Below are 144,179 nucleotides of genomic sequence, written 5' to 3'. Positions count from 1 at the left end.
TTAATGTAACAATATTATTACATTTATTTCATTTTATTGTGCAGGTGGAGAAAAGCTGCAAGGCCTCGATGAAGGAAAATCACTTCACGGTCATCTGTACAACCACACCAGACGGGGTGAGTGTGTCCCAATGGAGCAGTTCCACCGGGATGAAGACACTGGGAGAATTAGTTAGGGTTAGTGGTAGAGAGATAGGGCTTAGTTAAGGTTAAGGTTAGAGTTAGGGTTTTAGAGTTAAGGTTAGAGCTAGAGTTTAGATTAAAGTTATGGTTGGAGGGTTAAGGTTAGAGGGTTAGGGTTAGAGTTAAGGCTAAAAGGTTAGAGTTTGAGTGACGGTAAGAGTTAGGGTTGAAGGGTTAAGGTTAGAGTTAAGGTTAGAGGGTTTGGATTAGAGTTAGGCTTGCAAAGTTAAGGTTAGAGTTGGGGTTAGGTTATTAGAGGGTTAAGGTTAGTTAGGGTTGGAGGGTTAAGGTTAGAGTTAAGGTTAGAGGGTTTGGATTAGAGTTAGGCTTGCAAAGTTAAGGTTAGAGTTGGGGTTAGGTTATTAGAGGGTTAAGGTTAGTTAGGCTTGGAGGGTTAAGGTTAGAGCTAGAGTTTAGATAATAAGTTATGGTTGGAGGGTTAAGGTTAGAGGGTTAGGTTTAGAGTTAGGGCTAGAAGGTTAAAGTTTGAGTGAGGGTAAGAGTTAGGGTTGAAGGGTTAAGGTTAGAGTTAAGGTTAGAGGGTTTGGATTAGAGTTAGTTTTGCAAAGTTAAGGTTGGAGTTGGGGTTAGGTTATTAGAGGGTTAACGTTAGTTAGGGTTGGAGGGTTAAGGTTAGCATCAGGGTTAGAGTTAGGGTTGGAGGGTTATGGCTACAGTTAGGGTTGGAGGATTAAGGTTAGAGCTAGAGTTAAGATTAAAGTTATGGTTGGAGGGTTAGAGTTTGAGTGAGGGTAAGAGTTAGGGTTGAAGGGTTAAGGTTAGAGTTAAGGTTAGAGGGTTTGGATTAGAGTTAGGCTTGCAAAGTTAAGGTTGGAGTTGGGGTTAGGTTATTAGAGGGTTAACGTTAGTTAGGGTTGGAGGGTTAAGGTTAGCATTAGGGTTAGAGTTAGGGTTGGAGGGTTATGGCTACAGTTAGGGTTGGAGGGTAAAGGTTAGAGCTAGAGTTAAGATTAAAGTTATGGTTGGAGGGTTAAGGTTACAGGGTTAGGGTTAGAGTTAGGGCTAAAATGTTATAGTTTGAGTGAAGGTAAGAGTTAGGGTTGAAGGGTTAAGGTTAGAGGGTTTGGATTAGAGTTAGGCTTGCAAAGCTAAGGTTAGAGTTGGGGTTAGGTTATTAGAGGGTTAAGGTTAGTAAGGGTTGGAAGGTTAAGGTTAGCGTCAGGCTTAGAGTTACGGTTGGAGGGTTATGGCTACAGTTAGGGTTGGAGGGTTAAGGTTAGAGTAAGGGTTGGAGGGTTAAGGTTATAGCTAGAGTTTAGATTACATTTATGGTTGGAGGGTTAAGGTTAGAGGGTTAGAGTTTGAGTGAGGGTAAGAGTTTGGGTTGAAGGGTTAAGGTTAGAGTTAAGGTTAGAGGGTTTGGATTAGAGTTAGGCTTGCAAAGTTAAGGTTAGAGTTGGGGTTAGGTTATTTGTGGGTTAAGGTTAGTTAGGGTTGGAGGGTTAAGGTTAGCGTCAGGGTTAGAGTTAGGGTTGGAGGGTTATGGCTACCGTTAGGGTTGGAGGGTAAAGGTTAGAGCTAGAGTGAAGATTAAAGTTATGGTTGGAGGGTTAAGGTTACAGGGTTAGGGTTAGAGTTAGGGCCAAAAAGAATAGAGTTTGAGTATAGGGTTTGGATTAGAGTTAGGCTTGCAAAGTTAAGGTTAGAGTTGGGGGTTAGGTTATTAGAGGGTTAAGGTTAGCGTTAGGGATAATAGAGTAAGGGTTGGAGGGTTATGGCTACAGTTAGGGTTGTAGGGTTAAGGTTAGAGTTAGAGTTAAGGTTGGAGGGTTATGGTTAGGGTTAGAGTAAAGGTTAGGAAAAGAGTTAGGGTTTAAGGGTTAGAGTTAGAGTTAGGGTTGGGGGTTAAGGTTAGAGTTTTGGTCGGAGGATTAGGGATAAAGAGTTAGGGTTAGAGTTAAGGTTAGAGGGTTAGGGATAGAGTTAGGGTGAAGGGTTAGAGCTAAGGTTAGACGGTTAGGGTTAGGGGTTACGGTTAAAGTTAGGGTTAGAGGGTTAAGGCTAGAGTTAACCACTTTAGCCCCGGAAGGATTTGCCCCCTTTCTGACCAGGCCCTATTTTGCGATTCGGCACTGCGTTCCTTTAGCGGACAATTGCGCGGCCATGCGACGCTGTACCAAAACAAATTTACATCCTTATTTTCCCACAAATAGAGCTTTCTTTTGGAGGTATTTGATCCCCTGTGAGATTTTTATTTTTTGTGTTTTAAACAAAAAAAGAGCGACAATTTTGGAAAAAAAAAACAATATTTTTCACATTCTGCTATATGACATTGTCAAAAAAAAAAAAAAGTTAAAATCTAAATTTTTACCATTTTAGGCCAATTTGTTTTCTGCTACATATTTTTGGTAAGAAAAATCGCAATAAGCGTATTTTGATTGGTTTGCGCAAAAGTTATTGAGTTTACTAAATACGGGAAAGATTTCTGTCATTTTTATTGTTTTTTTTTTTAACTAGTAATGGCGGTGATCTGCGATTTTTAGCAGGACTGCGACATTGTGGCGGACAGATCGGACCCCCTAGCTGACATTTTTAACACTTTTTGGGGGGTCCAGTGACATTACTACAGTAATCAGTGCTATACATATGCATTGTTACTGTAAAAATGACACTGGCAAGGTCTGTAACTCTAAATTGGTACCTATAAAAAAACATTTTTTGAAATGTCGCCTATGGAGATTTTTAGGTAATGTAGTTTGTCACCATTCCATGAGCGTGCGCAATTTTAAAGCATGACATGTTTTTACTCGGCATAACATCATCTTTCACATGACACAAAAAATGGGTTAACTTTACTGTTTTTTTAATTAATGAAAGTGTATTTTTTCCATTTTTTCCCCCATTTTTTTTCCGGTCTTTTAAATTTAAAAAATAAATAGCGTGACATAAAATATTGCAACGATCGCTGTGCAAATACCACATGACTTAAAATATTACAACAATCGCTGCGCAAATACTATGTAACATAAAATATTGCAACGATTGCTGTGCAAATACTATGTAACAGAAAATATTGCACCGACCTCTGCGCAAATACCGCATGACTTAAAATATTGCAACGATCGCTGCACAAATACTATGTAACATAAAATATTGCAACGAACGCTGCACAAATTCCACGTGACATAAAATATTACGACGATTGCTGCACAAATACCGCATGACATAAAATATTGCAACGATCGCTGCGCAAATACTATGTAACATAAAATATTGCAACGATCGCTGCGCAAATACTATGTAACATAAAATATTGCAACGATTGCTGTGCAAATACTATGTAACATAAAATATTGCAACGATCGCTGCGCAAATACCGCATGACTTAAAATATTGCAAAGATCGCTGCACAAATACTATGTAACATAAAATATTGCAACGATTGCTGTGCAAATACTATGTAACATAAAATATTGCAACGATCACTGCGCAAATACAATGTAACATAAAATATTGCAACGATCGCCTCGCAAATACCATGTGACATAAATTATTGCAACAATCGCTGTGCAAATACCGCGTGACGTAAAATATTGCAACGATCACTGCGCAAATACCGCGTGACATAAAATATTGCAACGATCGCTGTGCAAATACCGTGTGACATAAGATATTGCAACGATCGCTGTGCAAATACCGTGTGACATAAAATATTGCAATGATCGCTGCGCAAATACCGCGTTACATAAAATATTGCAACGATCACTGCGCAAATACCGCATGACTTAAAATATTACAACAATCGCTGCGCAAATACTATGTAACATAAAATATTGCAACGATTGCTGTGCAAATACTATGTAACAGAAAATATTGCACCGACCTCTGCGCAAATACCGCATGACTTAAAATATTGCAACGATCGCTGCGCAAATACTAGGTAACATAAAATATTGCACCGACCTCTGCGCAAATACCGCATGACTTAAAATATTGCAACGATCGCTGCACAAATACTATGTAACATAAAATATTGCAACGATCGCTGCGCAAATACTATGTAACATAAAATATTGCAACGATTGCTGTGCAAATACTATGTAACATAAAATATTGCAACGATCGCTGCGCAAATGCCATGTAACATTAAATATTGCACCGACCTCTGCGCAAATACCGCATGACTTAAAATATTGCAACGATCGCTGCACAAATACTATGTAACATAAAATATTGCAACGATCGCTGCGCAAATACTATCTAACATAAAATATTGCAACGATCGCTGCGCAAATACAATGTAACATAAAATATTGCAACGATCGCCTCGCAAATACCATGTGACATAAAATATTGCAACAATCGCTGTGCAAATACCGCGTGACGTAAAATATTGCAACGATCACTGCGCAAATACCGTGTGACATAAAATATTGCAACGATCGCTGCGCGAATACCGCGTGACATAAAATATTGCAACGATCGCTGCGCGAATACCGCGTGACATAAAATATTGCAACGATCGCTGTGCAAATACTGTGTGACATAAAATATTGCAACAATCGCTGTGCAAATACCGCGTGACGTAAAATATTGCAACGATCACTGCGCAAATACCGCGTGACATAAGATATTGCAACGATTGTTGTGCAAATACCGTGTGACATAAAATATTGCAATGATCGCTGCGCAAATACCGCGTGACATAAAATATTGCAACAATCACTGCGCAAATACCGCGTGACATAAAATATTGCAACAACCACCATTTTATTCTCTAGGGTCTCTGCTACAAAAAAAAAAATCTAGATAATTTGTGGGGGCTCTAAGTAATTTTCTAGCAAAACAAATACTAATTTTAACTTGTAAGCAACAAATGTCAGAAAAAGGTTTAGGCATGAAGGGGTTAATTGGTATCAGCATCTTGCAGTCTACTGTATAGTCTCTACAGCCAAGCTCAGAGAAGAGGAGGGAGAAACAGCACCAGGAGCAGGGCCGGACTGGACATAAAATTCAGCCCTGGAAAAAATGTCATACCAGCCCCATAGCATTATTATACCGGCCCAACACCATAACGCCATTATTTTCTTGTTCATAAAAGGGAAAACCATGCATTTTAAAGCAAATTTGAAGAGTGTACTACCATAGATAAGATAGATATAAAAGCAGGGCTTTATATATAAAAGAGCAAATTATAGTTAAAAGTGGTAAAAGTGCGAACATGATACAGGAGATGTCAGGGGCTGTGCGGACATGGTACAGGAGATGTCAGGGGCTGTGCGGACATAGTACAGGAGATGTCAGAGGATGTGAGGACATGGTACAGGAGATGTCAGGGGCTGTGTGGACATGGTACAGGACATGTCAGGGGCTGTTTGGACATGGTACAGGAGATGTCAGAGGCTGTGCGGACATGATACAGGAGATGTCAGGGGCTGTGCGGACATGGTACAGGAGATGTCAGGGGCTGTGCGGACATGATACAGGAGATGTCAAGGGCTGTGCGGACATGATACAGGAGATGTCAGGGGCTGTGCGGACATGGTACAGGAGATGTCAGGGGCTGTGCGGACATGGTACAGGAGATGTCAGGGGCTGTGTGGACATGGTACAGGAGATGTCAGGGGCTGTGCGGACATGATACAGGAGATGTCAGGGGCTGTGCGGACATGGTACAGGAGATGTCAGGGGCTGTGCGGACATGATACAGGAGATGTCAGAGGCTGTGTGGACATGATACAGGAGATGTCAGGGGCTGTGCGGACATGATACAGGAGATGTCAGGGGCTGTGCGGACATGGTACAGGAGATGTCAGGGGCTGTGCGGACATGGTACAGGAGATGTCAGGGGCTGTGTGGACATGATACAGGAGATGTCACGGGCTGTGCGGACATAGTACAGGAGAGGTCAGGGGCTGTGTGGACATGGAACAGGAGATGTCAGAGGTTGTAGACATGATGAGGGGGTGGGATGAGTGGCAGCAGGGGTGGTGGTGAGGGGGGTGGAATCAGTGGAAGCAGTGGTGATGGTGAAGGGGGTGGGATAAGTGGCAGCAGGGGTGGTGGTGAGGGGGTGGCAGCGGTGGTGGTGATGAGGGGGGTGGGATTGGTGGCAGCGGGGGTGGTGGTGAGGGGGTGACAGCGGTGGTGGTGATGAGGGGGGTGGGGTCGGTGGCAGCGGTGGTGGTGGTGAGGGGGGTGGGATAGGTGGCAGCGGTGGTGGTGAGGGGGGTGGGATCGGTGGCAGCAGGGGTGGTGGTGAGGGGGTGGCAACAGGGGTGGTGGTGAGGGGGTGGCAGCGGCGGTGGTGATGAGGGGGGTGGCAGCGGTGGCGGTGATGAGGGGGGTGGGATCGGTGGCAGCGGTGGTGGTGATGAGGGGGGTGGGGTCGGGGGCAGCGGTGGTGGTGAGGGGGGTGGGATCGGTGGTGGTGGTGAGGTTGATGGGATTGCTGGCAGTGGTGGTGGTGAGATCAGTGGCAGGGGTGGTGGGGGGATGGGATCGGTGGCAGTGGTGGTGGTGAGGGGGATGGGATCAGTGGCAGGGGTGGTGGTGGGATCAGTGGCAGGGGTGGTGGGGGGGATCAGTGGCAGGGCTGGTGGGGGGGATCAGTGGCAGGGCTGGTGGGGGGGATCAGTGGCAGGGGTGGTGGCATCAGTGGCAGGGGTGGTGGCATCAGTGGCAGGGGTGGTGGGGGGATCACTGACAGGGGTGGTGGCATCAGTGGCAGGGGTGGTGGGGGGGATCAGTGACAGGGGTGGTGGCATCAGTGGCAGGGGTGGTGGGGGGATCAGTGACAGGGGTGGTGGCATCAGTGGCAGGGGTGGTGGGGGGGATCAGTGACAGGGGTGGTGGCATCAGTGGCAGGGGTGGTGGCATCAGTGGCAGGGGTGGTGGGGGGATCAGTGACAGGGGTGGTGGCATCAGTGGCAGGGGTGGTGGGGGGGGATCAGTGGCAGGGGTGGTGGGGGGGAATCAGTGGGGGTGGTGAGATCAGCAGGGGGCAGCAGGGGCCAGGGGGCAGTGGTGGTCTGGTGGAGGTCGGAGGATGGGACCAATAATTGCACTGCTGCTGATTTTTATTACTGACTTGGTCCGTCGATCATGCTGCTGGTGTCTGTGTGTGTACTGACAGACACATTACTGGATGTGGTGTGGGACTCTCGGCGCTGTGACGGTCCGTCTTGCTGCTGAGCCTGAGTCACATGATCCACCGCCGGCGCCGCGCAGCCGCTCCCGCTAGATGTGATGTCCTGCCGCTCATAGCGGCTGACGTCACGTTGGAAAGACTTCGGGGCTGCAGCGGCCATCACAGCGCGGCCGCGGCGCGGTCCCAATAGCGGCCGCGTCTTAAAGCGGCCCCATGAATCTTAAAGCGGGCGGCCCCAATCTCAAAGCGGCCCCAGGGCCGGCGGCCCACCGGGAATCTTCCCGGTATCCCGGTCGGCCAGTCCGGCCCTGACCAGGAGCCCATCAGGTTTCTGCAGGGAAAAGAGCATGCTGATGAGAGGAGAGAGCAGAGTGACAGAGAGAAGAGCGCATCAGTCTGCTGCTTCTCTATTCACTGTCCAGTGTCCACTCACTGGCTGGGGGAGGGACAGGACCGGTTGGGGGATAATGAAACTGCGGCAAAGAAAAAGAGCTGTGTAAATCTCAGGAGTGGATGGGCAGAGATAGACAATACTATCTGATTGTATAATCTTATTATGGTTCTCCAACAACTCTCCAGAAACACTGAAAAATCAGTTTTGGGCGGAGTGACCCTTTTCACGGGCGTCCGCAAGGGAGGGCAAGGGAGGGCAAGGGAGGGCAAGGGCCCCCCCTGGAGATTTCCTGGCCTGCTCTGGGAGGGGAATCTATGGGGACCCTGCTCTAAAGGGGATCTATGGGGACACTGCTCTAAAGGGGATCTATGAGGGCTCCTGGCCTGCTCTAAAGGGGATCTATGGGGACCCTGGCCTGCTATAAAGGGGATCTATGGGGATCCTGGCTTGCTCTAAAAGGGATCTATGGGCACCCTGGCCTGCTCTAAAGGGGATCTATGGGGATCCTGGCCTGCTCTAAAGGGGGTCATATTGGCTAAATATATATATATATATATATATATATATATATATTCTTTGCAGGGAGAGTCTGGAGTACCTGGTGGTGCAGGAAAACCTGGTAGCACGGGGAATATAGGTAAAAAGATAAGACTAAAAAGGGATCTATGGGGACCCTGGCCTGCTCAAAAGGAGGATCTATGGGGACCCTGCTCTAAAGGGAATCTATAGGGGACCCTGGCCTGGGCTGCTTTAAAGGAGGATCTATGGGGACCCTGCTCTAAAGGGAATCTATAGGGGACCCTGGCCTGGGCTGCTCTAAAGGAGGATCTATGGGGACCCTGCTCTAAAGGGAATCTATAGGGGACCCTGGCCTGGGCTGCTCTAAAGGGGGATCTATGGGGACCCTGCTCTAAAGGGAATCTATTGGGGACCCTGGCCTGGACTGCTCTAAAGGAGGATATATGTGGGCGAAAAGGGTGGAGCATGGGTGACTTAAAATGATGCCCCCCCCCTAAAAAATGTTCTGCGAATGCCCATGACCCTTTTACTAATATATTGACAAATATTCTCTTGTGTTCCCTTGTGACTAGACCAACAAAGATGGAGGACTTGCTGCAAAGTCTTCAGAAGGAGAGCGCAGCAACCAGAAAGGACTTTCCCGTGAGCGCACCGTCATCATTGAAGAAAAGCGGGTGATTACGGAGGAGGAGCCGGAGGAGCCAGAAGAAGAGGAGGATGAAATGACCCGGGAGGATGAGGATGATGATTATGACCTGCCAGACACAGTGATAGAATTCCACGATGACCATCGGGATGACGAGGCTGAGCGACGATCAGAGAGTCGGGGACGGGGGGTGTTCCCTGGGGACATCCTGGGAAGGCTTCTCTGCCTGAAGTGTATCATTGACATTTTCCCCAGAAAGTAAACGGGGGGGGGGGGAGAGGGGGAGAAGCTGAAGAGCACCGGCCTACCCAAATTGTGCATTTCAGTTATTGCTGGAGTCTGGTAGGTGGGGTCACCTGTTGGCTTCTTCCATCTTCTGGCCAATATGGACTGTTGTTCCCACCCATTGGAGGAAAGATCAATCGTCCATACACAAATCTGCCAAAATCTGAAAATTAATTTCAGTAGACTGTAGCTGTAATTTCTTCCTTCGCTTCCACAGAGGGCTGTTCAATGATTTACTCATCTGAGCTCATTAATTACTATAGATGGGGGGGGGGGGGGGGCTCTATAAACTCAGCTCATTAACTACTATAGAAGGTAGGCTGTATGACTTCAGTTCATTAATTGCCCAAAACAGAATTCATCCTGATGCTTTTGTCAGCAGTCACATCATCAATAAATACAAGAGAACCAGTTCCATTGGCAGCCATACATGCCCACGCCATGACACTACCACCACCATGCTTCACTGATGAGGTGGTATGCTTTGGATCATGAGCAGTTCCTTTCCTTCTCCATACTCTTCTCTTCCCATCACTCTGGTACAAGTAGATCTTGGTCTCTTCTGTCCATAGGGTGTTGTTCCAGAACTGTGAAGGCTTTTTTAGATGTTGTTTGGCAAACTCTAATCTGGCCTTCCTGTTTTTGAGGCTCACCAATGGTTTACATCTTGTGGTGAACCCTCTGTATTCACTCTGGTGAAGTCTTCTCTTGATTGTTGACTTTGACACACATACACCTACCTCCTGGAGAGTGATCTTGATCTGGCCAACTGTTGTGAAGGGTGTTTTCTTCACCAGGGAAAGAATTCTTCGGTCATCCACCACAGTTGTTTTCCGTGGTCTTCCGGGTCTTTTGGTGTTGCTGAGCTCACCGGTGCGTTCTTTCTTTTTAAGGATGTTCCAAACAGTTGATTTGGCCACACCTAAGGTTTTTGCTATCTCTCTGGGGTTTGTTTTGTTTTTTTCAGCCTAATGATGGCTTTCTTCACTGATAGTAAAAGATCTTTGGATCTCATATTGAGAGTTGACAGCAACAGACTCCAAATGCAAATAGCACACTTGAAATGAACTCTGGACCTTTTATCTGCTCCTTGTAAATGGGATAATGAGGGGATAACACACACCTGGTCATGGAACAGCTGAGCAGCCAATTGTCCCATTACTTTTGGTCCCTTAAAAAGTGGGAGGCACATATACAAAATGTTATAATTCCTACACCGTTCACCTGATTTGGATGTAAATACCCTCAAATTAAAGCTGAAAGTCTGCAGTTAAAGCACATCTTGTTTGTTTCATTTCAAATCCATTGTGGTGGTGTATAGAGCCAAAAATATTAGAATTGTGTCAATGTCCTAATATTTACGGACCTGACTGTATACTGTGGCAGGCTGGCTTGGCTGCACGAACCACCATATCTGTACGGCGGTTCGCAGTACTGCTCCTGGGGGCACGCACACGCCGCCGGAGGCACGTGCCCATTCCCATTAGAAAGCGGGGAAGCCGATCCACGGGACTGGCGGCAGCGATTGCCACCGGGCACCCACGAGAGAGAACAGCGGTCTGCTGTTGTAAACAAAGCAGACCGTTGTTCTCTCTGGAATGAACACAAAGCCCCTGTGATCCTATTTAGGATCAGAGGTCTCTGAGTTGATTCCAGAAGTCTCTCCCCCACACAGTTAGAAAACACCCCCTAGGCTCACACTTAACTCTTTGATTGCCCCTGGGTTAACCCCTTCCCTGCCAGTGTCATTAGTACCGTGACAGTGCATATTTTTAGCACTGATTACTGTAGTAATGTCACTGGTCCCCCCAAAAGTGTCAAAAATGTCAGTTAGGGGTCCGATCTGTCCGCCGCAATGTCGCAGCCCTGCTAAAATTCGCAGATCACCGCCATTACTAGCAAAAAAAAAAATAAAAAATATGTAAACAAATTGGCATAAAATGATGAAAAAATTTTATTTAATTTTTTTTTTATTGGGAATGTTATATAGCAGAAAGTGAAAAATATTGTTTTTTTTTTCTTGTTTGTTTTTTTTTTCAGAATTGTCGCACTTTTTTTGTTTATTGCACAAAAAATAAAAATCGTACAGGTGATCAAATACCAACAAAAGAAAACTCTATTTGTGGGCAAAAAAAGGACATCAATTAAATTTGGGTACATCATCGCACGATCGCGCAATTGTCAGTTAAAGTGACGCAGTGCCGAATCACAAAATATGGCCTGGTCATTAAGGGGGCAAACCCAGAAGTGGTTCAATTTGTAAATAAGTAATTTTTCTCCTTCAGGCTCGGTTCACATATATGCGATGCGGGAAGGCTGCGAATTCGCAGCCTTTTCCCGCATAGCACACGCACCCCCGGCAGTTCACACTGCCATATGCGATACGCTGGGGGTGTCAATGTAATCTTAACGACACCCCCAGTTTGATCTCATATCGCAGTGCGATCGTGCAGTTCGCACAGGATGGGATCGCACAAGTGTGAACCGCTGTGCGATCCGATCCTGATGCGGCTGCAAAAATGCCTCCTGTGCGTGTTTGCACCGGGTGCGATGCGAATTTAGCCATACAAACTGTATGGCTAAACTCGCACCGCACAGCTGATCGCATGTAATGTCGGAGCAGTGCGCTCCGACATTACATGCGAACCCGGCACTCGCAGAAGTGTGAACCGGGTCTCACTGATGTGTGCTGATGAGGTTGCACTGAGGGGCACTAATAGGCGGCACTGATAGACATTATTGATAGGTGGCACTGAAAGGCACTGACAGGCAGCATTGATGGGCTCTGATAGGCAGCACTTATGGGCACTGATAGGCAGCACTGATGGATGGCACTGATCGACATCATTGATAGGTGGCACTGATAGGCACTGACAGGCAGCATTGATGGGCTCTGATAGGCGGCACTTATGGGCACTGATAGGCGGCACTGATTATCTGGACAGTGATGATCAGTGCTCTGAATATCAGTGTAGATGTCCCCTGTGTGAATTTATGCTTACCAGCTCTCCTCTCCTCTGCCCTGCCATCTTGAGGAGAAGAATGCCAATAACTGGCAAATCCTTTTTACACTGTGATTGGACACAGCTGCTCACATGGTAAAGAGCCGTTGTGATTGGCTCTTTACCCTGATCTGTGATCAGCTGTGTCCCAAGGACACAGCGATCTCAGATCCCTGCTGATGTGTGTGTGGCCGGGGGCACGCTGGAAGCGTGATCACGGAAGGACATTAATAAACGCCCTCCCAGAAATGTTCGACCATGCTGTAGCCATCATTTGGAGAACTCTAGAATCATAGTTGGAGGAAGAACTGAGCATGCAACCTGAATATTTATTGAACTCCAGCCAATCCCTGGGGAGGTCTGCTCAGAATATTCTGAGAAAGCTAATAAATAGTCTGAGGTCTAGGTCCAGTCATGCTGGGGGAGACCCCTGTGCCACTGGAACAGATTTCTAGAAGAATCCATTTGGAAGACAAGGAGGTCCCAGCTAGTCTTAGCTGGGAGGGCCTATTCACAAGTTTGAGTCCAGGGATCAAGTTGAGTCTGGAGAAGCTCACTGGAAAAAGCCAGGAGGAAGTCGGTGGGAAAGAGTCTTGCTGTCCTATGGTTGTGTGAGTCTACATCTCCCTCACTAGGAAGAGCCCCTTGTATATTGGCAGGAGGCCACCGATGATCTTGTGGCTACGTTTGTAAGCAGCCCCATTACCGAGGAGTTAGTGGCTGCATGGAGCTTTTAGACTCTGAAAGGAGTACCGGTCATCATCAGCATAGAGATCCTGTGAGACTTTCATTTTTTGTACTGTGCAGCCAGAAAGTCAATAAGTCCTCAGGTTATTCAGTTCTACAGTTTTTTGGGGTATCCCATGCTCCCTCTCCAGTGCTGTATCTTGGCCTAGGCCGACAAGGCCCAGTGGTGTATTTAGGTTTTGTGCTGCCCTAGGCCTGACTAAGTTTGTGCACCCCCTAAGTTTAATTTAAATATGACCCACCCCTTCCTATAAAGGCCACAGCCCTTCCTATTTATGATCCGCCCTGTCATCTGTACACCACAGACCACAACCACAGTCTATCTGTGCCCATCAGCATAGCCTTATTAGTTCCCATAAGTTCAGCCTCATCAGTGCCGCCTCATTACTGCCCATCATTTCAGCCTCATCAGTGCCGCCTCATTACTGCCCATCATTTCAGCCTCATCAGTGCAGCATATCAGTGTGGCCTCATCAGTGGCCATCAGTACAGCCATTAGTGGCCGCCAGCCTACCAATGCCCATTAGTGCAGCCTATCACACCGGCAGGTAGCAGTGTGACTGCTTTATGGGGGTGCCAGACTGATTTGCCTCCTGGTCCCTGCCCTTTGGCCCAATTCGCCCCATAAGACAGGCACTAAACTAAAATTGTAGTGCAAGTCGGCGGGGACCCTTTTTGTGCAGGAAGTCAGGAGTAGGCTGTTTTTTTTTCATGCGGTATGCAGCTTTTTTGCTGCCCCACTGCAAAGTGCTGCCCTAGGCAGTGCAGTATTTTGAATCAAGAGTGGAAAAGAATCCGCGCTTAGGATAATATCGAAGGGAGGGGGTAGAAAAAAGCGATTGGCTGCAGCCCACTTCAGAATATAATCTACTAGAGATTATATTAGATATGTAGAGGAAAAAAGAAGAAGTGCTTGGCGCTGCCAATATATGCGTTAGAAGTGTGGAAGGTAGAAACTAGTATAAACAGTACAGATATCACAAATATTGCAAATATTATGCACGATTGAAAAAAGTGATGGATGTTAGATAAATAAGTGAGGTATTAAATGAGGTAAAAACAGGAATAAAGTGTAAAAGCATAAAACCTAAAAACCAATATTTAAATGTATGCAGAAATATAAATAGGTATGCAAAAAATGAATAAATAGAAAATGACGTATAAATCCACAATATAATCCAGTAAAAAATATATATAGTGCCCTTCAAGTGAGGGTGAAGTGGTGATGTTAAAACAATAAATAAATATATGAATTCAGAAATGGTATTATAGTACAGTGAATATTTGGTGATATGTAACACAGGTGTATAAGTGATAATAAAAAAGAAGAAATTAGTAAATATAAATTAATTTACAGTGACTTGGGTGACCAGAAAGTGGCGTGTGCAAAAAAAGGAAAGAAACCTCAGTCCCAAACCTGGGAAGAGAGAGTGCCCAATATGATTCCCCAAAATGACAATGGGGTGGGCCACAGATGAAAGAAAATAAATCCAAAAAAATTATTAATAAATAATGCTGAAAAAATTATAAAATGGTGACTAGGTGATTGTTACGCAAAATATCTCAAGATCAATAGTGTGCTAGTGAAAAAATGCGCAAAGAATGTGGTCAAAAATGCATAAGAAAAAACATCCACTGAGTCCTTAAAAAGCGCATAGAGGTATAACAGTCCAAAATGGTGATGAGGTGCCAAAATCACAGGTGCGACCGGTTGGATGGTTCTAGAGTGAAGACTATGGTGCTCCCCTATTCAATGGGTCCGGTGCTCCCCTTTCTAGTAAATACCGAGCTTACCAGAAAGTACTACCCCTACAGGGGTAGAGCGCAGATCGATATTTGTAGGGATCGCTCCCAAAGCAGAGGGGTCCGGTCACCTGGTCCACTTCTAATATTCCAATTGCCCGAGTCACAACTGCTTGGCGTGTTAGTAGGGGTGTTCCAACATTAATGCTCCAGAAAAGCCATTCCAGGACATGTGTATAAATAAAGAAAGATGCGTCCAAATGGTGAAATACCGCTAGAGTTTTATTAAAACATCCAAGATAAAAGCAGTCCATTTGGTCCATTAACCAACTTCCCATGTTTCCAGATGTCACTCTCCATCGACACAGTTCAACAACACATACAATATTTTGATCCACCTTATTTTATAGACTAATATTTATTTATAGACATGTACATTTTTATTCACTTAAGATATGTATCTTTGATTTCACTTTCATTTGACTTCTCACCATGTATATTTATTGAACACCAATTTTCTTTGTATGTTCATGGGTATATCCCTTTTACCCAGTAATATAATAATTTTTTATAATTTCATATATTTTTTAAGAATTCACTTTTGAGACTGTACTTATTAGTATTATTATCCTTTTAATTCATTATATACCACCTATTTGAGACTTAATGAATCCTATATATGCCCCCCTAAGACTATGTATGGGAATCGGCTGCTTTGTGAAATTATTGTTTATAGACATATATGATTAGAGCTTCTCCCTGTTTGTTTCATATGTACTGGATAGATTTGATATACTTATACAGACATGGAATGATTGCCAGGCTACCAGACTTCTCATTATGATTATCTGATTTATTCGGAGTTATAATGAGGGCATTTTTCTAATACTAGATTTCTTGTTCCACAGTTTTTTGTTTCTTGTTTCCTTTTTTTGTTTCCTTTTTTGTGTCCCTTTTTCCGGACTAATTTAGAACTGTTTACCATCATTTATCGCTGAGTATACATCGTCCTTTAGGAATAAATACCATCACCTAGTCTGCTGACAGTTCCGGGGCTGGCTTAACCAACCGGAAATCCCCTGTGTAGTGAATATCCTCACCACCTATTGAAGGAGCTAATCAGCATCAGTTTTTTCCCAGCAACTGATGACAAAGTACAAACGTTTTTTCTGATTGGCCCTCGGATTAATGTGCATTGCATTAGGAGGTTTTTCCTAGTAACAGATGATCATACTCTCAGCTTTTTTCTGATTGGTCCGTTGACCAATAGGCGTTTTTAGTTGAATCGGGTTGCCTGGCAACCACTCTACACTTAAGGAAGCGGAATGGATGCGGCCAGCGCTACTCCTGATGACGTCATACGACGAAACATGTAGAGTGCGCACCGCATCACTTCCGCTTGCATTGTATTGATCGGCTTGGGACACAGCTCCGGTCGGGAGAACGCTTATCGTTCATCACCCCACCGCCAGAGAGGACCTTGCGGCTCCTAAGTCCTGAGGGATCGTTAGCATTGTTTTTATGTGAGTACCTGCTTTTATCTTGGATGTTTTAATAAAAGTCTAGCGGTATTTCACCATTTGGAGGCATCTTTCTTTATTTATACACATGTCCTGGAATGGCTTTTCTGGAGCATTAATGTTGGAACACCCCTACTAACACGCCAAGCAGTTGTGACTCGGGCAATTGGAATATTAGAAGTGGACCAGGTGACCGGACCCCTCTGCTTTGGGAGCGATCCCTACAAATATCGATCTGCGCTCTACCCCTGTAGGGGTAGTACTTTCTGGTAAGCTCGGTATTTACTAGAAAGGGGAGCACCGGACCCATTGAATAGGGGAGCACCATAGTCTTCACTCTAGAACCATCCAACCGGTCGCACCTGTGATTTTGGCACCTCATCACCATTTTGGACTGTTATACCTCTATGCGCTTTTTAAGGACTCAGTGGATGTTTTTTCTTATGCATTTTTGACCACATTCTTTGCGCATTTTTTCACTAGCACACTATTGATCTTGAGATATTTTGCGTAACAATCACCTAGTCACCATTTTATAATTTTTTCAGCATTATTTATTAATAATTTTTTTGGATTTATTTTCTTTCATCTGTGGCCCACCCCATTGTCATTTTGGGGAATCATATTGGGCACTCTCTCTTCCCAGGTTTGGGACTGAGGTTTCTTTCCTTTTTTTGCACACGCCACTTTCTGGTCACCCAAGTCACTGTAAATTAATTTATATTTACTAATTTCTTCTTTTTTATTATCACTTATACACCTGTGTTAAATATCACCAAATATTCACTGTACTATAATACCATTTCTGAATTCATATATTTATTTATTGTTTTAACATCACCACTTCACCCTCACTTGAAGGGCACTATATATATTTTTTACTGGAGTATATTGTGGATTTATACGTCATTTTCTATTTATTCATTTTTTGCATACCTATTTATATTTCTGCATACATTTAAATATTGGTTTTTAGGATTTATGCTTTTACACTTTATTCCTGTTTTTACCTCATTTAATACCTCACTTATTTATCTAACATCCATCACTCTTTTCAATCGTGCATAATATTTGCAATATTTGTGATATCTGTACTGTTTATACTAGTTTCTACCTTCCACACTTCTAGTGCAGTATTTTGGCCTAGGCCAACAAGGCCCAGGCCTAGGGTGGCACTTTTCAGGGGGGCAGCAAAAAAGCCACCCCCCCCTCCACCTGAGACTCTATGGGCAACTGGTTGCTAGAACCGCCTCTCTCACCCCCTCTCTCTCTCTCTCTCTTTCTCTCTCTCTCTCTCACTCACCCCCTTCTCTCTCTCTCTCTCTCTCTCTCTCACTCACCCCTCTTCTCTCTCATATCCCTCACTCTCTTTCACCCCCTCTCTCTTTCTCTATCACCCCCCCTCTCTCTCTCACCCCCTCTCTCTCTCTCTCTCTCTCTCTCTCTCGCGCTCTCTCTCTAATCCCCACTCTCTCATCCCCCCTCTCTCACCCCCCTCTCTCTCATCCCTCCCTCTCTCTCATCCCCACCTCTCTCTCCCCCCTCTCTCTCTCATATCCCTCTCTCTCTCATCTCCCCTCTCTCGCTTTGATTCCCCCCTCTCTCTCTCTCATCCCCCTCTCTATCTCCCTCACCCGCCCTCTCTCTCTCTATCTCTCATCCCCCCTCTCTCTTTCCCTCCCTCCCTCACCCACCCCCCTCTCTCTCCCTCACCCACCCCCTCTCACTCTCCCACCCCTCTCACCCCCCTCTCGTGAGATCTCAGGGGTTCATGCTGGGACTTGTAGTCCTTCAATTTTGCAGGGAGTCACATCTGTTAAAAAAGGAGTGGGGCAAATTTACATAAGGTGGGGGGGCGCCCAATTTTAGTCTTGCCTAGGGCAACACTAAACCAAAATACACCAATGGTCACAGGTAGAGTGAATACAGTGAGGGGGGAAAAGTATTCGATCCCCTGCAGATTTTGTAAGTTTGCCCACTTACAAAGAAATGGCGGGTGTATAATTTTTATCATAGGTGTATTTTATATGATAGAAACAGAATATCAACCAAAATTCAGAAAAAAACACATAAAACAAATGCTATAAATTAAGTTGCAGTTCAGTGAGTGAAATAAGTATTTGATCCCCAAGCAAAACACAACTTAGTAGTTGGTGGGGAAACCCTTGTTGGAAAGCACAGAGGTCAGACGTTTCTTGTAGTTGGTGACCAGGTTTGCACACATCTCAGGAGGGATTTTGGTCCACTCTTCTTTACAGATCTTCTCTAAGCCCATAAGGTTTCTTGGCTGTCGCTTGGCAACCCGAAGCTTCGGCTCCCTCCATACATTTTCTATAGGATTAAGGTCTTGACACTGGCTAGGCCACTTCATGACCTTAATGTGCTTCTTCTTAAGCCAATCTTTTGTTGCCTTGGCGGTATGTTTTGGGTCATTGTCATGCTGGAAGACCCATCCATGACCCATCTTCAGTGTTCTGGCTGAGGGAAGAAGGTTCTCATCCAAGATTTTACAATACATGGCCCTGTCCATTGGCTGCTCAATGTGGCAGAGTTGGCCCTGTACCTTTAGCAGAGAAACAGTCTCAAAGCATCATGTTTCCCCCTCCGGGCTTGACTGTAGGGATGGTGATTGTAGGGATGGTGTTCTTAGAGTCATAGTCAGCATTTTTCTTCCTCCAAACATGGTGAGTCCCCCTCCTCAAGAAGGCACATATGCAGTCATGCCAATGAACATCTAAATGATTCAGAGAAGGATTGGGAGAAAGTGCTGTGGTCAGACGAGACCAAAACTGACCTCTTTGGCATTAACTCGACTCGCTGTGTTTGGAGGAAGAAAAGTGCTGACTATGACCCTAAGAACATCATCCCTACAGTCAAGTACAGAGGGGGAATCATGAGGCTTTGGGGCTGTTTCTCTGCTAAAAGTACACAGGGCAGCCATTGGAAATGTTGGGGCCCCTTACACAGGTTTAGGTCTGGGCCCCCCCTGGACCTGACCATCAACATTTCCCAGGGCCCTCCACTGTTTTCCCACCAAGTTCCATCCCATGTCCTCTTCCATCCCATGCCCTCCTCCTTGTCCATCCCATCTCCCCAATCCCATGTCCTCCCCCTGCAGTCTCATCTTCCCAATCCCCTGTCCTCCTCCTCCAGTCCTATCTCCTCCATCCCTTGCCCTCTTCCATCCCACACCCTCCTACTTCTCCATCCCATCTCCCCAATCCCATGTCCTCCTCCAGCAGTCTCATCTTCCTAATCCCCTGTCCTCCTCCTCCAGTCCTATCTCCTCCATCCCATCTCCTCTTCCATCCCATGCCCTCCTCCTTCTCCATCCCATCTCCCCAATCCCATGTCCTCCCCCTGCAGTCTCATCTTCCCAATCCCCTGTCCTCCTCCTCCAGTCCTATCTCCTCCATCCCTTGCCCTCTTCCATCCCATGCCCTCCTACTTCTCCATCCCATCTCCCCAATCCCATGTCCTCCTCCAGCAGTCTCATCTTCCTAATCCCCTGTCCTCCTCCTCCAGTCCTATCTCCTCCATCCCATCTCCTCTTCCATCCCATGCCCTCCTCCTTCTCCATCCCATCTCCCCAATCCCATGTCCTCCCCCTGCAGTCTCATCTTCCTAATCCCCTGTCCTCCTCCTCCAGTCCCATCTCCTCCATCCCTTGCCCTCTTCCATCCCATGCCCTCCTAATTCTCTATCCCATCTCCCCAATCCCATGTCCTCCTCCAGCAGTCTCATCTCCTCCATCCCATGTCCTCCTCCAATCCTAACTCCTCCATCCCATCTCCTCTTCCATCCCATGCCCTCCTCCTTCTCCATCCCATCTCCCCAATCCCATGTCCTCCTCCTGCAGTCTCATCTCCTCCACCCCATGTTGTCATCCTCCTCCAATCCTATCTCCTCCATGCACTGTGCACACTTCCTGGTTGCCAAGGCCCAGGCCCCTGCTGATACTCAGGCCCCATACAGGTGTATACCTCCCTGATGGCGGCCTTGAAGGTACAGGCCAACTCTTCCACATTGGATGGGGCCATGTATTGTAAAATCTTGGATGAAAACCTCCTTTCCCTCAGCCACAACACTGAAGTTGGGTCATGGATGAGTTTTCCAGCATGACAATGACCCAAAACATACCGCCAAGGCAACAGGGAGTGGCTGAAGAAGAAACACATTAAGGTCATGGAGTGGCCTAGCCAGTCTCCAGACATTAATCCTATAAAGAATTTATGGAGGGAGCTGAAACTTCGAGTTGGCAAGGGACAGCCAAGAAACCTTAAGGATTTAGAGACTTTAGTCATGTTTTGCTTGGGGTTCAAAATCAAATACTTATTTCACTCACCGAACTGCAACTTAATTTATAACATTTGTATCATGTGTTTTTTTCTGGATTTTTGGTTGATATTATGTCTCTATCATATAAAATACACATATGATAAAAATGATACACCCGCCATTTCTATGTAAGTGGGCAAATTTACACAATCTGCAGGGGATCAAATACTTATTTCCCCCACTGTAGGTACAGTAGCCATTCTTATAATGAAAAAGATGACTTACCAAAGACCCCAGCTCCTGACCCCTTCACCAAGGTGCTGATGATGTCACCAAGGCGCTGATGATGTCACCACAGGCTCCTGGGAAACCTGAGGATCCCAAACCTTGGGGAAAGCGATTAGGTTTCCTAGGGAGCGGCGGGAACCGAAGCGTAACTACAGGGGTTGCAGGGGTTGCAACTGAAACCAGGCCCCATGCTCCTGGATAGGAGGAGGGGAGGGGCAGCATGTAGAGAAATCACTCTCCTCCTTTTTCCTCCTGTAGCTGCAGGAAGAAAATAGAGGAGATTGGTTCCTCTGTATGCCAGGATCAGTGGGAAGAGCCCCAGGCTTGAAGGGAAGGGCCCCAGCCAGGGGTTTAGGGGGGCCCTTTAGGGTTTCTTGCACCGGGGCACTGAAGGTTCTAGTTAAGCCTCTGGGGGGGGAAGGATGAGTGACATCACTCAGTAGATGAACAAGCCATATGTTGGGGGTCTCTGGTAAGTTATCTTTTCATTTTAGAGTTGTTTTGTTGTTGTTTACAACAATTATTCATGGTAAGGGTTGTGTGGGGGGAGGGGCTAAAAAATTACATTAATTTTAATGTAAGTCCCCATCAAGCAGCCCTCCATCTATTTTATAGGTAAAGAGCTGAGGGATGTGAATGACTGAACCACCCCATCTGGGAGTAACCCCTTTTTATGTTACAGGGTCAGTAATCCATTAGCTCTCGTTCACATTGGAGGTGGGTTTGAAATTGTAAAATGTTAAACCCGCATTTTATTGCGGGACCAGGGGCAATATGAAAAACATCTGAGTGGGTTTATGCACAGATGTCTATTTAAATTGCCCCGAACTCGCCAAAAGTAGTACAGGATCTACTTTTGGAAATCGGTGCAGCGCCGCAGAGTCGGCGTCGCACTGATTCGGACAGTGCCGTTGCCGGCAGTAGGCTGCGATTTAGCATGTGATTCAACATGTCAAATCGCATATCAAATCAACCCGATGTGAACGGGGGTTCAATAAGAGTTTGCATAAATAATTTCCATGTACTAATCCTAACTAAACCTGTATGCCCACTCCTGGTATTCCCTATCCCAGTGCTCCAATTATCAGGTGATCCTTCTCCCGGCATCTCCCATTCCTTTCTATAACTTTCATTCACCTGCATGGTGGTGGGACTGCCTGACAACCACAGCATGCTGTATAATGAAGCAAAGCATTGTGGCCACGCCAGTAAGTCCCGCCCCCCCCTCTGACCGCCATTGCACAGTTTAGGTGGGTGGTTGGGGAGGCTGCGGTAAAAATGCAGATCAACCGCCTGTTTTTTACTGCATTTGTTTCCAGGGTAATTTATTGTGATATTGATAATAATAATAATACCAATAGTAACAATAAAAATAGTACTGATAATAATATTAACATTAACAATATTATTAGTAATATTAATAATATTAATAATAATAATAAAATAATACAAATAATAATAATAATACAGATCAATCACCTGTTTTTTTTTTTTTTACTGCATGTCTATGTGAACGAAGGCACACTATTTTTCCCCAGAATAATGTTTAATAATAATTATTATTAGCAGAACAATAATAATAATATTAGTAACAATAATAATACTTATAATAATAATAATAATAATAATAATACTGCAGATCAACCGCCTGTTTTTTTACTGCATATCCGTGTGAACGAAGCCTAAAAGAGCTTTGCTTGCTGCTATTTTCCCAGAATAATGTATTCTGATATTGATGATAATAATAAAAACAATAGTATTAACAATAATAGCAATAATAATATTAGTAACAATAATGATAAAAAATAGCATTAACAATAATAATAATATTAGTAATAATAATAATATTAATAAAAATAACAATAGTAACAATAATAATAAAAATAATAACAGAAATAATAGTACTGATAACAATATTAACATTAACAATATTATTAATAATATTTATAATAATAATAAAAAAATAATAATAATAATAGAGATCAATCGCCCGTTTTTTTTACTGCATGTCTGTGTAAACGAAGGCACACTATTTTTTCCCAGAATAATGTTTAATAATAGTTATTATTAGCATAACAATAATAACTATAATATTAGTAACAATAATAATACTTATGATAATAATAATACTGCAGATCAACCACCTGTTTTTTACTGTATATCTGGGTGAACGAAGCCTAACAGAGCTTTGCTTGCCAGAATAATGTATTCTAATATTGATAATAATAATAAAAACAATAGTATTAACAATAACACCAATAATAAAATTAGTAACAATAATTATAAAAAAAAAGCATAAACAATACTATTAGTAATAATAATAAAAATAACAATAGTAACAATAATAATAAAAATAATAACAATAATAATAGTACTGATAATAATATTAACATTTACAATATTATTAATAATATTAATAATAATAAAAATAATAATAATAATAATAATAATAATAATAATAATACAGATCAATCGCCTGTTTATTTACTGCAATTTTTTTATCGCATGTGTGTGTGATAAAAACAATAGTATTAACAATAACAGCAATAATAATATTAGTAACAATAATGATAAAAATAGCATTATCAATAATAATATTAGTAATAATAATAATAATATTAATAATAATAATAATAATAATAATAATAATATTAATATTAATAAAAATAACAATAGTAACAATAATAATAAAAATAATAACAATAATAATAACAACAACAGTAATAATATTACTACTACTACTACAACTAGTATTAAAATGTAGTTCAATTCTCCTGAGCTCAAGTGCAGTATATTGGAAGAAATTCTTAGCTCTGAGGCTGGGGGCTCGCCCTCGAAACGCGTCAGCCTAGCCAAAGCAGCTCCATGCGGTTCACTGCATGCCATCCAGCATCACGCAGTGCCTTGGCCACCTTGGAAGACTTTATATTTATTATGTCGATGTGTGTGTTATTCACACTTGATTTGTGAGTATATTTTATACGTTTTACTATTTTAATAAATGTTTTTAGTGGTAATTTGCACTAGGTCGGTGCGCCCCTCTTTTTGTCATTTTTTTACTACTACTACTACTACTACAACTAATAATAATAATAATTTTAATATAAATAATATAAATAATAATAAATATTATTAGCATAGCAATAATATTAACATTAATAATAACAATAATAATATTAGTAACAATAATTACAAAAAACAATAATAATATTAGTAGTAGTAGTAGCAATAATAATAATAATAATAATACTATTAACAATAGTAATACTAATAACAATAAATAATATTAGTGATAATAATAACAACAACAAGAATAACAATAATACTAATACTACTACTATAACAACAATACTAATACTACTACTAATAATAATAATAACATTAATAATACTACTACTACTAATACTAATAATAAAAATATAAATGTACATGTTTTTATTATTAGCATAACAATAGTCATAACAATAATAACAATAATAATTTGAATAATAATAGCAACAACAATATCGGTCATAATAATAATAGTAATACAATCTCCTTGTCAGAATCATATGATGACCTTTATATTGTTCAGAATATATTTTGCCCCTGTGCTGTGTCATATTTATACACCTACATTTTCTTGACAGAGATGTCTTTTACTTACACTTTTCCTAGTTATTTATGACACATCTCCCCCTCCCCCTACCCCCCCCCCCCCCCTCCCTCTTGTCTGGATGTCTAAGTTTGGCCAGTTCAGGAAACTTTGTTTGATGACTGATGAGTGATGAATAAAATAAAAAGAAAACAGAGTGACCAAGTATCAATACTTTACTGTGTTTATGGATACATGATATACAATGTTACAAAATCTAAAAACATAATGAAACAAAACATAATACAGATCCACAGATTCCTCTGCTGTAGCTTTGCTCAGCCCTGCTATAGGAAAGAGATCTGTGGGGGCTATAGGAAAGTGATCTGTGGGGGGCTATAGGAAAGTGATCTGTGGGGGTTTTAGGAAAGGGATCTGTGGGGGGCTATAGGAAAGTGATCTGTGGGGGCTATAGGAAAGTGATCTGTGGGGGTTTTAGGAAAGTGATCTGTGGGGGCTATAGGAAAGTGATCTGTGGGGGCTATAGGAAAGTGATCTGTGGGGGTTTTAGGAAAGGGATCTGTGGGGGCTATAGGAAAGTGATCTGGGGAGGCTATAGGAAAATGATCTGTGGGGGTTTTAGGAAAGGGATCTGTGGGGGCTATAGGAAAGTGATCTGTGGGGGGCTATAGGAAAGTGATCTGTGGGGGCTATAGGAAAGTGATCTGTGGGGGCTATAGGAAAGTGATCTGTGGGGGCTATAGGAAAGTGATCTGTGGGGGTTTTAGGAAAGTGATCTGTGGGGGCTATAGGAAAGTGATCTGTGGGGGCTATAGGAAAGTGATCTGTGGGGGTTTTAGGAAAGTGATCTGTGGGGGGCTATAGGAAAGTGATCTGTAGGGGCTATAGGAAAGTGATCTGTGGGGGTTTTAGGAAAGTGATCTGTGGGGGCTATAGAAAAATGATTTGTGGGGGCTATAGGAAAGTGATCTGTGGGGGCTATAGGAAAGTGATCTGTGGGGGTTTTAGGAAAGTGATCTGTGGGGGCTATAGGAAAGTGATCTGTGGGGGCTATAGGAAAGTGATCTGTGGGGGCTATAGGAAAGAGATCTGTGGGGGCTATAGGAAAGTGATCTGTGGATCTGCCCACCCACCTGGCTGTATCACTGATTGGCAGGGCTCTGGGTGTGGAAAACTACATAGTCCAGCAGCCTTTGCGGCTGTCCGCTTATAGATTTCAAAGAACTGCCACGGCACTGTGGAGCGCCATGGTAGTTCATTCACGTTTCTGTCAGATTGTATCTGCTTATTCATACGGGATGTTTGACTGCTGCTAATCATTGGTGCAATTCTTTACAGGCTCAAAAAAAAAAATTATTATAATTTTAATAAATGCATTACCTGCAAACAAAATGTGCATTTCCAGATTTTTTGGGAAAAAATGAACTTATCCTTTAAGACATATGGCTGTGTTCGTACAGCTGCTGCGTCCTCTAAGGGTCCTTTCACTCGGGCTTTCCGCTCCGTTTTGCTCAGCTGGGATCAATCCGTTGATCCCGGCTGAACAGGCGGATGACAGTTCCATCTCTGCTTACTATGCAGAGACAGACCTGTCAGATCCCTGCTCTCCTCTATGGGAGATCAGATGAAAACGGACAGGTCCTATCCTCCAGACGGATGGAAAATAGGGTTTCCATCCATCTGGATTTAACAGATAGGATCGGATCGGATCGGATAGCAGCGGGTGTCAGCGGAGATGTCATCACTGACATCCAATGCTCCATAGGGGTGCATGGAGCATCCGATCAGGTCCGCCTGAAAACTGACAGGACCAGATCAGAAAGCCTGTGTGAAAGGGGCCAAACGGTCCGCATTAGTAGAGGATGTAAAAAAAAAAAAAAGATGTAAAACTGATGAAACACTGATAAAATACTGATGAAAACTGATATTAAACTGATGAAAAACTGATGCAATACTGATGAAAACTGATGTAAAACTGATGCAATACTGATGCAAAACTGAAGAAAAACTGATGAAATTCTGATGTAAAACTAAGGGCTCTTTCACACGGGCTTTCCGTGTGAGAGCTCCGCTGCGGTCCTTTTTTTTTTTTTTTTTCACGGAGCGGATGACATTTCTGTCTTCCTCGCCGTATGTCCGCATATCATCCCATCCGTTTGGGGATGATATGCGGACCTAATGTAAGTCTATGGGGATTGCGGATGTCAGCGGATGACACCGATGACATCCGATTTTCCTTCCTTTCCGTTTTTTGAACGGAGGAAAAATAGGGTTCTGTTCCGTTCGAAAAAACGGAACAGAACTGAAAGGAAGGAAATCAGATGTCAGCGGATGGTATTCCGCTGACATCCGCAATGCCATAGACTTACATTATGTCCGCAAATCATCCGCAAAAAAAATAGGATGATTTGCGGACATACGGAAAGCCTGTGTGAAAGGGCCCTAAGGGTCCTTTCACACGGCCGCTCCGTGTGTCCGCAAATCATCCTATTTTTTTGCGGATGATTTGCGGACATAATGTAAGTGAATGGCACTGCGGATGTCAGTGGAATACCATCCTCTGACATCCGATTTCCTTCCTTTCAGTTCTGTTCCGTTTTTTCGAATGGAACAGAACCCCATTTTTTCATCCGTGTAAAGAACGGAAAGGAAGGAAAATCGGATGTCAGCAGTGTCATCCGCTGACATCCGCAATGCCATAGACTTACATTATGTCCGCATATCATCCGCAAACGGATGGGATGATATGCGGGCAGAAATGTCATCCGCTCCGTGGAAAAAAAAAAAATAGTCCCGCAGCGGACTAAAGCAGCGGAGCGGCCGTGTGAAAGAAGCCTTATAAAAACCTGATGTAAAACTGAAGAAAAACTGATGTAAGGCCTCTTTCACACGGAGCGGTCCGTATTTCGATCCGCTCCGGCACATTTTTTTTTTTTAATGGACACGGATGACACTTGTGTCATCTGGTCCGTATGTCCGTTTATCATCCCATCCCTTTGCGGATGATATACGGAGATAATGCATGTCAATGGGATTGCGGATGTCAGCGGATGACACCGCTGACATCCAATTTTACGTCCTTTCCGTTTCTTAAATGGAAGGAAAAATAGGGTTCTGTTCCGTTCCGTTCCAAAAAACGGAACAGAACTGAAAGGACACAAATCAGATGTCAGCAGATGGTCATCCGCTGACATCCGCAATCCCATTGACATGCATTATGTCTGTATATCACCCGCAAATGGATGGAGTGATATGCGGACATACAGAACGCCCGTGTGAAATAGACTTAAAACTGATGAAAAACTGAAGAAAACTGCTTAAAAAAAACTGATAAAATACTGATAAAAAAAACTGATGTAAAACTGTAAGGCCCCTTTCACACAGGCGGTGCGCCCGATGGAGTCCGTTCTGCACAGCGGGGGTTCGATCCGCCAATCCCCGCTGAGCACACGGATGACAGCCTCGTCTCTGCTCTGTGTGCAGAGACGGAGCTGTCAGATCCGCGCTGTCCTCTATAGGGAGATCGGATGAGAACGGGCCACCGGTCCGTTCTCATCCGATCCCATCCGATCCGATACTCCAGAGACGGATGGAAAATAGAGTTTCCATGTGTCCAGATTTCACAGACAGGATCGGCAGCAGAGAGCAGTGGGTTACATAGTAGGTGAGGTTGAATAAAGACAATAGTCCATCCAGTTCCCCCTGTGTAGGTGTGTGTGGCTGTAATCATCTCACATAGCCCTGAATGTTCTGATCCTTGAGATGTACGTCTAAGAGTAGTGTTGAGCGAACACGGACTGTATTATTCGTGTTCGTACCGAATAATTGGATTTTTTGTACCCGAACACGGACACGGACACTTTACTGTATGTTCGGGTAAAAATCCGTGTTCGGTCGTTTTATTTCCGGGTTTTGCATGCTTTGGCGCTCTTTTCATGGCGGGCTTTCAACAGCCAATCAACAATCGTTTAACTGGTGTGCCTTAAGCCATCCCAGCCATGCCTGCAAATGTCTCAGTAGCTGTGATTGGCCGTCTGAAGCATGTGACCAAGTCTTTATAAGTTCGAGGCAGCCGCAGCGGCGTCATTATGCTGCTTAGATTCAGGGACAGAGCACACATCAACGTGCTGGCTGCTGATTAGGGAAAGATAGGCAGGAAAAAACCATTTGTGTCCGGATAGAATTGAGGGACAGGTCGGAGTGTTTAGGCAGGGCGAGTTGTAGGCATTTTAGGGATAGAGTCTGCTGAATTATAGGGTCAGTGTCTTCTACAAACTACAATCGATATTGCTGTGTGGGGGGTGGGGTCTGCACTCAATCCTGATCTACGATCTCTTCTCAATCCTGTTAGGGACAGAGTCTGCTGAATTTTAGGGAAACTGTGTTCTACAAACTACAATCGATATTGCTGTGTGGGGGGTGGGGTGAATCTGCACTCAATCCTGATCTACGATCTCTTCTCAATCCTGTTAGGGACAGAGTCTGCTGAATTTTAGGGAAACTGTGTTCTACAAACTACAATCGATATTGCTGTGTGGGGGGTGGGGTGAATCTGCACTCAATCCTGATCTACGATCTCTTCTCAATCCTGTTAGGGACAGAGTCTGCTGAATTTTAGGGAAACTGTGTTCTACAAACTACAATCGATATTGCTGTGTGGTGTGGGATTGGAGATAGGCAGGTGTCAGTGATCCACATCCATTTTTCTGTGTGTGAGCTGCAGTGAACACAATCTTTTTGGGCTGCAGTGAACACAATCTTTTTGGGCTGCAGTGAACACAATCTTTTTGGGCTGCAGTGAACACAATCTTTTTGGGGTGCAGTGAACAAAATCTTTTTGGGGTGCAGTGAACACAATCCTTTTTGGTGTGCAGTGAACACAATCTTTGTGGGGTGCAGTGAACAAAATCCTTTGTGGGGTGCAGTGAACACAATCTTTTTGGGGTGCAGTGAACAAAATCCTTTTTGGGGTGCAGTGAACAACATCCTTTTTGGGGTGCAGTGAACACAATCTTTTTGGGGTGCAGTGAACAAAATCCTTTGTGGGGTGCAGTGAACACAATCTTTTTGGGGTGCAGTGAACACAATCTTTTTGGGGTGGAGTGAACAACATCCTTTTTGGGGTGCAGTGAACAAAATCCTTTTTGGGGTGCAGTGAACAAAATCATTTTTGGGGTGCAGTGAACACAATCTTTTTGGGGTGCAGTGAACACAATCTTTGTGGGGTGCAGTGAACACAATCTTTTTGGGGTGGAGTGAACAACATCCTTTTTGGGGTGCAGTGAACAACATCCTTTTTGGGGTGCAGTGAACACAATCTTTTTGGGGTGCAGTGAACACAATCTTTGTGGGGTACAGTGAACAGAATCTTTGTGGGGTGCAGTGAACACAATCTTTGGGGGGTACAGTGAACACAATCTTTGTGAGGTGCAGTGAACACAATCTTTGTGGGGTGCAGTGAACACAATCATTGTGGGGTGCAGTGAACTCAATCTTTGTGGGGTACAGTGAACACAATCTCATACTGAAGGTTTGAGGGTGCTGCCTGTTCCATACTCCCCCTACTCCTAGCCTTTTAGGGGTACAAACAATAGTAATTGGGGCCTAGTGTGGTTGTGTACGTGTGATATACATACACTTTTTTGGGATCATATTTTCTATTCCGCTATTTAATCAAAAACCTTTGGGGATCAGTTAAATTGGGGGATAGTCTGTGTTGGTACGTGTGAGAGAGATCCACCTTTCCAAGTTGTTGGGGTTCATCTCATACTTCTGAAGGTTTGAGGGTGCTGCCTGTTCCATACTCCCCCTACTCCTAGCCTTTTAGGGGTACAAACAATAGTAATTGGGGCCTAGTGTGGTTGTGTACGTGTGATATACATACACTTTTTTGGGATCATATTTTCTATTCCGCTATTTAATCAAAAACCTTTGGGGATCAGTTAAATTGGGGGATAGTCTGTGTTGGTACGTGTGAGAGAGATCCACCTTTCCAAGTTGTTGGGGTTCATCTCATACTTCTGAAGGTTTGAGGGTGCTGCCTGTTCCATACTCCCCCTACTCCTAGCCTTTTAGGGGTACAAACAATAGTAATTGGGGCCTAGTGTGGTTGTGTACGTGTGATATACATACACTTTTTTGGGATCATATTTTCTATTCCGCTATTTAATCAAAAACCTTTGGGGATCAGTTAAATTGGGGGATAGTCTGTGTTGGTACGTGTGAGAGAGATCCACCTTTCCAAGTTGTTGGGGTTCATCTCATACTTCTGAAGGTTTGAGGGTGCTGCCTGTTCCATACCCCCCCTACTCCTCATCTAGCCTTTTAGGGGTACAAACAATAGTAATTGGGGCCTAGTGTGGTTGTGTACGTGTGATATACATACACTTTTTTGGGATCATATTTTCTATTCCGCTATTTAATCAAAAACCTTTGGGGATCAGTTAAATTGGGGGATAGTCTGTGTTGGTACGTGTGAGAGAGATCCACCTTTCCAAGTTGTTGGGGTTCATCTCATACTTCTGAAGGTTTGAGGGTGCTGCCTGTTCCATACTCCCCCTACTCCTAGCCTTTTAGGGGTACAAACAATAGTAATTGGGGCCTAGTGTGGTTGTGTACGTGTGATATACATACACTTTTTTGGGATCATATTTTCTATTCCGCTATTTAATCAAAAACCTTTGGGGATCAGTTAAATTGGGGGATAGTCTGTGTTGGTACGTGTGAGAGAGATCCACCTTTCCAAGTTGTTGGGGTTCATCTCATACTTCTGAAGGTTTGAGGGTGCTGCCTGTTCCATACCCCCCCTACTCCTCATCTAGCCTTTTAGGGGTACAAACAATAGTAATTGGGGCCTAGTGTGGTTGTGTACGTGTGATATACATACACTTTTTTGGGATCATATTTTCTATTCCGCTATTTAATCAAAAACCTTTGGGGATCAGTTAAATTGGGGGATAGTCTGTGTTGGTACGTGTGAGAGAGATCCACCTTTCCAAGTTGTTGGGGTTCATCTCATACTTCTGAAGGTTTGAGGGTGCTGCCTGTTCCATACCCCCCCTACTCCTCATCTAGCCTTTTAGGGGTACAAACAATAGTAATTGGGGCCTAGTGTGGTTGTGTACGTGTGATATACATACACTTTTTTTGGATCATATTTTCTATTCCGCTATTTAATCAAAAACCTTTGGGGATCAGTTAAATTGGGGGATAGTCTGTGTCGGTACGTGTGAGAGAGATCCACCTTTCCAAGTTGTTGGGGTTCATCTCATACTTCTGAAGGTTTGAGGGTGCTGCCTGTTCCATACCCCCCCTACTCCTCATCTAGCCTTTTAGGGGTACAAACAATAGTAATTGGGGCCTAGTGTGGTTGTGTACGTGCGAGATACATACACTTTTTTTGATCATATTTCCTATTCCGCTATTCAATAAAAACCTTTGAGGATCAATTGAATTACGGGATAGTCTGTGTCGGTACGTGTGAGAGAGATCCACCTTTCCAAGTTGTTGGGGTTCATCTCATACTTCTGAAGGTTTGAGGGTGCTGCCTGTTCCATACTCCCCCTACTCCTCATCTAGCCTTTTAGGGGTACAAACAATAGTAATTGGGGCCCAGTGTGGTTGTGTACGTGTGATATACATACACTTTTTTTGGATCATATTTTCTATTCCGCTATTTAATTTAACTGGGCCTCCATGCGAGACCTGTGTGCCTTGTTGCGCTGTTTTGAGTACTCCACCAACATGGCCAGTGGCAATGACGCCGTTCTCAGCTTAACTATCCCACTTCTATGCCTCCTTGAAAAAACAATTCGGGCGATGATGGAAGAGGATGTGGCACAGGATGAGGAGGAGGAGGAGGATGAAGAGGTAACATTTCCAAGGCTTTCAGGGCAGTCATTCGCAAGGGGCTCCGAGGGTGGGTTCCTGCACACGCAAACGCCAGGGACGCAATTGTCCAGCAGGGGCACAGTTCTGGAGGATGAGGAGGATGAGGAGGAGGAGGAGCTGGAGGAGGAGATGGAACCATGTTCACAGCAGGGTGGCACCCAGGCCAGCTCATGGCCATCACTGGTGCGTGGCTGGGGGGATACAGAGGACACGGACGATACACCTCCCACAGAGGACAGCCTTTCGTCGCCTCTGGGCAGCCTGGCACACATGAGCGATTACATGCTGCAGTGTCTCCACAACGACCGCCGAGTTGCCCACATTCTAACTTGTGCTGATTACTGGGTGGCCACGCTGCTGGATCCCCGTTACAAGGACAACGTACCGTCCTTAATTCACTCACTGGAGCGCGATCGCAAGATGCGCGAGTACAAGCGCACGCTGGTAGACGCCATGCTGCTGGCATTCCCATCTGACAGCGGGGCCACAGTGGAAGCACAAGGCAGAGGAGGAGGAGGAGGAGGTCGCCAACGCAACCAGGGCACCGCCAGCACCTCAGAAGGCAGGGTTAGCATGGCCGAAATGTGGAAAAGCTTTGTCAGCACGCCACAACAAACAGCAGCACCAGCAGCTCAGATGGAACGTCTTAGCAGGAGGCAGCATTTTACCAACATGGTGGAGCAGTATGTGTGCACACGCCTACATGTAGTGAATGACGGGTCTGCCCCCTTCAACTTCTGGGTCTCCAAATTGGGCACATGGCCTGAGCTTGCCCTTTACGCCTTGGAGGTGCTGGCGTGCCCTGCAGCCAGTGTATTATCTGAACGGGTATTTAGCACGGCTGGGGGCGTTATAACAGACAAGCGCAGCCGCCTGTCCAGAGACAATGTGGACAAGCTCACGTTCATTAAAATGAACCAGGCATGGATCCCACGGGACTTTTCCGTACCTTATGCAGAATAGCAATGGATACCGACCTTACCCACCCATTGTTCCATTTTTGCTCTTTCTCACTCTTTTGGGGTGTACCCTCATTTAAAATTTTTGAAAAGAAGCAGTGTTGGCTACCTCGTCCTCCTCCTCAGGGCCAGATTAATGTAGGGGCTATTGGAGCTGCAGCTCCAGGCCCCTACCTTTTATATAGGCCCCGGGTTGGCCATATTCACTGTTACCGCTCTTCTGTCACTTGTAAACACAGAAGTCTGGCTTCTATGCTCGCTTCCCCAGGCAGCACCCTCAGAACCTCCCCACACAGCGTGAAGGCCGGACAAGGAGGGACAGTTGGCGATGCATGGATGTGTTTATGGGCTTCAGAGACAGCATCCCATGTTGAATTAGGCATGCATGGCTGCACCCTTCCTCCTCTGGGTGCATGGCAAGGCACGGCCCTTAAGGCCCTTCAAAATCCTCAGCACCAAGCCCATGATGCTGTTAATCCGGCCCTGGTCCTCCTCCACCGCCGCTTCCACCTACACCGCCCATAGGTGTGCGCAGCCTATTGCATTAAGGTGTGCACCCCAAAGTTGAAATACACATGCATGTGTTTGCCAGCAGGGAGAGTAATGTATCGGGGCCATGTACCTGTAGGCAAGGAGAAATAGAGCAGAGCAGGTCCCAGGGAGATCTTTCCCATCTCCTCACTGGCAATGCTATGTGCCCTAGGTGATTAGGGTGTGCCCAGGCACACCCAGCACACCCTGTGCGCACGCCTATGTCACCGCCACATCCACCACCACCTCAACCTCCCTCCTACTCCATATGGGCCTCGTCCTTCAGAGATGAAGAAGAACATTGTTTTATTTTTCTGTTTTTTTTTTGTTGTTTTAAGTTATTTCCCTATCCACATTTGTTTGCAGAGCACTTGCCATGCTCTTAATTACGTTTTGCTGCCATTTGCAGCACTCTAGCCCTTTCCTTTGGTGTTTTAGAGCCATTTTAGTGCCTTAAAGTTCGGGTCCCCATTGACTTCAATGGGGTTCGGTGTCCGGGAAAAGTTCGGTAAAAGTCCGGGACACGGACCCGGACTTTTTTTTAAAGTTCGGCCGAACCCGTCGAACACGGACATCTAGGTGTTCGCTCAACCCTATCTAAGAGTCTTTTGAAAGCCACCATACTACCCGCAGAAACCACCTCTTGTGGTAGAGAATCCCACAATCTTGTAGCCCTAACAGTAAAGAACCCCCCACGTTGCCTGAGGTTAAAATGCTTCTCCTCTAATCGCATTGTATGCCCTCGAGTCCTCATGCAATCCTTTCGACTGAACAGCTTTTTTTCTAAGCTTAAATCCCCATTGAGATGTTTATAAATTGCTATCATGTCCCCCCTCAGACGTCTCTTCTCCAGGGAGAATAAATTGAGCGATTGCAGATGCTCTTCATAGTTAAGGTCCTCCAATCCCCTAATCAGTTTAGTTGCCCTTCTCTGGACTCTCTCCAGCTCCAACACATCCCTCCTGAGGACTGGCGACCAGAACTGGACAGAATACTCCAGATGCGGTCGGACCAGAGTTTTATAAAGTGGAAGGATTATAGTCTTATCTCTGGAATACATCCCTTTCTTTATGCATGCTAATATTCTGCTGGCTTTGGCAGCTGCCGCTTGACATTGCATGCTGTTGCCTATGACATCTGCTGCTCCATAGGGCTGCATGGAGCATCCGATCAGGTCCGAAAAACTGACAGGCGGATCGGATCGCCCGTGTGAAAGGACCCTAAGGGTCCTTTCACATGGGCGATCCAATCCAATCAGACTGCCTCTCAGTCCTTCCAATGCTGTGCCACTCACCAGCTCACCTGGCTGTCTTCCCTTCCTGGAGATTTGCCCAGCAGTGTCCTCCTGCTGTCTTCTCCTTGCTCTTGGTCAGGAGGATCCCTCCATGTGTCATGAGAAGGGTCTCAGTGATGCTGTCTGTGGGTCACCTAGTCCTCCCTGGATCTCTGCCCAACCTAGGAGAAAAAAACACACTGCCAGCCAAGCCTGCACAAATGTACCCAAACTTACAAACAATCTAACCTTAGCACACTAACAACATGAGGGGGTGCTACAATTGCTATGTATTATGTTGGTAACTTTACCTTGCCAATACATTCTTCTGTTTTCATAGAGTCGTGAGTCCAATTCTTTTGTGCACGTTGAAGTGCAAAGACAGATATACTGGTGGTGCCAGTGAGGTAAAGGCCTCAGACAAGGTTGAAACAGGAGCAGAGGACCCAATTCAGTATATGTATGCAAAAATTGAGACATGATCCTAGATATAGTGGTGCCACATCCAATGCCTATGTAAAGAAGTGAAAAGAGAGGGGAGAAAGGATAACCCCCAGAAGTAAAAAGAGAGGGGGAAAGGATAACCCCCAGAAGTACAAAGATAGGGGAGAAAGGATAACCCCCAGAAGTAAAAAGAGAGGGGAGAAAGGATAACCCCCAGAAGTAAAAAGAGAGGGGGAAAGGATAACCCCCAGAAGTACAAAGATAGGGGAGAAAGGATAACCCCCAGAAGTAAAAAGAGAGGGGGAAAGGATAACCCCCAGAAGTACAAAGATAGGGGAGAAAGGATAACCCCCAGAAGTAAAACGAGAGGGGAGAAAGGATAACCCCCAGAAGTACAAAGAGAGGGGAGAAAGGATAACCCCCAGAAGTAAAAAGAGAGTGGACAAAAGGATAACCCCCAGAAGTATGAAGTAATAGGACTTTTAATGCATCCACTAGTTAATCTCATAAAGAAATGTACAATCCTTAATAGTGTAATTACATACAAAATGTATTATGATAAAAAAAATTTAAATACATAAAAACCATCATATAAATCAGTGAGCACAAAAGTGCTGAGCAACATGCTCCTGAGCCAGAAGAACCCATGAGTGGTCCGACATGTAGCAGGGTCTGTGTCTGAAGACCATCAAAATGGCCGACCTCCTATGCCCGGGTCAGAAGGGTTCTAATGTACAGGTTTGCCAATGGATCGCGCTACGCGTTTCGCTATGCAGCTTCTTCAGGGGAGTTTCCCATTGAAGCTAGGAGACATGGCATGGTAAGTATACATTATATAGTATACAGAGTTGTTCTTAAAGAACAAAATTCATTACATGGTTGAATCAAAAATATCCCACTCAGAGATTGTACATAATACATTTTAAATTTTAATATCTTTTGGGCACCGGTACATATTCTAGCCCTGAGATTGGGGGAGAGACACGGGACAACCACAGAGCCGGGGGAAAAAAAACTCAGCCATATAGAGGGAGATTGATTAAGGGGCCATATATTTCATTTAAAAATCTGTAAAATGTCTCTCCCTGCATATATCCACCCACAGAGGGGTATGAGGAGATTGGCTATACCCACATCTATTGCACAATAATTTTCACTTTCTGCTATATAACATTCCCAAAAAAAAAAAATCAAAATTTTGTAACATTTTAGGCCACTTTGTTTTCCGCTACATATTTTGGTAAAGAAAATCGCAATAAGCGTATTTTGTTTGGTTTGCGCAAAAGTTATCGTGTCTTCTAACTACGGGAAAGATTTATGTCATATTTATTGTTTTTTTTTACTAGTAATGTTGGTGATCTGCGATTTTTAGCGGGACTGTGACATTGCGGCGGACAGATCGGACCCCTAACTGACATTTTTAAAACTTTTGGGGGGAGCAGTGACATTACTACAGTAATCAGTGCTACAAATATGCACCGTTACTGTACTAATCAAAATAGAAAAGGTTCGGGACTTTGTATGAGAGACATGACATGACAGGGTTGATATAGTAAAAAATATCACATTTTATTAATACATGCAACAAAGGAATACAAAAGATATGTGCTACAGACATTAAAAATATATGGTATAAAATGGATAATGTAGTCCGGCAATCCACCCCCAAACCAGATTTCAAAGAACCAACATGGCAAATGGGACAATGATAGTATAATTAATATAAATAAGTATAGGTGTAAATTGATATCATGACATTCATAGACTGACGCGTTTCGTGGGCTTTGCCACTTCTTCAGAGTCGATGCATGATCCATGTCTATAAAAAATAAATAGATATAGGCGTATAGAGGCATTGCACAAAATGATGATGGTAAATGAAAAATGGAGAGGGGAAGGCGGGGGGAGGGAAAAAGGGGAACAAATCCCCACAATCCCAGAACTTACATAATAGCTGAGGCAGTAACCATGGCTGGAGGTGGGGGCCTGGACCCACAAACGCCTCCCACGGGAGCTGAGGGCGCATGAGGCGCGGCGGGCAGGGCTAAAGATGTCACACATCAAAAAAGTGTAAGTAGAAGTGATATAAATAATGCTGAGTAGCCATATGGAGATATCTATAAATGGTAAATAAGAAATTGGATATGAGTATAAAAGATACATCATGCTACTTGCATAGTAAAGGGGTGGAAAGGATGAAATGAGGAATGAGGAAACCAACATTTGGAAATAAAGTGTGAAGAGGGAATGAAACATCCATCTAGCCTGATCGATATTTATTATGTTATCACACATACTTGCATTCACTGGATACCTAGTGGACAGTTATCTGCCCACTAATCATCTGTCTTATTAGCAATACTGCATAGCTTGCTCTGCCATTGCTGGGTGGTTGTTTGTGGCGGTTCCCCACCCTCTCTGGGAGCTGCGATGTGTTACGGGCGCCCTCCCCTTCTCCCTATGCTCCATCGTGCACGGGGGATCGGGTGGGCGGTGCCGCTACACATCGGCGTCACGTTCCGCATTGACGTGTGACGTCATTTTGGCGCCAACACGCCGACGGCGGCTGTTCCATCTTGTGCATAAGAGGTCGACCGCTGGACGGTTTGGCAGTATGCCTGCCGTCCTTGCGGGCCCCCATCTATGCAATCACGTGACGTTGGGCGTTCCAGGGTCGGCGGACGTTTGGCGAATTTGGAGCACACTTGTATTTCCATCTGGTATTTACTTTTGGGCTATATGCATCTTCTTGCATCACTCTTTCATTTTGCACATTTCTTTTCCCCTTCAGCTAACACTGCGGTGGTTACTCTTGAGGCACTATGGTCATTGGTCACACCTGACCTCATCTATTCACTTTCTATCACACTTATTGCTTGTCCATTTCATTATTTCACCTGCATTCCTCTTTCTCAGTCTTGGGGTGAATGTTTCATTCCCTCTTCACACTTTATTTCCAAATGTTGGTTTCCTCATTCCTCATTTCATCCTTTCCACCCCTTCATTATGCAAGTAGCATGATGTATCTTTTATACTCTATACCATATTTTTATACTCAATATCCAATTTCTTACTTACCATTTATAGATATCTCCATATGGCTACTCAGCATTATTTATATCACTTCTACTTACACTTTTTTGATGTGTGACATCTTTCGCCCTGCCCGCCGCGCCTCATGCGCCCTCAGCTCCCGTAGGAGGCGTTTGTGGGTCCAGGCCCCCACCTCCAGCCATGGTTACTGCCTCAGCTATTATGTAAGTTTTGGGATTGTGGGGATTTGTTCCCCTTTTTCCCTCCCCCCGCCTTCCCCTCTCCATTTTTCATTTACCATCATCATTTTGTGCAATGCCTCTATACGCCTATATCTATTTATTTTTTATAGACATGGATCATGCATCGACTCTGAAGAAGTGGCGAAGCCCACGAAACGCGTCAGTCTATGAATGTCATGATATCAATTTACACCTATACTTATTTATATTATTTATACTATCATTGTCCCATTTGCCATGTTGGTTCTTTGAAATCTGGTTTGGGGGTGTATTGCCGGATTACATCATCCATTTTATACCATATATTTTTAATGTCTGTAGCACATATCTTTTGTATTCCTTTGTTGCATGTATTAATAAAATGTGATATTTTTTACTATATCAACTCTGTCATGTCATGTCTCTCATACAAAGTCCCGAACCTTTTCTATTTTGAATTAAATTTAGGGATGGAGGCGCACGGCAAATCCCACCGGACGTCTCATTTAAAGTCCCGCCCTTCCCCCCTCTTTGTAGCCTGTTACTGTACTAATGACACTGGCAGGGAAGGGGTTAACACTGTGGGTGATCAAGGGGTTAAATGTGAGCCTAGGGGAGTCATTCTAACTGTATAGGGGCGTGGCTTCTGAAATGATCATAGAGACCTGTGATCCTATATAGAAGGATCACAGGCGCTCTGTGATCATTCCAGAGAGAAGAAAGGTCAGATGTGTTTACAACAGCTGACCGTTCTTCTCTCTGAGCGGGGAGCGATCGCGGGTGTCAGGCAGCAATCGGAGCCACCTGCCCCGTGCATCAGAGTGCCCTGGCTGCAGGCGCACGATCGACTTAGCCCTATGTTGGTTCGTGCAGGAGGGCCAGCTTGCCGCAGTATACAGTATATGCGGTGGGCGGTCTGGAACTGGAGTTTTTTTTTTGTCCCGGCTCTGTGGGTGTCCCGTGTCCCTCCCTTAATCTCAGGGCTAGAATATGTACCGATGCCCAAAAGATATTAAAATTGAAAATGTATTATGTACAATCTCCGTGTGGGATATTTATGAATCAACCATGTAATGAATTTTGTTCTTTAACCACTTGATTACGTGCACATGGTTTCAGCGGCGCAAGCGCCGCCGGAGCAGCACGCCGCTGGAGCCACAACCCCGCTGTGATTAGACACGGCAGGAGGCAGACCACGGGAAGAGCGGGCTCAATCACCACCAACCTCCCGCAATCTTCGGCTAAACTGACAGGGAGGGATTTAACAGAGGCAGAGAGAGATCAGTGATTCAGCTTATCTGAATCTCATGATCTTTCCCTGCCTCCCTGACAAACCGCTTGTTATACAGCCTTGTCTGCCACTGCCGGAGCTTCCAGCTAATTCCCCAGTATCTGGATAGACCAGAGTCTCGCTACTTGATCCTGTATCTCGCTACTGATCCTGTATCTCGCTACCTGATCCTTATCTCATTACCGGACCCCTCATCTCTCTAAACCAACTAGTGATAAGTACCCCACAGGGGATTCCTTCCTATCAACTTACATTATCTACTCTTGCATACTAAAGACTGCTGCTATCTATGCACTACTAATTCTATCATCTGCACTGTTACATAGATTGCTAGCTCTTGGGTCTACTACCATCTTTATCCTTGCACTGAGTTAGCAATTCCTGTACACTTCATCTGCTGTCCCCTACCACCTGTTAATTGTACATGATTGCTAACCTATCTGCATACTATCACCATCTGCTAACACTCCTGAACATTACTATTGAGTGCCTATCATTGCTATCACTACTCACGCCTGTCCTTTCAGCACATCACCTCTATACTATCGTATACAACCTATCACTCCAGGAACATCTTATCTGAGTGTCTGTATATTTGCATGCTGAGGCAGGCTGGGCCACAATGATGAGTCTGGAGAGTTGGATATGGTGATTCAACACATCTCTGCACGACTACTGAGTGGAAATTCTGCAGCTGCAAATCCAGTTCACTAAACAAACGCCGGAGCGTTACACACACACAGTTTTTAATGAATCTTTATTTAGTTTAACAGATAAACACAAAGTGGGAAACAACAATGGCAAAGGGTAAAAAATGAAGATGGGGCCAAACAGTGCCACATCTCAGGGGGTACAGAGTTGCAACTCAGAATATGGTGTAGCAAAATCAGACATATAGCATTACGGAACCAACATAGGACAGAGGGCAGGATGCCGGAAGCTACAAACTAGGGTTGACCATGGACAGCCACAGGCGCCAATCTGTACATGGAGCTCGGCTCGGAGAACCCCAAATCAGAGCCCGCCCCGGGGGAGGGGGACAACGGCCTCCATCAGACCCCCCCCGACACGGCCCCGCAACCAGGGGCCACATCGAATCCAACCTCCTACCCAAGGCGGGCAAGAGGGAGGAGCGCAGCAGCAGCAGCCCAAGTCCCCATGGGAAACCCAAGCAGCCCCAGTGGCCCAAAAAAATTGGGGGAAAGCATGCATAGCTCCGGCAATCCGCCTAACATAGTCTTGAAGCAAACCATCTGAGGTAGAGGGAGCAGCATGTGGTAGAGGGGAAGAGAGGGGGAGAGTGAGGGAGAGAGAAATAATGAGAAAAGAGAAAGAAAGAAAGGAAATAAATAAAATAAAAAAAGGGGGGGGAGACACAAGGGAAGAAAAGGGGGAGAAATGTAGTATCTTCCGGGGTCTGGAGCTCATCGTGCGCCACGCTCCCATGAGGTCAGCCATACCGTCCAGAAGTCGAGGATACCGTACTGGAGAAGGTCTAGGGCAGTGATGGGGAACCTTGGCACCTCAGATGTTTTAGAACTTAATTTCCCATGATTTTCAACTACACTGCAGAGTGCATGAGCATCATGGGAAATGTAGTTTCAAAACATATGGGGTGCCAAGGTTCGCCATCACTGGTCTAGGGGGTGGGCAGGGGTAGTCTACCTAAGGACGGATCGGCCAGCACCAACAGGGCCTGGTCAAGGCTCGAAGGAAGTGCAGCTGGGTCTCCCAAATAGTCTAGCCTAGGTCTCCACTTCGTGTCGTTTTGCTCCCGCGTCCCCCACACAGTTAGTAAGCACAAATAGGGAACACATTTAACCCCTTGATCACCCCAAGTGTTAACCCCTTCCCCGCCAGTGTCATTTATACAGTAACAGTGCATATTATTAGCACTGATTAACTAATGTCACTGGTCCCCAAAAAGTGTAAAAAAATGTCAGTTAAGGGTCCGATCTGTCCGCCGCAATGTCGCAGTCCTGATAAAAATCGCTGATCGCCTCCATTACTAATAAAAAAAATAAAAAGTCCATAAATCTATCCCGTAGTTTCTAAACGCTATAACTTTTGCGCAAACCAATTAATATATGCTTTTTGGGATTTTTTTTTTTTTTTTTTTTTAACCAAAAATATGTAGCCGAATACAAATTGGCCTAAACTGATAAAAAAATTAGATTTTTTTTTTTTTTTTTTTTTTTATTGGGAATGTTTCAGAAAGTAGAAAATATTGGTGTTTTTTTTCAAAATTTACGCACTTTTTTTGTTTATAGCGCAAAAACGAGGAGATCACAGAGGAGATCAAATACCACTAAAAGAAAGCTCTATTTGTGGTAAAAAAAACAAAAAGGGCTTCCATTGTATTAGGATACAGCATCGCACGACCTCACAATTATCAGTTAAAGCAATGCAGCGCCGAATCGCAAAAAAAATGGCCTGGTCATTAAGGAGGTAAAACCTTTCCGGAGCTGAAGTGGTTAAGAGCAACTCTGTATACTATATAATGTATACTTACCATGCCATGTCTCCTAGCTCCAACGGGACCCCCTGAAGAAGCTGCATAGCGAAACGCGTAGAGCGATCCATTGGCAAACCTGTACATTAGAACCCTTCTGACCCGGGCATAGGAGGTTGGTCATTTTGATGGTCTTCAGACACAGACCCTGCTACATGTCGGACCACTCATGGGTTCTTCTGGCTCAGGAGCATGTTGCTCAGCAGTGTTGTGCTCACTCATTTATGTGATGGTTTTTATGTATGTATTTACACTATTAAGGATTGTACATTTCTTTATGAGATTAACTAGTGGGTGCCTTAAAAGTCCTATTACTTCTGGGGGTTATCCTTTCCCCCTCTCTTTTTGCTTCTTTACAGAGGACCAGGGCTTTTTTTCAGCGGGAACGCGGGGGAACGCAGTTCCGGCACCTCCAGCACTGAATGTATGTAATGGCAAGGGGTGTTGGGCTTTGCTATGGGTGTCTTTTGATGCTGGCTGGTGGGGGATCTATTGTTGCTGGAGGTGATATCTTTTTGCGGGGGGTTTATTGTTGCCGGGGAGGTCTACTGTTGCTCCTGGGGGACCTATTGTCTCTGGAATGGATCTATTTTTACAGAGGGGGTCTATTGTTGCTGGGGTTGGTCTTATGTTGCTTGGGGGGGGGTCAGTTGTTGGTGAGAGGGATCTACTGTTGAGGGAACCGTCTATTGTAAATGGCTGCTGGAGGGTCTATTGATGCTGTCTGTGGGGAAATCTATTGTTGCTGCTGAGGGTCTATTGTTGTCTGGGGGTATTTTGTTGTGGCTGGTCCATTGTTGCTGGTGGGATCTACTGTTTCTGGGGGGTCCTTTGTTGTTATTTTACTGCTTTTCTTGTTATCATTAACAAATCCCATACAAATTACTTAGTACCACAAATGATACTTGATTCTGTATTCTCTAAAAGGGGCAGTACTGGGAGGTGGGTAGAGGGTGGAACCTAGGAATGGTGCTCGGAGGTAGGTAGGGGGCGGAGACAAGGGGTAACCCCGAAAGTGGGAGTTCCTGCACCTATTTTCTAAGAAAAAAAGCCCTGCGGAGGACTCAATTCAACCAGTGGCTCTTGCAGGGGTAGTGTGGCACTATAAAAACCTGCCAGCCTTCACACTGATAATATCTGGTTCCATGTTCTTCGGGTTTATTATTATTTTACACAATTTTGCATGTGTGCCATTAATCACCGTGCGTGCGAGCCGACTCATGATTGACATCTTCTTACTGCAAAGTCAATATTTCAGATCGTATTTCCTGTTGAGAAGTTTCCTGCAATTTCTTGAAGTGAGACCACAGCCAAGGCTCTGACAGTGACATCTGGACGTGGGCATTGTGCAATATAAAAATCAGGGGAGTGACAAAGCCGCCTTCACTCAAAGAGCGCGAGTGACTCTTCTGACCGTCTGTGAATGAAGTATCAGAAGATGGGGAATTACTTCCAGATCTGTGTCTTGTTCCAGGCAATGACAGTCTTGTATTCTGCATCCATCTCCTACCCATTGAGGAGACCACACAACCACCAATTACTGGAAGATTCTATAAAACTCTTCAATGAAGGGCTGAATAATTCAAGTTTTCTCTACAAGCTTCTCAAGGTGGACTCACACAGTCAGGTATGTAGTAAGGCTGATCTTTGTCTTTGTGTCCAGTGGTCAAGAACACATCTTCTAGTAGAGCAGGAAAAGTCAAAAATCCGTGACATTTGTGGCTTTCTGTCTTGGTGACCCAAGGTACGCTATATGGCCAAATATTTGTGGATGTCAAGTACTTTTTCCCCCTTGAGTTGTAGACTGCGTGTAGCAGCAGGGCCGGCCCTACCATGGGTCCCACTGGGTTCATTGGACCCAGGCGGTACTTTGAGAGGGGCAGCAAATTGATGCCCAAGATTTTTTTGTCCAGCAGATTTGTGCGTCCTCAGTTTTCGGGGTGTTACGGTGGCATTTCCCCATCTCATACTGCTGCACGTAGTGCAAACTGATGAGTATGAGAAAGCGGAGCGTCTCCTCCGGGAAACGTCCCTTGCGTGACTGTGGTGTGCGCAATGACGTCAAGGTACTAGTGTTTTTTATGTTTGTTTGTATTTTGTCCCTATACTCCACAGAGCAGCCCCTTAACCCCCCCCCCCCCAAAAAACAGCCCCTTAATCCCCTCCTCACAAAGCAGCCCCTTAACCCCCCTCCCCACAAAACAGCCCCTTAACCCCCCCTCCCCACAAAGCAGCCCCTTAACCCCCCCCCCTCCCCACAAAGCAGCCCTCTAACCCCCCCCCCTCCCCACAAAGCAGCCCTCTAACCCCCCTCCTCACAAAGCAGCCCCTTAACCCCCCTCCCCACAAAGCAGCCCCTTAACCCCCCCTCCCCACAAAGCAGCCCTCTAACCCCCCTCCCCACAAAGCAGCCCCTTAAACCCCCCTCCCCACAAAGCAGCCCCTTAACCCCCCCCAAAAAAAAAACAGCCCCTTAATCCCCTCCTCACAAAGCAGCCCCTTAACCCCCCTCCCCACAAAACAGCCCCTTAACCCCCCCTCCCCACAAAGCAGCCCCTTAACCCCCCTCCCCACATAGCAGCCCTCTAACCCCCCTCCCCACAAAGCAGCCCCTTAAACCCCCCTCCCCACAAAACAGCCCCTTAACCCCCCCCCTCCCCACAAAGCAGCCCTCTAACCCCCCCTCCCCACAAAGCAGCCCTCTAACCCCCCTCCTCACAAAGCAGCCCTCTAACCCCCTCCCCACAAAGCAGCCCCTTAAACCCCCCTCCCCACAAAACAGCCCCTTAACCCCCCCTCCCCACAAAGCAGCCCTCTAACCCCCCCTCCCCACAAAGCAGCCCTCTAACCCCCCTCCTCACAAAGCAGCCCTCTAACCCCCTCCCCACAAAGCAGCCCCTTAAACCCCCCTCCCCACAAAACAGCCCCTTAACCCCCCCCCTCCCCACAAAGCAGCCCCTTAAACCCCCCTCCCCACAAAACCTCCCAGGAAGGTTTTACCCCCTTCATGACCAGGCCATTTTTTTTGCGATACGGCACTGCGTCATGTTAACATGACAATTGTGCGGTCATACGACGCTGTACCCAAATAAAATTGATGTCCTTTTTTTCCCACAAACAGAGCTTTCTTTTGGTGATATTTGATCACCTGTGCGATTTTTATTTTTTTGCGCTATAAACAAAAAAAGAGCGTCAATTGTGAAAAAAAAAAAAAAAAAACAATATTGCTATAAAAGACATACAATTAAAAGAAAAATTGAAAAAAAAATTTTTCATCAATTTAAGCCAATATGTATTCTGCTACATATTTTTGGTTAAAAAAAACTCCTAAAAGCATATTTTGATTGGTTTGCACAAAAGTTATCGCGTGTAAAAATGATGGGATATTTTTATGGGATTTTTTTTTACTAGTAATGGCGGCAATCAGCGACTTATAGCGGGACTGTGATGTTGCGGCGGACAGATCGAACACCTAACTGACACTTTTGACTCTTTTTTTGGGGACCAGTGACACAAATACAGTGATCAATGCTAAAGAAAATACGCACTGTCACTGTACTAATGACACTGGTAGGGAAGATGTTAAACATCAGGAGCAATCAAAGGGTTATATGTGTCCCTAGGAGGTGCTTACTAACTGTGGGGGAGGTGCTCTGACTGGGGGAAGACAGTGCTTAGCAGAAACACAAGATCTCCATCTTCTCCCCTGTCAGAACGGCGATTCTGCCTCTCTCGGGATGGATCGCGAGTGGCCGACGGACATTGGGTCCAACAGACCCGCTGACTGGCCTCCCCTCTCTCCAATCAGCGCTCGATCGGGCGTGCATGCCACCTAGAGGCTATTGCTTGAACAATTCTGCGGCAGTAAATGTATGTTACGCGCAGCCCGAAGTAAATGTAAAATACGCAGTCGGCAAGTGGTTAAGGTCAAAGTCCAGGCCAAGGTTGACAACAGACAGGCAGCAAGGGTACCAATTCGGAATCAGGAGCAAGGATAAAGTTCAGGCCAAGGTCCATAGCAGATAGGAAGCAGAGGTAAAAATTCAGAATCTGGAGCAAAGTCAAAGTCTAGGACAGCCTTTTTCAACCAGGGTGCCCAGGCACCCTAGGGTGCCTTGAGCTTTCTGTGGGTGTGCCTTGGCAAAATGCCTAAAAATTGCCCCAAAATTATATACAAGCTGGCTTGTGGATAAAGCTGCCTTTTAGTTACACAAAGCCACAGGTTTCATTGGGCGCCATTACAAACTTCTTGAGGGCACCTTAGCTAGGTGATGGAGAAAATTGAGGGAGAAGAGAAACATTGGAATACTAGTCAGTACCAGTTTGAAAAAGTGTATTTGCTATGGAAGAATAAATCACCTCTAACGTTGGGCTCGCTCCCACTGTTTTCAGTCACAGCGGGAGTCGGGCCAGGGGAGGAGCAGCGGTGATCACCGCCGCTCTTCCCCGATCGTCGGGGAATCGAGTGTGGAGATCCGCCCACTTGTGTAAACAAAGCGGGCGGATCTCCTAAGTGACAGGCAGGGTCAGATTGCAGGGTTCAGCATAGCTCAACCTGCGATCTGTCCCTGTGTCACTCAGTCACCTCCCCCCACACACGTCAGTAAGCACCAGGCATACATTAACCCCTCCCTCTCCAATAAAATTAACCCCTTCCCTGCCAGTGTCATTTTTACAGTAACAGTGCATATATATAGCACTGATTACTGTAGTAATGTCACTGGTACCCCCAAAAGTGTCAAAAATGTCAGTCAAGGGTCCGATCTGTCCGCCGCAATGTCGCAGTCCCGCAAAAAAAATCGCAGATCGCCGCCATTACGTGTTAAAAAAAAAACACCAAAAATGACAAAAATCTTTCCCTTAGTTAGTAAACGCAATAATTTTGCGCAAACCAATCAAAATAAGCTTATTGCGATTTTTTTTACCAAAAATATGTAGCAGAAAACAAATTGGCCAAAAATGATAAAAAATTTTGATTTTTACATTTTTTTGGGGGGAATTTCATATAAAAAAATGTGAAAAATATTGTTATTTTTTCAAAATTTTCACTCTTTTTTTTGTTTATAGCGCAAAAAGTAAAAATCGCACAGGTGATAAAATACCACCAAAAGAAAGCTCTGTTTGTGGGAAAAAAAGGACACCAATTTTGTTTGGGTACGGCGTTGAATGACCGCGCAATTGTCAGTTAAAATGGCACAGTGCCGAATCGCAAAAAGTGGCCTGGACGTAAGACAGCACAATCCTCCGGTGGTAAAGTGGTTAAAGGGAGTTGGTGCCAAAGCTAGCGCTGGAAATGCACGCTCATTAGCACGGTCAACAACACATGCGTACAGCTGTGACCCTATGCAGCGAATGATGAGCTGTAATATAAGCATGCACGCAGACCTCTGAGCACTTCATTTTCCTAACAGGTGACAACTGACCATCACACCTACTATATGGCCAAAACTATGTGGACACCTCCAAATTAAAGAGTTCGGGGGTCTCCAGTGAAGGTAATACTCCATTATACAAAAACATTGTAGAAAATTGTCCTCTTCCAACCTTGTGGTAACAGTTTAGTAATGATCCTTTTCTGTTCCACCATGACTGTGCCCCCCCCCCCCCCCCTCTGTGTACAACCAGCTCCATAAAGGCATGGTGGGACCAGTTTGGTTTGGAAGAGCTCAAATGTCCTACACAGAGCCCTGATCTCAACCCTACTGAACACCTTTGGGATGGATTGAAATACCAATTGGTCGTCTCATCCAACATCAGTACCAGACCTCACAAATGAGCACAAATTCCCGAAGACACTCTCCAAAATCTTGTGGACAGCCTTCTCAGAAGAGTGGAGGATGTTATAACCACAAAGAGGGCAACTCTATATTAATGGTAATGGAGGGGGAAAGGCCATGTTAATTGGCATTGTTGAAGGAGGGGACAACTCCATAATAGTGGCCATGGGGGAAGAGAGGACAACTCCATAAAAATGGCTATAGGGGAGGGGGGGGGGGCACTGCATATTAATGGCCATGGGGGAGAGGGAGACAACTCCATATTAATGGCCTTGGGGAGAGGGGACAACCCCATATTAATGGCCATGGGGGAGAGGGGACAATGCCATATTAATGGCCATGGGGGAGAGGGAGACAACTCCATATTAATGGCCATGGGGGAGAGGGAGACAACTCCATATTATTGGCCATGGGGGATAGGGAGACAACTCCATATTAATGGCCTTGGGGAGAGGGGACAACCCCGTATTAATGGCCATGGGGAGAGGGGACAACCCCATATTAATAGCCACGGGGGAGAGGGGATAATGCCATATTAATGGCCATGGGGAGAGGGGACAACTCCATATTAATGGCCATGGGGAGAGGGGACAACCCCATATTAATAGCCACGGGGGAGAGGGGACAATGCCATATTAATGGCCATGGGGGAGAGAGGACAACTCCATATTAATGGCCATGGGGGAGAGGGGACAATGCCATATTAATGGCCATGGGGGAGAGGGAGATAACTCCATATTATTGGCCATGGGGGAGAGAGAGACAACTCCATATTAATGGCCATGGGGAGAGGGGACAACCCCATATTAATGGCCATGGGGAGAGGGGACAACCCCATATTAATGGCCATGGGGAGAGGGGGGACAACTCCATATTAATGGCCATGAGGGACAGGGGGACAATTCCATATTAATGGCCATGCGGGAGAGGGGACACCCCAATATTATTGGCCATGGGGGAGAGGGAACAACTCCCTAATAATGGCCATGGGGAGAGGGGACAACTTCATATTAATGACCATGGATGAAGAGTGCACAACTCCAAATTAATGACCATGGGGGAGAGGGGACATCTCCATTATAATGGTTATGTTAGAGAAGGGACAACTCCATATTAATGTCCATGGTTTTAGAATGGGATGTCAATCCTCGAGGTGTGATGGTCAGGTGTCCATGGGTATTTGCTATTATAGTGTATATAATTTCTTGGGTTGAAGTCATTGGAGGGTCACTGGGACACACAGTGGGGAATCATTTCCCCAAATAGAGGTTCAGTCTTTATGTTTTCATAATATATCTTATTTTTCGATTCAGTGATGTCATCACTGGGTGCCTGTGTTTCTCTATGTAATGCAGGCAGATCATGGCTGGTGGTAAGGGCCAGCATAGCTTCCTGAAAACATCACAGCACCCTGCCTCAGTCGTCCCCTCCAGGATCCTCAGTCCTGATGCAAGCAATGGGTTGACTCTTGGGAGGAGTTATGCAAATATCAAAATTCATTGATGGGTGTCAGTCTAGAGAAGTGGGCATACCTTGACAGGCTGTATTTCCGTGGGAAACGCAAACATGTGATGCTGAGCCTCCCTGAAATCCAGTTATGAAAGGGGTGGACCAGGGACAGTCAAGCAGGGAAGGAAGGAGCTAGATGATGCTGGATGTCCTCCAACCAGGAAATAAGGTGGAGCTTTATCTGAATTGCTTCAGCTTCTAATGCACATTGTGAGAAGCTCACAGTGTGCAGTGAAATCATAGGAAACCATTTCAGTCCAGAGGTCAGATGTAACATCCCCTACTCAATACAAAGCTAAAAAATAGGGTTGCACTGATACAGTTTTTTTTATCGGCGAGTACGTGTACCTATACTTATGGTCAAGTAGTCGCTGATAGTGAGTACCGATACTTTGTGGTGTGAAATGCGTCAGTACAAAAACAAATTGTTGCAAATTGCACTGCAAGGAATCGCATTCCATTTCCACCGCTTGTGTGTGTGTGTATAGAAAGAGATTAAAGCGCCATCTAGTGGGCAGTTTAAAAAATGTTAGAACTCACAGTAAATATCTGGCCACACGCAAAATAATTTACATAGGTGTCCCGGTCCGATGATAGCAAATTAGGGTCGCTGGGGGTGCTCACAGGGCTGGGGGAAAAGTTCCAGGACCCTGTGGGTATAGGGCGGATGTGATGTCAGCTTGGGGACGGACTGCTTCTTCATCCCTTCCAGCCCTGTGGGCACCTCCAGCAGCCCTGATTTGCTATCATCGGCGGACCGGGACACCTATGTAAATTATTTTGCATGCGGCCAGATATGTACTGTGAGTTCTAACATTCTTTAAACTGCCCACTAGATGGCGCTTTAATCCATTTCTATGCCCACACAGAAGCGGTGGGGAAAATCGCACGCCATTCTTTGCAGTGTGATTTCCGCCCATTAATTTTGTATTGACGCATATCTCATCGCAAATTATCGGTTTCGGTATCGGCAGCATTTGGGCGAGTACCAATACTCGCGCAAATGCTTAACCACTTGCCGACCAGCCGCCTATATACAGTGGCAGGTCGGCAGGCTCCCGTGAATTGCCGTACCTGTACAAAGTTTCGCAGGAGCGATCCTGGGGGCACGCATGCACTCACTCACCAGCAGGGAACCCGATCAATGGGGCCGATGGCCGCAATTGCCGCAAGGCACCCTCGATCGCTCCCCGTGGAGAGAGAACGGCGGTCTGCTGTTGTAAACACAGCAGACCGTTGTTCCCTCAAGAATCAATACAGACCACCTGTGATCCTCCTATTTAGGATCACAGGTCTCTGTGCTGATTCCATAAGCCAACCCCCCCACAGTTAGAAAACACTCCCCGAGGCACACATTTAACCCTTTGGTTGCCCCTGGATTAACCCCTTTCCTGCCAGTGTCATTATTACAGTGATAGTGCATATTTATAGCACTGATTACTGTAGTAATGTCACCGGTACCTCCAAAAGTGTCAAAAATGTAAGTTAGGGGTCCGATCTGTCCGCCACAATGTCGCAGCCCCGCTAAAAATCGCAGATCGCCGCTATTACTAGTAAAAAAATTAAAATAAATAAAAATGACATAAATCTTTCTCCTAGTTTGTACATGTGATAACTTTTGCGCAAACCAATCAATATACACTTATTGGGATTTTTAAAAAAAAAAAAAAATTTTATTGGATATGTTTTACAGCAGAAAGTAGAAAATCTTAAATATATATAATATATAAATATATATATCTATAAAAAAAATATATATATATATACATATATATATATATATATAACCAAAACACAGCGCTAAAGACAGTGCATCTTCTTGAGCATATGTGACTAATTTAAAAATGAATACAACAATCCGTGTACATATCTTATTCAAGTGAATACATATTCCCACCACAAGGAAGATGTGATCAAACAAAAACATTTTTAGGAATTTATATTGCAAAAATTTGCAAATTTTTTTACCAAAAATATATAGCAAAATACAAATTGGCCTAAAATGGTGAAAGAATTTAGATTTTTAAAATTTTTTGTTGGGAATGTTATATAGCAGAAAGTGAAAAATATTGTTTTTTTTTTAAATAAATAAATAAATAAAAATGACATAAATCTCTCCCATAGTTAGCAGACGCGATAACTTTTGTGCAAACCAATCAAAATATGCTTATTGCGATTTTTTGATTTTTACCAAAACTATGTAGCGGAAAAGAAATTGGCCCAAAAGGATGAAAATTTCGATTTTAATTTTCTTTTTTTTTTTGGGGGGGGGGGGGGAATGTCATATAGCAGAAAGTGAAAAATATTGTTTTTTTTTCAGAATTGTTGCTCTTTTTTTTTTATTTATAGCGCAAAAAATAAAAATCGCACAGGTGATCAAATACCACCAAAAGAAATCTCTGTTTGTGGGGAAAAGAAATTCATCAATTTTATTTGGGTACAGCGTCGCACGGCCATGCAATTGTCAGTTAAAATATCGCAGTGCCGTATCGCAAAAAATGGCCTGGTCATTAAGGGGGAAAATCTTCCGGTCCAGAAGTGGTTAATATCTGCACTGAATACCGCTACTAAAAAAGAAAATGTTTTGACTTTTTTATTTTTAAAATACCTCATTATGGACACCAGATAGAGCTGGTGATCAGACGGAATAAACATATTAGACAAATGACGGGAATTATTTGTGAGGGCGGTACGAGAGCTGAGATGTCAGGGCTGTGAATTTGGATAAGTAAACCGTATATCTGGATATGATAATAAATAATAAATAATAATAATTAATAATAATAAATAATAATAATAAATAATTAATAATAAATATAATAATAATAATAATAATAATAATAAATAATAAATAATAATAATAATAATAATATTAATGAATAATAATAATAATAAATAATAATAAATAATAATAATAATAATAATAATAATAAATAATAAATAATAATAATAATAATAATAATAATAATTAATAATAATAATAATAAATAATAATAATAATTAATAATAATAATAAATAATTAATAATAAATATAATAATAAATATAATAATAATAAATAATAAATAATAATAATAAATAATAATAATAAATAATAATAAGTAATAATACTTTTTTTTCTTTTTTTTTTCCTTTTTTTTTTTTTAGGCAGACTTCCATGAAAATAATTCACTAACCTTTGTTATTAAAGAGACGGGTTGCCGGAAGGCAGCAGAAATCCCGGAGGAATGTCCCTTGAAGGAGGACGGGGTAAGTAAGATATCAGACCGGTGAGGAAACCATGCAGGAAAATGTAAATGGCGGAATTTACCTTCTCATAGGAATATATAAATCTTCCCAGAGTTTCTGAGATGAGAAAGTCTGTGAATTAGTAGCGCTGCCCTCTGCTGGATTCCCAGTAACCCCACCGCAGGACAGGAAGCATCTGTTAGGCCGGGTTCACATACACTATGTTACCAAAAGTATTGGGACGCCTGCCTTTACACACAGTCTTAGTCCGTAGGGTTTAATATTGAGTTGGCCCACCCTTTGCAGCTATTACAGCTTCAACTCTTCTGTGAAGGCTGTGCACAAGGTATAGGAATGTGTCTATGGGAATGTTTGACCATTCTTCCAGAAGAGCATTTGTGAGGTCAGGCACTGATGTTGGACGAAAAGGCCTGGCTCGCAGTCTGCACTCATCCCAAAGGTGTTCTATCGGGTTGAGATCAGGACTCTGTGCAGGCCAGTCAAGTTCCTCCACCCCAAACTCACTCATCCATGTCTTTATGGACCTTGCTTTGTGCACTGGTCCAAATCATTTGGTGGAGGGGGGATTATGGTGTGGGGTTGTTTTTCAGGGGTTGGGCTTGGCCCCTTAGTTCCAGTGAAGGGAACTCTTTAGGTGTCAGCATACCAAGACATTTTGGACAATTTCATGCTCCCAACTTTGTGAGAACAGTTTGGGGGTGGCTCCTTCCTGTTCCAGCATGACAGCGCACCAGTGCACAAAGCAAGGCCCATAAAGTGCGCAGTCATGTTGGAACAGGAAGGGGCCATCCCCAAACTCTTCCCACAAAGTTGGGAGCATGAAATTGTCCGAAATGTCTTAAGAGTTCCCTTCACTGGAACTAAGGGGCCAACCCAAACCCCTGAAAAACAACCCCCACACCATAATCCCCCCTCCACCAAATGATTTGGACCAGTGCACAAAGCAAGGTCCATAAAGACATGGATGAGTGTGTTTGGGGTGGAGGACAGGGCCAGATTAACGTAGGGGCTACTGGAGCTACAGCTCCAGGCCCCCACCCTAATATAGGCCCAGTAGGGGCAGACTGACTATTCGGCTCAGGGCAAGTAAGGGGCCACATGAGAGGCTCCAGGCACCTCCTGCAGCAGAGGAAATATGACAGTGGGGGGTTTATCGGTGCAGCGGTGGAGGCAATTACAAGCACCAATCTCCCTCTTTGCTTCAGCTGCTTTCTTGTGAGCCATAGAGACAGATCAGTGCTTATAATTGCCCCCCCCCCCCCCCGCGGTATCAGGACAATATCTCCCGGGACAATATCCCCCCGGTAAACATCCCCCTGGACATAGGGTTAGAGGGGGGATATTGTCTAGGGGGATGTTGTCCAGGGGTGATATTGTCCAGGGGGATATTGTCCAGGGGGGATATTGTCCGGGGGCATATTGTCCAGGGGGGATATTGTCCAGGGGGGATATTGTCGGGGGGGGATATTGTCCGGGGGATATTGTCTAGGGGGATGTTGTCCAGGGGTGATATTGTCCAGGGGGATATTGTCCAGGGGGGATATTGTCCGGGGGGATATTGTCCAGGGGGGATATTGTCCAGGGGGATATTGTCCAGGGGGATATTGTCCAGGGGGGATATTGTCCAGGGGGGATATTGTCGGGGGTGATATTGTCCGGAGGATATTGTCCGGGGGGATGTTGTCCGGGGGGATATTGTCCTAGAATCCCCCCCTGCACCATTCACCCCAGACTGTCCATCAGATTCCCCCTGCTGTCTGGGTACTGATCCTTACCGATTACTGACTGTGTTCATTCATACCTGAAGCCCTGAACCACCAAAATCCTCAGCACCAGGCCCATGATGTTCCTAATCCAGCCCTGGTGGAGGAATACTATTATGTCAAGCGTGTCTGTACCCTTTTCCCCTGATGCCACATCCCTAAATAATAGCAAAGCCAGAAATATTATGGATGGGATATTAACAGAACCATCAGGGCTTTATTTTCAGGGGGAATGCAGTTCCGGCACCTCCAGCACTAAATGTGTGTAATGGCAAGGAGTGCTGTGGTGTGCTGGAGGGTCCATTAATGCTGGCTGCTGGGGGGTCTAATGCTGCTGGGGGAATCTATTGTTGAGGGAGGGGTCAATTGTTGCTGGGGGGAATCTCGTGTTTGGGGAGGGGTCTGTTGTTGCTGTTGTTGTTTATTTGAGTCCGACTCTTTGTGACCTCATGGACCATAGCCCGCCAGGCTTTTCTTTCCTCCACTGCCTCCCAGAGCATGCTTAACTTCATGTTTATTGTTTCAATGATGCTATCTAGGGATAGCAAGGGCAAGGGATGGAGACTCTATTGGTGATGAGTCTCATATAAAGTCCCAATCTCTCTCTTCCCCCTTTGCTATCTAGGGATAGACCGATATGGTTTTTTCAGGGTCGATACCGATACCAATATTTTGTACATTTAAAGTTTTGAAAAATAAAGACAATTTTTGACACAAATCTGGTATTAAACATGTTAATTTTTGTTTAATGCTTAATGGCAGGCTATCTGGCACCCTGCGGTGGATGGCTGGCTTGCTGGCACTCTGTCGTGGATAGCTGGCTGGCTGGCACCCTGTGGTGGGTGGCTGGCTGGAACCCTATGGTGGATGGCTGGCACACCTGTGGTGGGTGGCTGGCTGGCACCCTGTAGTGGATGGGTGGCTGGCTGGCTGGCACTCTGTGGTGGGTGGCTGGCTGGCACCCTGTGGTGTGTGGCTGGCACAGAGGCTGTGGGTGGCTGGCTGGTACAGGGCCTGTGGGAGGCTGGCTGGTACAGTGCCTGTGGCTGGCTGGTACAGGGCCTGTGGCTGGCTGGTACAGGGCCTGTGGGTGGTTGGCTGTCTGGCACCCTGTCTGTGGGTGGCTGGGTGTCTGGCTGGCTGGCACCCTGTGGTGGGTGGCTGGCTGGCACCCTGTGGTGGGTTGGTGTCTGGCACAGGGGCTGTGGGTGGCTGGCTGGTACAGGGCCTGTGGCTGGCTGGTACAGTGCCTGTGGCTGGTAGGTACAGGGCATGTGGGTGGCTGGCTGGCTGGCACAGGGGCTGTGGGTGGCTGGCTGGTACAGGGCCTGTGGATGTGGGTGGCTGGCTGGCACCGGGCTGCTGTGGGTGGGTGTATGGCTGTGATAACACAACAGATAGATGGGTGTACTGGCACTCCCAAGATGAATAACTGATAGGCACTTTGGAATCACACTTCTTGGAAAATGGTCACAATAAAAAATGTCAAGTTTATTAAAACGATGTAAAACACTGTAGACAGCAAGGGGCATTCAGCAGTAGGGCAATACCTTTAAGATGATCCCAGGGATTGGGTGAAGACGCCTGTCCAGGTGTTGAGGGGACAGCAGCAGCGCTGAAGCTGTGAAGGTGGAATCCCCTAGGGGCGATGGGAGTGGAAGGGGGGAGAAGCTCGACCCCCGTATCCCGGACCTGCCGCAAGTTGTCCCGCAGCACAGCGGCTTCGACTCCTGGCTTCCGGAGGATGACGTCATTGGCTGCTGTTGGTCGAGTCACAGGAGCCAGTGCAGCGCTTCAAGCCGAGCCTCATGAGGCTCGGCTTGCCGTCATTTAAAAAATCAGAATTAAGGCAGAACTCTAGAATCAGAAACTAGCAGCAACCTGCACAGTTAACTATTTATGTGCTCAGTGGCCAAGCTTTTTACACTGGCAATGTAAATGAAAGGAACGCTTTGAAAACACATCAGATCTCAATGGGGAAAAATATAATTCTGGATATCTATACTGGTTTGGACTTGGAAATGTGTCAGAGGATCTTTACTGGTATGGACTGGGTAATGTGTTAGGATCTATACTGGTATGGACTGGGTAATGGTTTAGGATCTTTACTGGTATGGACTGGGTAATGTGTTAGGATCTATACTGGAATGGACTGGGTAATGTGTTAGGATCTTTACTGGTATGGACTGGGTAATGTGTCAGGATCTTTACTGGTATGGACTGGGTAATGTGTTAGGATCTATACTGGTATGGACTGGGTAATGGGTTAGGATCTTTACTGGTATGGACTGGGTAATGTGTCAGGATCTATACTGGTATGGACTGGGTAATGTGTTAGGATCTATACTGGAATGGACTGGGTAATGTGTTAGGATCTTTACTGGTATGGACTGGGTAATGTGTTAGGATCTATACTGGTATGGACTGGATAATGTGTTAGTATCTATACTGATATGGACTGGGTAATGTGTTAGGATCTTTACTGGTATGGACTGGGTAATGTGTTAGGATCTATACTGGTATGGACTGGGCAATGTATTAGGATGTATACTGGTATAGACTGGATAATGTGTTAGGATCTATACTGGTATGGACTGGGTAATGTGTTAGGATCTATACTGGTATGGATTGGGTAATGTGTTAGGATCTCTACTGGTATGGACTTGGTAATGCGCTAGGATCTATACTGGTATGGACTGGGTAACGTGTTAAGATCTATACTGGTATGGACTGGATAATGTTTTAGGATCTATACTGGTATGGACTGGGTAATGTGTGGGGATCTATACTGATATGGACTGGGTAATGTGTTAGGATCTTTACTGGTATGGACTGGGTAATGTGTTAGGGTCTATACTGGTATGGACTGCGTAATGTGTTAGGATCTATACTGGTATGGACTGGGTAATGTGTTAGGGTCTATATGGACTGGGTAAAGAGTTAGGATATATACTGGTATGGACTTGGTAATGTGTTAGGATCTATACTGGTATGTGTGACGGTACTCACCATCACTGGGAGTGAAAGACAGATACTTAATGGTTTGGATTGCTTCAAATGGGTTCTGTGTTTACAATTATGATAATGTGTATTGAACTTCAATGTCAGAGACAGGCTCTCCCTATTGTTTGTGTATTGAGATGTGATGCGGATTGTGTGAAGCCTGTCTGTCCCATTGTTAATTGTTAATGAACTCACATATTGTTCTGCCCACATGGCTAGATAATTAGTTCAGGTTAATTCTATTTCTGTATACAATTTCAACTACATATGATAATGTAATCAGGCAACCCCTGCCCCATGTGTGGTAATCTGATCAGGAGGGGTATGTCCATGCTGTATATAAATTATGTGTGACTGTTCAATAAACTGAAGATTCCAGTACAAGCTAAGTTGTCGGCTAGCTTTGTATGGGGGCGGCTGGAAAATCTCATATCTATGTTCAAGACTGGGAGGAAGCCGTATACTGATGGAAGTCCACAAGTACAGTGTGGGTCGTGGTTCCGTTACAGTATGGACTGGGTAATGTCTCTCCCAGATCCACCAGCCTAACAGGTCAACCTGAGGACAAATGTTGCAAATAGGTACATTGTAACATTTGGTCTGAACACATAAACACAGTTAACCTGAGTAACCCCAGAGCAAGAACACAACAGTAGAAACTTTTGACCCTTTGGAAGCACCTAATTACACGTTTTTACAGACAGAAACGCTCTTCTCCTGAGAGATTTTTTTTTGTTACATTGGTGCATGCTTTCCCTGGCACTCCCCACCCCCATTCCCAATGTTTGACAATCCCTTGCATGTACCTCACATTGATTTCAATGGGGTTCACATTAAATCCAATTAGTGGATTTTTAGATGTTGTTCTCTCCTCGCCACATGCTTCCCTGTGAGTAATTCAAGAAAAAGTTTCCCCTATTGGTGGGACTTTTTAGGCACTCACATGTACACGAAGTTTTATAAAAATATAAATTTTATTGAAAAATACAATTTCACAATTTTGTATAAAAGGCAAGTAAAGTAAGATACATCACATATGCAATTGGAAGTGACCACACCAGTACAGGGTGAAGGCTCAAAAGTTTCGGAGTTAAACAATTACTCCTTCTTCAGGGGGGAGGCGAGACCCTGGGTGGTGGTCTGTAGATAATTAATTAAACAGACATCAGTCAAATACAACAGTAATGCAGTCATATATACATTGCATCAATTCATACAAGGAGAAAATTCCTTCAAGATAGAAAAGAATTGTGACTTACATTCTATGCAGTGATGAATGGCACTATAAACCTGCCGGGATTTTTTAAAATCAGATGCTATATATGCTCTGCCGAACCTACACTCTGGCTGTATCAGAAATATAATTGGGGTACTCAGACCTCATACACATGTATTGTGGAAGAAAAGAATATGCCAATTTATCGTGGATGGCCTTCAAGGAGCACCAGGTAAAGATAGCTGGATCCCAAATTGGCGGCTGATCAACTGGAAGGAAGAAACGTGAAGCCGTCAGGAACGAGTAACTTAAGAGGTCCAGTGATTGGAGGTGGCTATTTCTTGGAGCAGGGAGTGGACAAATGCAAAAGGAAATAGGGAAAGGAATTCAACATTCTTGCCAGAATGTGCATATTATATCTAGAGGCATGAGGTTTAATATTCCTCCAAACGTTAGAAAGAAACAGGGAGGGGGGAGGAGCAGATTTGCTTGATTTTGCAGAGCGGGTAGTTTTGTATGCCAAGCTCTCAAAATTTATTGATTTATGTCTCTCCCATTAGAATATAGCCATTAGTATAGGATAGTCACCTCCAAGACAGAGATAAAAGTAAAAAAGTTTTCATTTTGATGAGTGTAAGAATAGAGTATACAAGTTACCTTGTTCAGATGATAATCAGCCTGGATCATGCCAGACAAACAGCCCTCGGTGTTCACGGCAAGCGAGCAATTGGCTCACTGCTGAGATCCGGGGGTTTGAATGTGAAGTCAAATTGACTTCACAGCTGTGTTTACTTACCGGCCGCTTACCGTGCCGGGCTGTTTACCTGGAACAAGCTGGATGGCCATGTAGTCCACATTACTTCGTCTAAATGCGGACGAAGAAAAATTTAAGTGTATATCAGTTATAGAGTTCTTTCTCTGTTTTTTGGCAAAATATATCATTAAATAAATAAAGAAGAACAAAACAAAAAAGAAAAAATATATATAATGGGGATGAGATTGAGAAGGGATTTTCTGATAGACACCCCATTATGGCTGATTTAGGAATCCTTCAGCTTTTGATATGTGTCAATTTATTTGCAAAAAGGAAAATAAGCATTTCCCATAGCCTAGAGGTGGTTCAGGGGGGCATAGGAGCATCTGATGGGTAAGTGAGTAATTAGACATCCAGCTGAACCCTCCTATTCTGTAATAAACCAGACTGAATGTAATCTTAAATCTTTATTAAAAAAAACAGGGTAGGGGGAAAAAGTTGAGAAATACATACAATAAATGTATGAAACATAGAATACACAATAAAATAACTAGGCTGCAGATGGCAAAAGGTCCATGCTCACCAGCGATGCTGCCTGTAGGGAATGTACGTTTAGTCCACAACACATGCTGCAGATTTGATAGCTGGTTTCCTCTCCCTCAATTCTGAAAAAAATTGAGCCTGGACTCCCAGGATGCACCTGTTCCCTTTTCTCAAAATGAGGGATGATGGGAGTTCCTATTAAAGCTAAACAGTTTCTAACTTCTGTAAAACAGGTAATTTATTCCCAGGCTCCATCTAGTGGCCAGCTTTAATATTGCAGGGAGAACAACATAATGAATCTCCTGCTGGAGGCAGAACAGACGTGTTTCACCGAGTCCAGCGAATCAAACCTAGTTTGGTCAATCACTAGTTAAAAAGTTTTATTATCCTGCTGACTTTGAATGCAGTACTGTGTGAGTTTTACCTGTATTTCACAGATTTATAATTGTTCAATTAATAATAGTGACCATAAACATTATCTGATGTGTGATTTCTCTCAGGTGATGAAGAACTGCACAGCCATGTATTCAGGACCCAGACAGGACAAGGCTGAGCTCAGACGTTGGACCCTCCAGTAAGTGTTCCCTCCTCTTCCTCCTGTGTGTTCTCAGCATACTTCCTCTATTCATGGTGGATTCACTGGGGGTTTCATTAGAATAAAAATTGCTGTGCGAATGCCGAAAGATTAGCACTGCCGTCACGAATAATCTCTATAATGTGCTAAATATATGTACAGTGAGGGAAAAAAGTATTTGATCTCCTGCTGATTTTGTACATTCGCCCACTGACAAAGAAATGATCAGTCTATACTTTTATTGGTCGGTTTATTTTACCAGTGAGAGAGAGAATAACAACAAAAATATCCAGAAAAACGCATTTCAAAAAAGTTATAAATTGATTTGATTGGAGTGAAATAAGTATTTGACCCCTTCGTAAAATATGACTTAGTAGTTGGTAGCAAAATCCTTGTTGGCAATCACAGAGGTCAGACGTTTCTTGTAGTTGGCCATCAGGTTTGCACACATCTCAGGAGGGATTTTCTCCCACTCCTCTTTGCAGATCCTCTCCAAGTCATTAAGGTTTCCAGGCTGATGTTTGGTAACTCGAACCTTCAGCTCCCTCCACATATTTTCTATGGGATTGAGGTCTGGAGACTGGATAGGCAACTCCAGAATCTTAATGTGCTTCTTCTCACACCTTTGTTGCCTTGGCCGTGTGTTTTGGGTCATTGTCATGCTGGATTTCCCATCCACGACCCATTTTCAATGCCCTGGTTGAGGGAAGAAGGTTCTTACCCAGGATTTGACGGTACATGGCCCCGTCCATCGTCCCTTTGATGCTTTAAAGTTGTCCTGTCCCCTTAGTAGAAAAACACCCCCAAAGCATAATGTTTCCAGCTCCATGTATGACGGTGGGGACGGTGTTCTTGGGATCATAGGCAGCATTCCTCCTCCTCCAAACACGGCGATTTGAGTTGATGCCAAAGAGTTTGATTTTGGTCTCATTTGACCACAACACTTTCACCCAGTTCTCCTCTAAATCATTCGGATGTTCATAGCAAACTTCAGTCGGCCTGTACATGTGATTTCTTGAGCCGGGGGACCTTGCGGGCGCTGCAGGATTTCAGTCCTTCACAGCGCAGTGTGTTACCAATTGTTTTCTTGGTGACTATAGTCCCAGCTGCCTTGAGATCATTGACAATATTCTCCTGTAGTTCTGGGCTGATTCCTCACCGTTCTCATGATCATTAAAACTCAATGAGGTGAGATCTTGCATGGAGCCCCAGACCGAGGGAGATTGACCATTATTTTGTGTTTTTTCCATTTGCAAATAATCGCACCAACTGTTGTCACTCTCTCACCAAGCTGCTTGGCGATGGTCTTTTAGCCTTTCTTCCGCTATTAATGACAAGTGTTCAACTTCAGCCACATCTCTAATGCGGTTGACCTGGACTGTCTCAAAGAGAACCTGTCCCTGGAAGGCCATGCAGGCTACTTCTTCCGACTGAGGAAATGCTGTAGCAACTTTCTCATCTAAAGCCTGCTCTGGTTTCTTACCTGGCTCCTCTAGTTCTTATCCACTCAGTAAACTTACCTTCCTTAAAGAGAATGGCCACCAAGGAGCAAAGCCTTAGGCTGAACATAAAGTACCAGCTTATCCTCTCTGTTCTTCTTTTCCAGCAGTTGGCCTGCTCTCTGCTGAGGGAGGCTTTATGCATTTGGTAGCAACAGTATTGGAATACCCCTATAAGGCAACTTTTAACACTCTCTATCTTGAGAAGGCAATTTAATCCAGGCTCAAAGCAATGCTTTGCGGCTTTGAATAGTGGGGTGGAAGACCTTCTGTCACCCTCTTTAAAGGCAATCTTGACACAATATTGATTGTTTAAATGCAGCTTCACCCAGGATTCACAGCAATCCCTTGCAGCTAAGCAGAATGGGCCAAAGCTTCTGTCTGCCTTTTTAAGGTGGTCCTGACGCACTCTTAGGAGTTTTTTACCGCAATTTTTACCGCGATTTACAGGCATTTTTTTGTGCAGGCGTTTTTAGATTGAATAGAGACCAATGGAAAACGCCTGTAATCTGCCCAAAAAGAAGCTCATGTACTTTTTTGAGCGTTGGGCATTTTGCTCACAGTGTCAAAACGCTCAGATGTGAACAGGGGCCATTGAAATGAATAGGATTTGTCTTGTTGGGCGTTTTGAGAGCTGATCCTAGAGCAGAAAAACTCCCCAAAAACGCCCCAAAACGCCTACATGTGAACGGATAAATGTCAAGGGGGGGGGGGGGAATAATCATGGTTAGTACCAGATAAAAGGCGATCAGCATATTGGGTAAAAGAGGGGGGGTAGTGGATAATGTACAATAGACATAATATCTGTAAACAAAACTTTAGATAGTGGACAATGTATAATAGACATAATATCCATAAGCTAAACTTTAGTATATAGCCGATTCGCCAATTGTTACTAACAAATAAAATGGGAAGGGGGGGACAAGACCGGGACTTTAAATGAGGTGTATGAGGACGGTTGGCAGATACACAGTACAATCATAGATACAAAGAAGATAATTGAATAAGAAGTCTCATCATAATACATAGCATAACAATAAATGCAATGATACAGACAAGTGACAATTGGTATTAAGGAAAAGACATAATATTGGACACTTCATGCAAAGCTATTGGAATGCACATTGGAAAGGGGTAAACAGCAGTGGTAGTTGTCCAGTATAAATCCCAAATATTAAAAGATATGAAGGGTGCACATTTGAAAGCTCGACGCGTTTCGTGGATAAAATCCAACTCATCAGGAGCAGGTGCATCCCAAGACCCACTTTAAACAGTGGAGCCATGTAAACAGGGTAAAAGTATTTGGTAAAATAATTGGGTGGAAATATTGTGGACAGTTGTCCAGATGGGCAAAGAGTCTTTTTCGGAAGCTGTGGTGGCCTCATCTGCGGCCAGAGGGCACTCCACATGGACATCCATAGAAGTTGGAAGCAGTGTTAGCCAAGATAGGTGCATAGTGAAAATGTCACATAGAATCCCCATGGATTACAGGAGCTGGCCAATGCGAAGTCACCAACGTCACGTCCATGCTCGGTAGAGGGAGAAGGCTGCTGCATCGTGGACAAACAAGTTCGTCCAGGAGGGAGCATGGACGTGACATTGGTGACTTCGCTGTGGCCAGCTCCTGTAATCCATGGGGATTCTATGTGACATTTTCACTACGCACCTATCTTGGCTAACACTGCTTCCAACTTCTATGGATGTCCATGTGGAGTGCCCTCTGGCCGCAGATGAGGCCACCACAGCTTCTGAAAAAGACTCTTTGCCCATCTGGACAACTGTCCACAATATTTCTACCCAATTATTTTACCAAATACTTTTACCCTGTTTACATGGCTCCACTGTTTAAAGTGGGTCTTGGGATGCACCTGCTCCTGATGAGTTGGATTTTATCCACGAAACGCGTCGAGCTTTTAAATGTGCACCCTTCATATCTTCTAATATTTGGGATTTATACTGGGCAACTACCACTGCTGTTTACCCCTTTCCAATGTGCATTCCAATAGCTTTGCATGAAGTGTCCAATATTATGTCTTTTCCTTAATACCAATTGTCACTTGTCTGTATCATTGCATTTATTGTTATGCTATGTATTATGATGAGACTTCTTATTCAATTATCTTCTTTGTATCTATGATTGTACTGTGTATCTGCCAACCGTCCTCATACACCTCATTTAAAGTCCCGGTCTTGTCCCCCCTTTCCCATTTTATTTGTTAGTAACAATTGGCGAATCGGCTATATACTAAAGTTTAGCTTATGGATATTATGTCTATTATACATTGTCCACTATCTAAAGTTTTGTTTACGGATATTATGTCTATTGTACATTATCCACTACCCCCCCCCCCCTATTTTACCCAATATGCTGATCGCCTTTTATCTGGTACTAACCATGATTATTCCCCCCCCCCCCCCCCTTGACATTTATGCATTTAGGGATGGAGGCTTATACCATTGGGATAATGCCTCATATAAAGTCCCAACTTTTTAATTTTTGTTTCTTATTTTGTTTGTTTTTTAAGTTTTTGATACATGTGAACGGAGCCTTAAGTCATAGTGTTAGTGTTTGCAGTATGGAAGAGGATTTTCTCTACAATGAACTGGATTTCTGGCGCTCCTTTCTTTCATATTCCTGTCAGTGGGACAGGCTGGGCTCCTTAGCCAAGAGAGAGGTCATTTAGCACCTCGATGCACTCTTTTAGCAGCAAAATACCTACTTGGTCTGACAGGGGCAGACTGGCAACTTTCGGCCCAGGGGGCAAGTACAAACCAGAGGCCCAGCGACTCAAGCCCACTGCCACTCTTCCTCTTCCTGCCCAGGTATTCTCTACTCACCAGCTGAATCTGGGTTCCCAACCTGGCCAGCAGGGGGCTGTTGGCTTGGTTGGGGCTGGCCGGGGGGGGGGGGGGAGAGTCTCCAGTGGGGCATTAAACAGGCTTCCGCTCAGATAGTTTACACCATCCATGCTGGGAAAAAGGGGGGGGGGGTAAGCCTGCGCTCTGTCCTTGTCTTCAACCCACACTCAGTGGGTCAGCAGCAGGGCCTTTTTACTTCTCTTCACCAGGAATCTTTTAGGCATGCCTGTGGCAGAAGGGGTGCAGCCTTTTTAACGGGCATCAGAGTGGCCCAGGGGGCAATTGCCCTCCCTGCCCCCTGGACCAGTCCTCCCCTGTGGTCTGATGACCCTTTCCTATAGGAAAGGCGTGGATCTTTGTTATGCAGTGAGCTCATAGTGCAGGGCAGCTGGAACATTGACATTTAGTCAGGTATAGTAATAATGCCACACTGAGACATAAGTATGGACATATCTATTTGCTAGGCAGCAGGAAATGGCCCTTAAAACATGGATTGCGGCTATGGGCGTGCTGGCATGCAGTCCTTTCATGTGAACGACCTATCTGGAAGCCGCTGGGTCTTTAACCCCATGTTCCTCAACTCTTCTGCCTGCCTCCCACTCCTGGCAAACTTCTCACCTTGCCCACTTCCATGATGACTTCCAGGTAGTCTTGACCAACCCCAAGATGGCCACTGGGGGAATACTTGCCCAAACCAAAGATGGCCCCCATGTGAGCTCTATTCACTTCACCTGTTCAGCATAATCCATCATTCCCTTGAATGTAGACACTTCAATTTCTCTTCCACAATTGCCACTAGAATGAATACTGGAATTCGGTGCAGCTGCAGCCCATCCGAGAGGAGATGTAGCCAGGGCTGCGGCTAGAAATCCTGGGGCCCCATACAGCCTACCTGACAGGCCCCCCCCCCCCCCTTCCACAGAAAATATGAAAATTATCACCCCCTCCCCCAATCCCTCTTCCTAGCAGAAATCCCTCCCAATCACCCCTCACAGCGCAACCCCCCAAATCCCTCCACAAATTCCCAACCCCATCCCCGTACAGAGTGCAGGGGTCAGGAATGCATTAAGTACAGAGTGCAGGGGTCAGGAATGCATTACGTACAGAGTGCAGGGGTCAGGAATGCATTAAGTACAGAGTGCAGGGGTCAGGAATGCATTACGTACGGAGTGCAGGGGTCAGGAATACGTTCAGGAGAATGCTAGATAAGGAATGCAGGGTTCTGGAGTGCATTATGCACATGGTTTAGGAGAGTGCTAGATAGGGAGTAGTGGCTTACTAAGCTGACCAAGATTTCCCATAGATGCAAATGTTAGACAGGGAGCAGAGCCATACCAAGTTGACCAAGAGTCTCCATTGAGGCCAATGTTAAAAATCGGGAGTAGTGCCATACCAAGCTGTACATAGTAGCGAATTTATGTAAATGCCTCTGTACTGCACCTCTTCCCAGCTGCTACAACCTCTGCAACACACACACCTCTCCTCTGCCCTCATCTTCCCCAAAGGTCCCCCATCTTCCACATGATTACCTTTCTAAAATACCTTTCTGTTGCTGGCTGCTATATCCTCCTTCTACTTCTTCCCTATGCAGTATGCACGTGTTGCTTGACACAGGGGATGGGTCTGAGTAGCAGTCCCGCCCATTACCGACATCACAGCATGAATTTGACAGGTGCAGTCTCTCATTGTGGCTGCATAGTGCACACCCAGCTGGTTTGTTAGCCAATCCCTGGCTGTTCTAAATGTTCCCACTGCTGCCGGTCCTTCTGAGCTAGAAGGTAACATTTATCACCAGAATTATGCCGGACAAAGCCTCTGTACAGCGGGACAGTCCTGCCCAGGTTGGGAGGTATGCTGTCATCCTACCGATCTTCCTGCTGTCCGGCGCCCCCTATGTGCCAGGGCCCCATACAGGAGTACTGGCTGTACCCCCCTGATGGCGGCCCTGGATGTAGCACACAACTTATGAGGCCATTCACAGATAAATTCTTGACCAACTCCAAGATGGCCACTGGGGGAGAACTTGCCCAAACCAAAAGATGGCCCCCATGTGACCTCTCTGGGCTCAGATGGCCCCCATGTGACCTCTCTGGGCTCAGATGGCCCCCATGTGACCTCTCTGGGCTCAGATGGCCCCCATGTGACCTCTCTGGGCTCAGATGGCCCCCATGTGACCTCTCTGGGCTCAGATGGCCCCCATGTGAGCTCTATTCACTTCACCTAATCAGCATAATCCATCATTCCCTTGAATGCAGACACCACAATTGCCACTAGAAAGAATACTGGAATTCGGTGCAGCTGCAGCCCATCTGAGAGGAGATGTAACACCCAACGTATGAGGCCATTCACAGATAAATTCCAAAAAATGAGAAAACAATACTTATCTTGGAAATGCGGTGTCACAGTTCAATGGATCCACTCATTTGAGGTAGGCAGGCTCCAGACATGGACAGCTCTTCTGAGGAACATAGCCCTGGCTGCACTGCTGTATGTGGGCCTAGTGTGCACCCGATTTATCACCCCAAAAGATCCACAGAAGGGGTTCCCTGCCTTATCAGAGCATTTAGCGTCCCCAGGTCAGGGACTGCGCTACAGGAGAGGCTTAACCTGTGCGGAAAACCACCAAAGGTGGGGGTAAGGGTTTCTTCTCTTCACACTGGCTGTGAGTTCCGTGAGGACAAAAACGGGGAATGAGCTGTTGTGTGGGTGTTAACTTTTATAGCCATGCACTGGTCCTTTGGGTGGAAGTAGGCGGGGCTACTATCACACGTACGCTGCCATGGAGGCACCAGGAAAAAAGTTTTGCCTAAAGTTCTACTTTAAGCTCCGGAAGGTTTTATCCACCTTTATGACTAAGTCATATTTTGGGATTTAGCACTGCACTACTTTAACTGGCAATTGCGTGGTCATGCAACGCTATACTCAAATAAAATGCATATAATTTTTTTTTTTTTTACGCAAATAGAGCTTTCTTTTGGTGGTATTTGATGCCACTGTTTTTTTTTTATTATTATATAAAAGAAAAATAATGTTTTACTTTCTGTTATAAAACATATAAAATAAAATAAAAAAAATTTAATTTCTTCATGAATTTAGACCAAAATGTATTTCTGTGGTAAAAAAAAAAATCCCAATAAGTGTACTTATAATAAGAATTGGTTTGCTTGAAAGTTATAACGTCTACAAACTATAGTATATTAACTGGAATTTTTTTATACTACTTAGGATTGTATGGTTGAGTTTTCTTTACTGTATTTTGTTTTTTATTGGTTGAGCCAGATGGACTTGTGTCTTTTTTTTTCAACCTGACTAGTTATGTACTAACGGCGGTGATCAATGACCTATACCAGGACTGTGATAGTGCGGCGGGCAATCTGATGCTAACTGACACTGGGTGGGAACTGAGTAACTGACACTGACATAACCAGTGACAATAATACAGTTCATCAGTGCTAAAAATATGCACTGTCACTGTACTAATGACACTGGCAGGGAAGAGGTTAACATCAGGGGCGATCAAAGGTTTAAATATAGTTATATAGTTAGTGAGGTTGAAAAAAGACATCAGTCCATCCAGTTCAACCTATGATGTGTATGTGTGTCTACTGTTAACTACACATTGCATACCCCTGTATGTTGTACATTGCATACCCCTGTATGTTGTACATTGTATACCCCTGTATGTTGTACATTGTATACCCCTGTATGTTGTACATTGTATACCCCTGTATGTTGTACATTGTATACCCCTGTATGTTGTACATTGTATACCCCTGTATGTTGTACATTGTATACCCCTCTATGTTGTACATTGTATACCCCTGTATGTTGTGGTCTTTAAGGTGCCCATCTAATAGTTTTTTGAAACTATTAATGTTCCCTGCTGATACCACTGTTTGCGGAAGAGAATTCCACATCCTTACCGCTCTTACAGTGAAGAACCCCCTGCATATTTTAAGGTTAAACCGCCTTTCCTCTAGTTTTAGTGAGTGGCCACGTGTCTTATTGTATCTCCTTTCTCTGAATAGTTTGTTCCTTATGCTAGGGTCTCCAGTACAGTATTTGTACATTGATATCATATCCCCCCTCAATCGTCTCTTCTCCAGAGAGAATAAGTTCAGTGCTTGTAGTCTTTCCTCATAGCTGATGTCCTCCATTCCTCTAATTATTTTTGTTGCCCTTCTCTGGACTCTTTCCAATTCCAGCACATCCTTCCTGAGGACCGGTGCCCAGAACTGGACAGCATACTCCAGATGTGGCCGGACCAGAGTCTTGTAGAGCGGGAGAATAATTTCTTTATTTCTGGAGTGAATCCCCTTTTTTATACATCCCAGTATTCTTTTGGCTTTGCTTGCAGCGGCTTGGCATTGCATGCCACTGCCTAGCCTGTTGTCTGCCAGTACCCCCAAGTCCTTTCCATCCTAGACTCACCCAGAGGTTCCCCCCCCCCCCCTCCAGTGAGTAGCTTGCTTTCTGGTTTTTGGCCCCCAAGTGCATTACTTTACATTTTTCAACATTAAACCTCATCTGCCATGTAGTTGCCCACCCCATTATTTTGTTCAGGTCTGCTTGTAAGGTTTCCACATCCTACATAGAAGATATTGGCATGCTTAGTTTAGTATCATCCGCAAATACTGAGATTGTACTAGATATCCCCTCCTCTAGATCATTTATGAATAAATTAAACAGGATTGGTCCCAGGACAGAACCCTGGGGGACCCCACTTTCCACACCCGCCCAATCCGAGTACTCCCCATTAATCACCACCCTCTGGACTCTCCCCTGGAGCCAGTTCTCTATCCAGGTACTCACCTTATGGTCCATACCTACCTTCCTTAGTTTGTACAGTAAGCGTTTGTAGGGAACGGTGTCAAAGGCCTTTGCGAAGTCCAGATACACCACATCCACAGGCTTACATTTATCTAGGTGGCAGCTCACTTCATCATAGAAGGTTAATAGATTGGTTTGGCATGAACAATTTTTCATGAATCCATGCTGATTACTACTAATAATACCGTTTTCATTACTAAAGTCTTGTATGTGGTCTCTTAACATCCCCTCCAAAATCTTGCAGACTACTGATGTTAGGCTGACCGGCCTATAGTTACCCGGGATATATCTCGGCCCATTTTTAAATATTGGTACCACGTTGGCTTTTTTCCAATCAGCTGGCACCATACCCGTCTGTAAACTATCCTTAAAAATCATGAATAAATGTGTACCTAACAATGTGTAATGTGTGTAATATGTGCTGCTTTTACTAATAGATGTGGCTGTATTTCCTCCCTGGTTTGCAGGGAGAAAACAGAGCCACTTTGCTGCTCTATATACAGAGCCCTGTGTTGCTGCTCCCGATGACGTCATTCCGACGAAACGCGTAGAGCGTCATCGCATCACTTGGACACAGAATGGACGGCTCTGACTCTAAGGCCTATTTACTTTTCGTTTGTAAGTGCACTTTATTTGTATAAAATAAAAGTACCTCATATGGAATTACACTATGAGGTGCCTCTTTCCATCCACTTATTTGTTTTTTTAACCACTTGCCGACATATACTGTGGCAGGTCGGCTCTGTCCCGTGAAACTGTACGTCGAGTGGGGGGGTGCACATTCACACCCATTCACTGCAAGGGGAGCCAATCAGCGGGTCTGGCAGCTGCGATGTCCGCCGGCCACCCACGATCGCTCCCCATGGAGACAGAATGGCGGTCTGCTGTTGAAAACGCGGCAGACCCATGTAGCAGAATACAAATTGACCTAAAATGATGAAAAAATTAGATTTTTAATTTTTTTTTTGCGAGTTCTATAGCAGAAAATAAAAATATTGTGTTTTTTTTTTTTCAGAATTGTCGCTGTTTTTTTTGTTTATAGCGCAAAAAATAAAAATCGCACAGGTGATCAAATACCACCAAAAGAAAGCTCAATTGTGGGCAAAAAAATAGGGCATCAATTTTATTTGGGTACAGCGTCACACGACCACGCAATTGTCCGTTAAAATAACGCAGTGCCAAATCGCAAAATATGGCCTGGTCATTACGGGGCAGGGCCGGGACAAGGGGTGGGCAGGAGGGACGGTCGCCCTGGGCGCAATGTTTTATTGCAGGGATGGGGGGTGCCCTGACCCTAACTTTAATGGAGGGGGGGCGTAGTTTGGCATCTTTGCCCTGGGCACTGGATGGCCATGTCCCAGCCCTGTTAAGGGGGGAAAACCTTCCTGTCCAGAATTGGTTAACACAGCCAATGTTCTTTCTCTACCCAGGCGTCCAGTCTCCCGCCGCCGGCGACATTTGAAGGAGGTGATGAAAAAAAGTCCAGCCGAAGTCATCACAAGGCCAAATACATCAACTCCAGCAAGGAGGAGGAGCTGAATGTCCAGGATGTCAGCAACGGCGACATATCGCATAACATTTCAGGCTCGTGCCTCCAGTGCATAAATGAGAACCTTCCCAACTCCCAAAACACAATGAGAAGTTCCGTATTTTATGTATTTTTATTATATATATATTGTTACTATCAGTAATATAATTGATACTTTAATAATTCTTTTGTACATATTTGTAAGTTGTAGCCTTTGGATCTCCTGAAAACTGTTTTCTTGGGTTTTGATTTTATCTAAAAAAACAATAAAATAATAATTATTAATATTACCGCTATTATTATGTTATTTGCCCTTGGGAAATCATTTGTTTACCAAAAGAGAATCTGTCATCTAGAAACGAAGGAATAGGCTTGCAGTACATCACACTTGTACGGTTCCAAAGTCGCAAACCGTGATGCAACTTTGGATGGGTGAGACTTGGATGCGACTTTGGCTTTGACCTATGATAAATGGACAACTGTTGCACAACTGTCGCATGTAGAACATTCAGGTGCGACTTTCATGTGACTTTTGAGGGTTATTGTTAAAGTATCGTCCTCAAGTTGCATGAAAGTCGGTCCAAAGTAGTGAATGAATAAGTTAAGTCGCATAGATATGAACAGTATTCAACTTAACACTCTTTTTGTTATGTGTTTTTGATGCTTCTGTGATGCTTTAACCTATTAACGACCGATGTAGGTATACGTCGGTCACGTACCTGCACCTAGGGGGGCGAGTTTGCGCTGCCCGCCTCCACTCGGCAGCGGGGACTCCGATGCACAGGGCAGGCGGCTCTGATTGCCGCCTGACACCCGCGATCGCTCCCCGCTGAGAGAGAAGGACGCTCAGTTGTTGTAAACACATCCGACCGTTCTTCTCCCTGGGATGATCACAGAGCTCAGAAGAAGAGGCTAAGCCTCGAAACGCGTAAGCCTTCACGACTTCAGGGGACGGCTCTCCCTTGGATCTCAATGCTGAGGATTGCGTTCCATGTGTTATATGCTTTTATCAAGAACTCGTTCGTGAGTATTTTAACTTTTCTTTTTAATAAACCTTATAAAGGATAATGCACTAGGCCGGTGCGCCCCCCGTGTTTGCTTGTTGTTTCCAATGATCACAGAGTGCCTGTGATCCTTCTATATAGGAACACATGTCTCCAGGGCTGGATTAGGAACATCATGGGCCTGGTGCTGAGGATTTTGGTGGTTCAGGGCTTCAGGTATGAATGAACACAGTCAGTAATCGGTAAGGATCAGTACCCAGACAGCAGGGGGAATCTGATGGACAGTCTGGGGTGAATGGTGCAGGGGGGGATTCTAGGACAAATTCCCCCCGGACAATATCCCCCCGGACAATATCCCCCCGGACAATATCCCCCCGGACAATATCACCCCAAACAATATCACCCCTGGACAACATCCCCCTAGACAATATCCCCCGGACAATATCCCCCCCGACAATATCCCCCCTGGACAATATCCCCCCTGGACAATATCCCCCCTGGACAATATCCCCCCTGGACAATATCCCCCCGGACAATATCCCCCGGACAATATCACCCCTGGACAACATCCCCCTAGACAATATCCCCCGGACAATATCCCCCCCGACAATATCCCCCCTGGACAATATCCCCCCTGGACAATATCCCCCCTGGACAATATCCCCCCCAGACAATATCCCCCCTGGACAATATCCCCCCTGGACAATATCCCCCCTGGACAACATCCCCCTAGACAATATCCCCCCTCTAACCCTATGTCCAGGGGGATGTTTACCGGGGGGATATTGTCCCGGGAGATATTGTCCTGATACCGCGGGGGGGGGGGGGCAATTATAAGCACTGATCTGTCTCTATGGCTCACAAGGAAGCAGCTGAAGCAAAGAGGGAGATTGGTGCTTGTAATTGCCTCCACCACTGCACCGATAAACCCCCCACTGTCATATTTCCTCTGCTGCAGGAGGTGCCTGGAGCCTCTCATGTGGCCCCTTACTTGCCCTGACCCGAATAGTCAGTCTGCCCCTACTGGGCCTATATTAGGGTGGGGGCCTGGAGCTGTAGCTCCAGTAGCCCCTACGTTAATCTGGCCCTGCATGTCTCTACGATCATTTCACAAGCCACGCCCCCCCCCCCCCTCCCCCACAGTTAGAATCACTCCCCTAGGCTCACATTTAACTCCTTGATCACCCACAGTGTTAAACCCTTCCCTGCCAGTGTCATTATTACAGTGACAGTGCATATTTTTAGCACTGATTACTGTAGTGATGTCACTGGTCCCCCCAGGTACCGTTCTCTCTGCAATGGTCACAGAGAGCCTGTGATCCTGCTATATAGGAACACGGGTCTCTGTGATCATTTCACAAGCCACGCCCCCCAGTCAGAAACACGCCCCTAGGTATACATTTAACCCCTTGATCACTTACTGTGTTAACCCCTTCCATGCCAGTGTCACTATTTCAGTAACAGTGCATACTTTTAGCACTGATTACTATAGTGATGTCACTGGTCCCCCCAAAAAGTGTAAAAAATGTCAGTTAGGGGTCCGATCTGTCCGCCGCAATGTGGCAGTCCCGCTAAAAATAAAAAAATAAAAACAATAAAAATTACATAAATCTTTCCCCTAGTTTGTAGATGCGATAACTTTTGCACAAACCAATCAAAATACGCTTATTGTGATTTTATTTTACCAAAAATATGTATCAGAAAATGGTAAGCCTGGCCCTTACCCTGTGTGTGTTGGCTTTCTTTTTGTTTTAAAGGGCCCAGTAGTCCCCCCAACTCAGTAGTAGTCCCATTCAGCAAATCACCAGATCATTGGTATCCCTGCTCAGCAGATCCCCAGCTCATTAGTACCCTTGTTCAGCAGATCCCTGGCTCAGTAGTACCCCCAACTTTGCTGATTCCCCGCTCATTAGTAACCCCTAGTTCTGATGATCCCCCGCTCATTAGTAACCCCTAATTCTGATGATCCTCCGCTTATTGGTAACCCCAAATTCTGATGATCCCCCCACTTAGTGGTAACCTTCAGCTTTGCTGATCCCCCACTTATTAGTAACCCCCAACTCTGCTGATCCCCCACTCATTAGTAACCCCTAATTATGATGATCCTCCACTCATTAGTAACCCCTAAAAATCCCCCACTCAGTGGTAACCTTCAGCTTTTGCTGATACCCCACTTATTAGTAACCCCCAACTCTGCTGATCCCCCCCTCATTAGTAACCCCTAATTATGATGATCCTCCACTCATTAGTAACCCCTAAAAATCCCCCACTCAGTGGTAACCTTCAGCTTTGCTGATCCCTTGCTTATTAGTAACCCCCAACTCTGCTAAACCCCCACTCACTAGGTCCACCCAGCTCTGTTGATCCTCTTTTCCCAGGTTCCCTGGCTGCTGCCGACTCACAGACTCAGTGGCAGGGGGGGTCTGGTCAGCAACCGCTCACGCTCTGCACAGCTCTCCTCAAAGCTGTCTCAGTGACAGTTCTCCCGCCTTCCTCACTGGCAAGGATCCAGAGTGGAGCAACCTCCCACTACATTGCACCCATGCTGCACACCACATGTGACATCGGCTAGTTTCTCCCGCCCTGGTCCCCAGCTCTGCTGATTCTCCGCCACTTAGTCCTTTCTCTCTCCAGTCCCTGCTCACCTTCCGCTATACAGTACTGCTGCCATTCTGCTCCCCGCATGTGACATCTGCTAGTTTCTCCTGCTCTGGTACCCCAGCTCTGCTGATCCTTCATTGCTCAGTCCTCTCTCCAGTACCTTCTCAACTTCCGCTATAGCATTCCCATGTTGCACACCATGTATGCCATCTGCTCATATCCTGCTGCACCTTCCTGATGCTCCACACTGCACACCAGATGTGACATCTGCCCCAGGTCACTCCCAGAATATATACACATGAACTTGAAGTGACTGCTGATGACGTCTTTCTGGTTAACTTGTTGGTTTCCCAGTGCATCCTGGGATAACTCACATCTGCAATACCTCCAAAACAAAGCAAACTCTTAATAAATGCTTCTCAAATGCTGCAGGTGGTGCTATCGAGCGTAGTGAGTAATAGACTTCTATTGAGGCTTTGGAGCCACTTTGAAGCACCAAGAAAGTGACATGGGGTATAATTTTTGAAGCAAAGCAAACCTAACTGTGTGTAAACCTAAACACATTCTGAGCAGTAATTTCATCAGTGTTGCAGAGGGGGTGCCATCATCCCTTTAAATCGCATAAAGTATTTCAAAAGACCTCTTTTTGAGACTTTTTCACTGCAACCAATACAATCAATCACTCCAGATGATGTCTTATCAGACGAAACGCGTTGGATCTTTCTCCATTGATGTCATTGCATTCCATGAGTTCTACACGAGATTATGAAAGCTCTTTCTATCTACTACGTTGTAAGTGTTCCTATTTTAAATAAATTGCTGTTTTTATATGGTTTTACACTATGTGGAGTCTCTTTATTATTTGACTGAGCCTAACTGGAGGAGATTTCTATCCACACTTGACTGTACTGGGAGGCCTTCTGATTGGAGCTGTTTACATCAAAGTATGATACACATGTTTATCATCAATTAACCTCTTTACGACCGCCGCCGTAGATATACTGCAGGAGGCAGCCGCTCCCAGGCGAATCGCCGTACATGTACGGCGCTCGCTCTCAGGAGGCTAGGGGACGAGCGTGCGCTGCCACCGGCGCGCTCCCGCCCGTCAGCAGGGCAGCCGATACAGCGGGCAGGCAGCTCTGATTGCCGCCTGACACCCGCAATCGCTTCCCACTGAGAGAGAAGAATGGTCAGCTGTTGTAAACACAGCCGACAGTTTTTCTCACTGGAATGATCACAGAGCACCTGTGATCCTTCTATATAGGATCATATGTCTCTATGGTAATTTCAGAAGCCACACCCCCCCCCACAGTTAGAATCACTCCCCTAGGTTCATATTTAACCCCTTGATCACCTATAATGTTAGCCCCTTCCCTGCCAGTGTCATTATTACAGCAACTGCATATTTTTAGCACTGATTACTGTAGTATTGTCACTGGTCCCCCCAAAAGTGTCAAAAATGTCAGTTAGGGGTCCGATCTGTCCGCCACAATGTCGCAGTCCCGCAAAAAAATCGCAGATTCCTGCCATTACTATTAAAAAACAAACAATATAAATGACATAAATCTTTCCCGTAGTTTGTAGACGCAATAACTTTTGTACAAACCAATCAAAATGCGCTTATTGTGATTTTTTTTTTCACCAAAAATATGGAGCAGAAAACAAATTGGCCTAAAATGTAAAAAAATTTTGATTTTTACATTTTTTTTTTTTTTACAGAATGTGAGAAATATTGTTTTTTTTTTTTTTGTCGCTGTTTTTTTGTTTATAGCGCAAAAAATAAAAATCGCACAGGTGATCAAATACAACCAAAAGAAAGCTCTGTTTGTGGGGGAAAAAAAAGACGTAAATTTCGTTTGGCATCGTCGAATGACCGCGCAATTGTTCATTAAAATAACGCAGTGCCGAATCGCAAAATATGGCCTGGTCAGGAATGGGGTAAAATCTTCCGGTCATAAAGCGGTTAAAAATACGCTCATTGAGAATTTTTTTGTCAGAGACATGTAGCTAAATACATTTTGGCCTCAATATATGACAAAAATTGAATATATTGGATATTTTTTAACTGTCGAAGTAGAGAAATATTGTTATTTTTTCAAAATTGTCACTCTTTTTTTATTAATATCGCAAAAAATTAAAAGCGCAGAGGTGATCAAATACCACCAAAAGAAAGCTCTGTTTGTGGGAAAAAAAGGACATAAATTTCGTTTGGGTACGGCGTTGCATGATCGCGCAATTGTCAGTTAAAGTCGCACAGTGCCGAATCGCAAAAAGTGGCCTGGACGTAAAGCAGGAAAATCATCCGGTCCTAAAGTGGTTAAGGGAGCAAATCCTTCCAGTCTTAAAGTGGTTAAATTAAAAGCTGTGTCTAACAACTCCACCATCTTCTCCTTTCTTGGATGGAAGTATTTATACCAATTTTTTTTTTTTTTTTAAAGCCCATAGCGTGTGAAACACACTCAAAAGACTCCACCCGGTGCATAAAAAAAGTGCACACACACAAAGTGAGAACACAAAAAGTGCACAGGGTGTGCGAAAACGTATGGTCTTCCCTCCGAAGAGGTAGGACCCGAAACCTCGATCCCCCGGGGCGCAAGACTCCTGACAGGGATTTAAGGTACTTGTGGTCAGTCGGCCGAAACCAAACTGACCCCGTTCTTCAGGGGGACTGCCGGAACAGCCCACCCCAAGTACTAAGTGGAGCTCCCCCGAAGGGAGACCCCATGAGAGAGGGCGAACTAAGCCAGAAGGCCATATCCACCCCCTCCCAAGACTCAAGGCAGGGCCCGAGGACCCACACCCTACAAGTCGTGCAAATAAAAGAAAACAAAGGTGATAGTGCAGGTGACGGACTACAAAGAAAAAAAGACAAACAAACAAAAAGTGGGGGAAAGGGGAGTGGGGAAAGTGCTTTGGTGCCATGTGAAGAACCAAGGCAGGCCTTCCAGCCAGAATAAAAAATTCCTCTGGTGCAAGCCAAAAGGCCTGTCCCAAGAGGCAGGTGCGAAAAAGGTGTGCATAGTGCAGTGACCAAGGTGCCGAAAAAACTCACAGCGAGCTGCCCCTCACCAGTGAGAAATGAAGGCACCCCTGGGCTGCCACCCCAGGGGCACATACACTACGGGCTTTTTCAATCTCAGCCCCCGGCCAGACCGAGCGTAGCCTATCCCCACCAGCAGACGTCAGAACCTGGACAGCTTAGAGAGAGCTTACCTACAACTGGGGACAGGCCCACAAGCAAGCCAGATCAAAACCCAGGAGAGAAAGCCCTCCCCTCGCCATCCTGTTCCTCAGCCCATTACATCCAGGAGCAGTTCCACCGGGCTCACCCTCCAGACCGGCTTTCCTGCTCCCTTCAAACTGGTTAGGACAGTTCAACCCATTTGAATCAGAAGGCGGCGGGCCCCACATGCTTTCCCAGATGACCTACTCCCCATACCTCAATACTTAGAGCGCTCCGGTTTTCGGTCATACTGGTACTAGCTGAGGCCCATACCAACTGATAAGAACAGATACTACACTTGATCTTAGCCAAAAGGCCGAGAAGCGATTGCCGTTACTGACCCACTAGGCATATGCCAACTGGGTCCTCTTATTCTGGTAAGCCCCCATCCTGTTGTCGGTGGTGGTCACTTTATTCACAGTGCTTTGGAAATTCACCTGGATTTTGAAGATTTATTTCATTCATTTCTTCACGTCACTTTGAACTTTATCTTTACTTATTCTATTTATCTTTATTCATTCTATTTTTGTACAATTTATGTTTACTCATATGTAATAATATTCACTTATGTTTAGCGCTGCAAATTTTTTTGCCCTAATCAAAAAAAACATATCTTTAAAACATTAAAAATAAACCCCCATGAGGCTCATAACTTTTCATAAAAGACATCAAAGACAGAGTAAGAGTAATATACTCGGTGGTGATACCCAATACCATAAGAAACTATATTCCCAATGATTCAATAACAGATCTACGTGTAGAGGGAAATCCAACGCCGTTTTGAAAATCAATGGATTATCTTCATCAGGGATATTGGTCGCCACCATGTACTAAACATCTGCCCATCTCCATGGCATGCTAAAAAAATGCCCTCCTCCCAGCGGGGAATTTAAAAGTCAGCCTCTGTAGGAGTGATTTGTCCAAAGCAGGGCAAAGTGAGAAAATCCCTCCAAAAAGTGGAACAATAACCATAGGAAAATTGATCCCAGAGCGATAGGTGTTATGCTTGCAGTGCTGGATGGCTCTATGGTATGCCTGCAAGGTTTCTGATATACAGGCATACCCCACTTTTTAGGGTACACAATGGGACCAGGGCATGTATGTAAAACAAAAATGTACTTAAAGTGAAGTTCCAGCCATTTCACTAACCTGTCCAGCGGTCCAGCGATGCGGCCGCCCGAAGCCTCGATCCTCTCCCTCGGCGCCGGCATCACTGCTGTGGGCACCCGGCTGTGACAGTTTGCGGCTTCACAGCCGGGTACCCACTGCGCATGCGCAAGTCGCGCTGCGCGTCTTGATTGGCCGGCAATCTTCTGGGACCTCTGACATGTCCCAGAAGATTGCAGGGAGGGAGGGGGAGAGGAGAACTTCTGTTCAGGGCGCCGCGGCGCTCCAAGCGGAAGTGGGAGCGGGTACCTGTCAAAACTAGGTACCCGCTCCCCCCCCAAAAAAATGACATGCCAAATGTGGCATGTCAGGGGGTTAGAATACCTAAAGCGGAAGTTCCACTTTTGGGTGGAACTCCGCTTTAAAGTGAAGCAATATCTTTTTTCACTTCTCAATGCATGTAAATACACTAACTCTATGGGAACTCTTGGTCAACTTGACATGGCACTGCTCTGGAACCATAAGTGACATGAACACCAAACTTGGGAAGCACATTAAGAGGACCAAGGACTACAACATAGTAGACTATCTAGGTAAGATGGCCGACCCCAAAATTGGATACGTTGTAGTCCTGGGTCCCCTCTCTGTCCTCCCTAAGTTTGGTGTCCCTGTCATTTATGGTTTGGGAGCAGTGCCATGCCAAGCAGACTAAGATTTCCCCTAGATGCCAATGTTAGACAGGGAGGGACAGGGAGGTCAGTTCAGGTGGCAGGCAGAGGCATTGTTGTTAAAAAGGCCAGGGTCAGTTGAGGGAACAGAGGCATTGTTGATAAACAGGCCAGGGTCAGTTCAGGCAGCAGAAGCATTGTTGAAAAACAGGCCAGGGTCAGTTCAGACAGCAAAGGCATTGTTAATAAACAGGGCAGAGTCAGTTCAGACAGCAGATGCATTGTTGAAAAACATTCCAGGGTCAGTTCAGGTGTCAAAAGCATTCTTAATAAACAGGCCAGGGTCATTTCAGGGAGCAGGGGCATTGTTGATAAACAGGCCAGGGTCAGTTCAAGTGGCAGAGGCATTGTTGATAAACAGGGCAGAGTTAGTACAGACGGCAGAGGCATTGTTGAAAACATTCCAGGGTCAGTTCAGGTGGCAGAGACATTGTTAATAAACAGGCCAGGGTCATTTAAGGGCAACAGAGGCATTGCTGATAAAGAGACCAGTGTCAGTTTAGGCGGCAGAGGCATTGTTGATAAAAAGACTAGGGTCATTTCAGGCAACAGAGGCATTGTTGATAAACAGGCCAGGGTCATTTCAGGCAGCAGAGGCATTGTTGATAAACGGGTCAGGGTCAGTTCAAGCGGCAGAGGCATTGTTGATGAACATTCCATAGTCAGTTCAGGCAACAGAGGCATTGTTGGTAAACAGGCCAGGGTTAGTTCAGGCGGCAGAAATATTGTTAAAAAACAGTCCAGGGTCAGTTCAGGTGGCAGAGGCATTGTTGAAAAACAGTCCAGGGTCAGTTCAGGCAGCAGAAATATTGTTGGTAAACAGGTCAGGGTCATTTCTGGTGGCAGAGGCATTGTTGAAAAACAGTCCAGGGTCAGTTAGGGCAGGGGAGTATTGTTGATAAACAGGCCAGGGTCAGTTCAGATAGCAGAAGCAATGTTTGTAAACAGGCCAGGGTCATTTCAGGCAGCAGAGACATTGTTGATAAACAGGCCAGGGTCAGTTCAGGCAGCAGAGGCATTGTTAATAAACAGGGCAGGGTCAGTTCAGGCGGCAGAGGCATTGTTGATTTACAGTCCAGGATCAGTTTAGGCGGCAGAGGCATTGTTGATAAACAGGCCAGGGTCATTTCAGGCAGCAAAGGCATTGTTGATAAACAGTCCAGGGTCATTTCAGGTGGCAGAATCATTGCTGATAAACAGTCCACGGTCAGTTTAGGTGGCAGAGGCATTTTTAATAAACAGGTCAGGGTCAATTCAGGCAGCAGAGGCATTGTTGATAAACAGACCAGGGTCAGTTTAGGTGGAAGGCAGAGGCATGGTTATTCCAGGCAGCAGGCATCACAGAGGACATTAGAAAGGTGGAAATGGCAGGCTGTGAGAAATATGCTCACCGTACCTTGACTAATATCTGAGTGAAGAGTGGGAACATCGGGAGCAGTCTCCTATGCAAAGGTCCAGTTTGGTGGGACATTGGGGACAATGAAAATGGGTGTCTCACTTAACTTCCTCTCTGCTACTCACCCAACATTGTTTTCTTTTTTTTGTATCTTCAGCCTTTTTCTGTTGGTGGGGTATTCTGTGGGTGGGCCTTGCTGGTACACAAGGGCAGTGACAATATATTCCTGTGATAGATGGACTTGTGATAGATGACATAAGAATTGAAAATTGCCAAATGGAAAAGGTAAACTGTGTGATTGTGGATGGAGGCCGGACAGAACATATATATTGTAACAGACTCTACCGGGACAAAGGCTTTTGAAGGGGACTGCAGGCTAGCCTCTTGCCTACTGACCGAGGGCCCTGGCTTCCAAGGGAACACTACTCTTTTGGAGGTGGGTGCCTGGGGGACCCTTGAAGTGGTTTTGTTTCTGATTCAGGTTCATGTCTCTCCAGAACACACAGACTTTGCGAGTCTAGGCCTCGGAATACATGTTAAAGGCCTAGATGGCACATTACCAGCCATGACTGCTCAACACTGGGAAATCCATAGCAGATTGTAATCAAGCCACCTATTTTTCACTCATTGTTATTTGTGCTAATTAACACATCTATTGTTTGCTAGAAAACTACTGTGGGGACGTGTTTATACTTGTAATAATGTGTATTGTACTTTGTGACCTCTGAGTGTCCAGGTGGCCACTCCGAGGGTCCCCCAGGCACCCAACTCCAAAAGATTAGTGTTCTCTTGAAAGCCAGGCCTGTAGCCAGTAGACTAGTAGGCTAGCCTGCAGTCCCCTCCAAAAACCTCTGTCCCGGGTGGGTCTGTCACATATATCTCACTTATTCGTCCACTTTGTAGCCTTGTAATCACCAGCCTTTGTAGGGAGCCCTTCCTTCTCAATGAAGGCGCTTCACACAGCTCTGGGACGGCCACAATCCACATTGAAAAAGGGTCCTGTGTGTCTTCTGGTCCGATTCAGATGCAAATTTAGGCAAAAAATCAGGCCAGATTCACATCTGCATCGGTGAACAGGGACGCACTGGACCCCATGCTGTGAGCCACGGCTGCAGCATATGTGATCGGAGCCTAAGATAAGAAGGAATCAGATGAGAGGAATCCAGAGTTCTGCTTTACACCACAGCGTTCCCCCTTTAACCACTTCTGGACCGGAAGGATTTGCCCCCTTAATGACCAGGCCATATTTTGCGATTCGGCACTGCGTTAATTTAATGGACAATTGCGCGGTAGTGCGACGCTGTACCCAAATAAAATTGATGTCCTTTTTTGCCCACAAACAGAGCTTTCTTTTGGTGGTATTTGATCACCTGTGTGATTTTTATTTTTTGAGCTATAAACAAAAAAAGAGCGACAATCCTGAAAAAAAAAAAAAACAATATTTTTCACATTCTGCTATAAGATATTCCCCCCAAAAAATTAAAAAATCTAAATTTTTTACATTTTAGGCCAATTTGTGTTCTGCTACATATTTTTCGTTAAAAAAAAAATCAATAAATAAGTGTATTTTGATTGGTTTGCGCAAAATTTATCACGTCTACTATCTACGGGAAACATTTATGTCATCTTTATTGTTTTTTTTACTAGTAATGGCGGCGATCTGCGATTTTTTCGCGTGATTGCGGCAGACAGATCAGACCCCTGACTGACATTTTTGACACTTTTGGGGGGACCAGTGACATTACTACAGTAATCAGTGCTAAAAGTATACACTGTTACTGTAATAATGACACTGGCAGGGAAGGGGGTTAACACAGTAAGTGATCAAGGGGTTAAAAATGTGTTTCTAGGGGCGTGTTTCTTACTGTGGGGGGGCGTGGCTTGTGAAATGATCACAGAGACCTGTGTTCCTATATAGAAGGATTACAGGTACTCTGTGATCATTCCAGGGAGAAGAACCGTTGGATGTGTTTACAACATCTGACCGTTCTTCTCTCATAGCGGGTAGCGATCGCGGGTGTCAGGCAGCAATCAGAGCCGCCTGCCACGTGCATCGGCATCCGTGCTGCCGAGTGGGGATGGGAGCGCGGCGGCGCGGGCCATCTAGCTGCAGGAGCGCGACCGACGTGTACCTACAGGAGGGCTGCCCTGCCGCAGTATAACTGCGGCAAGCGGTCGGGAAGTGGTTAAAGAGGAAGTAAACCCTCCTCTGTAACTTGTACCTATAGGTGATCCTATGATAAGGCTTACCTATAGGTACTGTAAATATCTCCTAAACATGTACCGTTTAGGAGATATTTACCTTACATACAGCCAGTGACGTCACTGGCGCAAGCGCTCTGAAGGAATCGCCGCTGTTGCCGTTCCTTCAGAGCTCCGTGCCGTGACCGTTGGCTTCCGCTCGCGTGCGCGGGAGTGACGTCACCGCGGATCCGGCCAATCAGATGGCCGGATGCCGTGATCCCGGAAGACGGGCGACTGGACATGTCGCCCGTCATACAGGTAAGCGGACGGCACGGTGGGGCTCGTTCTAAGGTAAGTATTTCATAATGAGCTAGTATACGATGCACATTAGCTCATTATGTGTTTCTCTTACAGGTTGCAAAAAGAAATACATTTTTTTTGGGGTTTACAACCTCTTTAACCACTTAAGCCCCGGAGGATTTGGCTGCTAAACGACCAGGGGGTATTTTGCGATTCGGCACTGCATGACTTTAACGGACAATTGCGCGGTCGTGCGACGCTGTACCTAAACGAATTTGGCGTCCTTTTTTTCCCACAAACAGAGCTTTCTTTTGGTGGTATTTGATCACCTGTGCGATTTTTTGATCATGCGCTATAAACAAAAAAAGAGCGTCAATTTTGCAAAAATAGCAATATTTTTCCCTTTTTTTTATATGAAATTCCCCCCAAAAAAATGTAAAAATCAAAATTTTTTAACATTTTTGGCCAATTTGTTTTATGCTACCTATGTTTGGTAAAAAAAATCGCAAAAAGCGTATTTTGATTGGTTTGCGCAAAAGTTATTGCGTTTACTAAGGGAAAGATTTTTGTCATTTTTGTTGTTTTTTTTTTTAACGCGTAATGGCGGCGATCTGCGATTTTTTTTGCGGTACTGCGACATTGCGGCGGACAGATCGGACCCTTGACTGACATTTTTGACACTTTTGGGGTTACCAGTGACATTTCTACAGTAATCAGTGCTATATATATGCACTGTTACTGTAAAAATACACTGGTAGTGAAGGGGTTAACTTTATTTGAGAGGGAGGGGCTGTGTGTGTCCCTAGGGGCGTGATTCTAACTGTGATTGGCTGTGGCTTCAGCTGTATGCAGAGTGATCAACTGATCTACATAGTAGATCCACATGATCAGCTCTCATATAGAGGGGAGAATGACAGGCAGCTTGTTTACACAAGCTGCCTGACTTTCTCTCTCTCCCCCGCCGATCGCAGAGTGGCCGGCGGACATCGGGTCCGCCGGTCACACGCGCGGGGGGGGTCCGTGACCACGCAGGAGCGGGAGCGCGCCTCCGGCGGCACGCGCTCGCTCCCTAGACCCTCACAAGCTAGTGACGTAGCCCTACGTCACTTTGCCTGTGAGGGGCTGACCGCCGACGTAGATAGTAGTGCGGCGGTCGGCAAGTGGTTAAAGAAAAAAAATAAATGCTGTGCGGAAAAGTGTTCGGGATTGGCTCGAAGAAAAGGTGGCAACCCGAGTTGTGCCCAGTTTTCATTTTAATCCTCCCATTGTATTTTTTCCTCCCCTGGTTGCCATTCAGAATGAATGCATTGCACCAATGCATGTAAAGCCGGGGCCGGAAGTTTGCGTTTCTGCTGATGAGTCAATGAAAACAATGCAGAGTCTCTTTCCTGCGGGCCGGAGGGGAGAAGTTGCAGCCTGCAGGCGTAATTTTACTAGATTGCAGAAAGGCAGAGACATGAGGATGAAGCTGCACCCTCGTATACAGATTTTTCTGGATGTCCTCTGGTGATTGGTATCTGTCCAAAATGGCGAAGAACCGGAACAGAGGAAATCGGTGCTATCAGTGTCCTCATCCGGGTCCTCATCCTCAGGTCTGTCAGTTGTGGAACAGATCCTTTGTATCTGTTGGGTTGCTGTCCAAGACAAAAAGCCAAAGAGAACCGGCCATGAAGAATTAAAATATTCAGTTTTAAATAATCACATTGTAGTCTTATATATGTAGCGCCCCCCCCCCCCCCACCCCAACCTCCAGAGGCCTGGTGGTGACCCGCAGAGACAGGGAGGGTCGACATTCACCCTCAGGGTGCAGGTTACTAGGCATGATGGGTAGTGTTCAAGATAGAAAGATGGGCGCCAGTCACTTTTAAGCTTAAACAAGGAGAAGTTTATTTCTTACAACAGGAACAAAAATAGGAGAGAGGGGGTAGGGCACAGGACACCCCTAGTGAAAATTGGAAGATTGGCGGAATCCTTAGACAAAATGAAGTATAGGCAGACAGCAGTACAGAAAAAGGACCTTTAAGCTTGGACTGACCCAGGAGGCAACTCCTCTCCCCTGGGTCCAGTCTCCCTTAGCTATCTGTACTTTGTAGCTTCAGCTATCTCCTATAGCAACAGCCGGTAACCCATGGAAGGTGCAGGAACTCTGAGGATGATTCTCTCTGGATGCATTCCCAGGCTCTCCATGGTTCCCTGGTCCATGGCAGGGTCACCTCTGGTTCTCCATCTCAGGTCTCCATCCTTTAATCTTCCAAGCAGTGTACAGGCTCTCCCTTACAGAGCCCCGAGCACATGGTTAGGCCTCAGGCTTCAGGTCCTCACACACCCACCCCAGACAGGGGCCTGGGGCAGTGGCGGCTGGTGCTCCATGGGCCCCCCTGGGGGGTGGCAGATGGACCAAACCATACCCCCCCCCCCCCCCGGTTGCCAGCTCACTCACCCTGGACATGTGGAGGGCAGGCGGGCAGCAGCAGTCTCCTGCGTCTCCTCCTTGGCCAATGCCATGGCTTCTCCTTTCGACCAATCGGGAAACGGGTCTCAGGACCCACCCGCTTCCTGATTGGCCAGGAGGAGGATCTGTGTGACAATATCAAATATTCATTCGCTATTGTTACACAACCGGGTGGGCTCAGGGCGCAGTACTCTGTGCCCCGAGCCCACCCTTTTTAAAGCCTATTGGAGCCTCTGGCTCTAATCATGTGCTTAAAAAAAAAAACCCCCATTGGAATCCATGCGTCTGGCGGCCTGCATGTAGATTAGCGGGCCGGACGCATGGATAGGGGGGCAGCGCCCCTGCGCCCCCAATGGACGGGCCGCCACTGGTCTGGGTAAGAGACAGATCACCTGACTTCCTCTAAATAAATACCCTCTCCCAGCATGCTCCACTTCCAGTGTGATTGGCTGAGAAAAACATACATATTCATAACCTGACGCACTGCAATTTATCACACTAATGTCAAAGGCAACAGTGCCACCTACTGACAGAAAGGAGAATTACAGCCAAACCAGGATTAGGAGGAAAATCCAATGACCACAGAACTATAAATCAGCCAGGCCAGCTACCACCTAGCACAACTAAATTTACTAGCAACCCTGCTTAGGACAAGGGTGCTACATACATAAAAGATTTAAAATGTGTCTAACCAATAAACAGAAATGTCACATATTGTAACTAATCAGTCCTTAGATGTGCTGGCTGCATTACTTTTCTTTTATGGGGATTTTAACCACTTGCCGATCGCCGCATGATTATATACTGCGGCAGTCAGCCCCTCCTGGGCAAAGTGACGTACCACCCCGCTCGTTCCCTGACATCCCCGCGCGAGTGAACGGCGGCTCCAATGTCAGCCGGCCACTCGCGATCTCACGGTGCAGAAGGAGAAAGGCAGGCGGCTGATGTAAACAAAGCCGCCTGTCATTCTCCCTGATGTAACTGCAGAGATCATACGATCCCTGCTATGTAGGATCGTATGTCTCTGTGGTTACATCACAAGCTACGCCCCCCCACAGTTAGAATCACGCCCCTAGGGACACATTTAACCCACTGATCACCAGTAAAGTTAACCCCTTCCCTGCCAGTGTCATTTTTACAGTAACAGTGCATATGTATAGCACTGATTACTGTAGTAATGTCACTGGTACCCCCAAAAGTGTCAAAAATGTCAGTAAGGGTCTGATCTGTCCGCCGCAATGTCGCAGTCCCGCAAAAAAAAAAAAAAAATCGCAGATCGCTGCCATTACTAGTTAAAGAAAAAAAACAATAAAAATTACATAAATCTTTACCGTAGTTAGTAAACGCAATAACTTTTGCGCAAACCAATCAAAATTGTGATTTTTTTTACCAAAAATATGTAGCAGAAAACGAATTGGCCTAAAATGTTAAAAAATTTAGATTTTTAAATTTTTTTGGGGAATTTCATATAAAAAATGTGAAAAATATTGTTATTTTTTCAAAATTGTTGCTCTTTTTTTTATTTATAGCGCAAAAAGTAAAAATCGCACAGGTGATCAAATACCACCAAAAGAAAGCTCTGTTTGTGGGGGGAAAAGGACGTCAATTTCATTTGGGTGCAGCGTCGCACGACCGCGTAATTGTCTGTTAAAGTCATGCAGTCTCGCAAAATAGGCCCTGGTCTTTGAGCAGCCAAATCCTCCGGGGCTTAAGTGGTTAAGTAGCACACTCATAGAGTAATAACACTCCCTCACTGCACTGTATCACTGGAGGAGCAACGTTGTCACCCTAGGAGAGGACTACAGAACACATCCCACTGTCCTCAATTATATAGCCTGGGGCAGCTTTTATTGACCTTTTTCACCTTGGAGAAACCCTTATAAAAGGTTTGAGATTAGGAGAACCCCTGAAATAATTTTCTCATGCTGGGGGGAAGTAAAGACATACAGTCAGCATCGTCCTGTTCTGGGTGCTGCTGGGACCACTTGACATCTGTACACCGACCACAGGGGGTCGCTAGCTTTTGTTCATCTGCCATTAAAGTGGTTATAAAGTTTTTTTTTTTTTTTCTTTAAACCCGTAGCACCGACGGAACGCAAATATGTGTCCTCGGCTTTAAGGGGTTGTACCAGGGTGATGACTTCCGCTAGAGGCGTCATCCCGGTACCAATGTTTAGAGCCAACGGTCAGCTTTCTTGTAATGAAAACTGATGTGGCCGAGTGGCTCGCCCGGGTCTCCCGTCCTATTGGGAGACCCTAGCCACCAGTCGGCACGTCCACTGGATGGTTGGAGTCCCGAATTCAGCTCTGATTGGATCTCCGATGTAAAAACCCGGAAGCAATGTCATGACAGCACTTCTGGGTTCTGAAGCCTTAAAGGCACCAGATTTAAAAAAAAATAAAATAAATGACAGCATTCAAAACAGCCAAACTTGGTGTTTTGAATGCTTTTAAGTGCAGAGGAGGGGTTTGGGGTCTTTTAGACCCCCGATCCCTCCATAAAGAGGATATGTCACTGCCTATTACTGTCACAAGAGATGTTTACATTGCTTGTGACAGCAATAAAAGTGATCAAAAAAATGTTTTTTTTTTTTTTTTTTAAAGAGTAGTGTAAAAATAAAAAAAATGAAAAAAAAATAATTAGGAAAAAAAAAAATTGAAAGCACCCTTTCCCTCCGTGGTCGCGCACAGAAGCGAACGCATACACAAGTCGCGCCCGCATATAAAAACAGTGTTCAAACCACACATGTGAGGTATCGCCACAATCATCAGAGCGAGAGAAATTATTCTAGTCCTTGACTAGAAAAATAAATGCTTTGATCTTGGAAGCTGGCAGGGTCCATGTCCACTGTGGGCATCTGAAGCCCTGCTGTATCTCTTTCCGGGGTATACCCAGCATGCACCTACCGATCTCGCACCCGCGCGGTGGCTCCTTCCTTCTGACGTGTTGCCATAGCAACTCCTCCCGTTAGCGTCATTTCCGGTTAGGCGAGATTTCGGTATTAGGCGACTCCCATGGACCGCTGGGATACATGACGTCGATATCCGATGGTGTCCATGGGAAGTGTCTAATGACGTAATCACCTAGGCTGAGGGAGCCGGAACTGCTCCAGAAGATACTTAACCACTTCCCAACCAAGGACATGCCAATACGTTCTTGGAATTCAGGAGGTTATACCGGGATGGTGGGTGCACCTACAGGCATCATCCCGGTAACGTTATTTTCAGCCGGCGATTCCCTACATAGCAGAAGTGATCTGAGTGGCTATTTATCCACTTGATCACTTCTACTGGTGGCAGAAGGGGGTCCCACCACACTCCCGCCAGCTCTCCGGTCCCATCGCGGTGGGCAGGAGAGATGCCACCGGCGGCGATGAGAGAGGAACTGACGTCATTCCTATCTCTCTGTAACCCTAGAAACCGGGAGCGATGAGTATTCGTCACTTCCGGTTCCACAAGCGGCCAGAGCAGCAGCCAATCGGTCCATCCTGATCCGATTGGCTACATGGGGGGGGGGGCAGGAGAGAGATCTGGGGTCTAATGGACCCCAAATCTCTCTATAAAGAGAGCCTGTCACGGCACATGCTATCACAAGGGATGTTGTTCATCCCTTGTGATAGCAATAAAGTTTGTAAAAAAAATGTGTAAAAAAAGAAAACAATTGTAAAAAAGGTGTAAAAAAAAAATATTTTGCATTAAATAAATAAATTAAAAAAATGTAGTCCCCATTCACACTGGGGCGACCTGTGAGGCAACCTGGTCGCCTCACAGGTCGCCGTAGGTCGCCTTCCATAGGGAAGCTGCGGACCCGTTCTAATAGGAGCGACACAAGTCGCTCCGACTTAAAAAAAGGGTCCGGAGCTTCTTTGGGGCGACCCGGAGTGACCGTCTTAGACTTCAATGTTATGAAGTCCGTGCCGGCCGCTCCGAGGTCGCGGCGCGCTGCTCGCACCGCGACCTTGGAGGTCGCCCCGGGAAGTCAGATCGCGGCAATGTGAACGGAGCCTTAAAGCGTCCTCGTCCCACCGTGCTTACGCGCAAATGCGAACGCATATGTAAACACCAGACCTCCTGTGCCACTCTAAACTGGTAACCTGTAAAGGCGTTTAATGCGTCGCCTATGGAGAATTGTAAACACTGTTGTTTGCCGCCATTCCACAGGCAGACGCAACTTTAAAGCATAACATGTTGGGTATCTATTTACTTGACGTAACATCATCTTTCACATTATACAAAAAAATTGGGCTAACTTTACTGTTTTTTTTTTAATTAATGAATGTGTTTTTTTCCCCAAATAAATGCGTTTGAAAAACCGCTGCCAAAATACCGCATGACATAAAAAATTGCAACACAAGCCATTTTATTCTATAGGGTCTCTGCAAAATATATATATACAGTGGGTACGGAAAGTATTCAGACCCCCTTAAATTTTTCACTCTTTGTTATATTGCAGCCATTTGCTAAAATCATTTAAGTTCATTCTTCTTCCTCATGAATGTACACATAGCACCCCATACTGACAGAAAAACACAGAATTGTTGACATTGTTGCAGATTTATTAAAAAAGAAAAACTGAAATATCACATGGTCCTAAGTATTCAGACCCTTTGCTGTGACACTCATATATTTAACTCAGGTGCTTTCCATTTCTTCTGATCATCCTTGAGATGGTTCTACACCTTCATTTGAGTCCAGCTGTGTTTGATTATACTGATTGGACTTGATTAGGAAAGCCACACACCTGTCTATATAAGACCTTCCAGATCACAATGCATGTCAGAGCAAATGAGAATCATGAGGTCAAAGGAACTGCCTGAAGAGCTCAGAGACAGAATTGTGGCAAGGCACAGATCTGGCCAAGGTTACAAAAAGATTTCTGCTGCACTTAAGGTTCCTAAGAGCACAGTGGCCTCCATAATCCTCAAATGCAAGACGTTTGGGACGATCAGAACCCTTCCTAGAGCTGGCCGTCCGGCCAAACTGAGCTATCGGGGGAGAAGAGCCTTGGTGAGAGAGGTAAAGAAGAACCCAAAGATCACTGTGGCTGAGCTCCAGAGATGCAGTCAGGAGATGGGAGAAAGTTGTAGAAAGTCAACCATCACTGCAGCCCTCCACCAGTCGGGGCTTTATGGCAGAGTGGCCCGACGGAAGCCTCTCCTCAGTGTAAGACACATGAAAGCCCGCATGGAGTTTGCTAAAAAACACCTGAAGGACTCCAAGATGGTGAGAAATAAGATTCTCTGGTCTGATGAGACCAAAATAGAACTTTTTGGCCTTAATTCCAAGCGGTATGTGTGGAGAAAACCAGGCACTGCTCATCACCTGTCCAATACAGTCCCAACAGTGAAGCATGGTGGTGGCAGCATCATGCTGTGGGGGTGTTTTTCAGCTGCAGGGACAGGACGACTGGTTGCAATCGAGGGAAAGATGAATGCGGCCAAGTACAGGGATATCCTGGACAAAAACCTTCTCCAGAGTGCTCTGGACCTCAGACTGGGCCGAAGGTTTACCTTCCAACAAGACAATGACCCTAAGCACACAGCTAAAATAACGAAGGAGTGGCTTCACAACAACTCTGTGACTGTTCTTGAATGGCCCAGCCAGAGCCCTGACTTAAACCCAATTGAGCATCTCTGGAGAGACCTAAAAATGGCTGTCCACCAACGTTTACCATCCAACCTGACAGAACTGGAGAGGATCTGCAAGGAGGAATGGCAGAGGATCCCCAAATCCAGGTGTGAAAGACTTGTTGCATCTTTCCCAAAAAGACTCCTGGCTGTATTAGATCAAAAGGGGGCTTCTACTAAATACTGAGCAAAGGGTCTGAATACTTAGGACCATGTGATATTTCAGTTTTTCTTTTTTAATAAATCTGCAACAATGTCAACAATTCTGTGTTTTTCTGTCAGTATGGGGTGCTATGTGTACATTCATGAGGAAGAAGAATGAACTTAAATGATTTTAGCAAATGGCTGCAATATAACAAAGAGTGAAAAATTTAAGGGGGTCTGAATACTTTCCGTACCCACTGTATATATATATATAAAATGTTTGGGGATTGTAAGTAATTTTCTAGCAAAAAAAAGTAAATTTTTACATGTAGGAGCGAAGTGTCAGAATAGGCTTGGGAAAGAGGTGGTTAGATAAAGGTATTTAACTGGTTGCCAACCAACCACCGCCTTTTTACTGCGGCAGACCGATGTAGACCTACGTCAGTCGCGTGCCTGCAGCTAGGGGGCGAGCACGCTCCGCCGGTGGCGTGCTCCCACCCCCATTCGGCAGCAGGGACTCCGATGCACGGGGCAGGTGGCTCCGATTGCCCCCTGACACCCGCGATCGCTCCCCGCTGAGAGAGAAGGACGGTCGGATGTTGTAAACACAGCCGACCGTTCTTCTCTCTGGAATGATCACAGAGTGCCTGTGATCCTTCTATATAGGATCACAGGTTTCTATGATCATTTCACAAGCAATCCCCTCCCCCCCCACACAGTTAGAATCACTCCCCTAGGCTCACATTTAACCCCTTGATCACCCACAGTATTAACCCCTTCCCTGCCAGTGTCATTAGTACAGTGCATATATTTTTAGCACTGATCACTGTAGTAATGTCACTGGTTCCCCCAAAAGTGTCAAAAATATCAGTTAGGTGATCCGATCTGTCCGCCGCAATGTCGCAGTCCCGCAAAAAAAATCGCAGATCGCCGCCATTACTAGTAAAAAAAAAAAACAATTAAAATGACAGAAATCTTTCCCGTAGTTAGTAGATGCGATAACTTTTGCGCAAACTAATCAAAATACGCTTATTGGGATTTTTTTTTACCAAAACTATGTAGCAGAAAACAAATTTGCCTAAAATGTTAAAAAAATTAGATTTTTGTGCCGACCTGAACTCTACCTACTCCTCCTCCCGGTGAAGACAGCACCATATGGATCATCACAGGAGGCACACATACAATGACGGTTGGTGACGGAGATGGAATTGGGCTGTGGAGGTGTCATGTGAAGTGTGACATGTGACGGGTGATGACAGTTAGTAAACAATCATTTCCTATTGGCACAGGAAGATGAGGGTTATCGGCGTACAGTACATTTCCTCCATCATCTACCAGGAAATGTCTGAGAGCGATCTGAGAGATACACAATATGACTTTATTCAAATAGAGAACAAATAACTCCATATAATAAAGACGAGACGTCCCTCCAAGCTCCATCCACAGAACTATGTACATAGACCAGGCACATAGGTGTCCTGTATGTCCTTCCATGGTATGTAGGAGTCTGTCCAGCCAGTCTTGTGATTCACCTCATCCACAATGCACAGCCTGGAGTGACACCACCATTTAATGTTGCAGCTTTGTAGCTCCTTTGGTCACTTTCCTGCCCAAAGGGGAACCCTCTAGTCCAGGGGCTGACCGGGAACTTCCAGCCCAGGGTGCAAGTACAAACCAGAGGCTCATGGTGCAGTGACTCGGCCCCCCTCCCACTCTTCCTCTTCCCAGCCTCCTCCTGACCCCCGTTCCAGGCTGAAGCCCCGCTCCCGGTACTCTCTACTCACTGGCTGAATCCTGGTTCCCGACCTGGCCAGTGGGGAGCGGTTGGGGGGAGCTGGGACAGCTTGGTTGGGGCTGGCTGGGGGGGGGGGGAGAGTCTTCAGTGGAGCATTAGCTGGCCTCTGCTCAGACACAGTTTACACCATCCATGCTGGGGGGGGGGGGGGGGGGCTGCGCTCTGTCCTTGTCTTCCATCCGCACTCATTAGGTCAGTGGTGGGGACTTTTTACTTCTCTTCACCAGGAATCCTTTTGGCATGTCTGTGCCAGAAGCAGTGCAGCCTTTTTACGGGGCATCAGAGCGGCCCAGGGGGCAGTTGCCCACCTGCCCCCTGGCCCAGTCCTCCCTTGCTCTAGTCCATGGAGTCCAGCGTTTTCTTGCTTGTCCCCAGCTCTTGCTTGTAGGGAAAGTTCTCCCTACGCTCCTCCAGTGCCGCCATCTTGAATTCATTACAGGTGCCAGGTGTATGGGATAATTCCATGGGATGCCCTAGGCGTGACAATCACACACCCTTTTGATTAAAACACATCCTTCAACAACTCACACCAATAAGCTCCTATGTGTTGTGGTGCAATTGAGTGTGCGTACATTGGTTGATTCATTTGTGTTCATTGAACCTCTTTCGGACAGCTCACCAGTGGCGGCTGGTGCTCCATGGGCCGAGGGGAGGCTGCAGACGGACCACACCATACACCCCCCCCCCCCCCCGGACCACAACAGCTCGCACACCATACCACCACCCCCCGGTTGCCGGCTCACTCACCCTGGACATGTGGAGGGCAGGCAGCAGCAGCTTCCCCCTCAGTCTCCTCTCCTGCGTCTCCTCCCTCCTCCTCCTCCTTGGCTAATGGCATGGCTTCTCCTTTCGGCCAATTAAGAAAGGGGTCTCGGGACCCGCTTCCTGATTGGCCAGGAGGAGAATCCATGTGACAATAGCAAATATTCATTCGCTTTTGTCACATAACTGGGTGGGCTCAGGGCGCAGTGCTCTGTGCCCCGAGCCCACCCTTTTTTGAAGCCTATTAGAGCATCTGCCTCTAATCACATGCTTTAAAAAAAAAAAAAACCCAATTGGAATCCATGCGTCCGGCACCCTGCATCTAGATTAGGGGGCCGGACACATGGATAGGGGGGGCGGCGCCCCTGCACCCCCCCAGTGGACGGGCCGCCACTGCTGCTCACCCACATTGTACTGCAGATGGGGGGCTCCTACAGGCACAGCGACGTACCCCTATCTCCACTGTCTTCTTCCAGGCTCCAGGCGCATGCAACATTCCCCCCCAACCCCTTCTGCTTACTCCCGCTGTGACTGGACACAGGGGGGATTTTAGTCAGCATGTCCCAGCCAATGATTCATGGCCAGGACCTGCTGATTGGCTGTGTCTAATCACAGCCTAGAGCTCTGTGGTGACAAACAACACAGGGCTCTGTACAGAGGGAAAGATCTCTTTGTTTCTTCAGGGAGAAGGAAAATAGAGATTTTTAGTATATTACACATTGTTATACACACATGTAACCCATTGCTTACCCCGAGATGTTAACCCCTTCCCAGCCAGTGCATAGTTCACAACTGTTCCTGATTTTGAGGGACTGTCCCTGATTTGGAACAAAGTCCCTCTGTCCCTCTTTCCTCCTCATTTGTCCCTCATTTTGCTCTGATCTATATAGTTGTATATAAAATGCACTATTTATCTTTCAAAAAGTGTTTCCTGGTGCTGAACCTTTCATCCAATTTCTAAATTGCTGCATTTGTAGATTTCAAAGGCCAATGTAAAGCAATAATAGTGGTGGGTTTAACTAATCTTTTTTTTCTATAATTCTCTTTTAACCACTTGCCTACCGGGCACTTAAACCCCCCCCCCCCCCCATCCTGCCCAGGCCAATTTTCAGCTTTCGACGCTGTCACACTTTCAATGACAATTGCGCGGTCATGCAACACTGTACCCAAATTACCGTATTTATCGGCGTATAACACGCACCCCAATATTTGGAGAGAAATTTCAGGAAAAAAGCTTAAATTTAACATAAACAGCTTTGAACTCAGAACATTTTTTTTTTTTAAATCAAATGATATCTCACCAGTGCCCATGAATGCATCCTCATCAGCAGTGTCCATAAATGCAGCCTCAATATATGCAGCCCATCAGCAGTGTCAATGAATGCAGCCCACCAGCAGTGTCCATACATGCAGCCCACCAAGTGTCCATATAAGCAGCCTCGCAAGCGCAATGTCCAAATATGCAGCATCGCAAGCGCCATTGGAACTGACCTCATTTGTTTTAAAAAAGCCCGGGAAGCAGCGCCGAGAGCAGAAGGGGCGGGCTGGGCCGAGAAGGAAGGACGAGCTGTCATAAGAGCAGAAGGGGGCGGGCCGAGCCGAGGAGAAGGGAGAATGAGCGAGCGCAGTCATCGGAAGTCCCGCCTCCTCTGCCGAGATGTGTGACGTCTGTCATAGGCGGGACTTCCGATGACTGCGCTCGCTCGTTCTCTCTTCTCCTCGGCTCGGCCCGCCCCCTTCTGCTCTTATGACAGCTCGTCCTTCCTTCTCGGCCCAGCCCGCCCCTTCTGCTCTCGGCGCTGCTTCCTGGCCGTTTTTTTTTTTTTAATATCGGCGTATAACACGCACTGCTGCTTTTTCCTCCATTTTTAGGAGGAAAAAGTGCGTTTTATACGCCGATAAATACGGTAAATTTTTTTCAAACAAATAGAGCTTTCTTTTAGTGGTATTTATTCACCACTGGGGTTTTTATTTTTTGCTGAACATACAAAAAAAAATACCAAACATTTCGGGGGAAAAAATTGAACTTTTTTTTAGTTTATTTTTGTAAACGGGTCATTTTTCACCTTCGCTGATGAGGCGGCACTGATGGGCACTGATAAGCTGCACTCATGGGCACTGATAAGGTGGCACTGATAAGGCGGCACTGATGGGCACTGATAAGGCACACTTATGGGCATTGATAAGGTGGCACTGGTGAGCACTGATGGTTGGCACTGATGGGTGGCAATGAAGGGTACTGATAGGTGGCACTGAGGGCCATTAATAGGTGGTAATGGTAGGTGGCACTCATGGGCACTGATGGGTGGCACTGATGGGCACTGGTAGGTGACCCTGATAGGCAGCACTGAAGATGGGGCACTGATTGGCACCGATAGGTTGCACTGGTGGGCACTGGTAGGTGGCACTGACCTGTACTGGTGGGCACTGGTAGGTGGCACTGGTGGGCACTGGTAGGTGGCACTGACCTGTACTGGTGGGCACCGGTAGGTGGCACTGGTTGGCACTGGAAGATGGCACTGGTGGGCACACAGGTGGCAGCAGTGGCTCTTCTTCTTCGGGACCAATGTCTCTCTGACAGCAGCCAGCGATCAGCTTTTTCTTTCTCCTCACGCTGTCAGCATGAGGGGGGAAAAAAAGCTGGTTACCGGCTCTGTTTAAATCACGTGATCAGCTGTCATTGGCTGACAGCTGATCATGTGGTTAGGGGCCGGGACCGGCCCCTTACTCTGATATGTGATGAGCCGAGTCTCATGGACTCGCTGATTGCAGAGTGAGCCACGCGCCCCGCAGCTCATGCACGGAAGGACGTAAATGGACGCCCTCCGAGCAATTTAGGCCCGCGCTGTAGTCGTCGTTTGGCTATAGTGGGGGCATGAAGGGGGTTAAGGGGTGTGCCAGGGGGTGTGTCCTATGCCAACATACTTTTACTAATAGGTGTCCCTCATTCCCATGTCAAAAAGTTGGGAGGCATGCAGTGTCATTAGTACAGTGACAGTGCATAGCATGAGTGCTCAACCTGTCGCCTTCCAGCTGTTATGGAACTACAAGTCCCATGAGGCATTCCAGGCCGCTGACAGTTACAAGCATCACTCCCAACGGCAAAGGCATGATGGAACTTGTAGTTCTGCAACAGCTGGAGGGCCGCAGGTTGAGTACACATGGTGTATAGTATTATCTCTAATCTCTGTATTAGTGTCACTGGTATGTCAGGGGTTTATTTACTAAACCTAGAGAGTGCAAAACCAGTCACCCTTCTGCAGAGAAACCAATCAGCTTCCAGGTTTAATTTCCAAAGCTTAATTGAACAAGCTGAGGTTAGAAGCTGATTGGTTTCTCTGCAGAAGTGTGACTGATTTTGCAATCTCTAGCTTTAGTAAATAAACTCCTTAGTGTCCCATTGCTCGCTGTACTATCACAGTCCCATTATAAGTCGCTGATCACCGCCATTACTAGTATCAAAAAATTCCAGTATTTATCCCATAGTTTGTAGACATTATACCGTTCACACAAACCAATTGTAGCACCTCCTAGGTAGGTGCTAGTGAGAGAGTATAGTTTTTGGCTCTGTCTCTGGAGCAACAGGGAAATATATATTGGTCTCTGTTTATTAGAGACAGGATCTGTTAGTGAGGTCTGCTCATTGTTCTCAGTATGCGATTCATTATGTCTAGAGAGTGTTTCACAGTGATCCAATAGGGAGACATGTTGGACAGTGGGAGGAAACCTGACCAATGGATGCATAGGCTTTGGTACAGTCCTGGTGATTGGCAGGGGCAGGTCACCTCTGTGCATTCTAGGATATTGTATAAAAGCCAGGAGCAGATGTGCTGTGAGGTCTTTGGCTGGTGAGCAGAGTCCTGGAGGGAGGGTGGCGGCTGCCTCCTCCTCTGTAGCAGTGACACGTGGCCTCAGGAAGTCTTCCTGTGGGCCAGAGGAATGGAGCTGAACCCAGAGGTCCAGGAGAGCTGACTGAGGTGGAGACACTGGAGACCCTGGAAAAAGAGCATCGTGAGTACAGGGGATCGGGTCATGGGGCCTGACCTGAGGGGGGCCACCCCAGGAGTAGAATAGTCAGTGGGTGGGTGTCAGCAGCCAAGAAAGAGGGTACTAAGGATCCTAAAGATAAACTTAGTTCATCAAGTCATCTAGGAAAGAGACTTAAAGCTAAATTCACCTTGGTGGCAGGGTGGATCAACAGCCTGGCTGTACCAAGAGATAGAAGTCCTCAAATCTTGTGCATAGTCAATTCGGAGTGTCCCACTATTCCCTTCTCCCATCCCTAATTTATTAACAAAACACAAAAAAAACTACATACCCCTGGACTGATTATTGAACAAGCCAAGAAGGAGAGAGAGAGAGACTATTAATGCCAAGGTTGCTAACAGGGGCAGACTGGCAACTTTCAGCCCAGGGGGCAAGTACAAACCAGAGGCCCATGGTGCAGTCACTCAGCCCCCCTCCAACTCTCCATTTACCCCGTCCTCTTCCTGACCCCCATTCTAGGCTGAAGCCCTGCTCCAGGTACTCTCTACTCACCAGCTGAATCCGGGTTCCCAACCTGGCCAGCAGGGGGCAGTTGGGGGGAGCTGGGACAGCTCAGTTGAGGCTGGCCAGTGGAGGGGAGTCTCCGGTGGGCCATGGAACTGGCCTTTGCTCAGACAGTTTACACCATCCATGCTGGGGGGGGGGGGGGGGGGGAGGCCTGCGCTCTGTCCTTGTCTTCATCCCACACTCAGTAGGTCAGTGGCAGAGACTTTTTACTTCTCTTCACCAGGAATCCTTTAGGCATGTCTGTAGCAGAAGCAGTGCAGCCTTTTTACAGGACATCAGAGCAACCCAGGGGGCAATTTCCCCCCTGCCCCCTGGCCCGGCCCTCCCCTGGTTGCAAATGGTAACCCAGGGGGACCTGTTAGTGTGAAATCCAGCAGTCCTCAAGGAGGCAGTGCTACACAATCAATATACACTTACAGTATACCGTGTGTTAACATTCATAGGTTTTAATGTGCATTACTATGTGATTAGGAGGGAATCCAATCTAGGGCCCCCTCCTATCTCAGTCTGCTGTTATAGTTCCTTGGTACAGAATACAACGTAAAGTTGGGATTTTCCCAAATATTTTGGACTATGTATCAGTGAAATCCACCCAGATCCTATCAGGACGGTGATTCACAGCAAATGTTACACTTCTACAAATACATGACATCACAGGGGTGTCACAATCCGCCTCCTCTCACTTTGATAGTTACATTATATTTTATTAATATCAAATGCTCTATATTTGTTTCTAAATATAATTCTATTGAGAAGAAAAATCACAGATGTGAATTTTTACACATGGAGGTTTGTAGATCCTCTCATTCATGACACGTAATTTCTGAGATAAGATTAGTCAGACTTGTAATGCTTCAACCAGTCTGCCCAGAATGATAAGTAGTAAAGATGGGCAGAACAAGCCCCCCCCCCTCCCCCCCAGTTTGGTTCGCGCCAGAACTCTCGAACATCGCAAAAGTTCGGACCCGAACTGCAAATCCCATTGAAATTTATAGGACCCAAACTCAAAAAATCAAAGTCCACATTTTGAAAAATTATATGCAAGTGATTGGCCATAAAAAGGGTATTGGGGCCTGGGTATTGGGGACATGTATCAATGCAAAAATGTTTTAAAAAAAGGTTTTAAAGGGAGCAGTTATTTTAATGATGCTTAAAGTAAAACAATAAAAATGAAAAACTTCTTTAAATATCGTGCCTGGGGGATCCCCTTAGTCTGGCTGTAAAGTGGAGCATTTGTACCATGTATAGAACCTGCTGCAGCAAAACAGACATTTATAAAGAGAAAAATGACATTTAAATTGATTTTTCCCTGCAAGCTTTCTTTATTTAGTAAACAACGGTTTAGGGAGCCAGTATGTATGATAATGCCACAATATAGTGCACAGGAAACAAGATTAGAGATTGTTTGGATACACTCTGGTGGCAGACTTTGGATGGAAATAACAAAGTTTCGCACCACAGTGAGTAAGCCTTATGTGAGGAAGCCAAATCATAGTACACTCAATGAATTTTCACATCGTAACCCTATAGAGTTACTCTTGATGAAAGCAAAAATTGGCTTTGCTGTAGAACATTTTAATTTTATGCCCCTGTCACACGGTTGCGGAAAAATCTGTCTTTGTGTGTTGGCGGTGCCTTCACCCCATAACCTTCTAGAGGCAGAATAAGCCACTCTGGCAGTTGCAGTGGAGTATCAGCTTGGGTGATGGAGGATGAGGATGGTTTAGTAAGTCAGTCCACCACCTCCTCTGCATGTTGTGGCAGGATGGCACAGGCAACATCATTAAACAGAGGAAATTCTGCCCTGCCTGAGGACTGACCATGTCCACCTTTGCCTGTGGACACATACGCTGCTGACCCTGGGACCATGGGAACATCTGCCTCCCCCTGTTGTCCTCTGGGACCTGATGGGGGGGGGTGCTTATTAACAAAATGTACAAAGTAATAGAAACTGGGAAATGTGTGCTTGGATGCACTTTATTGAATGAAAATTGCTGTTTGGTGCACTTAAAATAGGACTGACGCTGGCAGAAATGTAAAAACTATAATAAAAATAAAAAAGGGGGAATACCAGCGTCACAGTCATAAACACTGCGGATGAAAATTAAAAAAAAGGGGGCAGGCGGGGGACAGAAAAAACAAACAAACAAAAAAGACAAAATAAAAACAAAAACAACAAACAAGGGAAAAAAAACACGCAACAACCAAAAAATAAAAAGGGTATACAGCACTGTTTACAGCACTAAATGTTACGTAATGCTGTGTTAAACACTGCACTACACTAATACACTACACTATACTCACACACTACACTGACACTACACTGAAATTACACTATACTAACGCTACACTATACTGACACACTATACTCACACTGTACTATACTGACACAGTATACTCACACTACACTATACTGACACACTATACTCACACTACACTATACTATCACACTACACTCACACTACACTATCTTGACACACTATACTTAAACTACACTATACTATCACACTACACTCACACTACACTCACACTACACTATACTGACACACTATACTCGCACTACACTATACTATCACACTACACTCACACTGTACTATACTGACACACTATACACACACTACACTATACTGACACTATACTCACACTACACTATACTCACACACTATACACACACTACACTATACTGATACTATACTCCCACTACACTATCCTGACACACTATACTCACACTACACTATACTGACACTCTATACTCACACTATACTATACTTACACACTATACACACACTACACTATACTGACACTATACTCCCACTAAACTATCCTGACACACTACACTCACACTACACTATACTGACACTCTATACTCACACTATACTATACTCACACACTATACACACACTACACTATACTGATACTATACTCCCACTACACTATCCTGACACACTATACTCACACTACACTATACTGACACTCTATACTCACACTATACTATACTTACACACTATACACACACTACACTATACTGACACTATACTCCCACTAAACTATCCTGACACACTATACTCACACTACACTATAATATCACACTACACTCACACTACACTATACTGACACACTATACTCGCACTACACTATACTATCACACTACACACACACTGTACTATACTGACACACTATACACACACTACACTATACTGACACTATACTCACACTATACTATACTGACACTATACTCACACTACACTATACTGACACTCTATACTCACACTACACTATCCTGACACACTATACTCACACTACACTATACTGACAGACTATACTCACACTACACTACACTGACACACTATACTGACACACTATACTCACACTATACTAACAATACACTAACACCCTACACATTTAGAGTCACAATAAGTGAACACCCTAATTCTCTAGTAGCAAAAAACTGAGCCCTGCTCTATCTATCGCCACTCCAACACACTGCAAACACTTGGAGGGGTGCAACTATGAGCACTGAGCCTTGATTGGACAAAGTCATCATCACTTTGTCCAACCAGGGCTCTGACAGTGCTCTGTTCCCTAATTGGAAAAGCATTGCACCTGACTAGCCTGACTAGCGGTCAGGTGCAATGCTATCTCTGATTAGGGCCCTAGAATGCATTGTGCAGCGCGCAGTGCATTGCGGGGGCTTGGCGAGCGAACATCCCGCTGACTGCCCCGCAAATTTAGGGGGCTTAGCGAACGGGCGAACAGGCAATGTTCGGGCCCAACTTATGCTCAGCCCAAACCATGCGCCCAACACTAATAAGTAGAAACAAACACAAAATCTTCTGCACTTGAGAGTGGGCCCAGAGATATCTAGTAAACTATATTTTTATCATGTATTTCATAGGTAAGCCTTGTCTTGCTGCCCTCTTAAAACTGGGGAGGTCTGGAATCACTGAAACCACAAATCAAAATGGCGCACCGACTTAGTGCACTATCCTAAGAACATAACTTTATAATGTAAAACGTGGTAAGCATAATATAATATGTGCCCAGAATGATAGACCTGAGAGAGAGAGGAACAACACAACACAATCACTGTGCAATGCTATTACAGGAAGCCCAACCTGCATATGTACCCAGCCAATATTCTTTATTGATAGATCTGTACACAATAATCCCTGCTCTCCTTCATTGATAGATCTGTACACAATGATCTCTGCTCTCCTTCATTGATAGATCTGTACACAATGATCCTGTGACAGTGTTCACCGTCACTGGGGGTGAAAGACAGATAATTAATGGTTTGAATTGCTTCAGACGGGACAGTAATATTTGTCAGCAATATCTTCATATAGAAATATGAAGATTTATTCCCACTTCACACTGGAAGACTTAGACTGTTATAGACCATTACCATGAAGTCTGACTCCTAAATAATGTGTGTTTTCCATGTCCCTGCATGCCAGGCAGCCTTCCCTATTGTTTGTGTATTGAAATGGAATGTGGATTGTGCCTGTCCCATTGTTAAATGTTAATGACCTCACATTGTTCTGCCCAGATGGCTAGATAATTAGTTTAGGTTAATTCTGTTACTGTATACACTTTCTTCTGCATATGATAATGTAATCAGCCAGGAAGGAGGGATTGTATACACTGTATGGGAATGACTGAGTGTAAAACTCTGTTTCTATTGGATTGTGAATCTCATGTCCTGTTCCCAACAAGGTCCACCTGAGCGGTAACCTTGTGGGGGAAAACTGTATAAAAGAGCAGCTGTACCATTAAAGTTTGAGATATACTTCACCCTCAATTTAGAGTCCTGTCTCTCATTGGGGGAACCTGTGGATTTCTATGCTCTTCATACTCCCTTGGATAATCACTAAGCTCTTGTAAGAGCTTGTTCCTGTGCCTGCTGCATTCTCTGGGGAAAGAGAGGTTCGCCCACTGGAACCTGGAGCCTTGTCGTAGGTCCAGGGTGGGTAGGAGATGGCAAGACCCCAACCAAGCTGCAGCGGTTCGTGGGGTCTGAGGTGGTTATGGTGTCTGGTGGATTGCTTGGAGCCCTCGGGAAGCACTAGGAGCATCTGTCAATGGAGGTACCCATTCGGGGTGCCGGTTGATCCGTTACAGATCCCTGCTCTCCTTCATTGATAGATCTGTACACAATGATCCCTACTCTCCTTCATTGATATATCTGTACACAATGATCCCTGCTCTCCTTCATTGATAGATCTGTACACAATGATCCCTGCTCTCCTACATTGATAAATATGTACACAATGATCCCTGCTCTCCCTTCATTGATAGATCTGTACACAATGATCCCTGCTCTCCTTCGTTGATAGATCTGTACACACTGATCCCTGCTCTCCTTCATTGATAGATCTGTACACAATGATCCCTGCACTCCTTCATTGATAGATCTGTACACAATGATCCCTGCTCTCCTTCATTGATAGATCTGTACACAATGATCCCTGCACTCCTTCATTGATAGATCTGTACACAATGATCCCTGCACTCCTTCATTGATAGATCTGTACACAATGATCCCTGCACTCCTTCATTGATAGATCTGTACACAATGATCCCTGCTCTCCTTCATTGATAGATCTGTACACAATGATCCCTGCACTCCTTCATTGATAGATCTGTACACAATGATCCCTGCACTCCTTCATTGATAGATCTGTACACAATGATCCCTGCTCTCCTTCATTGATAGATCTGTACACAATGATCCCTGCTCTCCTTCATTGATAGATCTGTACACAATGATCCCTGCTCTCCTACATTGATAAATATGTACACAATGATCCCTGCTCTCCCTTCATTGATAGATCTGTACACAATGATCCCTGCTCTCCTTCGTTGATAGATCTGTACACACTGATCCCTGCTCTCCTTCATTGATAGATCTGTACACAATGATCCCTGCACTCCTTCATTGATAGATCTGTACACAATGATCCCTGCTCTCCTTCATTGATAGATCTGTACACAATGATCCCTGCACTCCTTCATTGATAGATCTGTACACAATGATCCCTGCACTCCTTCATTGATAGATCTGTACACAATGATCCCTGCACTCCTTCATTGATAGATCTGTACACAATGATCCCTGCTCTCCTTCATTGATAGATCTGTACACAATGATCCCTGCTCTGCTTCATTGATAGGTCTGTACACAATCCAAGACTATAAAAAATGTGGTCTACAGGATTTCTTCAGTCATTCTCTTTACATATGTTGCTATGAAAACCTGCCAGCCTTCACATTGATAATATCAGTACTTCGGGTTTATTATTGTTTACACAATTTTGCATGTGTGCCATTAATCACCGTGCGTGCGAGCCGACTCATGAATGACACCTTCTTACTGCAAAGTCAATATTTCCGGTCTTGTTTCCTGCTGAGAAGTTTCCTGCAGTTTCTTGAAGTGAGCCCAGAGCCCCGGCTCCGACCATGACATCTGCACCTAGGCATTGTGTAATATAAAAGCTCCGGGACTGATAATACTGCGTTCATTGAGGGAGAGCGAGTGACTGTGAATGAAGTATCAGAAGATGGGGAATTACTTCCAGATCTGTGTCTTGTTCCAGGCAATTGCAGTCTTGTATTCTGCATCCATCTACCACCCATTGAGGAGACCACCCAACCACCAATTACTGGAAGATTCTATAAAACTCTTCAATGAAGGGCTGAATAATTCAAGTTTTCTCTACAAGCTTCTCAAGGTGGACTCACACAGTCAGGTATGTAGTAAGGCTGATCTTTGTCTTTGTGTCCAGTGGTCAAGAACACATCTTCTAGTAGAGTGGAAAAGTCCAAAATCATTGACGTCTGTGGCTTTCTGTCCTGGTGATCCTAGGTACACTATATGACCAAACATTTTTGGATGTACATATACCCTCTTGAGTTGTAAACAGGGTGTAGCAGGATGAAGAGTGGAATGGGTGCCTGAAGTGGGTCCAGATATAGTAGAAGATGATAGTCTGGAAGCTGCTTTGTTGCTGAAGATGCTTGGACCAGGTCTGAGCAGGAAACTGGTATGCAGGTTGGGCACAGGAACTTGGAGGTGCGAGGAGAATAATTGTAGTCAGGGCAAGTAGGGTCAGCAACTGCCATGCAGCAGTGGTACCAATTTAAATGCAGGTTTAAAGTCAAAGTACAAGAAGAGGAATTGTGGTCAGGGCAGCAGGGTCAGCAACAGCCATGAAGCAGAGGTACCAAGTTAAATGCAGGTTTAAAGTCCAAGTACAAGAAGGAGAATTGTAGTCAGGGCAAGCAGGGTCAGAAACAGTCATGCAGCAGAGGTACCAATTTAAATGCAGGTTTAAAATGAAAGTACAAGAAGAATTGTTGTCAGGGCAAACAGGGTCAGCAACAGCCGGAGAGCAGAGGTACCAAGTTAAATGCAGGTTTAAAGTCAAAGTACAAGAAGGAGAATTGTAGTCAGGGCAAGCAGGGTTAGCAACAGCCATGCAGCAGAGGTACCAATTTAAATGCAGGTTTAAAATTAAAGTACAAGAAGAAGAATTGCTGTCAGGGCAAGATAGGGCTGGCAACAACCATGCAGCAGAGGTACCAAGTTAAATGCAGTTTTAAAGTCAAAGAACAAGAAGATGAATTGTAGTCAGGGCAAGCAGGGTGAGCAACAGCCAGACAGCAGAGACACCAATGTAAATGCATGTTTAAAATGAAAGTACAAGAAGAGGAATTGTTGTCAGGGCTAGCAGGGTCAGCAACAGCCAGAAAGCAGAGGTATCAAGTCAAATGCAGGTTTAAAGTCAGAGTACAAGAAGACTTGTAGTCAGGGCAAGCAGGGTTAGCAACAGCCATGCAGCAGAGGTAACAATTTAAATGCAGGTTTAAAGTCAAAGTACAAGAAGAGGAATTGTTGTCAGGGCAAGCAGGGTCAGCAACAGCCATGCAGCAGAGGTACCAAGTTAAATGCAGGTTTAAAATGAAAGTACAAGAAGAATTGTTGTCAGGGCAAGCATGGTCAGCAACAGCCAGAAAGCAGAAGTACCAAGTTAAATGCAGGTTTAAAGTCAAAGTACAGGAAGAGGAATTGTTGTCAGGGCAAGCAGGGTGAGCAACAGCCATGCAGCAGCGGTACTAATTTAAATGCAGGTTCAAAATGAAAGTTCAAGAAGAATTGTTGTCAGGGCAAGCAGGGTCAGCAACAGCCATAGAACAGAGGTACTAAATGAAATGCAGGTTTAAAGCCAAAGTACAAGAAGGAGAATTGTACAGGGTCTGGCAGGAGGCAGGAGGCAGGCGTGTCAAACATAGGATAGAAGAACGCAGGTCAGGTCACAGGAGCTCATAATAACTCATCAACCCTCCTAAGTTGTATTGTACTTTAGAGGGCCCTTGATGCCAAAGCTAGTGCTGGACATGCATGCTCATCAGGGCCGGGACAAGGGGTGCAGGCGCAGGTTTAGGACATATTAATTGTACCTACATATGTTCTGCTCTGAGCTCAGGAATGAAAATAAAATGTAACATTTCACCAAAGGGATATCGTTCTGTAAACCATGGGTGTCCAACCTTTTGGCTTCTCTGGGCCACATTGAGTGTAGAGAAATTTTGCGGGCCGCATATAAAATATATACTACAGTTAAGGTATATAAGTAATAAAACGCTGCAGTGCCCTTCCCACGCCGCCTCACCAGTGCGTCCCCATCCAATGCAGCCTGATCAGTACTCATCCAATGCAGCCCCACCAGTGCATGCCCATCCAATGCAGCCTGATCAGTACCCATCCAATGCAGCCCCACCAGTGCATGCTCATCCAATGCAGCCTGATCAGTGCCCATCCAATGCAGCCTCACCAGTGCCCATCCAATGCAGCCTCACCAGCGCATGCCTATCCAATGCAGCCTCACTAGTGCATGCCCATCCAATGCAGCCTGATCAGTGCCCATCTAATGCATCCTCACAAGTGCATGCCCATCCAATGCAGCCTGATCAGTGCCCATCCAATGTAGCCTCACCAGTGCATGCCCATCCAATGCAGCCTGATCAGTGCCCATCCAATGTAGCCTCACCAGTGCGTGCCCATCCAATGCAGTCTGCAATTAAGAGAGAGGAGAGCCGCTGGATTACACAGAGCAGGGATCTCCCGCTTATCCAGCGACCGCTGTCATACGAAGTCCTGCCTCCTGGACCAACTCCTATGATAGACATCACCAATGTGCTGTCTATCATTGACAGAGGCTCAGAGGCAGCCTCTGCCTACAGTTAGTTGGAAGCCGCTGTGGCCGTTCCCCCAACTCGACTTCCTTCCTCCCCAGCAAAAAAATAATAATTGTCAGGGGGCAGTGGGCCGCATTGCCTTTGGTTCTGGGCCGCATGCGGCCCTCGGGCCGCAGGTTGGACATGCCTGCTGTAATTGAAAGCATGCCTAGAACTTTTTCATAGTTTCATAGTATTGCTGCGTGCATTTAATTCTTCCTCTGGTGCAGTGTTAGCATGTAAAAAAAAATTGTGAAAAAACAACCCCAAAAATAACGCAAAATTTAAGTGATAAATATCACAAAACATACATTTTTAACACATTTGGTAAATAACGATAATGATGTTTTTTAGTGAATTGCCTACTTTTGAGATAAATACCACATGAGTTATTTTAACTAAAAAATTCATACAATATTTATGTCTTGGTAAATTGACCCCAGGGTTTCTTTAATGCATTACACAAATATGGCAGAATTTTGTTATAATTTCCAGAATCTTACCAAAATTCTAGGGAAAAGAAAACCATTAGTTTCACTCTGCTTACAACATTATAAAATAATATGCAGTGCGAATAACTACACAGCCATCATTAAAAATTCCTGTAATTTCTCTAATATGTTTATTTCATAAGATCATCAGTTCCATCTAGTGGCCATAACGCAGTATTTTATTTCTGAAATACCTCATTCAGGGAAATACCTCATTATGGCCACTAGATGGAGTAGACGATCCAAGGAAATAAACGAGTGGGAATATTAGTGACGGCTGTGCCAAAGCTTAGATATTGTCGCTGTGAATTTTGATAGACGGTGTGTCTGGGTACAATGAAATGATAATGTAAAATGTATTTTTTTAATTTTCTTTAGGCAGATTCCCATGAAAATAATTCCCTAACCTTTGTTATTAAAGAGACGGTTTGCTGGAAGGCAGCAGAAATCCCGAAGGAATGTCCCTTCAAGGAGGACGGGGTGAGTAAGATATCAGACTGATGAGAAACTGAACAATGCTGGAAAATGTAAATGTCTGAATTTATCTTCTCATAGGAATATATGAATCTTTATAGAGTTTATTAGGAGGGGAGGCCAATAAGTTCTTACCCTCACCAAGATCCAGATGTGAGAGGGATCTGAAATTTAGTCTACTGACTCTTCCTTCTCTTCATATCCACCTCCTATGGTTACACACTTCTCACATCTGTGGAACAGACCTTTAACCACTTAAGCCCCGGAAGATTTTACCCCCTTCCTGACCAGGGCCTATTTTGCGATTCGGCACTGCGTGAATTTAACGGACAATTGCGCGGTCGTGCGACGCTGTACCTAAACGAATTTGGCGTCCTTTTTTTCCCACAAACAGAAATTTCTTTTGGTGGTATTTGATCACCTGTGCGATTTTTACTTTTTGTGCTAAAAACAAAAAAAGAGCGTAAATTTTGAATAAATAACAATATTTTTCACATTTTTTTATATGAAATTCCCCCCCAAAAAAATGTAAAAATCACATTTTTTTACATTTTTGGCCAATTTGTTTTCTGCTACATATGTTTGGTAAAAAAAAAAATTGCAATAAGCGTATTTTGATTGGTTTGCTCAAAAGTTATCGCAGCTACTAACTACGGGAAAGATTTCTGTCATTTTTGGTGTTTTTTTTTTTAAAGAGTAATGGCGGTGATCTGCGATTTTTTTTGCGGGACTGTGACATTGAGGCGGACAGATCGGACCCTTGACTGACATTTTTGACACTTTTGGGGGTACCAGTGACATTACTGCAGTAATCAGTGCTATATATATGCACTGTTATTGTAAAAATGACACTGGCAGGGAAGGGGTTAACTTTTATTGGAGAGGGAGGGGTTAATGTATGCCTGGTGCTTACTGACGTGTGTGGGGGGAGGTGACTGTGTGACACAGGGACAGATCGCAGGTTGAGCTATGCTGAACCCTGCAATCTGTCACTGTCTGTCACTTAGGAGATCCGCCCACTTTGTTTACACAAGCAGGCGGATCTATAGACTCGATTCCCTGTCGATCGGGGAAGAGCGGCGGCGATCGCTGCTGCTCCTCCCCTGGCCCAACTCCCGCTGTGACTGAATACAGCGGGAGTGAGCCTCCGGCGGCGCGCGAGCGCCGCCCAGAAGGGGAGGAGTCCAGCGACGTAGGTCTACGTCGCTGGACGGAATCGAGCCACTTTGCCGCAGTACAGTCCCAGTGACTGGTCAGCAAGTGGTTAATACCATCTGCGTAGAAGTTTGCAGATTTGGCGGAAAACCAGCTGACAACAACATGACCTTACTGGACGAATGTTGCACCTCTGCAGCTTTATTCCAAAATGGATTAAATTCATTATTTTCCTCAAAATTCTACAAACAATCCCCCATAATGACAACGTGAAAGAAGTTTGTTTAACATTTTTGCAAATTTATTAAAAATAAAAAATGGAAAAATCCCATGTACATAAGTATTCACACCCTTTGCTCAATACTTTGTTGAAGCACCTTTGGCACCAATTACAGCCTCCAGTATTTCTGAGTATGATGCTACAAGCTTGGCACTCCTATTTTTGGGCAGTTTCTCCCATTCTTCTTTGCAGGACCTTTCAAGCTCCATCAGGTTGGATGGGGGAGGGTCGGTGCACAGCCATTTTCAGATCACTCCAGAGATGTTCAATCGGATTCAAGTCTGGACTCTGGCTGGGCCACTGAAGGACATTCACAGAGTTGTCCCGTAGCCACTCCTTTGTTATCTTGGCTGTGTGCTTAGGGTCGTTGTCCTGTTGGAAGATGAACCTTCACCCCAGTCTGAAGTCCAGAGAGCTCTGGAGGAGGTTTTCATCAAGGATGTCTCTGTACATTGCTGCATTCATCTTTCCCTCAATCCTGACTAGTCTCCCAGTTCCTGGCACTAAAAAACATCCCCACACCATGATGCTGCCACCACCATGCTTCACTGTAGGGATGGTATTGGACAGGTGATGAGCGGTGCCTGGTTTCCTCCAGACATGACGCTTGCCATTCAGGCCAAAGAGTTCAATCTTTGTTTCATCAGAGCAAAGAATTTTTTTTCTCATGGTCTGAAAGTCCTTCAGGTGCCTTTTGGTAAACTCCAGGTGGGCTGTCATGTGACTTCTACTGAGGAGTGGCTTCCGTCTGGCCACTCCCATACAGGCCTAATTGGTGTCCACTATCAAGTAGATATAGGAGGAGTCCCTTGTAGTGCATTAGCACACCTTCCCAGCAAGGAGTGTTATCTCCAAGGGTTAGAAAGGCTGGATTCATCCTTTTTTATGGATAGTGTAGGACCCACTGACAATGGGGTACTTTGACGTAGTGGTGGGCTTGAGCACGATATGGCCATATGGTGGGACTAAATCCCCATTTTTATTTATGGATTGTCTCCATATTTGATAGTCATTTATTTTGCATGTGTGCGCTATTCTTTTTTTAATATACTGATTGGTGGAGTGCTGCAGAGATGGTTGTTCTTCTGGGAGGTTCTCCTCTCTCCACAGAGAAACGCTGGAGCTCTGTCAGAGTGACCATCGGGTTCTTGGTCACCTCCCTGACTAAGGCCCTTCTATCCCAAACACTTAGTTTGGCCGGGCGGCCCGCTCTAGGAGGAGTCCTGGTGGTTCCAAACTTCTCCCATTTACGGATGATGGAGGCCACTCTGCTCATTAGGACTTTAAATGCTGCAGAAATATTTCTGCACCCTTCCCCCGATCTGTGCCTCCATACAATCCTGTCTCGGAGGTCTACAGACAATTCCTTGGACTTCATGGCGTGGTTTGTGCTCTGACATGCACTGTTAACTGTAGAACCTTATATAGACAGGTGTGTGCCTTTCCATATCATGTCCAATCAACCAAGATTACAACAGGTGGACTCCAATCAAGTTGTAGAAACATCTCAAGGATGATCGGTGGAATCAGGATGCACCTGAGCTCAATTCTGAGTGTCATGGCAAACGCTGTGATGTTTACTCTATGTACATGGGATTTTTTTTAGTTTTTTATTTTTAAAAATTGGCAAAGATTTCAAACAAACTTCTCTCACGTTGTCATTATGGGGGATTGTTTGTAGAATTTTGAGGAAAATAATGAATGTAATCCATTTTGGAATAAGGCAGTAACATAACAAAATGTGGAAAAAGTGAAGCGCTGTGAATACTTTCTGGATTCACTGTAGATATACTCAGCTTTTATCCATGGTCACTAATCTGTGTCCTCCTCATCTTTGTGGTAAAGGTCCAAAATGCTTTGTGCACGTTCCACTCTTTTGGAAAGGTATCAGGACCTGGGTTGACACCTACTCCATTTCTCTTGTCTCCAGGGGAGGACTGGGCCAGGGGGCAGGGGGGCAATTGCCACCTGGGCCACTCTGATGCCCCATAAAAAGGTTGCACTGCTTCTGCTGCAAACATGCCGGGGGCAGGGGGGCCGAGTCGCTGCACAATGGGCCTCTGGTTTGTACTTGCCCCCTAGGCTGAAAGTTGCCAGTCTGCCCCTGCTTGGCTCTAACTATAATTCACCAGGACCTACAAAAACATTGGCATGCATATTACTAAGATATCCACCTATGAACCTGCAACATTTCAGATCCCTAGCACAGATCATGGTGAGGGTAAGACCTTTTTGGCCTCCCCTCATAGGAGATAAAGTCTGAAATTCATAGTCCTACCCTACTGTTGACTGTCCCACCTCTGAGCCTCTGATAGTCTAACATGGCCAGTAATGGAGGACAGTCAGCTGCGCTTGGCTTCACCGAACCTTAAAGCTGAACTCTGGGATAAGCACATTTTTTTCTAAATACAGCAGGCATCTGTATTCCTATTGACAGGGCATGACCTACCATGGGTCTCACAGGGTCCATTGGACCCAGGCAGAACTTTGAGAGGGGCAGCAAATTGAAGCCAAAGATTTTTTTTCCAGCAGTTTTGTGTGTGACAACTGCCCCCCCCCCCCCCCCCCCCCAGGGCCGCTTCGCTGCCACCGCCCTGCTGCCCTCAACACGCATACTCATAGGTAAGGGCAAGGGTGTTCGCAAACAGTCTAACACTGGCTGTTAAACACCCGAGCACACCTGTGTGTGCTGCCAGGGGCAGGGGTAACCACAGGAGACAGAGAGCAATGAAAGATCCCTTCCCCACCGGCTCCGCCAGCAGTCCCTATACCCACTCCAGCTTGCCCTTATACTATCCTAGCCTGCCCCTATACTGCCTCTATAAAGCCCTAGCCTGCCCCTATACTGCCTTTATACTGCCCTAGCCAGCCTCTATTCTGCCCTAGCCTGCCTTTATTCTGCCCTAGCCTGCCTCTATACTGCCCTAGCCTGCCTCTATACTGCCTCTATACTGCCCTAGCCTGCCCCCTATACTGCCTCTATTTTGCCCTAGCCTGCCTCTATACTGCCCTAGCCTGCCTCTATACTGCCCCTATACTGCCTCTATAGTGACCTATACTGCCTCTATTCTGGCCTAGCCTGCCTCTATACTGCCCTAGCCTGCCTCTATACTGCCCTAGCCAGCCTCTATACTGCCCTAGCCTGCCTCTATACTGCCCTACGCCTGCCTCTTAATACCACCCTAGCCTGCCCCTATACTGCCTCTATACTGCCCTAGCCAGCCTCTATACTGCCCTAGCCAGCCTCTATACTGCCCTAGCTTGCCCTATAACTGCTCTAGCCTGCCTCTATACTGCCCTGGCCAGCCTCACTATACTGCCCTAGCCTGCCTCTATACTGCTGTAGCCAGCCTCTATACTGCCCTAGCCTGCCTCTATACTGCCCTAGCCAGCCTCTATACTGCCCTAGCTTGCCCTATACTGCTCTAGCCTGCCTCTATACTGCCCTGGCCAGCCTCTATACTGCCCTAGACAGCCTCTATACTGCCCTGGCCAGCCTCTATACTGCCCTAGCCTGCCTCTATACTGCCCTAGCCACCCCTCTATACTGCCTTAGCCTGCCCCTACACTGCCCTAGCCTGCCTCTATACTGCCCTAGCCTACCTCTATACTGCCCTAGCCTGCCCCTATACTATCCTAGCTTGCCCCCTATACTGCCTAGCCTGCCCCTATACTATCCTAGCTTGCCCCTATACTGCCCTAGCCAGCCCCTATACTACCCTAGCCCCACCCCTATACAGCCCTATCCCAGAAACAGTCATCCTCACGGATGATGTAACATGTTCACTGCACACAGGCCCTGAGGGGTGGGGGGGGGGCAACTGTGCTGACACATACTGCACCCATAGATGCCATTGGGCACCAAGGTAGAGGAGCAGTAACATGGTGGTATGTCATATAATTTTGCATATAGACAAGGTGCTGTTGCATGTAAATCTCACTTTCTGATAAATTACATTTTTAGTTATAGTTATCATGATATAAAATATCCCTTTGGTGGGCGTGATTTTTTTTTTTTTTTTTTTTTTTGGGGGGGGGGGGGGGGGGCAGCATTTCATTCATTCTTGGACCTAAGCAGCACAATGTTTTGGGTCAGCCCTGCCTATTGAATCTTGGGGGTCTATATAAAAAGACCTTCACTTATGAATATGACAAATATCTGCACAGTCAGAATAAATATCTCCCTTAGTTTCTCTAATATTAGTCCCTATACCGCCACCGCCATCTAGTGGCCATTGTGTTTTTTTTTCCCTAGAAATACTTCGATCATCAAAGCCATCTAGTGGCCAAGTACTATGGCCAGTAGATGGCTCTCTAATCTCAGGAGAACCTGTGTCACACTGGTGGTGACATGCCTGAAACCTGCCTAAAAGTCAGAACCAAAAGGGGAAAACATGCTGGTGACATCATGGCCTGAACCTTAGCTCATCCCTAGTGACGAAGTGCACTCATGTGAAACCAATAAGCGGTTGTGGCAACTGTTTGTGGATACTGTTTGCTAGTAGAGCTGTGGATCAAGTGCATTGTCACTACCCAGATAGCAAGCAACTGAGCGGCAAGTTTGTAAATGACTTGCTAAACTATTGCCAGACTTGCCAGGCTTCACAAGTTTGTTGCACAATTGCAGCAAGTCTGCATTGCATGACTCCAGGTCAACATTCTTTGCAAAGATTCTGCAAGTCTGCTGCAAGTTCTGGTTCAGTTAAGTTGTGCAATAGTCATCCCACCACAGGGGGCACTGTGGCTGAATTTGGAAAAGTGTCAACTAGACTTTGTGCTTTGCAAATGTACAACCTGCCAGTGAAAATGTGCACCAAGTTAAAAGACTTACAATATTTGTGGCAAGTTCTCCTTTCTATCTGGGTAGGGATGAGATTAGAGTTCATTGCGATGCACGGTGCACAGTGAACTTTGACTGTTCATATTGTGCCAAACAGGCAAACTAAAATGCCCCATTTGCTCTATTAACTCATGCAAACCTGCTATGGCATCCAGGAGTTATTTGCAGGGCCGGCACAAGGGGTGGGCAGAAGTGTCGGCTGCAGCGGGCGCAGCATGTATTGTAGGGATGGGGGGGGGGGGTTACGCAAGTTCCTTCCACTATAAGGCTGACAGTAGTAGTGACAACGGTATCACTGCTTCTGTCAGCCCAGTGCTGGAAGCAGCAAGGAGAGAAGGAGAGAGCAGGGAGGAGGTGCGGGCTGTGCTCTCTCTTTATATGCTTGCACATAATGAAGGAGGGGGGCACAATTAGGCATCCTTGTCTTGGGCACTGGATGATCGTGTCCCACCAATGGTCAATCGGTAATACTATTGCTGCTAAAAGACAATTTCCTGCTGTGCAGGCTGCTGTTAGGATGCAAGTGGCCGCACCACTTCATTGGTTGGTAGGGCACTGGCCTGTCTGCGACATTAAAAAATTGCAACAGCCATATTTTTATTCGACAGGCCTCTGCATTCAGTAAATATAGAATGCTCTGGAGGGTTTAAGTTATGCTGATTTTATGTATGTGGGATAATTAACCACTTCCCACAAACCGATGTACCTGTCCCTTTGCCTGTACCTGTCCGTGTCCCTGTCTCTGTACCTATCCCTGTGCCTGTCCCTGTCCCTATGCCAGTACCTGTCCCTCTGCCTGTGCCTGTCCCTGTAACTGTCTCTGTCCCTGTGTCTGTACCTGTCCCTGTACCTATGCCAGTACCTGTCCCTCTGCCTGTACCAGTCCCTTTGCCTGTACCTGGCCCTGTCCCTGTAACTGTCTCTGTCCCTGTGCCAGTACCTGTCCCTGTATCTGTCTGTGTTCCTGTCTGTGTCCCTGTCCCCGTACCTGTCTCTGTCCCTGTCCCTGTATGTCGGCTCGGAGAAGTGGTTGTAGCGGGATGATCTGCAGCTGCAGGCATCACCCCGGTACCGTTCTAGCGCGGCGGTCGGCTTTGTCCCTGTGCCTGTACCTGTCCCTGTCTCTATACCTGTCCCTGTACCTGTGCCTGTGCCTGTCCCTGCGTCTATACCTGTTCCTGAACCTGTATGTCAGCTCGGAGAATTGGTTGTAGCGGGATGATCTGCAGCTGCAGGCATCACCCCGGTACCGTTCTTTAGCGTGGCAGTCGGCTTTGTCCCTGTCCCTGTGCCTGTCCCAGTCCCTGTCTCTATACCTGCCCTGTCTCTGTCCCTGTGCATGTTCCTGTACCTGTCCCTGTAGCTGTACCCATACCTGTCCCTGTGCCTGTCCCTGTGTCTATACCTGTGCCTGTTCCTGTACCTGTCTCTATACCTGTCCCTGTCTCTGTCCCTATACCTGTATGTCGGGTCGGAGAATTGGTTGTAGCGGGATGATCTGCAGCTGCAGGCATCAACTGGTACCGTTCTTTAGAGGCGATGGCCGGCTTTCAGAAGATAACAGCCGATGCGGCTCAGCAGCCACTCGGCTGTTACTCCAGCGAGGGGAAGGGGATGCCCACCCCCTTTCTCCTGCCACCTACTGGGGCTCTGCCCGGGTCTCCCATCCCACCGGGAGACCTGAGCAACGAGCCGACACGCCCGCTAGCTGGTTGGAGTCCCAAACCAAGCCGGATTCGGCTTTGATCGGGGTCGCCGATGGAGTAACCCGGAAACGGGTCAGTATTCAAAAATGCAGATTTTAGCATTTTGAATACATGTAAGTGCAGTGGAGGGGTTTGGTGTCTTTTAGACCCCCGATCCCTCCATAAAGAGTACCTGTCACTGCCTATTGCTGTCACATTCCCCCCCCGATCCCTCCATAAAGAGTACCTGTCACTGCCTATTACTGTCACATTCCCCCCGATCCCTCCATAAAGAGTACCTGTCACTCCTATTACTGTCACATTCCCCCCGATCCCTCCATAAAGAGTACCTGTCACTCCTATTACTGTCACATCCCCCCGATCCCTCCATAAAGAGTACCTGTCACTGCCTATTACTGTCACATTCCTCCCGATCCCTCCATAAAGAGTACCTGTCACTCCTATTACTGTCACATTCCCCCCGATCCCTCCATAAAGAGTACCTGTCACTCCTATTACTGTCACATTCCCCCCGATCCCTCCATAAAGAGTACCTGTCACTGCATATTACTGTCACATTCCCCCCCCGATCCCTCCATAAAGAGTACCTGTCACTGCCTATTACTGTCACATTCCCCCCGATCCCTCCATAAAGAGTACCTGTCACTGCCTATTACTGTCACATTCCCCCCGATCCCTCCATAAAGAGTACCTGTCACTCCTATTACTGTCACATTCCCCCCGATCCCTCCATAAAGAGTACCTGTCACTGCATATTACTGTCACATTCCCCCCCGATCCCTCCATAAAGAGTACCTGTCACTCCTATTACTGTCACATTCCCCCCCGATCCCTCCATAAAGAGTACCTGTCACTGCATATTACTGTCACATTCCCCCCCCCGATCCCTCCATAAAGAGTACCTGTCACTGCCTATTACTGTCACATTCCCCCCGATCCCTCCATAAAGAGTACCTGTCACTGCTATTACTGTCACATTCCCCCCGATCCCTCCATAAAGAGTACCTGTCACTGCTATTACTGTCACATTCCCCCCGATCCCTCCATAAAGAGTACCTGTCACTGCCTATTACTGTCACATTCCCCCCGATCCCTCCATAAAGAGTACCTGTCACTCCTATTACTGTCACATTCCCCCCCGATCCCTCCATAAAGAGTACCTGTCACTCCTATTACTGTCACATTCCCCCCCGATCCCTCCATAAAGAGTACCTGTCACTGCCTATTACTGTCACATTCCCCCCGATCCCTCCATAAAGAGTACCTGTCACTCCTATTACTGTCACATTCCCCCCCGATCCCTCCATAAAGAGTACCTGTCACTCCTATTACTGTCACATTCCCCCCCGATCCCTCCATAAAGAGTACCTGTCACTGCCTATTACGGTCACATTCCCCCCCGATCCCTCCATAAAGAGTACCTGTCACTCCTATTACTGTCACATTCCCCCCCGATCCCTCCATAAAGAGTACCTGTCACTGCCTATTACGGTCACATTCCCCCCCGATCCCTCCATAAAGAGTACCTGTCACTGCCTATTACTGTCACATTCCCCCCGATCCCTCCATAAAGAGTACCTGTCACTCCTATTACTGTCACATTCCCCCCGATCCCTCCATAAAGAGTACCTGTCACTCTTATTACTGTCACATTCCCCCCGATCCCTCCATAAAGAGTACCTGTCACTGCCTATTACTGTCACATTCCCCCCGATCCCTCCATAAAGAGTACCTGTCACTGCCTATTACTGTCACATTCCCCCCCGATCCCTCCATAAAGAGTACCTGTCACTGCCTATTACTGTCACATTCCCCCCGATCCCTCCATAAAGAGTACCTGTCACTGCCTATTACTGTCACATTCCTCCCGATCCCTCCATAAAGAGTACCTGTCACTCCTATTACTGCCACATTCCCCCCGATCCCTCCATAAAGAGTACCTGTCACTGCCTATTACTGTCACAAGGGATGTTTACATTCCTTCTCACAGCAATAAAAGTGATCAGATTATTATTTTTTTTTAAACAGGAATAAAAATGAAAAATTAAATACGGTAAAAAAAAATAGAAAAAAACATTTTTTTAAAGGGCCCCCGTCGCCGTGAGCTCACGCACAAAAGAAAACGAATACGTAAGTTGCGCCTGCAAATGAAAACGGTGTTCCAACCACACATGTGAGGTATCGCCGTGATCGCCAGAGCGAGAGCAATAATTCTAAAAAAATACCTCCTCTGTAACTCTAAACTGGTTACCGTTAACAATTTTGAGAGATTTTTATGTACTATAGTTTGTCGCCATTCCACAAGTGTGCGCGATTTTAAACTGTAACATGTTGGGTATCTATTTACTCGGCGTGACATCATCTTTCACAATATACAAAAAAAAACTGGGTTAACTTTACTGTTTCATTTTTTTAAATGCAGTGAAATTTATTTTTTCCCAAAAAATTGCATTTGAAAGACCGCTGCGCAAATACCGCATGACGAAAAACATTGTAACGACCGCCATTGTATTCTCCAGAATCTCTTCTAAAAAAAATATTTATAACGTTTGGGGGTTCTAAGTTAAACCCCCCCCCCTCCCCCCCCCGGGGATGTCAGGCAGGCTTTATTGGGGGGGGGGGGGTGTTGTAGGCAGGCAGTTGTAAGATTCTGGTACCTTTGGTACCCTTATTTCCCATTTCTACCTTAATATTGCGTCCCACCTTGCTAACTAGGTGGAACGCATACACCTTTAAGAACGAGGACATCATCGCCGAGCGCCGCTATGAGCGGCTATTTCAATCGCCGGTCTTCTCTCACTCATTGCTCGTTCAAACCGCATGCTTGACCAGTCTTGTCCTATGCTGCCGGAGCTTCTAGCTATTCCTTTGCCTGAACAAAACCGGAACCTCGCTAACGATCCCGTATCTCGCTACCGGATCACTCTCTTGCTACTGGACCTTGCTACTACTAACCCAACTTGTGATAAGTACCCCACAGGGGATTTCTTCCTAACTAACTTACACTATCTACCTCTGCATACTAAGGACTGTTACTATGTAAGCACTATTCCTATCATCTGCATAACTTCATAGATTGCTAGCTCTTGAGCCTACCATCATCTACATCAGGGGTGGGGAACCTCCGGCCCGCGGCCCGCACGATTCTTCTGTCCGGCCCGCACAATCGTTGCGATCCGCCCCCCCCCCCCCCCCCGTGCTGCTGTGTCAGAAGGAGCCGATGGCTCCGTTCTGACACTGTGGGTGGACCCGAGGCGCAGCAGAGCAGTGCACCTCGAGCCCACCCATTTGTGTGACATAGCGAATGAAAATTCGCTACTGTCTCACAGATCCGCCTCCTCCTCGGCCAATGTCATTGGCCGAGGAGGAGGAGGGAGGCGGGACGCGGGAGGACTCGAAGAGACGAAGCCGCCCGCCGCTACAACAGGTAAGTTAAGTGCACTGGGGCTTGGCACGCTGTTCACTCTGCATTGTGGTCATTGAAAGGGGGCACGTTGTGGTCACTCCGCATTGAAAGGGGGCACGCTCTGGGCACTCCGCATTGAAAGGGGGCATGCTCTGGGCACTCCGCATTGAAAGGGGGCACTCCGCATTGAAAGGGGGCACTCCGCATTGAAAGGGGGCACGCTCTGGGCACTACGCATTGAAAGGGGGCACGCTCTGGGCACTCGCATTGAAAGGGGGCACTATGCATTGAAAGGGGGCACGCTCTTGGCACTCGCATTGAAAGGGGGCACTACGCATTGAAAGGGGGCACGCTCTGGGCACTCGCATTGAAAGGGGGCACTCCGCATTGAAAGGGGGCACGCTCTGGGCACTCGCATTGAAAGGGGGCACTCCGCATTGAAAGTGGGCACGCTCTGGGCACTCCGCATTGAAAGGGGGCACTACGCATTAAAAGGGGGCACGCTCTGGGCACTCCGCATTGAAAGGGGGCACGCTCTGGGCACTCCGCATTGAAAGGGGGCACGCATTGGGCACTCCGCATTGAAAGTGGCACTCTGCATTGAAAGGGGGCACGCTCTGGGCACTCCGCATTGAGAGGGGGCATGCTGTGGTCACTACGCATTGAAAGGGGGCATGCTGTGGTCACTCCGCATTGAAAGGGGGGCACGCTGTGGTCAGTCTGCATTGAAAGGGAGGCACGCTGTGGTCAGTCTGCATTGAAAGGGGGCATGCTGTGGTCAGTCTGCATTGAAAGGGGGCATGCTGTGGTCAGTCTGCATTGAAAGGGGGCACGCTGTGGTCACTCTGCATTGAAAGGGGGCACGCTGTGGTCACTCCGCATTTAAAGGGGGCACGCTGTGGTCACTCCGCATTGAAAGGGGGGCACGCTGTGGTCACTCCGCATTGAAAGGGGGCACGCTGTGGTCAGTCTGCATTGAAAGGGGGGCACGCTGTGGTCAGTCTGCATTGAAAGGGGGCATGCTGTGGTCAGTCTGCATTGAAAGGGGGCATGCTGTGGTCAGTCTGCATTGAAAGGGGGCACGCTGTGGTCACTCTGCATTGAAAGGGGGGCACGCTGTGGTCACTCTGCATTGAAAGGGGGCATGCTGTGGTCAGTCTGCATTGAAAGAGGGCACACTATACCTTGATTACTGAAGGCCCCTTTCACACTTTTGTGACCTCAAAGTCACGCAATTTTTTACAGCGTTTTTTGCCGCAAAGCAATGCCTATTACATTTATGCTTACATTTTGTGCGGCCCCCGAATGATGTTACAAAAATCCAAATGGCCCTTGGTAGAAAAAAGGTTCCCCACCCCTGATCTACATCATTGCCCTAGGTTACTCTCTCTTGTATACTTCATCTGCTGTCCCCTACCACCTGTTACTATACATGATTGCTAAACCTATCTGCATACTACCTATCATCACCTACCACTCTCCTGAATATTACTACTGAGTGCTCACCATTTCTAACGCCTGTCTCTCACCTCTATACTATCATATACATCCTATCACTCCAGGAACATCATATTGAGTGTATGTATATTTGCATAAAACAGGCTGTGCACGGTGATGAGTCCTGAGAGTTGGATATGTTTGTTCAACACATCTCTACATGACTACTGAGTGTAATAATTCTGCAGCTGCAAATCCATTCACTAACAAAAAATGCAAGAGCGTTACAGCAGTATGGAGCCCCATGCCCTACAAGCGTGTTTGTATTCGGATGCGTGTATATGGGACTGGGTGGGTTTGTTTAAATTTTTTTTATTTTTTTTTTTATTTGACATTTTGAAAATCAGGTAAAAGTAAAAACATCCACCCAGATCACTATTTACATAAAAGTCAGGATTTCACTTTGCAAACCTGAAACAAGCTGTGAACTTATTTAACCTTTTCTGACTCCGGATGTGCCAGATACGTCCAAAGAGGTCAAATCCATACAAAACCCTCATCAAGGATAACGGTTTGGTATAGGTTTTTTTGGCCCCCCCTTATATTCCAAAACGGATCCTCATCTAGGATAAGGATAAGGGTCTGGTACAGATGTTGAGGGGAATCCAAAGTGCTTTGTTTACAAACATGTGATAGACCGACACAAAGTGGCACATAATTGTGAAGTGGAAGGAAAATGATAAATGATACAAATAAATCTGTGAAAAGTGTGACTGCATTTGTATTCACCCCCCGGAGTCAATACTTTGTAGAACCGCCTTTCCCTGCAATTACAGCTGCAAGTCTTTTTGGGGATGTCTCTATCAGCTTTGCACATCTAGAGAGGAACATTTCTGCCCATTCCTCTTTGTAAAATATCTCAAGCTCTGTCAGATTGGATGGAGAGCGTCTGTGAACAGAAATTTTCAAGTCTTGCCACAGATTCTCAATGTGATTTTGGTCTGAACTGTGACTGGGCCATTCTAACACATGAATATGCTTTGATGTAAACCATTCCATTGTAGCTCTGGCTGGATGTTTCGGGTCGTTGTCCTGCTGGAAGGTGAACTTCCGCCCCAGTCTCAAGTCTTTTGCAGACTCTAACAGGTTTTCTTCTAAGATTGTCCTGTATTTGGCTCCATCCATCTTCCCATCAACTCTGACCAGTTTCCCTGTCCCTGCTGAAGAAATTAATCCCCACAACATGATGCTGCCACCGCCATGTTTCACGGTGGGGATGGTGTGTTCAGGGTGATGTGCAGTGTTAGTTTTCCCCACACACAGCGTTTTGCTTTTAGGCCAAAAAAGTTCAATTTTGGTCTCATCTAAGCAGAGCTCCTTCTTCCACATGTTTGCTGTGTCCCCCACATGGCTTCTCCCAAACTGCAAACAGGACTTCTTATGGCTTTCTTCCACCAATGGCTTTCTTCTTCTCACTCTTCCATAAAGGGCAGATTTGTGGAGCGCACGACTAATAGTTGTCCTGTGGACAGATTCTCCCACCTGCGCTGTGGATCTCTGCAGCTCCTCCAGAGTTTCCATGGGCCTCTTGGCTGCTTCTCTGATGAATGCTCTCCTTGCCCGGCCGGTCAGTTTAGGTGGACAGTCATGTCTTGGTAGGGTTGCCTGGCCGGTCAGTTTAGGTGGACGGCCATGTCTTGGTAGGGTTGCAGTTGTGCCATACTCTTTCCATTTTCCCATGATGGATTGAACAGCGCTCCGTGAGATGTTCAAAGCTTGGGAGATTTTTTTTATAACCCAACCCTGCTTTACACTTCTCCACAACTTTATCCCTGACCTGTCTGGTGTGTTCCTTGGCCTTCATGATGTTGTTTGTTCACTAAGGTTCTCTAACAAACCTCTGAGGGCTTCACAGAATATTTGTATTTATACTGAGATTAAATTACACACAGGTGGACTCTACAGTGCCTTGCGAAAGTATTCGGCCCCCTTGAACTTTGCAACCTTTTGCCACATTTTAGGCTTCAAACATAAAGATATAAAACTGTAATTTTTTGTGAATAATCAACAACAAGTGGGACACAATCATGAAGTGGAACAAAATGTATTAGATATTTCAAACTTTGTTAACAAATAAAAAACTGAAAAATTGGGCGTGCGAAATTATTCAGCCCCCTTAAGTTAATACATTGTAGCGCCACCTTTTGCTGCGATTACAGCTGTAATTCGCTTTGGGTATGTCTCTATCAGTTTTGCACATTGAGAGACTGAAATTTTTGCCCATTCCTCCTTCCAAAATAGCTCGAGCTCAGTGAGGTTGGATGGAGAGCGTTTGTGAACAGCAGTTTTCAGTTCTTTCCACAGATTCTCAATTGGATTCAGGTCTGGACTTTGACTTGGCCATTCTAACACCTGGATATGTTTATTTGTAAACCATTCCATTGTAGATTTTGCTTTATGTTTTGGATCATTGTCTTGTTGGAAGACAAATCTCCGTCCCAGTAATCGCAGCAAAAGGTGGCGCTATAAAGGATTAACTTAAGGGGGCTGAGTAATTTTGCACGCCCAAATTTTTCAGTTTTTTATTTGTTAAAGAAGTTTGAAATATCCAATAAATTTCATTCCACTTCATGATTGTGTCCCATTTGTTGTTGATTCTTTAAAAAAAAATTACAGTTTTATATCTTTATGTTTGAAGCCTGAAATGTGTCAAAAGGTCGAAAAGTTCAAGGGGGCCGAATACTTTCGCAAGGCACTGCATTTACTAATTAGGTGACTTCTGAAGGCAATTGGTTCCACTAGATTTTAGTTAGGGGGTATCAGAGTAAAGGGGGGGGGGGGTGTGAAATTCAACCACACTTTTCACAGATTTATTTGTATAATTTATCATTTTCCTTCCACTTCACAATTATGGCCACTTTGTGTCGGTCTATCACATAAAATCCCAATAAAATACATTTATATTTTTGGTTGTAACATGACAAAATGTGGAAAATTTCAAGGGGTATGAATACTTTTTCAAGGCACTGTAATGTTACCATTTATGCTTCTTAAGCCCTGCTGATTTTGGCTTAACCAGTTCCCGCCTGGCCTATAGCAGATTTACGTCCGGGAAGGACACTCCTCCTTATGGGAGGACGTCATATTATGTCCTCCCGGTCACGCCGGCAATTGGTGGTGAGCCGACACAGCGCATCACTGATCAGGGTAGAGAGCCAATGACAAAGGCTCTTTACCATGTAAACCGCTGTGTCCAATCATTCCTAACTATGAATGCAGTACTGGGTGTGTTTTACCTGTATTTCACAGATTTATAATTGTTTAATGAATAATAGTGACCATAAACATTATCTGATGTGTGATTTCTCTCAGGTGATGAAGAACTGCACAGCCGTGTATTCTGGAACCAGACCGGACAAGGCTGAGCTCAGCTGTCAGACATTGGACCCTCCAGTAAGTCTTCCCTCCTCTTCCTCCCGTGTGTTCTCAGCATACTTCCTCTATTCATGGTGGATTCATTGGGGTTTATTTAGAAATAAAAATGCGGTGTGAATGCCTAAAGATTAGCACAGCACTCACAAATATTTATTCATTTTTATTTATTTCAGGTACTTATATAGCGCTGTCAATTTACGCAGCGCTTTACGTATACATTGCAGATTCACATCAGTCCCTGCCCTCAAGGAGCTTACAATCTAAGGTCCCTAACTCACATACATACATAGTAGGGTAAATTTTATACAGGATCCAATTAACCTACCAGCATGTCTTTGGAGTGTGGGAGGAAGCCGGAGTTACATAGTTACATAGTTACATAGTTAGTGAGGCTGAAAAAAGACACAAGTCCATCCAGTTCAACCTATGATGTGTGTGTGTTTGCTTTTAACCGTACATTGTATACCCCTGTATGTTGTACATTGTATACCCCTGTATGTTGTGGTCTTTAAGGTGTCCATCCAATAGTTTTTTTAAACTATCAAGGCTCCCCGCTGATACGACTGCTTGTGGAAGAGAATTCCACATCCTTACCGCTCTTACAGTGAAGAACCCCTTACGCACTTTAAGGTTAAACCGCCTTTCCTCTAGTTTTAGTGAGTGGCCACGTGTCTTATTGTATCTCCTATCTCTGAATAGTTTGTTCCTTATGCTAGGGTCGCCAGTACAGTATTTGTACATTGATATCATATCCCCCCTCAATCGTCTCTTCTCCAGAGAGAATAAGTTCAGTGCTTGTAGTCTTTCCTCATAGCTGATGTCCTCCATTCCCCTAATTATTTTTGTTGCCCTTCTCTGGACTTTCTCCAGTTCCAGCACATCCTTCCTGAGGACCGGTGCCCAGAACTGGACAGCATACTCCAGATGTGGCCGGACCAGAGTTTTGTAGAGTGGAAGAATAATCTCTTTATTTCTGGAGTGAATCCCCTTTTTTATACATCCCAGTATTCTGTTGGCTTTGCTTGCAGCGGCTTGGCATTGCATGCCACTTCCAAGCTTGTTGTCTACCAGTACCCCCAAGTCCCTTTCCATCCTAGACTCACCCAGAGGTTCCCCCCCTAGTGAGTAGCTTGCTTTCTGGTTACTGGCCCCCAAGTGCATTACTTTACATTTTTCTACATTAAACCTCATCTCCATGTAGTTGCCCACCCCGTTATTTTGTTCAGGTCCGCTTGCAAGGTTTCCACATCCTGCATAGAAGATATTGGCATGCTTAGTTTAGTATCATCCGCAAATACTGAGATTGTACTAGATATCCCCTCCTCTAGATCATTTATGAATAAATTAAACAGGATTGGTCCCAGGACAGAACCCTGGGGGACCCCACTTTCCACACCCGCCCAATCCGAGTACTCCCCATTAATCACCACCCTCTGGACTCTCCCCTGGAGCCAGTTCTCTATCCAGGTACTCACCTTATGATCCATACCTACCTTCCTTAGTTTGTATAGTAAGCGTTTGTGGGGAACGGTGTCAAAGGCCTTTGCAAAGTCCAGATACACCACATCCACAGGCTTACCTTTATCTAAGTGGCAGCTCACTTCATCGTAGAAGGTTAATAGATTGGTTTGGCATGAACGATTTTTCATGAATCCATGCTGATTACTACTTATAATACCGTTTTCATTACTAAAGTCTTGTATGTGGTCCCTTATCATCCCCTCCAAAATTTTGCAGACTACTGATGTTAGGCTGACCGGCCTATAGTTACCCGGGATATATCTCGGCCCCTTTTTAAATATTGGTACCACGTTGGCTTTTTTCCCTATCAGCTGGCACCATACCTGTCTGTAAACTATCCTTAAAGATCAAGAATAATGGTCTGGCAATCACCTGGCTGAGCTCATTAAGAACCCTTGGGTGCAAGCCATCCGGTCCCGGGGATTTATTTATGTTAAGTTTCTCTAGTTTAGCTCTAAGTCTATCTTCTGTTAGCCATGGCGGCACTTCCTGAGGTGTATTATTTAGTTCGGCCTTACAAGCAGGGTTCGTGTAGCCCCCCGATTCCTTTGTGAAGACTGAAGAAAATAAATTATTTAACACTTCCGCCTTTTCTCTGTCCTCAGTGGCCATTTTTCCTTTATCATCTTTTATGGGGCCAATGTGTTCTGGCCTCACTTTCTTACTGTTTATATACTTAAAGAACTTCTTGGGGTTCTTTTTACTCTCCTCCGCTATATGTCTCTCGTGTTCTATTTTAGCCGCCCTGATTTCATCTTTACATTTCTTATTACACTCTTTGTAGTGCTTAAATGCTGCCAATGACCCCTCAGTCTTGTATTTTTTGAAGGCCTTTTCTTTAGCTCTAATATACATTTTTATGTTGGAGTTTAGCCACCCAGGGTTTAGTTTTGCTCTTTTAAATTTATTTCCCTGTGGAATGCACTGGCCCACCCCCTTGTTAAGTATGCTCTTGAAGCACTCCCATTTTTCCTCCGTGTTCTTTGTTCCCAGGGTTCTATCCCATTTGATATTTTCTAGCAGCGAGCGCAGTTTAGGGAAATTGGCTCTTTTGAAATTCAGTGTCCTTATATTACCCTTGTGTTTCCTATTCCTGTAATTAATACTGAAACCAATTACGGAGTACCCGGAGGAAACCCACGCAGGCACAGAGAGAACATGCAAATTCCAGGCAGGTAGTGTCGTGGTTGGGATTTGAACCACTACACCACTGTCTCCGGGATCTGTCTAATATGTGAAATTTCTATGATCATCAGCCCCATCTAGTGGCCATTAAGCTGTATTTTCCTGACTGCTGTACTTAGGAAAAAAAATGCAACTGTGCCCACTAGTGCAACCTACCAGTGCCCACCAGCGTCACCAACCAGTGCAGATCAGTGCAACATATCAGTGCCCACCAGTGCCACCTATCAATGCCCAACAGTGCCACCATTGCCCACCAGCGCCACCTACCAGTGCAGGTCAGTGTCACCTATCAGTGCCTACCAGTGCCACCTATCAATGCCAATCAGTGCCCCATCATCAGTGCTGCCAATCAGTGTCACCTACCAGTGCCTATCATTGCCCATCAGTGCCATGCATCAGTGCCACCTATCAGTGCCCATCAGTGCCACCTAGTGTCACCCATCAATATCCATCGGTGACGCCCATCAGTGCCCCCCATCAGTACCCATCAGTGCCACCTATTAGTGCCCATCAGTGCCACCTATCAGTGCCACCTATTATTTCCCTTCAGTGATACCCATCAGTGCCACCCACCTTATCACCAGTGCAGCCTATCAGTGCCCATCAGTGCAGTCTATCGGTGCCCATCAGTGCAGCCTATCAGTGCCGCCTCATCATTGGCCATCAGTGCAGCCTCATCAGCGCACATAAACGAAGGAGAAAAATTACCTGTTTGCAAAATTTTAAAACAAGTTATAAAAACTGTTTTTTTTTTTTGTTTTTGTTTCTCAAAATTTTCAGTCTTTTTTTGTTTGTTCAGCAAAAAAAAAAAAAAAAAACCCCAGTAGAGAATAAATACCACTAAAAGAAAGCTCTATTTGTTTGAAAAAAATGATAAAAATGTGTTGCATGAACGCGCAATTTACATTCAAAGTGCGACAGCGCTGAAAGCTGAGCATTGGCCTGGGCAGGAGGGGGGTTTAAGTGCCCAGTAGGGAAGTGGTTAAAAAATCTGGTAGTCACCTTTTACTACCTGTCATCATTTAAATGTCACACTCATGTTAAAATGACAAAAAGAGCCAAGCACCCCCATCCCCCATAATGTGAAATCCAAACTATGAAATGAAGTCAATGCACTCACGTGAAATGATAAATAACAGAGCTGTGCACAGAAATCCCACTCAGGAACGACATGGGGACCCTTTCGGAAACATGCATTCAGCTCCTCCCTACGTGTTTCGTCAGAGTTGACGTCATTGGGGGCCCCATTTTTTTGGCCCATTTTCACACAGCAAATGTACCAGAAGTTTTGCTGGGCGAATAGCTATGCATTTTTTATTTTATAAATACACCCCTTTAACCACTTCCTGCCCTTAGGACATCATGTATCATCCTGGATTTTCAGCGGCTACACCAGGATGATGTCTACAGCTACAGGCATCATCCTGGTATCTTTTTTTTCTGGCAGCGATGTACTTTTATGTAAAAGCAATCCTACTTAGCCACTGGATTGATTTTACAAGAGGCATTGGGGCAAGAGGAGGTCCCCCCCCCCCTTATCGCCACCTCCCGGTGCCTTTCTGGACTCTCTCTTCCCACCGGTTCCGTTGGCTTTAGCATGTGGAAGTATGAATATCCCTTAAGCCACACTCTGAAGCAAGCCCACTCATGATGGAATGTGGGATCCCACCAGGCCACGCCCCAATGCGTTTTGCTCTGCCCCTCGGAGCTTAAACATGGGGTCATCACCAGGACAAGGGGTGGGCAGGAGGGATGGCTGCCCTGGGTGTGTGGTATCATGTGAAGTGGGGGGCGCCACGAGGAGAACGGGGGGGATTTGTGTTGGAAGGGGTTACCATCTAGGGCGATCAAAGGGTTGACTGTGTGCCTAGCCAGTGTTTTTGGGTTTACTGTGCGGTGCTTTTACTAAAGGATGTGCTTTGCAGGGAAACAAAATCCAGAAAATCCCAGCTGATAGGACAGAGCTCTGCATTGTCTCCTCGCTGATCAGCGGGTGCCAGCAGACATCCATTGGCCGGCACCCACTAATTGGCGGATGTCAGCAGACATCCATTGGCCGGCACCCACTAATTGGCGGGTGTCAGCAGACATCCATTGGCTGGCACCCACTAATTGGTGGGTGTCAGCAGACATCCATTGGCTGGCACCCACTGATCAGCGGGTACCAGCAGACATCCATTGGTCGTCACCCACTGATCGGCCTCTGCTGTGACTAATTACAGCAGAAGAAGCAAGCTGGTGGCTGTGAGTCGCAGTGTGCTTTCTGAATGGCCCCGTCGCCTTCTGGGACACACATAGGTCCCAGAAGGCAGCAGGGGGGAAAGAAGGAGGGGCCGATGCAGGAAATGACGTACCTCACCGCGGCAGGGTTAGGACGGAAGTACAGCTATGTACACTAGAAGAGGTACATAACATAGAAAAAAAAAATTATATATATATATATATATATATCCAAAAATGAGGGGGGGGGGGGTGCGGGGAGGGAGGGGTGGTCTTTTGTTTAAGACCTAGACTTATTTTTGGGTGGAACTCCGCTTTAACCACTTAAGCCCTGGAAGATTTACCCCCTTTTATGACCAGGCCATTTTCTGTGATTCGCAACTGCATTTTATTTAATTGACATTTGTGCGGTCGTGCGACGCTGTACCTAAAAAAAATTGATTGTCCTTTATTTCCCACAAACAGAGCTTTTTTTTTTTTTGGTATTTGATCACCTCCACAGTTTTTATTTTTTGCGCTATAAACAAAAAAGACCGACAATTTTGAAAAAAAAAGTATATATTTTTTTACTTTCTGCTATAGGAAAAAAAATTTAGAAATCACATTTCCTCATCAATTTAGGCCAATATGTATTGGTCAGAGTGAGAGCAATAATTCCAGCACTAGACCTCCTCTGCAACTCTCAACTGGTAACCATTAAAATATTTTAAAGTGTCGTCTATGGACTGTTTGTCGCTATTCCACGAGTGTGCGCAATTTTAAACGCAAACATGTTAGGTATCGATTTACTCGGCATAACATCATCTTTCACAATATAAAACCAAAATTGGGCTATTTTTACTGTTTCATTTTTTAAAAATTCACTGAAGTGTATTTTTTCCCAAAAAATTGCGTTTGAAAGACTGCTGCACAAAAAACGAGTGATATAAAATATTGCAACAACCGACATTTTATTCTCCAGAGTCTTTGCTAAAAGAAAAAAATAAAGGGGGGGGAGTCCATAGTGGAGAAGGATCTGGGGGAATCCATAGCGGAGAAGGATCTGGGGGAATCCATAGTGGAGAAGGATCTGGGGGAATCCATAGCGGAGAAGGATCTGGGGGAATCCATAGCGGAGAAGGATCTGGGGGAATCCATAGTGGAGGAGAATCTGGGGGAATCCATAGCGGAGAAGTATCTGGGGGAATCCATAGCGGAGAAGGATCTGGGGAAATCCATAGCGGAGAAGGATCTGGGGGAATCCATAGCGGAGAAGGATCTGGGGGAATCCATAGTGGAGGAGGATCTGGGGGAATCCATAGTGGAGGAGGATCTGGGGGAGTCCATAGTGGAGAAGGATCTGGGGGAATCCATAGCGGAGAAGGATCTGGGGGAATCCATAGCGGAGAAGGATCTGGAGGAATACATAGTGGAGGAGGATCTGGGGGAATCCATAGCGGAGAAGGATCTGGGGGAGTCCATAGCGGAGAAGGATCTGGGGGAGTCCATAGCGGAGAAGGATCTGGGGGAGTCCATAGCGGAGAAGGATCTGGGGGAGTCCATAGCGGAGAAGGATCTGGGGAAATCTATAGCGGAGAAGGATCTGGGGAAATCTATAGCGGAGAAGGATCTGGGGGAATCCATAGCGGAGAAGGATCTGGGGAAATCTATAGCAGAGCAGGATCTGGGGAAATCCATAGTGGAGAAGGATCTGGGGGAATCCATAGCGGAGCAGGATCTGGGGGAATCCATAGTGGAGAAGGATCTGGGGGAATCCATAGCGGAGAAGGATCTGGGGGAATCCATATCGGAGAAGGATCTGGGGGAGTCCATAGTGGAGTAGGATCTGGGGGAATCCATAGCGGAGAAGGATCTGGGGGAATCTATAGCGGAGCTGGATCTGGGGGAATCCATAGTGGAGGAGGATCTGGGGGAATCCATAGCGGAGAAGGATCTGGGGGAATCCATAGCGGAGAAGGATCTGGGGGAGTCCATAGTGGAGTAGGATCTGGGGGAATCCATAGCGGAGAAGGATCTGGGGGAATCTATAGCGGAGCTGGATCTGGGGGAATCCATAGTGGAGGAGGATCTGGGGGAATCCATAGCGGAGCAGGAATTGGGGGAATCCATAGCGGAGAAGTATCTAGGGGAATCCATAGCGGAGAAGGATCTGGGGGAATCCATAGCGGAGAAGGATCTGGGGGAATCCATAGCGGAGAAGGATCTGGAGGAATCCATAGCGGAGAAGGATCTGGGGAAATCCATAGCTGAGAAGGATCTGGGTGTTCTGGGAGATCATAAGCTTAATAATAGCATGCAATGCCAAGCTGCTGTTTCCAAAGCAAGCAAAGTCCTTTCTTGTATTAGGAGAGGCATGAACCCCAGTGAGAGAGATATCATTTTGCCCCTGTATAAATCATTAGTAAGACCTCATCTGGAATATGCAGTTCAGTTTTGGGCTCCAGTTCTTAAAAAGGATATCGGGGAACTGGAGAGAGTGCAGAGAAGGGCAACCAAACTGATAAGAGGCATGGAGGTGCTCAGCTATGAGGAAAGATTAGAGGGACTAAATGTATTCTCTTTTGAGAAGAGGAGATTAAGGGGGGGATATGATCACCATGTATAAATACATAGGGGGGATATGATCACCATGTATAAATACATAAGAGGGGATATGATCTCCATGTATAAATACATAAGGGGGGGGGGTATGATTATCATGTATAAATACATAAGGGGTACATATAGTGAACTTGGTGTTGAGTTGTTCACTTTAAGGTCATCACAGAGGACAGGGGGCGCTCTTTACGTCTAGAGGAAAAGAGATTTAGTCTCTAAATATGGAAAGGTTTCTTCACAGTAAGAGCTGTGAAAATGGGGAATAGACTCCCTCCAGAGGTGGTTCTGGCCAGCTCAGTAGATTGCTTTAAAAAGGCCTGGATTCTTTCCTGGGTGTACATAATATAAATGGGTATTAATATTTATAGGTAAAGTGGATCCAGGGAATATCCGATTGCCTCTCGGCGGATCAGGAAGGAATTTTTTCCCCTTCTGGAGTAAATTGGATCATTCTTTACTGGGTTTTTCACCTTCCTCTGGATCAACTGAATTGTGTATATGGGATTGTATGGTTGGGTTTTCTTTACTGTTTTTTTTTATTATTGGTTGAGCCAGAAGGACATGTAACATATATCTATATACAGTGGGGATTGAAAGTTTGGGCACCCCAGGTAAAAATTTGTATTAATGTGCATAAAGAAGCCAAGGAAAGATGGAAAAATCCCCAAAAGGCATCAAATTACAGATTAGACATTCTTATAATATGTCAACAAAAGTTAGATTTTATTTCCATCATTTACACTTTCAAAATTACAGAAAACAAAAAAATGGTGTCTGCAAAAGTTTGGACACCCTGCAGAATTTATAGCATGCACTGCCCCCTTTGCAAGGCTGAGACCTGCCAGTGTCATGGATTGTTCTCAATCATCATCTGGGAAGACCAGGTGATGTCAATCTCAAAGGTTTTAAATGCCCAGACTCATCTGGCCTTGCCCCAACAATCAGCACCATGGGATCTTCTAAGCAGTTGTCTAGAAAACTGAAAATAGTTGACGCTCACAAAGCTGGAGAAGGCTATAAGAAGATAGCAAAGCGTTTTCAGATGTCAATATCCTCTGTTCGGAATGTAATTAAGAAATGGCAGTCATCAGGAACAGTGGAAGTTAAAGCAAGATCTGGAAGACCAAGAAAAATATCAGACAGAACAGCTCGCAGGATTGTGAGAAAAACAATTCAAAACCCACGTTTGACCGCACGATCCCTCCAGAAAGATCTGGCAGACACTGGAGTTGTGGTACACTATTCCACTATAAAGAGATACTTGTACAAATATGGTCTTCATGGAAGAGTCATCAGAAGAAAACCTCTTCTACGTCCTCACCACAAAAATCAGCGTTTGAACTTTGCAAATGAGCATATAGACAAGCCTGATGCATTTTGGAAACAAGTTCTGTGGACCGATGAGGTGAAAATTGAACTTTTTGGCCGGAATGAGCAAAGTTACGCTTGGAGAAGAAGGGGCACAGAATTTAATGAAAAGAACCTCTGTCCAACTGTTAAGCATGGGGGTGGATCAATCATGCTTTGGGGTTGTATTGCAGCCAGTGGCACAGGGAACATCTCACGAGTAGAAGGAAAAATGGATTCAATAAAATTTCAGCAAATTTTGAATGGTAACTTGATGCCATCTGTGAAAAAGCTGAAGTTAAAGAGAGGATGGCTTCTACAAATGGATAATGATCCTAAACACACCTCGAAATCCACGGGGGATTACATCAAGAGGCGTAAACTGAAGGTTTTGCAATGGCCTTCACAATCTCCTGACCTCAACATAATTGAAAATCTATGGATAGACCTTAAAAGAGCAGTGCGTGACAGACAGCCCAGAAATCTCAAAGAACTGGAAGACTTTTGTAAGGAAGAATGGGCAAAGATACCTCAAACAAGAATTGAAAGACTCTTGGCTGGCTACAAAAAGCATTTACAAGCTGTGATACTTGCCAAAGGGGGCAGTACAAGATATTAACTCTGCAGGGTGCCCAAACTTTTGCAGACGCCATTTTTTTGTTTTCTGTTATTTTGAAAGTGTCAGTGATGGAAATAAAATCGAACTTTTGTTGACATATTATAAGAATGTCTAATCTGTAATTTGATGCCTTTTGGAGATTTTTCCATCTTTCCTTGGCTTCTTTATGCACATTAATACAAATTTTTACTTGGGGCGCCCAAACTTTTGATCCCCACTGTATCCACTCCTTCTGGCTCAACCAATAAAAAACAAAAAAAAAAAAACTGTAAAGAAAACCCAACCATACAATCCCATATACACAATTCAGTTGATATATATATATATATATATATATATATATATATATATATATATATATATATATATATATATATATATATATATATACATATATATACACACATTTTTTTATATATATATATATATATATATATATATATATATATATATATATATATTATATAGATAGATATAAATATATATATATATATATATTTTTTTTTTTTTTTTTTTAATGTTTGGGGGTTCTAAGTAATTTTCTAGCAAAAAAATACTGATTTTAGCAAGCAAGAAGTGTCAGAAATAGGCTTGGTCCTAAAATTAAATGGTTAAAGTAAATTGTATCCAAAAAAATTTGTATTTAAACAAACTGCTGCGCAAATACCATGTGACATAAAAAAAAAAAATGACAACACCCACCATTTTATTCTCTAGGGCTTTTGCTTTTAAAAAAAAAAGATATAATATTTGGGGGTTCTGAGTAATTTTCTAGCACAAACATGATTTTTACATGTAGGAGAGGAATGTCGGGATTGGCTCGGTAGGGAGGTAGATAATTTTTATTTCATCCCTGAATTCTTAAAACAGCCAATGATCCTTCTCTCCTCAGGCCTCCAGCCTCCCGCCGACCGCATCAGAAAGAACCGATGAAGACAAATCCAGCGAGAGTCATCACAAGGCCGAATTTATCAAATCCGGGAAAAAGAATGAGACGACTTTCCTGGATATCATGGGGGGCAAAGAACCGACGTGGAATCACATTGCAGCCTCGTGCCTCAAGTGCATATTTGACGAGCTTCCCAAGACAAAGAAATAAAAAGCATTATATGATTTTATTTTGTATTTTTATTATATATGATATATTTTGATGCTATCGGAATTTAATAATTTTTTAATAATTATTTTGTACGTATTTTTAAAGTAGAACTATAGGCAAACATTTTTTTTTTTTTTTTAGATTTGGATAGAGTAAGGAGAGGGTTATAACCCCTGTATGATTTTTTTTTTTTTTCACCATCTGTGTCCCATTGCGGAAATTTCCCTTCACTTCCTGTCCCATAGCCAAAACAGGAAGTGAGAGGAAATTGCTGCAAATTAGGGGAATTTCTTGGGGACCCCCCAGTTAACCAGAAATTGTGTCCCCATTGTAAGATTTCCCCCTCTATTAATTTTCTGGGGACAACCCAAACTTTCACTTTCAATGATAATGGTAAACAGGACAAATAGAGAGGGGGGAATCCCCCTAATGGGGACACAGACAGCAATAAACACCTGACAGGGGTTCTTATCCTTCCCCACTCCTAATCCAAAAACTAAAAAAAAAAGTTTTGCCTTTAGTTCTACTTTTAAGTTGAAGCTTATGGATGTCATGAAAAATATTTTATTGTGTTTTGATTTTGCCTAAAAAAATAAATAAAAAAATATATTATTATTATTTTCTTGCATGGTGAAATTATTTCTTTACCAAAAGAGAACCGGTCATCTAGAAAATAAAATTATAGGCTTGTAGTACATCGCCATTTAGATAACATTACACGCCTCCTCTATGTCCAGATTAACCAGTTGCCGACCGCCCGCTGCACGAACCAACATAGTACTACGTCGGTCGCGAGTGTGATTCCTTGGGGGGACAGGTGCCGGCACTGTGCTTCTGCCTCGACTAGGCAATGGGGATGCTAATGCACGGGGTAGGCGGCTCCGTTTGCCGCCTGACACCCGCGATCGCTCCCCGCTGAGATAGAAGGACGGTCGGCTGTTGTAAACACAGCCGACCGTTCTTCTCCCTGGAATGATCACAGAGCGCCTGTGATCCTTCTATATAGGATCACAGGTCTCTATGATCATTTCACAAGCCCCCCCCCCACCACAGTTAGAAAACACCCCCTAGGCACACACTTAACCCTTTGATCACCCCTAGGTTAACCCCTTCCCTGTTAGTGTCATTATTACAGTAACAGTGCATAGTTTTAGCTCTGATTACTGTAGTAATGTCACTGGTCGCCCCAAAAGTGTCAAAAATGTCAGTTAGGGGTCCGATCTGTCCGCCGCAATGTCGCAGTCCCGATAAAAATTGCTGATCGCCGCCATTACTAGTAAAAAAAAAAATTATATAAATCTTTCCTCTACAATGTAGACTTGATAACTTTTGTGCAAACCAATCAAAATACGCTTATTGGGATTTTTTTCTACCAAAAAAAATGTAGCAGAAAACAAATTGGCCTAAAATGATGAAAAAATTTTATTTTTTTATTTTTTGGGAATGTTATATAGCAGAAAGTGAAAAATATTGTTTTTTTTTTTTTTTCGCGATTCAGGACTGCATTACTTTAACAGACAATTGCGCGATCGTTGCGACGCTGTACCCAAATAAGATTGATGTCCTTTTTTCCCCACAAACAGAGCTTTCTTTTGGTGGTATTTGATCACCTGTGCGATTTTTATTTTTTGCGCTATAAACAAAAATAGAGCGACAATTCAGAAAAAAACAAAAATAAATTAAAAAAAACAATATTTTTCACATTCTGCTATATAACATTCCCAAAAAAAAAAAAAAAATTTGCACTATAAACACAAAAAGCGACAGTTCTGGGAAAAATATATATTTTTTTTACATTCTGCCATAAAACATTCCCAAAAAAAAAACCCAATAAGCGAATTTTGATTGGTTTGCATAAAAGTTATCGCGTCTACAAACCAGGGGAAAGATTTCTGTCATTTTTATTTATTTATTTATTTTACTAGTGAAAGCGGCGATCAGCGATTTTTAGCAGGACCGAGACATTGCGCCGCCCATTCTAATTTAATGCCCTCCTGAGTCCTGACCCTGACCTACTAAAGTAACATAAGAAATCTGTTTTTGCTTTAATATCTACCTTCAGGGCCGGATTAAGAGCATCATGGGCCTGGTGCTGAAGATTTTGGTGGGCCTTTTTATGGAAATAAATAAAATAAAAAGCAAACAATTTTTTTGCTAAGGAAGGGAGAATGGGTACCTGTCAAATCTAGGTACCCGCTTCCTCCAAAAAAAGGACATGCCAAATGTGGCATATCAGGGGGTCAGGAGGCCTTAAAGCAGAAGTTCCACTTTTGGGTGGAACTCCACTTTAAACAGAATCTTAGGCTCGCCATACACCATACAATTTTCTGTCCAATTTTCTTGAAATTTACCTTCAACTATGTAGTACAAAGGCCTGCCTAATTAGATACAAGTGAATGTGTTGTTTAGCTTTGACCTCACATTATGTGGTTTGTGGTAAATCTAACAGAAAATTGTACAACAAAAATTGAACATGTATGGCCAGCCTAATGCCCCATACACACGTGCAGATTATCTGCAGACTTTTGTCTGCAGACTTACCTTTTCTATGTAGTGCAAGGGCCTGCCGGATTGCATACAAATTGAAAGTGTTTAGGTTTGACCTCATATTATATGGTTTTGGTAAGTCTGCAGACAAAAGTCTGCAGATAATCTGCATGTGTGTATGGGGCATAAGTCACTATATACACTGGACACTCCTGCCAAAGTCGTTGTACCCACATAATACTCATTATTATTGTGCCATAAGGGAGAAGATGGGAGAGAGACAGGGAGGGGGGGGGGGGTGTAAACCCTAATAAAAGGACATTTTAAATCCTGTGTATCAAACAATAATGCAATATAGTGTGGCACCAAAAAGAAAATGTTACTCCACCCAAAACTGAAGTTCTGTATATCTGATATTATGTGCAATACTATTTCTACTAATATTAAAAGGCCACCAGTCTCTGGGCTTAAAGTGTAACCAAAGAGCTTTTATTTTTTATTTTTTTGGATAGAGTAAGGAGGGGTTAGCCTGGGTTCACACTACTGCGATACGGGAGCCACCGCCATTCCTATGTGAGTTCCCGCATTGCATCTCCCCGCAGGCAGTTCACACTCCACTCTGCGAACAGCTGCTGGTGTCAAAACAAAGGTAATGACACCCCCAGATTGGTTTGCAGATCGCAGTGCAAACTGTGAATTCGGACAGGAATTGGATCGCATGGGATCCGATTACAGTGCGGGGAAAAAAAAGGTTCCTGCAGCATTTTCTTGGGAATGCAATGGGAGTTTAGCTATAGAAAATGTATGGCTGAATTCGCATTGCACAGACATGACATGTGATCTGCATAGCAATGAGGTGCAAATCGCATGCGATGTCTGTGTTTGCAATAGTCTGAAACAAGGGTCATACCCCTGTCAGCTTTTTTTTCCAATCTGTGTCCCATTGAGGAGATTTCTCTTCACTTCCTGTCCCATAGCCAAACAGGAAGTGAGAGAAAATCCCTCCAAAGTAAGGGAATCCCTGGTTGTCACCAGAACTAGTGTCACCATTGGATGATTTCCCCTCTATTCCTGCTCTGGGGACACCCAAAGTTTAGGGTTTTCATTTACTTCCACATTTGATGATAACAGTAAACAGGACAAATAGAGACGAACAGAGGGTAAATCTCCCTAACAGGGACACAGGCAGTGATGGAAACCTGACAGAGGATCTAATCCCTCTCCACTCTATCAACAAACTAGAAAAAAAATTGCATTTAGTTATACTTTAACAATGTCTTAAGCGGAGCACTTCACAGAACATTTTAAGTGTAGAAATTCACATTGCACCTTATTTCAATTTCTCTTTTTTTTTAAGGTATTGCATGTATAGAAAATAAGATGAGAGCAGATTGAATACCTAAAGAGAGCGACAGAAATAAGGTGGAGTTCAAAGTGAACCATTCTATTACCTGCATGAATTTGGGGGGTAAAAACATGCAGTGAAGAGGTATGATATCACCTCCTCACTGCCTGTCACTTTTTAGTTTAGTGACAGTGCCTGCTGCAAGTGTGTACAAGCCTTTGGGTTCACACTAGTGTGCTGCAGTTTGGCCGCATTGATTGTGTATCCGAAGTTTCCTGCGTTTTACCTGCAGTTTTAGCTGCGATCCTATTGATTTCTATTAGGTTGCAAGTTTTTGCAGCATTTTCTGAAAGTGTATCAAAGATGCAGCATGCAGGAATTTTGTTGCGCTTTCAGAAAATACAGAAAAAACATGCAACCGAATAGGAATCAATAAGACTGTGGCTTAAACACAGGAAAACTGTGGATACACATGCAATGGGACAAACCATAGCAAACCAGTGTGAACCAACTTATAAGCACAAATGATGACCAAGTACTACCATAGGCTGATGACACGTCTAAACACTTTTGCTGCAATTTTAACAGCTAAAGCTGGAGAAAAAAGAGGGGGAGGGAGAGAAGAAAGGAGGCAGGGGAAGAGTCCAGTCACTGAGCTCACATTTGGATGGTTCTGGAGGCTTATCACTCACACATATCATGCTCATGTTGGATCTGTCGGCTGCTCTGTGTATAAATTCCCGCCCACACAGCTCCTTCACTTCACTGTACGGACTGGTGTGGGGGGCGGGCACAGAGGGAGAGAGGGGGGAGAAGGCAGAGCCAATCCATTTGTGCAGGGGGAACTGTGCTCTGTGACACTGTAATAATCACACTGAGCCAACACAGGTGCAGCCAGCCACCCCTACATTTACAAACAGCTTCTCCTGTCCCATAGACGTTTATGTTACAGGAGAAATCAGGCTCATGCTGCTGGCTGGATGGGCCTATCTCAAGGGAGGGGGCCTGGTGCTGCAGCTCCAATAGCCCCTATGTTAATCCGGCCCTGTCTACCTTAAGTCATTTTGCTAATTGCATATTGTACTTGTTTGTAGCCTAAATACTGAAATTTGCACTTAAAACTGTAGTTTCGTAAGTTTTGGAAATGCCAGTAAAAATTTGGCTGTGCTATAAATTTTAAGTGTCATGTCAGTAAATTTCTATCTGTTTTCTACCCTTCCCCCTTCCTCTCTCCCTCCCTTTCCCCTGAGACTTTACAATCACTGGTAAAATAAACCTACAATTAACCACTTAAGGATCAGGCCTATTTCTGACACAAATTAAAAATCAGGATTTTTTTTGCTAGAAAATTACGTAGAACCTCCAAACATTATATGAATATATTTTTTAGCAAAGACTCTGGAGAATAAAATGGGGGTCATTGCAATTTTTTTTTTTGTCACGCAGTCTTTGCGCAGCGGTCTTTCAAATGCAATTTTTGGGGAAAAAAATAAATTTCACTGCATTTAAAAAAAACGAAATAGTAAAGTTAGTCCAATTTTTTGTATATTGTGAAAGATGATGTCATGCCGAGTAAATAGATACCCAACATGTTACGGTTTAAAATTGCGCACACCTAAAAATCTCCATAGGCTAGGCTTTAAAAAATTTTAACGGTTACCAGTTTAAAGTTACACTTTTTCTAGAATTATTGCTCTCGCTCTGGCAATCGCAATGATACCTCACATGTGTGGTTGGAACACTGTTTTCATTTGCGGGAGTGACTTATGTATGCGTTCTCTTTTTTTTTTTTTTTCCCCTATTTATTTCATTTTTTTTTTTAAAGCACTGTTTTTAATAAATAAATAAATAAATCTGATCACTTTTATTGCTGTGAGAAGGAATGTAAACATCCCTTGTGACAGTAATATGCAGTGACAGGTACTCTTTATGGAGGGATCGGGAGGAATGTGACAGTAATAGGAGTGACAGGTACTCTTTATGGAGGGATCGGGGGGAATGTGACAGTAATAGGCAGTGACAGGTACTCTTTATGGAGGGATCGGGGGGATGTGACAGGTACTCTTTATGGAGGGATCGGGGGGAATGTGACAGTAATAGGAGTGACAGGTACTCTTTATGGAGGGATCGGGGGGAATGTGACAGTAATAGGAGTGACAGGTACTCTTTATGGAGGGATCGGGAGGAATGTGATAGTAATAGGCAGTGACAGGTACTCTTTATGGAGGGATCGGGGGGGGGGGATGTTACAGCAATATGCAGTGACAGGTACTCTTTATGGAGGGATCGGGGGGAATGTGACAGTAATAGGCAGTGACAGGTACTCTTTATGGAGGGATCGGGGGAATGTGACAGTGATAGGAGTGACAGGTACTCTTTATGGAGGGATCGGGAGGAATGTGACAGTAATAGGCAGTGACAGGTACTCTTTATGGAGGGATCAGGAGGAATGTGACAGTAATAGCAGTGACAGGTACTCTTTATGGAGGGATCGGGGGAATGTGACAGTAATAGGAGTGACAGGTACTCTTTTTGGAGGGATCGGGGGGAATGTGACAGTAATAGGCAGTGACAGGTACTCTTTATGGAGGGATCGGGGAGGAATGTGACAGTAATAGGAGTGACAGGTACTCTTTATGGAGGGATCGGGGGGAATGTGACAGTAATAGCAGTGACAGGTACTCTTTATGGAGGGATCGGGGGGAATGTGACGGTAATAGGCAGTGACAGGTACTCTTTATGGAGGGATCGGGGGGGAATGTGACAGTAATAGGCAGTGACAGGTACTCTTTATGGAGGGATCGGGGGGAATGTGACAGTAATAGGAGTGACAGGTACTCTTTATGGAGGGATCGGGGGGAATGTGACAGTAATAGGCAGTGACAGGTACTCTTTATGGAGGGATCGGGGGGATGTGACAGTAATAGGCAGTGACAGGTACTCTTTATGGAGGGATCGGGAGGAATGTGACAGTAATAGGCAGTGACAGGTACTCTTTATGGAGGGATCGGGGGGAATGTGACAGTAATAGGAGTGACAGGAACTCTTTATGGAGGGATCGGGGGGAATGTGACAGTAATAGGAGTGACAGGTACTCTTTATGGAGGGATCGGGGGGAATGTGACAGTAATAGGCAGTGACAGGTACTCTTTATGAAGGGATCGGGGGGAATGTGACAGTAATAGCAGTGACAGGTACTCTTTATGGAGGGATTGGGGGGAATGTGACAGTAATAGGCAGTGACAGGTACTCTTTATGGAGGGATCGGGGGGAATGTGACAGTAATAGGAGTGACAGGTACTCTTTATGAAGGGATCGGGGGGAATGTGACAGTAATAGCAGTGACAGGTACTCTTTATGGAGGGATTGGGGGGAATGTGACAGTAATATGCAGTGACAGGTACTCTTTATGGAGGGATCGGGGGGAATGTGACAGTAATAGGCAGTGACAGGTACTCTTTATGGAGGGATCGGGGGGAATGTGACAGTAATAGGAGTGACAGGTACTCTTTATGGAGGGATCGGGGGGAATGTGACAGTAATAGGAGTGACAGGTACTCTTTATGGAGGGATCGGGGGGGGAATGTGACAGTAATAGGCAGTGACAGGTACTCTTTATGGAGGGATCGGGGAGGAATGTGACAGTAATAGCAGTGACAGGTACTCTTTATGGAGGGATCGGGGGGAATGTGACGGTAATAGGCAGTGACAGGTACTCTTTATGGAGGGATCGGGGGGAATGTGACAGTAATAGGCAGTGACAGGTACTCTTTATGGAGGGATCGGGAGGAATGTGACAGTAATAGGCAGTGACAGGTACTCTTTATGGAGGGATCGGGGGGAATGTGACAGT

At 45.2% G+C, this 144,179-nt stretch overlaps 2 protein-coding genes across 3 annotated transcripts in view; both read left to right on the top strand.

Annotated features, from left to right (window-relative positions):
* The window catches only part of LOC309555988 (uncharacterized protein), a gene marked incomplete at both ends in the record, with an annotated part of 20,939 nt that extends 11,825 nt beyond the window's left edge, over positions 1-9,114 (top strand). The window contains 2 exon segments of the mRNA XM_082258240.1: positions 45-116; positions 8,779-9,114. Coding sequence (XP_082114366.1) covers positions 45-116; positions 8,779-9,114 — 408 coding nt within the window.
* Positions 9,115-43,840: 34,726 nt separating this feature from the next.
* On the top strand, positions 43,841-136,638 carry LOC309555340 (neutrophilic granule protein-like). Of its 2 annotated transcripts, none has more exons than XM_082257299.1 (4): positions 43,841-44,091; positions 52,897-52,998; positions 125,843-125,923; positions 136,288-136,638. In XM_082257299.1, the coding sequence occupies exons 1-4, from the start codon at positions 43,888-43,890 to the stop codon at positions 136,492-136,494; spliced, it is 594 nt and encodes a 197-aa protein (XP_082113425.1). In that variant the 5' UTR covers positions 43,841-43,887; the 3' UTR covers positions 136,495-136,638. The 2 variants fall into 2 exon arrangements, with proteins under 2 accessions (XP_082113425.1, XP_082113424.1); XM_082257298.1 differs by lacking the exons at positions 43,841-44,091; positions 52,897-52,998 and adding exons at positions 105,912-106,193; positions 109,551-109,652.
* Positions 136,639-144,179: the final 7,541 nt, after the last annotated feature.

This window comes from Pelophylax lessonae, assembly GCF_965119305.1.
Source record: "Pelophylax lessonae genome assembly, chromosome: 5".
NCBI lineage: Eukaryota > Metazoa > Chordata > Amphibia > Anura > Ranidae > Pelophylax > Pelophylax lessonae.
Note: the sequence above shows the minus strand (reverse complement) of the source record. Positions and strands in the feature narration are given on the sequence as shown.

Excerpts from the sequence above, each read along its gene's own strand:
- LOC309555340 (XM_082257299.1), top strand. The coding sequence starts at position 43,888 with ATGAAGTATCAGAAGATGGGGAATTACTTCCAGATCTGTGTCTTGTTC. Across the intron at positions 44,092-52,896 it reads AGGTGGACTCACACAGTCAG|GCAGACTTCCATGAAAATAA; the intron begins GTATGTAGTAAG and ends TTTTTTTTTTAG. Across the intron at positions 125,924-136,287 it reads GTCAGACATTGGACCCTCCA|GCCTCCAGCCTCCCGCCGAC; the intron begins GTAAGTCTTCCC and ends TTCTCTCCTCAG.